The sequence below is a fragment of the Canis lupus genome, chromosome 4 (genome assembly GCF_003254725.2).
Source record: "Canis lupus dingo isolate Sandy chromosome 4, ASM325472v2, whole genome shotgun sequence".
NCBI classification, from domain to species: Eukaryota; Metazoa; Chordata; class Mammalia; order Carnivora; family Canidae; genus Canis; species Canis lupus.
Window position 1 is genome coordinate 76957516 of NC_064246.1, and position 144179 is coordinate 77101694.

At 34.8% G+C, this 144179-nt stretch overlaps 2 long non-coding RNA genes across 3 annotated transcripts; one reads left to right on the top strand and one right to left on the bottom strand.

Annotated features, from left to right (window-relative positions):
• Window positions 1-21431: 21431 nt before the first annotated feature.
• LOC112652739 (uncharacterized) lies at window positions 21432-34003 on the bottom strand. Of its 2 annotated transcripts, XR_004815230.2 has the most exons (4): window positions 33868-34003; window positions 27172-27314; window positions 24378-24580; window positions 21432-21612 (listed from the first exon to the last, which is right to left on the bottom strand). It is a non-coding gene; the product is annotated as an uncharacterized LOC112652739 (long non-coding RNA). The 2 variants fall into 2 exon arrangements; XR_003131659.3 differs by lacking the exon at window positions 21432-21612 and having other exon boundaries at window positions 24041-24580.
• LOC118354536 (uncharacterized) lies at window positions 24342-89954 on the top strand. The gene is made up of 3 exons (XR_007410424.1): window positions 24342-24543; window positions 53494-53641; window positions 89020-89954. It is a non-coding gene; the product is annotated as an uncharacterized LOC118354536 (long non-coding RNA).
• Window positions 89955-144179: the final 54225 nt, after the last annotated feature.

Genomic DNA, 144179 nt, shown 5'->3' on the forward strand with positions numbered 1-144179 from the left:
TTACAAAGAGCACTGATATGACAATGTGTTCCATCAAAACTTGGATTTTTATTTCAGAAAAATATAATAAAAATAATTTTAACTTTAATAATAAAAATAATTTTAACTTTAATGTTTAACTTTTGAGCCAAATTTATAGTAGCATTCATAATAATGTCAAATGTTTTTCTTCAACTGAATGCGATTACAAATCTTTATATTATATAAAAGATATCAAAACACTATAGGAATGAACTTATTTTTTATTTAAAACATCTATGACTTTGATAAAAATCTAGTATTCTTCAACCCTTTGTAGAATTCTAATGCTGATAACCTATTAATAGTTATAGTTTTACTTTTTGTCTATATATGACAATGTCAAACAGAAAAACCAAAAATTAATGTAGAAATTGTTTGATCTAAATGAAAAGTTATGCTTTATAGAGTGATAAGTAAACATACCTTTTGAAACTATGTATGTTAAATTGTTATTTTCCATCCTAGAGTTCTTAAATAAAATAGTTATTACTATCTTTTGAAATAACAGATGGATCATCCTTTAACATATTTGTGCCTTCTGGTTATATCTGGTTATATCCTTATATCACTACAGCTGTAAGAGGAGAGTGTCGGTAAACATCTTGTGCATGTTACATGTTCAAAATGATATTTCATGAGAAATGAAAATTGTTATTTAATTCTTTATTAACGTGTATTTTTGTTTTCTTAGAGTTCATTGCTGCCCAGTGTCATTAGAGTTCATTCAATTTCATTGCAAATGAATTTTTTTTCATTGAAAATGTGGGAATAAAAAAGTAATCGTAGATAGTTTTAGATTTATACTATCTAATAAATGAAAAGTGTAACGGGGGGTTTGAAATATTCTTTATGAACTGTACAACAGTGCAATTTGGTCTGTATTTGCTGCATACATTTCATGCATTATTAATTTACTACCTTTTCTTCTGAACACTGGTAGCTCTAGTAACTTCAAGTGTTATAGATTTCAGGACTCTTCCCACCATCATCAAAGACTGGATGGTGTTAGTGGTCCCTAGCTGCTTAGACCCTAACTTACTTCATTTTATCACCAGCCTATGTTCTATCCTGAAGGGAGGTATTAATAATCTTGTGCTTGGAATGGGTCAGGGAAAAAGAGTTGGTTTATCACTTGTTTCTTTCAGAGATAGCAATACATTATATTTGAGGCAGTTTACCAGAGTAATATGTAATTAAAATTGTGATGGGTTTATAAAAGAAAAGAACAGGGTGTTAGGAGAAAGAGTAGCAGGGGATAATTTAGAATAAAGATCAGAGTGCTGGAGTCAAACATACTTTAAAAAAAAAACATAAAATATTCCCAATTTCAGAGTTGAAATAAAAAAAAATTGAGAATGACAGAGAAGAATTTTTTTATGAAAGATGTTACATTTCACAGTGAAGATCTGCTGTGATTCTCTATACTTAACAGAGCATAATTTCAAAATCATTTTTTAAATTGTAGGAATGATAAAAAATATTGAAAGATTTGAAATATTGAAAGATTTGAAATTATCTCTTAGACCTAAAAAATCAAGTTGACAAAACCTGTAAACATACAATAAGAGGAGAATGTAATGAAGGCTTAAACCAGCATAAGCTATGAACAAGACATTAAATGTTTTAATGCTTTTTAATGATGATTCAGTGTTCATGATATTAAGTGAAAAAAGCAGAATACAGAACTATACATATAGTGTCAACTTAAGTATGCACATATATGTGGATCTATATCAAATGCAAATATTTTAAAGGAAACAGTATCAAATTACTGTGGCATTTTTTTGGTTGGAGTTTGGGTGATTTTGTATTTTCTTTTTTTTTTTTTTGTACTTACTGTGGTATAATAAATGACATTCATGATCAGAGTAAATACTAGGTTATCTTTTTTTAATAGGAAGGATCATAATAGTTAGCTCTTTTAATAAACATAGACATCGGGATAAAGATACCAAAGTTTTGTTTACCTGTACAGTAGATCGATTGTGAAAATGAACCCAATTCTCACACTTCTCTTTATCAGCATGCTTTACAATCTGTGTTTGAGTCTCTTCTCATTAAGAAATGGTATCTCCTCACCTTACATTGAGGCTGTCCTTTGACTAATTTTAACAAGCTGAAGTGGGACTCAAAAAGTCTTGAATGTTTCTGCTCTCTTGTTTTTCTTTTCTTGACTTGGCTTTATCCTGAGAACACACTTGAACTGGCACATTGGTGGGACGTGAGAGGCACATGGAGAAGAGTAGCCAAGAATCAGCCAACTACATAGATTTGAGAGGCCCCAGTCAAGATCAGCAGAACCACCAATCCAACCCATAGCTCAGTGCAGACTTATTAGTCAAGACCAAAAGGACTGCAAAACCTATCCATAGCTTTGTGAGCAATAATAAATTTTAAGACATTGAGTTTGGAGGTAGTTTATTATATAATTTATTGTAGCCACAGATAACTGAGATAGACATTTATACTTGACAGAGGGTGCTATGGTAAGAGAAACTTGAAAGGTGTTAGCGTTCAGACAGGTTGTAGGTGGGGGCAGGAAATGCTAAGCAAATTGTGAACAAGGATGGGGAACATGGTAAGGAATTGTAATTGGAGTCTGAAAAAATGATGATCCATGTAATGTCATCACAAAAGACTTGACAAAACTGTTTCCTGCAGTGACTTGGAAGATGGAAAACGTATCTAATGAACTTTTGGATTTGCCTAAGGAGATCCCCAGGCAGAATGTTGAGAGTGTCAGTTGGGTTTTCTTAATTGTGTATGGTACAGCAAGAAAGTGATGAACTAAGAAAAGCCTGGCCATCTCCAAAGTAGAATTTAGAAGTAATATGAGAGAGAGACTTATGGGTTGCAAAAAGAACAGTTTCTCATCTGTGGTCCCTCCAGTCAGGAAGAGATTATCAAAGTAAAATATAGCCTCCAGGCCTAGATCAAATCATCAATATGGCTTAAGACACTTTGTTAAGACCTCTGAAGGAATTAAGAAAGTGCTTAACTGGTCCCCTCAGGTAGACGAAAGGGCTGGTAGGAACAAAGAGTGTCTCCCACAATTATCTAATATGCCCCCAGTGAGTGTGATTAGAAAGAATTTGTTGAATGGAACAGATGCAAATTACATTATTTGAAAGCCCACAAAAGTGTTTTCAGGAGTTGTACAGGCAATAGTGGCTTCATCATCCTGGCTCCAAGGATACTGAGATTATTCAAGATGTACAAACACTTCAGAGTCCCCATCCTCCTCAGAAGAGAAAGTCCACTAAAAAAGATATTCAGGAGGATATAAGTTCCCCTGATCTATTCAGAATGGGTAAAGTGAGAGATGGAAAAGGAAGGAGGCCTCAGGAACTGGAAAGGATGGACTAGGAACCCTGTATTAGGGGCAGAATGGATGCCAAATCTGGGGACATTCTCTTCTTCCGGTGTTAGAGCACCTTCAACATTTACCCAGTTAGATTTCAGAAGTTTTAAGGTACAGAGAGCTCTGGATGCCTCCTATCCTTGTCTCTTGAATGACAGTGCTGTTTAATGCAGTGTTCCTGTCCTTGTCACTATTGTAATTTTCCTGTTCTCGCCCTTGTATGCTGAATGCAAATGTTTAAGTACAAATAACTTGTGTTTTGGTTTATAAGTCTCTAATTGAAATGTGCCACATCTGAAGAGCCTTATCTAGACTTGATGTAGGTATCTTAAAACCTATGATAACCTATGACAATATGATAATGGGAAGAAACTTTGGGGAGCCTTGGGAGGGAGTGGAGTGAGTGTAATTTTCATTTGAGAAGCATATGAAATTGAGAACAGAGTGGAATAGTTGTAGACTGATAGTAAACATGGCCCCAATTCTTCAACCCTCATTAAAACTGCACCCTTTCAATATGACCTTGAGATCCTCTCATCAAAAGGTGGAGTTGATGTCACAATTGCTTGAATGTTGATAGGCTTTGTAACTTTGTTTTACAAGTCAAATACAGCATAAATAATTATTAGTTCCTAGCCTACCCTTCAAGTGGCCTTATACACTTCTACTTTCTTTTTCTTAGACCTCTGTCTCACCATATGAACATCCTGGGCTGATTTGCTGGAAGGATGTGACAAATACATAAAGAGCTAGACCCACCAATTCCTGGCAGCGACCGAACACTTGATCAGCCAATATTAGAAGAATGACCCTCTCCAACACAGCTAATGGTAGGTCTGTGAGTGAACCTAGCAGAAGTCACAACTGTCCAGCTGATCCACAGATCTGTGAGTAGTAATATACTTACTGTTTTAAGGTTCTGAATTGTAGGGTGGTTTGATACACAACATTAACATAACAATAGATAACTGACACAACCTGCTGTAGTAATTCCCAGTGAATGTCCTTGAATCAAGTATTGCAAATTTCAAGTTCCTGATCATTAATGGAGTGACTGGAAATTAGATGAATTCCTTTTTTAAAAAAAGAAAGAATTGCTCTTCTTAGAAGTAGAAAGACAATTAATGGGATCCCCAATGCTGTTGTGTAGATGCAGGTGACACTGCATTTTCTTTCTATTCTGAATTCTGACAAGTCACTTGGAAGTGAGAAGAACCTAAGAGAGGTAGGTACCTCTGGGGAATTACTTTGGTAGCCAAGCAAGGAAGACACTGAGGTAGAAGACAGCTGCCACTGTGATGGAAGCTATGGGGACTTAACCAGACCCTGAAAATCTGTTTACAAGATCAGGGACTGTTGACAGTTGAGAGAAATGTTTTCATTATTCTTATCATAATAGAAAAACATAGAAGAATCAAAAGTTTTAATATTTAAGGTAACTTTTCCCAAAGAGGAATAATCATAGGTTTTATATGAAAACAGAGCTCTGTGGTCAGGAAACTTTGGAAAACACTGGGTCAAACAAAGTGAAACACATTTTTTTTTTTTTTTTTTTTAACTGCAGGACTTCCCAGACTCTTTACTGTACCATTTGTATTGTGAATCCCCCAAAGGAACATAAAGCATGCAATATTCTCGGAGTTTATTTGACCATAGGACTCCTTTTTTCACAGGGTATTTTGTAGGATTATATTTTCACCAAGTACACTTTGGGGAATGCTGAGTTCATGGTTTGTAGAGTGTGTAATTTTTACTTCCTTTTGTAAAGTTTTAAAATCTTCTCTATGAAGCTAACCTTTTTACCAGTGTTTTAATGTTCATACTTACTTGACTGAAAAAAAAAAAACAACAACAAAGAACTCCAAAAACATAACCTAGTGAAAAATGATGGCATTATATTCATGATCATTATTATTTTTTTGGTTCTAAGTTTCTATAATGTGATGTCTCATGTTTTAACGTTTGTTTTTAATTATTGGTCAAAATAATGATAATAACTTTTATAAACATTCACCTGTCAAAAAACTTACCATATGTCAGGTACTACGTGAATTGCTTTGCATATGTTGTCTATGTTGTCGGAATTACAGTTATACTATGTTTAAAGATGATGAAATTGAAGCTTAGAGAACTATGGCCATGCCACAAATCAACTTCTTTAAAAGAGACAAAACTAAGATTCAAAGAGTTCTACTTTAGGCCAGCATCTGCTCATTTGATGACTGGACACCATTAACCAGCAGGTATGCCTCTGGGTTTTAGAAGAACACAGATCAACTGCACTCTCTACCGAGAGGACTGCACTCACTGTTAGAGAACTAAGAAACACATGCATCCAGAATCAATAAGTGGGTAAGTGGGTTAGTGAAGTGGGTTAGTGAAGCTGATAGAAAGAAAGCATATCTGAAGACCATTTTGAAACTCAGCAGAGTTTTAGTCTTCACTGAACAAAAACATTGAAGTTAAGGAGCTCGTGTTAAATGTTGAAAATATCAAATGCTTTGACTCCCCTGGAATGGGTTGTTTTCCCAAAGTCAAAGTTTAGAATTTCTTTCTTTGTGATTTTTTTTAATTAGAAATTGCGGTTTTGATATGAAGTCTAAACACATACTTAGATTGACTATGTTGTGATGAGTATGATTAGTAAATTATTATTGTGAGTATACTTTGGACACAGAAGTGAACATTTGCAAAGACAGAAAAGAGATATTGTATATACAATATTTTGGCAGATGTGAGCACTAGTTGAAGTGTCCTATAATACATAACCCACGATTTTTTAACAGCTTTGTAAACATAATTGTGACATGCAATAAACCACACATATTTAGTAAACTAAATAAATTTTGGGATGTGCTTATATCCACAAAACTATCATCATAATAAGGATAATGAGTATATATCACCTCAGAAATTCGCTTATGTTCTTTTGCAATTCCTCTCTGCTATCGCTCCCCATTTCCAAAGTACTGGGGCACCCACTGATCAGCTACCACTCTAGGCTAGTTTGCATATTATAGAATCTTAAATAGAATTATACACCATCATTATGTATTTCTTTGTTTATCTTCTTTCATTCGGCATAATTATTTTGAAATTCACTCACACCGTTACATGTATTATAGTCCATTACTTTTTATTGCTGTGTAATATTCCACATAAACTCATCATAGTTTTTTAAGAAACTGTACACTATTTTCAAAATGAGTTTAAACCTTCTAACCCATGAGAGTTCTTCTTACACATCCTTGCCGGTGTTTGGTGTGGTCTAGCTTTTAAATTTTGATAGTCTAGTAAATCTCTACTATAATTTCATTGTGGTTTTAATTTGCATTTTGACTAATGATGTTGGGCATCTTTTCACATGCTTATTTGCCATCCATGTATCTTTCTTGATGAAGTATCCGTTCAAATATCTGTCCATTGTTTTATTGTGTTTTCTTAAGTTTTGAGAGTTCTTTATATATTTAGAATATCTGGTTTACTTGATAATTTTTCTTATAATGAAATGAGGATTTTGTTTAATTTCAAATTTTGAATTTTAAATTTCATATACCTGGTTTTTCTAGCCAGAGACTTAAGGTAGAAACCTGGCTTGCTTCCTTTTTCTTTCTATTTATTCAAGTGTTCCCCAGTTCCTCACCTTCTGGGCATTCAGGCATGTCCACAGTATGGGATGCTGGTACCTCTAATCCTTTAGGGTGTTTTTTTCCTATAGCCTCAGGGAGCTTCCTTACATGACAAACAGTACTCTGCCGAATAATTAAGGGGAATCTTCTACACATCTCTGGCATTCTCTTTGTGCAAGTCCCTTTTCCCTGGCACTCTGTCTGGCAGATTTTAGCTAATGCTATATCCTCAGACTTGCAATTCCTCTCTAACTTGGATAATTTATTGGGCTCCATCCACTTAAGTTCCATTTTCTGAAATGTGGCCTGAAAAGTCGTTCAAGGAAGTAAGTGGGGCAAATGTAGGGTCACATCATTTATGTTCTATTGGTAAGGGATCATTGCCCTTTATTGTGTGATGTCCAATGTCTTGAAAATTGTTTTCAAATATTTTGTAATTTTTGTTTGCGCTAGGTGGGAGGGTAAATCTGGTCCCTATTACTCCATCAGACTTGATGCTAATATCTCATTAACACTTTTGTTTTTATTTATGACAGTGACATTTATTGTATGCCTATTGATTTCTCTATTTTTATGTATTATTTTCCTTTCTTTGGGGTAGACTTTGTGTTTGCCTTTGTTTTATTTTTCCTTAGATTTTTTTTCATTCATCATATAGTCTCAGCTGCTTTTGGATAATATATTTCTACATTTATTCTATAACTGTGCTATGCTAAAAGCTGGAGTTACAGACGTAGTAATGACTTCTCTGCGTCTCCTATGGCTTAGATTAGAAAAAGGCAAAAAAATAAAAATAAAAATCACAAAGTGTTAAGTACTCACTTTGATTCCTTCATGATTCTTATGATTTGTTTTTATTTAATGTATTCGAGGGCAGGGGCTGCCTTATTCAGTGTTAAATTCTAGTACCCAGCGCAGCGTCTGGAACCCATTAGGTACTCAAGACGCATATGTAATTACACACCAAGGGGATAAGTGCTTGTATTAATTTCTTTTTGATTCTTAACAATTGATGTTTATTATGTGTTTGAGTGCAGAAACCTTAATTTAGTGTTGAATCAATGAATGAGATAGATATTCATTGGGTATCTAGTGAAGATAAGGACACCAGTCTGGGAAGTTAGAAAAAACATGGAGGAGAAGTATCTTTTGAAATGAGACCTGAGAGATGAGTAGAACTTCTCCAGAGGGAAAATAGTTGAAAGTGCTTTTTAACAAAACCTTAGAAGATAGAAAAAGAGTGAATCATTGAGAAACACTGAGCACTTCAGAGTGAACAGAGATGCTGTGTATATGTGTGTATGTTAGAGTATGTGTATGTGTGCTGTGTGTGTGTGTGTGTGTGTGTGTGTGTGCATGAATGCACGAAGGGACTCTGCAGCATGGAAGAAGGGGGGAAAGAAGGAGTAGGAAATAAGATTGGAAAGAAAATAGGTGCTGCATTGTTAAGGATCTTGATAGTATGATGTTTGGCCTGTATTGTGGAAGCCAAAGAGAATCAACTTGAATCCTAAATTAGGATGGACTGTTTGTATCTAATAGACAGTAGAATAGTGACTGTGTTGATAAGCAAGAAACAGAGGCAAGAAGACAAAGTCGGAGGCTATTGCATAGAAAAATGCATATATCAATAGAACTTATAACCAAAATCTATCTGGGATAATATATTGAATAGTCCAGATTAGCATTAAGCAGGGAATTAATTATATTGTTGGAGGAAACTTTAATAGGCCATGCAATAGAAACTCATTCAGAAAGGAAAAAGTATGATTTATACAATCTGAGCAGCAGAAGGGCTTGATCTTGTAATTAAGTTTTTCTTTCCATTTAATACCTTTCAAAGTATGTATTTCAAAACTGTGCTATACCTGGCTACTATAAAAAAAATATTAGGGATTATCTGGTAGAACTTTTTCATTTTACCTCTTCCTCACACGGATAAGTGACGAACCTTAGTAGTACCATCTTACCCCCTCAACTTGTTTAAAATAAGATTGAAATATTATGAAAATAATATGAAATGTTAAGAATACATTAATAAATAATATATGAATAATATGAAAATATGAACACGTATTTATATATGTACACATGAATGCGTATGTACACACATATTAAGCTGATATTCTCTGTTCTTTTCATCTCCTGCAATAAAATCTATGAATATCTTATTTATTTTTATGTTATAAATTATCAGAGAAGACCATTTGCTTAAAACCTGTGGAATTATATGGTGGATAATAGCATATTTCTGAAGATAATGTTTGATTCTTTACTTTTTTGATTTTCTAAAGATTCTCATAAATGTTTTCAATTTATGGCTACTTATAATTGCCATATTGAAATACACACATTTTATGTATGTAATACCTATTACTATTCTAACATGTAGTTGGTGATTTGAAATTGTAGTGCATCTCTTTTAGACTATCACTCAAATAATGCAATTTCTAATAATTTGAAAGGTAATAACTCCATACAAAATTATTCCTCTAAACAGCTATGGTAATAATTTTAATTCATGCTGTACTCTAAAATTATAGTTGTTTCCTTAACGTTGGTAAGATTTTCAGTTATTAAAAATCATAACTTTTCGTAAATAGTTATGATGAGTGAAATAATCCCAAGACCCTCCAAACACTGGTGTTATTTATACATTCTCAAACAATTTATTATACAATTTTATTCTTAGGTTTTGAAAACTTTTGAACTTTTGTAGCTGGTTTGCTTGATCAGTTTCTTTATACTGAAATGAGGCTTGTAATTTCTACCCAGAGAGAGAAAGCAAGTCCTAGAGATCTGATTTACATCATTTGTTCTTCCTATTCACCATGTTCCTCAAGTCCTCACTGTCTGGGTTTGGAGCATGTTGATAATCCGCAGGAGTTGCTTCAGAGATTTAAGGTTCCAGTGGAAATGCTTAAGAAGTCCAGAGTCAGACCTGGCTGTTAGCTTTTGTCTTAGAATGGTCAAGCCAAACAAGATTACTGATAATTAAAATTTTGTTCTAAGTGCAAGATGAAAACCTAAAAATAATGCTATTTTGTCCAAGGTAGTCATCTTTAGATATCCTTAAATTTTTTCTTAGACTTGTTTATCAAAATAAAATTGTATTTGTCTTTTGATAGCTGTTCGGAATAAATATAAAAGACAAATTGCTGCTAGGAGTTCAAGATAAAAATATCAGATATTTCACTCCAAAAAAGGAGACATTTTCTTTTAGAATGTTGTAAATATAAGGAATATACATTCCATATATAAATAAAAATGGATAATTCCAAGTTAAAACAAAAATATTAAGAAATGGATCTTTAAACACATAACACAATTAGTTTCCAGTGTTCCTAAGTTCACATAATCTTTTTCTTTGTTCATACATTTCATGTTTTTTCAGCAGAAAACATAGAAGAGCAGCTTATCATGGCCACTTTCCCTGACTTAACTAAGCTACTGCCTCTGTGCTTGCTCTTTTCACCCTAATGTTTCTCTTACTTGTTACACTTGATCTCTTTTTTTCTCCAATTTACTGTGGTCATGATGGTGGTGTATGTGTGTGTGTATGTATATGATTTTGAGGCGGTGATGGGGGTGTTAATAACAATTCTCAGGTTATTTTCACTTCCCGTTCAATCCTCAGTACTGCTTGTTGGTTGGGCTAGAGTTAGTATATAAGCAGCAGTATGCCATAACTTTCTAATAGTTTCTAAGGTTTATGGCATGAGCTTAAATGGTTGTGTGGTTGTTAATGTCGAATTACGTTTTTTTTTTTCCTTTTACTGTTTCTGTTCTTACTTGATAACAATTGAAGAAGGGAAATTATTTGTTTCAGCATTACCTTTCTATCTTTACCTAAAAATCTGGGCTTAAGAAATAGCCATTATGTTTTGAACAATTTAAAGCTTAAGTTGAATGTAATGAAACATGTGTTTTTTTAAAATAGACCTATTCTTTTGATTTCTCTATATAATGAGGCTTCTAAGAAAGCATGTGTTCCAGAGGAGGGCAAAAGAGAAAAAAGCCAAATTTCTTTTGATGTTAAAATACAAACATCACATATTTGATCAATCAATCAAGCAAGCAGAATCAGGCTGCCAACATTGAATTAGATTATATAATAATTTATATATATAACACATGGCATTTTTCAAAATGAATTTTCCTTTTATGTGAATTTTTATACAAACAATGGATCATCCAATTAATTAAAAAGTTGTCAGAGGGAAGAATCTGTACCAAGTCAATGAAATAGATGAGAATGAATTCCAGGGGCTGTTGCTTTGTTTTCTCTCTTCATGGACCTGCATCTTTTGAGGGTTTTCTCTGCTTTTGAAAGCTGATGTACCTTGGCTTAGAATTCCTTGTTGTTGTTTTGGGTGCCAATTCATTCAATGCTGCCATCAAGAATAAAATAACTCAGCCAGAGATCTTCTAAAAAAGAAATGATAATAACAGGGAAGAGAAGAGGAAATAAATATTTGCAGGGTTTATATTTCAAATCCCTGTGAAATACTCATATTTTAAAGTGTTCTTAAAATGCATTTTAGCATAGGTCTGTTCATGAATGAGTTTCTGGTTATGTTTTATATTTAAAATAATTTCTAGCTATTATGTCATTAAAAATAGTTTTTGTGTTTGGAATGAGAGGATATTTCAGTTATGCTTCTTGCTTTTTGTTGTTGTTCTGAATTATTAGAAGTGAATCTCCCAAATTCAATACCTGGAAGAGGAAATAAATTATTTCTTTTCATTGACACTTTTGTAATTAGATATGCACTTACTCCTTTTTTTTTTCTCTAGGAAAAGATTTCACTTTCCTAGGCATTGGATTGGATTTATCCTTTCAATTATATAATTATTGAGCAAATATTAATGAGTATTATTTGCACATATTGTGTGGGGCATTTTAGAGGGAATTTATAATGTAGTTGAGCAAATGATTACATTTATAAAGAGGTGTAGTTACATCGTAAGGTGTAAATTTCAGAAATGGACGCTGTCACTATGGTATGGAACAGTCTAAGGAATGATGTGTATTTAGAATGGTTGAAAGGAAGTGACCATTTTAAGTGAGTAGAAGGGAAAATAATGGGGTGTAATGGGAAAGCTGTAAAAAGAACTGACATAAAAAAAGCCAGTTTGAGGGGCTGGCATGTTGAGGAGCTTGGTGAGATTTGTTTTAACTAAAAAAAGAAAAAAATGAGCCTTTCAAGTGAATGACAAGAAATGCTATTTTATGTGTGGTCGATTATTTTAATTTTAGGCTGCAGAGTTTCAGCTTGAGGCTGAATTAGAGGTAAGAAGAGGTAGATGATAAAGAAGTAGTGAAATAAAATTATGAAAAGCTGGAATACTTTTCAAATGATTTGGATAGAAAATGGAGAATGAATTTAAGAAGGCTAGTTGGGATTATAGTTTAAATATGTCACCCTGGGCGCCTGGGTGGCTCAGTCAGTTAAGCATTTGCTTTTCAGCTCAGGTCATGATCTCTGGGTCCCAGAATCAAGCCCCAACTCAGGCTCCCTGCTTAGTGCGGAGTCTGCGTCTCCTTCTCCCTCTGCCTCTCTCTCTCTCAAATAAATAAATTAAATCTTAAGAAAAAATTAAAAAAAAACACCAAATATGTCATACTCATAGAAGGGCTTTCATTGGGGTGGTGATAGAGATAATTGAAAAGTTCAGAATCTAATGGATCTCAGATGAACCATGGTCTCATTAGGGTAATTCTAAATATGAAGATATAAACAGTGGTGAAAAACAGGAAGGAAGAGTTGACTTTTCCTCAACATTTGAAAAGAAAATATCGTTGATAGCAAAGAGCCTTAGGAGTTATGAGGATTTAGGAATTGCCTAATTACTATTATGGGATATTTGCTATTATTATTATGAGATAGTTACTCTCTTAAATCCTTTATATTCATTATCTAAATTAAAAACAGTGTTTTAATAAATCAAACATCAATATTTTCTCTCAATTTTATTTTATTTTTTTAAAGATTTATTTGTTTGAGAGAGCAAAAGTGAGGGAGAACACGAGTGGGAGGAGGGATGAAGGGAGAGAATCTTAATTAGACTCCCCATTGAGGATGGAGCCCAATGCAGGGCTGGATGAAGAGCTGGACGCCAGACTCAATCTCAGGACCCTGAGATCATGACCTGAGCCAAAACCAAGAATCAGTTGCCTAAGTCACCCAGGCACCCTTTTCTCTCAATTTTAAAAAGATACTACCTACTGTTCATCTTTTGTTAAAGAGGTTAGTAAATTGTCTCAGCAGTACATATTATATAATTCATTCATTATCTTTGATTTAAAATATTGTTTCGAACATATTAATTTATTATTTATTTTTATTTTTATTTTTAAATTTTTTACATATATTTTTTTAATTGGAGTTCAATTTTCCAACATATAGCATAACACCCAATGCTCATCCCATCAAGTGCCCCCCTCAGTGCCCTCACCCAGTCACCCCCACCCCCCGCCCACCTCCCTTTCCACCACCCCTTGTTCGTTTCCCAGAGTTAGGAGTCTCTCATGTTCTGTCTCCCTTTCTGATATTTCCCACTCATTTTTTCTCCTTTCCCCTTTATTCCCTTTCACTATTTTTATATTCTCCAAATGAATGAGACCATATGTTTGTCCTTCTCTGATGACTTACTTCACTCAGCATAATACCCTCCAGTTTCATCCACGTCAAAGCAAATGGTGGATATTTGTCGTTTCTAATGGCTGAGGAATATTCCATTGTATACATAGACCACATCTTTTTCCATTCATCTTTCGATGGACACTTTATTCATTTTTGTCTCAGTAAACTGGCTATAACTTCTAAAGCTGTATCGAACAATAAAAGTATTAGTAGGCATTCTTTTTTAGGTGTATATTTATGTTAAGAGCTGAGCATACTGTTAGTTTTTCATTTAAGATCTGTATAATAAGCAGTCTGTGTACATTTAATAACAAATCCTGAGATGCTGGAATCTTTTTTATTTAAAAAAGATATTTACTTTTACTATAGGACTTTTTGATAATTAACAAGATGATTATGTTTTTTTCTTTCCTTACCTGCTGAGATAGTTAATAATAGTTAGTATATTATGTTTCAGGTTTCAGATAATCTTGAAATAAAGTCAACTTAACCATGGTGTTTATTAATTTAATGTATTAGTTGAGTGGACTGTCTAGAACTGAGATTTCCTGTCATTGAGTTCTCTTGTTGGACGATGTCAGAAGTTACACTAGTGAAGTAAATCTCAAAGCTTACATTCTTAGAAGTTCTGGAACTCTTGGAATACAGTTCTTTGAAGATTTTGAAAGAAGTCATTGATAAAAGTTTTTGTTTGTAGCAATCGTTTTGGAGCAAAATCATTGGTCAAAATGTTCTTAATGTTTTTCAGATTTTTGTCTTCTTATTAAGTTACTGCTAGTTATTTATATTTAAAAAAACATGACTTTTTTTTCAATATATTAGTGTAGTATTCTCTTCTTTCTGTCAGACAGGAAGTTTAGTTTAATTTCTCTGTGTGTTTATATTGCCTTTTTTATTAGATTTTCCAAGGGGAACTCTATTTTTTTGTTCTCTTCTATAATTGTATTTTTAATTGTTTTCTAATTCATTAATTCTACTTTTAATTCATGCTATTCTTGGAATTATTTTGTTCTTATTCTAAGTTCTTGAGTTGAAAGTTTAGTTCAATTATTGATTTCTTTCTAGTCTAATAACCACAATGTTGATAGATATAACTATTAATTTAAGTATGGTTTTGTTCACATTCCATAAATTTGGATATACAGCATAGTTCTTATTAGAGACTACAATTGCAACTTTGTTTTCTTCTTCAAAATTTACATGATACATTTGAATTATCAAGTGATTTGGTTTTTAAGTTGTGTAAAACTTTATTTCATTCAATACTATTAGTTGTAAGCAGAGGATGTAGTTTATGTAATTAGTTCGAAAAAAATCATTCATATGATATTCACTAAGAAACAAATAGATGGGAAAAATAACTAATGGTTCCCAAACTTTATTGAATATCAAAGTTATGGGGGAGCTTATTAAAATCCAATTTACTGGCTCCACTCTTAGGGCACCTTCAAACAGTGGGCCCCTGGGGAAAGCAGGCACACATGGTGGCAGATGAGAGGAAGTTAGCTTCACACCAATCAGGTAGCCTGAGAGATGGCCTCACTGTTGCTGTATCTCAGGCAAAATGTTGGTCCATAGGGTGGGATCTGGCAGAGAGAGAGCCATGCCTGCTGTGGTAGGATGGGTTGAAGACATAGGCCACAGCCTAAATGCCCAAGTGCACCATAAGGTTTGCTTTATGGGAAGACATATTACAGGATCATTTACTTACACGTGTGTGGTGCCTGGAGCACACACTTAACCATTTTCCACTAAAGACCAAAGGGAGGGGCAGTAGCTAAGACTGAAAAGCTGTTTTCTAAATACTGTTTAGTAAATCATTCCTTCCAACATAATAATAACGGAAAGCTATATCAATGAAAGGAAGGTAAATGTTGTTATCAAAGGATGTGCCTGCCATGTGTTTTATGTACGTGCATGAAATTCTCTCCAGCACAGTGCCATTTGAGTTGACATTATCCCTTAGAAATCCTTTACTTCCAAAAAATGTATATCTGGTAAGAAAAACTGAGTCAATGACTTGTGCAGATATAAATCACTTCATTCTTCCTTTCAGAGGCAATTTCGGTCTGAAGACCTCCCTTGGAAAAAATAAATAAAAAGTAAATGAAATTAAAATAAAAAGGGAAAGTAGAAAAGTTAGAAAACATAGCCCAAATGACAGTAAATGTTAATGGTCTGATCACACACGCAAAAATTGTCCTTCAAACTGAAGTGTGTATTAAATAGTAATGGATAGATATACTTCTCTGTGAGATCTGATTTGTCTAGCAAATCCTTACTGACATATACTCTCATTTACTACTATATAGCCTTTTGAAAATGCCATTCCAGCAGAGCATAAAAAAGGTTATTTAGATTAAGTATAGTTACAAGATAAGCAGTATACTGAGTTCATTGGACTTCATGCACACTCATTTAATTTCCACCGGTCCATTACTCTGAATCAAACTGTCCCTGAAAGAACAAGAGGAAGGAAAAGGGCATTAAAAAACACAAATCACAAAGTGGAGAACATTCTTCTTAAAAACGAAATGGTCTCCATGTGTTACCATTTAATACCATGGAAATACTTTCCTGACTTTTATAGCATGCAAAGAAATTGCACCAATCTATTAAAGAATGCAATAAAAAAAGACTTTGAGGTGGGTTAACATTTTCCAGGTCTTTATCATTCTAGATGGGCTTGGAACTTCAAAACACTGTAAAATATTATAAATGGTATCCATTTGCATCTGTGTGCAGCTTATGGCATAATGAATGCATGACCACTTAACCGTTTATTGAATACAGGAAGAAATACGAGAAGACCTTCAGTGATATCTTTTAAAACGAGGCCCAAAGCCAGGCTTTAAAGAAAGACAGAGTGCCAAAACAGTTTAATCTTCTCCTTTTTCCCTTAACTTTAGTGCCATTAAGTGACTTTTTGGACTTCGTTTGAAACTCAAGTAATTAATATAACTGGAGAAAATAATTTTTAGGGGGATAAGGTATTGCGATAAAATATAAACAAGAAAAGCCTAAAGTTTAGAGGACAAAACGACAGGACTAATACCAAAGTTACATGAGGTGATTTAAGTCATTGTTAAGACCTTTCACATGCTCAGTTTGCATTTGACAGTGGCTGAACTTTATTAGCCTTTAATGGCCTTCATTAAATTATATTTGGTATCTGAGAGGCTGTGCACTGAATGGGGATCATGAGGACATTCTCCTTTACTAATATATATTCCTCAACTAAGGAGGTATGACCCTGAGCATCTTGTTTGAGGGAATAGTATCCTATCTTGTTTCAGACTGTGGACAAATGGCAATTTTTCTGATATTCTCTCAGTGGGCTCCTTCCCAGTAACGCTTCAACAGTCTCTCTCTTAAAAAAAAAAAAAAATTCCCCTATGGATGCTTCATCGTCCCACAGTTACTACTCTAGGTGCTCTTGTGCCTTGTCTCATCCTCTTCACAAATAGGGAAAGGTTCTCTGCATCTCTTCACCCGCGACCCTGTCCCCAGCAGACTGTCACATAGCTTCTTCACTGACCTTCTCCTGCTCAGCTCACAGCAAGGTCGCTAGTAACTGACATTTAAATCACATTTGAACTTTCCATCACTGTCTTCCTTTTATTAGTTGCTACTAGAGCACTGTAGTTGGCAAAGAAAAAACAAAAAAAATCCCTTCCTTTTTACATTATTTTTGCACGTTGCTCACATATGTGTAGGCTTGTCTGGGTTCTTCCTGAGTTGGATTCTCTTCTGGACTGGAGACGGATTTCTAGGCGACTCACTCCCTGTCCTGCCTTAGTGACTGACCCCAAAATATGTACCTAGAGCTGGACTGTAAACTCAGGAGAACATGATCCTGGGCTGTGTCCACCAATGCCAAACAGTTCTGGCACACAGTAGGCCGTCAGTAAAGATCCACTTCCTGGCTGGCTGACACATCTTCTTTCTGTTCACTAAGCCCATACAGCAAACTGCCTAGAGAACATTTTTTTTTAAGATTTTAATTTATTTATTTGAGAGAGATTGAGAGAGAGAGAGAGAGAGAGAGCGAGAGAGAGAGAGTGGGAGCTGGCAGAGAGGGACAAGCAGACTCTGGGCTCGATCTCACCATTCCCTGAGATCATCATCTGAGTTGAAACCAGTAGTCGGAGAGATGCTTGACCAACTGAGCCACCCAAGTGCCCCATCTAGAGAACATTTTTAATTGGAGGTATCTTTGTTACCTGGAACTCAGAATTTCCTAAATTAAACATATCATCTCCACAAACTACTCCTACCCCCATCTTTGGTTTTCAGGGGCTGGAAGGCAGACCCTGTGTCTTCAGGGGGCTTCCTAATTTACATCACGGTGGCAGCAGCAACCTTGTAGTCTAAGTGAGTACCCTGGGAGTCCTTCTTAACTCTTTTCTTTCCCTCCTTTACTTGCCACTGAGGCACAATATCCTATCTTTCTAATGCGACCGTATCTCCGTCCTCGCCATTACCATGATGTATCAAGGAACAATTATTATTTTAGATTTAGAGTCCTTCTATAGCCTGTCAACTGCTTTTCCAATCTCCAGTTTTGATCCAAGGTATTTTTTTTCCTCTGGGTAAATTTTTATTTTTCTAAAATCGAGACAAACTCCACTAGTGAAATACTTTTAATTTCTTTTTACTGCTCTTCGAGGGCAAAAAAAAAATGCCTGATTTGTTAGGATGATTTCAAAGGCCTCCACTAACACCTTTCTCACCTTCACTCCTAGTCCCCATTGCAATAATAAACTTCAATCACAGTAAACTTTGTTTACTCCTTCAAATCTCATATCTTTTTGTAGCATACATGTACTATTTCAATCTATTGGATTATTTTTTATTATTGTCATGTTTCAGTCAAATTTCACTTGGACCAGGAAGTCAACCCTGATCAACAGCCCCCACTGCCCACCTCCTCTATGCTGTCTACTCCTGTTATTCAGTTCTATAGAATAATCTGCCTTTCTTTTAAGTCAGTATTGCTATAGGAGCAATATAACAAAAACGGGCATTGCAATTTCTTCTTGATTATCATTCTTATATACAGTAACATCAGTGAGTACAGAAATCATGTGTGTCTTGCTTACTGTACCTGATACAGAAATAATGTATTTCATATACTCAATAAAGATTTTGAGTATTGGAAAATATTGAATGCCTTAACAGTATTGGGAATCCCTGAGGTCATCAGGGTGGACCCTATGGGAAATTTCAGCATGATTTTGTTCCTTTTTATAAAGCTCAGTCTTTAAAAAGAGGAACCTTTTTTTTTTTCATCCTGAAAAGAAGAATCCTCATTCGTCACCTTTTTATAGAGGCACGGGAATTGCTATCTGTGTTAACATTAATCCTCTCCATAGTTTTCTTGTCAAACATGATTTATAAATTACCCCTGGTCCTGCCCTGCCTAGGGGGCCTGGAGTTGTCTCAAGGTTCTGTATATTTACTAGCAATTTATCATTTAAGCATTCATAAATTTGCCCAAATTATTTGGTCTTCATTCATATTTCTGACTATAACACTTCTTTCTTGTGATAATAAATCCTTTTGTTATCTTAATTCTCCTGCATTCTAATTGTAAGAAGCTCTGTCTTCTATTTGTATTTTGGTGTTTGATGAAGGGAAACATAATTCCTTTAAACAGTAATACACAAATGTATACAGCATCTAGCATGGTCCCTCTTCATTTTTCGGAACTGACAAATTCAGTTACTTGTTTTGTCTTCATATCAAAGTTCACAGCCATCCCATCCCACTCTTGCTGTTGTCTAAGTCATCTTAATCTCTGTTTTTGAGTAATTATCAGTTCCATTCAAATTTATTTTTCACACATTATCCATATCTGGATTTTGTCATTATGTTAAATCCTTCATGTGGCCAGCTAGCGTCTGCTCTTTATGGTGTAGGGCAATAACTTGACAGTTTCTCTGTTGTGTCTTTTCTTTTTTCTTAGGGTATTTGAAGTTTAACAGAGATTCCTCACAGAGGACTATGATGAATCCAAATAACGTAACTCTTTATTCTTAAGCACTTTCACATGTAGATGGAGAAAATTGTATTTTCTGAGGGGGATTTTCCTTGGAAGATTCCAATCAACACAACAGGAAATCTCTTCTTGTCTATGTATAAACATGGCTTTCCTCAGAGTTTGTGTTAATAAAAGATGATGTGGGCGCACAGATAGGAAGCATATAAACTTTTAAAACTGGTAATATCCTTCTAAAGAGCTGCTGGTTGGGATCCCTGGGTGGCAGAGCAGTTTGGCGCCTGCCTTTGGCCCAGGGCGCGATCCTGGAGACCCGGGATCGAATCCCACGTCGGGGTCCCGGTGCATGGAGCCTGCTTCTCCCTCTGCCTGTGTCTCTGCCTCTCTCTCTCTCTCTCTGTGACTATCATAAATAAATTAAAAAAAAAAAATAAAGAGCTGCTGGTTCCTTGTAAAATAGTGAGGATTCAGGCAAAATCTCCCATGTATAAAGCATTTAGAAAAGACATAAATAAATAAATAAATAAATAAATAAATAAATAAATAAAAAACATAATTTAAGACCAAGACATATTTAATATAAGAAATACTATACTTGAGAATTGAGGCACCTAGATATCCCCCAAGTCCTTGGCTCACTTGATTAGATAGAACTTAAAAGGTCTGCATCAAATTGCCTTGCATACCCTTTCCTCCAAAGGTGGAACCCAGCTTAGCTTCGAGTATCTCCAGGGATTTTTGGTGGGGGCTTAAATTTCACCTGGACTTCCTTGGTCCCAACAACCTTTTCCTACCAAACTGATCTCCAGAGTGTATGTCACCGATGTATATGCTATTCCATTTCCACAGTAGATCACCCTGCTGGATACTACACAATCACATCTGAGAAGAACTGTCTCTAAGGGCCGCGGTTTTTACTAAACATTTAAAACAATGGAGAAGGGTTATTGTTTAATAAAGAATCCAAAGCATTATTAAGCAAGCTGGGAGTCATTGATTAGGAAGTAATAAATCCGCAATAGAGCTAAGCATGTCTGTTTTTATAACCATGAATATATTAAGTGAGTTTGTAATGTTAAAATCTCCTGCCTTTTTTTCTGCCTCAGATTCCAGTATCTGAAGTTTTCTAGGTCTTAAGATTCAAAATTAAGAATTTTGAATTATACTGGTTGTGGGGTCAACAATAATGTTGTCTAAGCAGCATTTACCACTATGTGAAGTATTTGGGGAGATATTATTAATATGAGGATGATTTTGGAACGCCACTATTGTTAAGGATAGCTACATACACATATGTGGAGCGTGTCTCTGTTTATTCGGTAGTTGATATGGAACATGATGTTCAGGATCACATTTCATGCTTTCTAGGTAGTCTTCAAAGTGACTTCATAGTGACTGAATGTGAAAATTTTCATAATGTAACACATTTAAGAAGGAATTAAAAACTTCTTATAAACCTTAGGTTCTCTTTTGACTATACATGAACAAAATGTAAAAATGATTCTAGGAGCATTTAGGAATCCCAAGCTAATCTGACCTTTGTGTTTGTTTGACTGGCTAGCTATGTAATGCATAGAGCTAGAGAGTCATCAAAGGAATTATATACAGCTGAATGACAAAGAAAAATCTCAATACATACAGAATAGAATGTCTGTATAGCATCTCAACACCAGTCAGTATTATTAAGCAAAATGTTTACAACTCTCTTTATGTTCATTGTTCAGAAAAATAAAAACACATGCAGTGTACTCATTATCATCTAAAAGCATTTTAATTTTTAAAGATTAGTGGTTTTGATAGTCAAAAATTTTAGTCATTCCTTCACTGTTTCTACAGCTTTAGTTTCTATTTTTCCTTAATCACACATACACAGATGTAGTCTCAGTTGCCTCTGAGCCTTATGAGTCATGGGAAGTTTAACTTCATTTTTAAATTAGGATTTTTTTCTTGAACCTGGTGGAAAGAAACAGCAACGTCATTTGTTTATAATTGCTATATATTATTCTTGTTTAATTTGGAGACTCTGAAATTTGTCAATAACGGAAGTATAGATTAGTAGAGAATCTTCAAATAGTTATATTATCTTTTCTAAAATATAAAACTAGAGAGATGAACTTACTCTGAATCAGTCCCTCGGGTTTTACTTGAAGATTTAAAACATATAGAAAATAATAAAGATAATTAGACATATCTGTATACCTGTTTGTATACCTGTTTACCCATCACCTTGCCATTTTTGTTTCAATTTTTTATACAATAATTATTAAAAGTAAAGTTAGATTTTCAATCCTTTCCTAGTCTCTGTCAGCCTCTTTCACTCTCCAGAGGTGACTATATTTTTAATTAATCTGACTACACATACGACTTCATGAACTATATGCATTTCTTGTGTTTCATAAAATATGTGTAAATATCATTATATAATTTAACATTATGCTTAGTTTTCACTCAATATAATATTTCTGAGATTTGCCAATATGTTTTATAGCTGTGAATTAATCCATCATATGGATATGTTTAGATGTTTTGAATTATCCTCGCTTCCCTGTTTCTTTGATTTTCATTTTAGATTTACTCTTACACCACAGAGTTCATACAATTTGTTCTATGATGGAGATAGTTGACTTTGGTGTTAGTTTGGATTAATGTTGATTTCAACATTTAGCCCTTAGATAGTCAACTAAAATATATATGCGGTTTATCTGTTGATACATGTGTGCATTGGCTTAAATTAATATCTTTAAACATAAATATGTATATTGAAATAGATCCTAAAGGGAGCTATCAATCCTATTCTCTGAGAATTAAAAATAGACCATTGTGATGTGTTATTCATCCATTTGTTCATTAATTTTTTCCCTTTGGTTTCTCTTTTGAATTCAATGACATTCATATCCCATTATGATAACCAATAAAATAAAACGTTGCATCAGGAGATACAAATTGCAGAGAGTTCTCCATCCCTCTTTCTGCAATTACCTAAAGATCATTTTGAATGTAGTGTGTTTAATAAGTGCTTATTCAAAAGAAATGTGCTTTTCTTTAATTAAGTATTGAAAATGCTGGTGATAGCCACTCAACATAAAATAGCATTTAACTTCTCATGTCAGTTAAGTGTCATTTTCTGATGAGAATTTTTTTAATGGCATCATTCTATGGAGAAGTGCCTGTAATGACTGTTCCACTTTCTCCATGTCCATATCTATAGGGACAAGGGAACAGAGAGAAGGAAGCAACAACATACATAGTTTCTGTGACCCCAAAATTAGTCTGAATAGAAAAATTGTATTCCAAATACTCTAGATAGAATTGAACCTTGCCTTTTTATAAATTCCAAATGCTGCTGCAGGTTATTTAAAAACACTTCACTTTTGACTCATAACCAACTGAACTCAGAAATTGGTTGAAGGATGACTTTTTATTTTCTATATTCAAACAAAAATGTCAAGTATTTAGACATGTGCCCAATGAGAAATGTGCAAAATATTTTCTGAGGAATATAAAAATAACAAATAATAATGGCAAGAATAAAAAAAAAACTTGACATTTATTAAGTAGTATATCTACGGCAGGCTCTATAGTCATCCCCTGTATTTATTGCAACCACTTTGCTGGGGTAAATATTTCTGTCTGCCCATCACCATTGTACAGAAGAGGAAACTGCTTCTTTGTGCAAGTTTATATAGCTTCTGAATGATAGATCTAAGATATAGATCTATGTGACCCCAAAGCCAATTACCTATCCTACTTTCTTCTGCTGCTTCTCTTTAAATCGATAATATCCAGGAAACATACTTGTTAACTTATTAAAAGCTAAAATGTTTTGAATCTAGTGGGCATCATAAAGATAGATTCAGTCTCCTAGTTTTAGAAATGAGGATACTAAGTTATAAAGAATATCAATGATTTGAACAAAGTCCTAGACTAAGTTAGCAAAGGGCCTAGACTCCAGTGCATAGCATGTCATGCAAAACTATGCTTATTTTCACGTAATATTTTCTGTAATTCCATGTCTTCTTTACAGATCTTCCTTGACTTACAATAGGGATATGTCCCAATAAATCCATGTAAGTTGAAAATGCATTTAATACAACTAATCTTCACTGAACATCATAGTTTAGCCTAGCCTACATAAAACATGCTAAGAACACTCACATTAGCCTACAATTGGGCAAAATAATCCAACCCAAATCCAACCCATTTTATAAATAAGTGTTAAATATCCCATGTAATTTGTTGAATAATATACTGAAAGTGAAAATCAGAAAGCTTGTTTGGGGCCGGAAAGGTTATAAGTGTACCAGTTGTTTACCCTCGTGATCACATGGCAGACTGCCAGCTGCAGCTTGCTGACCAGGCCTCATCTTAAGGGAGAATTGTACCACACATGCTAGGCCAGGGAAAGATCTAAATTCAAAATTAAAAGTACAGTTTCTATTGAATATATGTCACTTTTTTATCATCATGAAGTAAAAGAAAAAAAAATCAGAGGTTGAACCATTGTAAGTTGGGGCCCATCAGTATTTATTGGAATCTCGTCAGAAAGTTGACTTAGCTTCTCTTTTTATCTGCACACTGTTCCTCTTTCCATTCTTCTGGCCACAGTACTCCTTTTGCTTTGAAGCTTGTCTCTTCGCTGTTAATAGGTACTAGTTTATGTGGTTACTCATTAGTTTTCCTGCTCCTGCCCAACATACAGGTAGGCATGTGACACATACCTAGCAAGCAGCCAGACATCCACTATTCTGGTCAGAGTAGTTAACCCAGAAATGGACACAAACCCCAACACAAGTGAATCCCAAGGGTTTCCACAAAGATCCATCCACAAAGGCACTGGGAACTACAGTTTCTTTCTTTATTCAGAAGTTCTCCAGCTGAATTCACGTAACTTTAAAGTTGTTTTCAGCCATTTTCTTCAGTTCTTCAATAAGAAACAATACTATTAATACACAGATAACACATAGATAACAGTGCAGAAAATGAGGAGAAACTAAGCAGATAAAAGAAATACATCTGCACGTGTGGGTAAACACACACGCGCACACACACACATTCAATAATCTCTAAAATAATTCCATCTCCTGGGTTTCCCATTTTTGGGGTTAATGAAATGCATTTTTGTTTAAACTGATTAGAAAACTGACTTATGACTGACATATTTGGATATGGGCTATAAATCGATAAAGACATAGAGTTACACATTTTGTTTATTTCTTAAACACTTTCTATTACTTTTCCTTTAGAGGCACTGTAGAAGGAAAGGGCAATGACAATGTTAAGTGTATTGTGTAGTATTGCTTTCAAACCTCCCTCACCTGTTTCATCCAGGGAGTTTTTCAAAAGTTAGTTTTCTTTAATGTATTTTATTTAATATTAAAGTCAACAGTCATGTGTGATTATTGAATTATTATCATATTGTTACTATAGGAGACAATAGTTAAGTATAACATATACATGAAATTTATTCAAGTAATATGTTATGTATATAAATATGTATATATATAAAATTTAGTTTATTTTTAAGCTACCATATATTTTTAGGAATATGTATTAGCCAAATACAAATCTACTTTACTCAAAAGAGAAGAGACAATTTCTGAAGGGGTATTAAAGATTCACAGAACTTTTATATATGCTTAATGCTTAATACCATCTTAACATTGTTTTTAAGTTTAAACAAACGATAGAATCCCTTTATAAAATGGCTCATTTTACAAATGCAAATAGGTCAAAATTTACATCAAGAAATATACATATGTATCAGAAAAAATTAGCATAATAAATATGTAAGATTCAGACAGTTGTTTCATATTCTGAAATTACTAAAGGATGATGGTATTTTCTGAACAATGCTTTCCATTACTGTTGGTCTATATATCAATAGTTAGGATCAAAGAGCATTAAATTAAAACTGTTAATAGGTAATATAATAATTTATATTTACGGAGAAATAAAAATGTGGTAAGCATTCTACATACTTTATCTTATTTATTATTCAAAATCCCTATAATATGACATAGTTTCTTCCTTGCTTTCCAGTTAAAAAATGACTTTCTAGAGTATACGTAACTTGAGAGTGGTGGAATCTGATTTGCACTGAGGTCTAATGACCATGCCCTTAACTTCTAAACATCATTGTAGCCCAAACATTATTTTTACCTTTAGTTATCATGATAGAACCCATTTTTAATCTCAACTTTTTGTCAAATTTGCAATAGAAAGAAACAGCTGTTTTCCATCTAAGCACTTTACCGAATTGAAACAAATGTATTCTCTAGTATTTGTATAGGTACAACTATATGTGTCTGTGTAATGGTGAGTACATATCCCTAATATACATGCTTAACATTTAAAAATGCATATCAAAGAGTTCATCTCTTGTATAAGAAATAAGAATTGTGACACTGGCCATTATAAGGTATTAAAAAATTCATGGCAACTTTTGAAAAAGGAGGAATGTTATTAACCTTGGTGTCTTGACCAAATTACAATTCGGGTAATTACATTTGTCTTCCCTAATCTCCTTTTCAACTTTCAATTGGGTAGTGTATTCTTAATGGATTTCATTACCAAGCCTCCCTTAGGATTTAAAATAGGACTTATCTTCCAAGACTGGGTTCATTCCAAATTTATGTTCTCTAACTTCAATTGAGCTGTCACTGCAACTCTTCAATTGTGTGTGCATATGTCTTCAATTCATTCCTATTTTGTTTTTGTTTTTTCATTTGGCTCTTCCAATCCATTTCCAGCCTCTTCAAGACCCAAACACACATTTCAGCCCAGCAATTATTTTTGAATGCCAAGTATCCAACTACTTCCCTATGTGCTGAAATACTGAGATCAATTAGGTATTGTTCTACTTTCCATGAGCTTCCACAGAAGGCATCACTCTTTAAACCCTTTTGGAGATGAATTTACAGGCTACTTCACTGAAAAAGATCAGTCACCTGGGGTGTATTTCTATAGCCTGTCTCTTCCTTGTAAAAATATATTCTTGTGACCACATCCTCTACTCTTAGAAACCACCACATCATTCTGCCATCTCCCCCCCACCCCCCATTTCTGGCTGTTTTGAAGAAAGGTATGTGCCATCTTTCCCAAACGGCTGCCTTCACCTATGCTCCTAATCCCTCCTTCTTTATTGTCTTCTCTCAAAATAATCACTTTCACTAATTATATTCCATAAACATGTAAAATATTTTTTTTCTTATTAAGGGAAAAAAGCCCATTTCACATTGATTTCTCCAGCCCTCAGGCAATTACCCACTTTTCCCCCTATTCTTTTATCACTATGTCCTTCCAATTTTTTCATCAATTCCACACAATATGATTTCCTCTCCTGCCATTCTTTTTAAACCATTCTTTGAAGAAACCAACAAATTTCAAATTGCAAAATCAATACCTTTTTCTTAGCACTCAAAATTTGTATTTCTCTGTTGGCTTTAACATTGTTGACTGCCCCTTATTTATAAACTCTATGTACCTTTCACTTCCCATACATTTTTTTCTCACCTGATTTTCTCTTCCTGCCTTTGTGAATTCTTTAACTCTGTTGCTTGTTCTCTTCATTTTTCAAATTTTAGGGTAAGGTTGAACCAATGTTTCGCTGTTGACCTTCTTTTCTTTCTGTAATCTCTTTATTAGTGATTAAGTAACTAGTTCAGTTGAGCAAGAAAGAAAAAAAAAAGGTAACAATATAGCATTTGTGTACTTATTATGTACCAGCCACTAGATTGGAAATGTTACATAAATAATTTAATTTATTCTGTGAAAAAAAAAAAACAGGGATATTGTTTATCAACATTTTACAGGTAAAAAACGAAGGTCGAATATGATGTAAACATATTTTAGAAAGCACTTCTTATATACCTAGCTTTGTATTCTTTTTTACTTAATTGAAATTATTCGGTAATCTCAGACTTAGTAATACGATTTCTAGTAGTTAGTTTGCAGTATTTCAGACAAAAGATGAGGAGTGAGCTATCCACTGTTTCATAGTCAAATTTTATAGTAGGTCCATAATACAAATTCAAGAATACCCAAATCCTAAGTTTATGTTCTGTCCTTTATAACGTTTTGCTTTGAAATGATTACTCTGTCATATACCTCCACTTATGAAATGTCTCTGGAATAGCCATCCTACTTTTCTGGATAAGCATTCATCACATTTACATGGGCATCCTACTATCATTATATATTCCACACATGTAAATAGCTTAATTCTAATCTTTTCTAAAAATATATTTCTCTATCTGCTATCACTGACTTTCTGTTTCTTTCAAGGAGGGCCTGCTTTTTATATCAACATTTATGTTTCCGTTTTCAGTTCTTTCCCTATAACTTCATTTAGGAACTCATGTGACCACATATCACTGACGCACAGGCCTGGAAAAGGAGTTGGTGAAGAGTGAGCTAAGAATTATGGAATATTTAACTTAATGGTTTAAAGATACACATCTGCTTAATATATTGTGTCAAATAGATGGGTGTGTCAAATTGATGTCCAGTGATGCTTACTCATGTCTTACACATTAATAGATTGTGAGGGAATTTATTGCAGTCTGAATGACTTCATACTTTGCACAAAGAAGCAGGGTTTTATGGACTGAATTGTTTTCTCAGAATTCTTATGTTGAAGCCCTAATACCCAATATGTCTATACCTAGATATAGTCTTTAGTAAATAATTATGTCTCGTCCTAATCTGACAAGACCATAGTCTTATAATAACAGGAATATTTCTCTCCCTACCCTCTTTTCCTCTGTCATGTGAGGAAATGGAGAGAAGATGGCCACCTGCAAGTCAGGCAGAGAGCACTCATCAGAAACCGACCAATCGACATATATAGTAGTACAGTACCATAAATATTTTTTATCTTCCTTATGATTTCCTTAATAACATATTCTTTGGTTTACTTTATCATAATAATACAGTATATAATATATATAGCATACAAAAAATGTGTTAATCAGTTGTTTATGTTATTGCAAGACTTCCAGCCAATGGTAGGCTATTTATAGTTATGTTTTGGGGGAGTCAAAAGTTATATGAGATTTTTGACCTTGCAGAAGGTCACTGTCCCTAACTACCTCCCCCAGTATTGTTCAAGGGTCAGCTGTATATCAACGCCTTCTGAATGAGTTTTTAAAAGATACATATATATGGAGATCCTTTTATAGATTGAAATAAGTTTTTTCACTTTATAGTTATTTACAGCTTTTTCTTGAAGTACATTTGAACCCACATCATTTTCTTTCATGCTTATATACAGATTTTCTTCAAGTCCTATTTGTGATTATCTAGACTTGTGGCAATGAGTAAAATAGAGAAGCAGATCTCTGTGAGTGAGAAATTTTCAACAGAAAACTGTTATGCTTATCTCTCCTCAGAAAATAGGAATGAAATCATATTGAAGATATTTGTGTTCGAGTTTGCTACAGTTTAAAAATTTTGGATGAGTCAGAAAGGAATTAATCTTTTGATTTTGAGGTAGTATATACTTTTTTACCACTAATTATTTTCTAAAAATTGGTCTCATAAGTAAAATAAAACATTTCAGTTTTATCCTTGAGGTCTAATCCAACCTCAGCATTCCTGACTTCTTACTGCTTTACTGCCTTCCTTCCTTCCTTCCTTCCTTCCTTCCTTCCTTCCTTCCTTCCTTCCTTCCTTCATCTTGTTTTTTTGTTTGTTTTTGGAAGAGGGTCCATTTATAATCTACTGTTACTCATAGGTTTCTATTAACATTGTGAATCCTTATTTATTTTGTTGATTGTCTGCCAGCCTTGCTCAAATACAAGCTCTAAGAGGCTAGAGATCTTGGTATGTTCTATTCCCACATGGAACAATTCGTGGTCAGTACTCAACGTGTACTGAATAAACAAATGAATGATTATTTCCATTCCCCTTTGGCCAGGTCTAAATGAAATAAGCCCCAACCAATGTACTTGGAAATTTGGGAAAACGAGAACCTCTGGTTCTGAAGCTCAAGAACACGTGAGAGGATGGAGGAGGAAGAAATCAAAACTTGAGGCAACATCACAGTCGGTGATTTCTGCAATTCCCACTTCTAATTCAGTGATTCTGTTATTATAACAGCCCTTAAGAATAAGCAAAACATTAAAATATTAGGGGATGGAGTAAATTATGACCCCAAAAGGGTTAGGAACCTTGAATTCAAAATCATCCACATCCATCCTTAACAAGAATCTTAGAAAAAAAAAAAAAAAAAACAGAAACAGGAAAGGGGAGTGCATAACTTTGTTGCTTTGCCTCTTGTCACTGAGGTCTCAGCAGCACCTTCCCCTGGCCCCCACAGCACTCTCTCCCTTTTTTATAGGGCTCCCTTGAGTTGAGTGGTAAGTAAAATATAAAGATGCAGAAGCTGGTCCTTACTTTCTCATTCTATTCCTAAAGCTTTTCTGCAGTTTGTCCTTGTAAAAGTTTAGCAGAGGGGACACCACATTTTATTCCCCTGGAGCTGAGCTGAGCTATACTAAGGAACTTATACAAGTTTAGATGGCTAGGAGATTCAGTGGTGGGACCACAGATCGTGAATCCTGACTTTTTATCTCTGTCTTCCTGTATTCTTTTTTCAGATCTGTCTCATAACTTATTAATTCATCTTGTATTCTTTTTTTTTCAGAAAAGTAATCAAACAGAGGATTTAATCATAGAGTTTGGGAATCAGTATTCTTGGGTTCAAATTTAGGTCTGCCACTTAATAGTTATATGATATTGAGAAAATTACTCAAGCTCTCTGTCGCTCTCTTTCCACATCTGTAAAATACAAATAATAGACCACCAGACATTGTTTCTGAAGTCAATTGTTGTTTTAAAATCTATTCACGTATTTATCATTTTCTGTGTTCTTTATTATTTCTTGAATATCTAATCTTCTTTCCAAGATCACTTTCCTTCTTTCTGAAGCATATACTTGAAAATTTATTTTGTTATGAATGTGCTAATGACAAACTCTTAGTTTTTATTTGCCTGCTCTTGTTCTTGAAATAAGTTTACACTGCTTACAGTATACTGATTTGAGAGATATTTTCTTTTAGCACATTCAAGATGTGATGCCACCATCTTCTGGTTGTCACTCTCATATAAGCGAAGGCAGCTGTCACTATAATCATTGCACCATTAGTACGAATCTGCTCCTTTGTGCCTGCTCCTACGATCTCTTTTTTGGGTTGTCATATTTAGCTGTGGGTATATGGGGATGGGTATTTTTTGTTTACCTTGCTTGAGCTTTGTTGCACTTCAATGGTTTTCTAATTTTATCAGTTCTGAATTTTTTTTTTACATTATATTTTCTGACATGATCTCTTTCTTCTTCACTTCTGGAACCAAAATTACACGTTTATTTATTTATTTATTTTAAATTACATGCTTATTAAACTTTCTTATTTTATTCTTCATATATCAACATCTTTCTTTTTATCTTTTTTTATATCTTTTTGTTGTACTCTTTCCTAAAAGCGGCAGCCTGATTTAATAATTCCATTCTTAATCTGTGTAAAAAACGTCCACTGGGTTCTTATTCCAATTATTCAGGTTTTAATTTCTAACAGTTCTCTTGAGCTATTTTTCAAATATCTTTGATTATTCTTTATTGTTTCTTGCTTGCTATGTATCTTTCAAGCTTAGGTTTTATGTCCTTAGGCATAATCACTAGTTTTTTAAAATCTCTGTGTGTAATTCAAATATTTAAAATTTTCTAGATAAGTTTCTTTTGTCACTTGCTGGCTTTTGTTCATGGTGCCTTATTTCCTTCTATCCTTAGTTATTTTTGCTACTCCTCTTTCTAAGACACAGAAACAGAGAGAGAGAGAGAGAGAGAGAGAGAGAGAAATGTAGATACAGGGGAAAAGATTGCAATAAAAGGAGAATTTTCCAGAGACAATGTGGTTTATTTTTTAGGACTAGAGTGTGAATTGAAGCAGCAGATCCTCATGGGGCCACATGTGGTTTCAAACCCTTGACAATATTCCTTACTCATGCTCTCCTGCTTTGAGTCAGCCTAGCTATTTTCAGTGAACTCCTCTGCAAGGACAGGATGCAGATTTGATATGAATCCATCCTGAGAGAATGAATCTTAGATTATTGAAAGGATTATTTCCCAATGTATTCTTTGGGCATGAACCAAGGCCATGAAATCCAAAGCTCATATTCATCAAGTGTGGAAATGCCTAAGGACAGAAAAAAGTAACCTTGCCCCATTTACCCCCAAACTTAACCTTTAATAGCCTACTGCTGACCAGAAGCCTTACCAATAACATAAACAGTTGATTAACACATATGTTGTATATGTATTATACACTGTATTCTCATAATACAGTAAGCTAAATAAAAGAATATGTAGTTAAGAAAATCATAAGGCAAATAAAATACATTTACAGTTCTATATTTACCAAAAACAATCCGCATGTAAGTAGACCCACGAAGTTCAAACCCATGCTGTTCAAGGGGCAACTACACATGCATATGCACACACACACACGCACTTTTGGAAGATGTATTATTGTCCTATGATTGCTATCACAAATCACACAAACTAGGTCACATAAAATTATTTTCTCACAATTCTGAATTCTGGGCGCCATATATCCAAAATTAAGGTGTTAGTGGGGTCACACTACCTCTTAAGTTTCTAGGGGATAATCCTTCCTTGTCTCTTCCAGGTTTTCATGGCTGTCAGTATTCCTTGGCTTCCTTGGTTTGTGACTACATCACTCCAACCTCTGCCTCTGTCTTCACATTGCCTTTCTACTTTGTGTGTCTTTCCCTCTTCTGTCTCTGTGTGTTCCTTATAAAAACACTTGTCATTGTATTTAGGGCTTATTACTGATAGGAGGGTCTGCGTTGTGAGAATGGAGGTGCTGGTTCTTGGATTCCCCACAAAAGACCTATGTGAGGATCCATGTTCTAGTAAAGACAACCAGAAAGCAGGTAGCAAGCACAAAGCAGGTTATTAAGACAGTATACTCTCCAGGTGGGAGAGTAGGAAGGCATAGAGATGGTAACTGGCCTGAGGCTACAAAGGTCTTTCCTTTTTATGTAAGTGGGGTCTTAGGTCATGGACATGGAGGGTGTGGTCTCTAATGCAGACTGCTTCCAGTCATTTGGGGAACTCCTCCCACCGGTCAGGAAGGGATGGGGGGAGGTTTTGATCCTACCAGGTTTATACCTGAACTGACTTGGCAGCCTTCCCCCATGGTGGGGTGGCACTGCAACTGCAAAGCAAGTACATCATAATGAACATTAGGGGGTCATCTTGGGGCAGAAGTTGAAGAGAAGAGTACATGTTTCACACCTGTGAATCTTTGTCAGCCAAGAGTGTTGGAAGCCACAAGGCTAGGATGTTGAAAGTCAGGCAGTCAGGATGTTGTACCCTCAGGCTTCTAATGTGTGACTTATTTATCGCTACCCTTGCCTCCAGCTCAGGTCCAACTAACTGCCTACTCTATTAGACCTACAGAGATAATCCACGAAGATCTTTTCATGAAGGTCCTTAATTTTATTACATCTGAGAAGATTCTTTTTCAAAAGTATAGTGCTAACGATAATAAATTCTGTGATTAGCACTTGAACATATATGTCCTTTTGGGGTCTACCATTCAATCCACTACAGGGGCTTTGATTTTTATTTTGGTAATTGTATTTTTATTCCAATGGTTTTATAACTTAAAATCTTTGGCATGGTTCCTAATTATGTCCTATCAATATACGCAATGAAAATATTTTAGAAACTAAAATACAGAATAACAGTGCAATTTTATAAATTGTAACATGTACCATCTGAAAGTATTGACTGAACTTTATATTTTCATGGGGAAATAATTGGTTAACTTTGATGAAAACAGAGACATATCATATAATCGACTTGATTTTCTTCACTCCTGCCACGAATCCCCTTAGTTACTTAGACAACCTTCTGTTTCTGCATAAAATTAAATGTTATATAAAATACCAGTAAGAAGTAAAAGGTCAAAGTGATACCTTTTTTCTTTTTTTGTGACAAAGGACAAAAAAATAATAGAGAAGGTCTGGACACATTGAAGCACTGATATAGGAAAATAGGATTGAAAAAAAAAAGAAAGAATTTTAATAAAATAAAAAGGAAGCATTTATGCAAACCAGCAGAAATAAAACAAAAACATGACTTTCAAAAGGGTTAAGGCACAAGTGAAATAGGTATTTGAAAACCTGATGAATGTATAGGTTGTATTTCAGATTTTCTGGTATTTTCTGCTTCTCCCCTGACATTTGTGTATCCGGCCTCGCTGCCTCAGAGAATGCTGGGTGTTGGAAAACTCTTTTACCACTCTGGACATTTCAGACCTCTTCACATCTCCAGGACAATGATCTATTATGTGCCAATGGCAAGTCACAATGGCCATTAGTAAGAATACAGAAGACCCTCTGACAACATTTACTTATCGGCTGCTACACTGTTCTGAGCTGATCACTTCCTTCACTCTTAAAACTTGCCTTTCAGTGCTGCACTGAGGCCCATTTTCCTCTCTAAGGAAGCTGTAATGCATTTGATTGAGTCTCTCTTTCTCTGAGAGTGACCAGTGTAGATTTATCTGTTTCCTCTCTTCTTTCTCCTGCCTAAGATCACACAACTTTTCTGCTCCAACCGCAAAACTGCACTTGGGTCCTTTGGTTCTTTCTGTTCTTGAACAATAAAGAAATATATTACCTCGGTTCAGCAACAGATTAAAAACAGAAAAGCAAAAGCAAATTTGCTGATTTGAAAGTCATCATTTATCCATGTTTTTTTTTTATGTCTTTCAAAAGAGAAGGAAAGTTCTCTGGCAGAATATAGGTGATCCCAAGGGGATGTTGGGCATGTTTAATAAAACCAGTACTGTTTGATCAATTGGCTTCTGCATAATTGAGAGGAAAAGCTTTGCTGTCAGTTGCATCCAGCTTTTATGATGGCTCAAAAATATCTTCATAAAAATGAACCTTTTAAAATGATAGAGCCAAAGCCATAGCATCCTACTTCATTGTCTGTATTCAATAAAGGTTTAAAAGACAAATGAAAAGATCATTATTCAGTTTTCATTCTCACCTGAAATCATTTGCTAGTGGTAAAACCGGTCAATGTGACAGGGATGAGTTCTAACGGAGACTGCCGTTAACTGTGAGGCCACTAAATCAGAAGGAACCAATCAATTGTGTTCTGCATCTCGAGTCTGATTTTTCCGACTTATATGTTACATCTGATCGTCACTCTTTCCTTTGTCAGTGAGTACTGGGTTGGAATTTAGTAAGATGAGAATATAAAAGATTCAGTAATCTCTCAGTGGCCAGAGAAAGCTGCTATGACTTGATACTTTACTTCTAGGATAAATATGGTGGTTTTTTTTGTTTGTTTTGTTTTTTTTTTTGTTTGTTTGTTTTGTTTTCCTGGGAGTTTGGGACAAAGCATGTAAGATGTTATGACCTTTGGAGGAAAAACCCAATTCAAATTTAAGGGGGTGTTATCTTGGGCTTGAAGCTCTTTGCAAATCTACTTTAAATATTTAGCTATTTTGTTAGGTAATAAGAGTATTACAGTTTTAATCTCTGCTGTGATTTAGAAAGGAATAAAGAAGTAGTGATCTGTTTACAGTACATATTAACTAAATGCATTCATTTGCATAATACCTCTTTAGGGATGGACTACATCATTCAGAGATTTCTATATGTGGAACTACAGGGATATTTTAGGCTTCAGTGACACTGAGGTCTTAACTTAAGTCTATTAGATTAGTCCGACAACATTTCCTGATTAAAAATTCCCATTAGTGGTGAGACAACTTCTGAGAAGCACTTTTCACCTTATGGTGCCAGCAACTGGGGAGAATAAATATTCTTGTTTGAAAGTGAATTCCATATAGAAAGTCATGTGGTTGCTTTTAGAGATATCAAAAGAAATAGTTTTTGATGTGGAGGAATTTAAATGTTCTGGAGAAAAAAAAATCCACCACACAGCTCCATTCTTTTTAAAATATTTAAATTTCAAATTTCTAATTGAATATCTACAGGCAGTGATGTAAAAAAAAAAAAAAAAAAGCTAATTCTGTCTGTGGCAGATTTCAATTTTGACCCTTCATTAAAAAATGAAAAATGCTAAGAGTTGTTCTTGATTGTAAACTGTGGTCTTGCTTTTAATTGTATAGGTGTTTGTCTAGATTAAATTCCAATTTCCAAGTGTTTCCTCGCTTCACTTGTGAAAACACCCTCCCCCTCCATATTCAGGTTTGATCATGTGGTTTTTATTAGTCTTCCTTATGAAAAGATTTCTTCTCCACCCGTTGATAGAAACCTTGTCATGTGACTTGGTTTAAACAATGAGTTGCGAGAAGCAGTGATGCATGTTCCTTACAAGAAAAAAGTTTAAGAATCCCCAGTGACCTTCCATATCTTTTCCTCTGTCATGAAATGGAAGTATCCTAGTCTAGAGTAACTTTCCATCAAAAATTTGGCAGAACAAAACTTCTACTTTACCTCGTAAATAATAGTGTTTCCCATGTGTATTACTTTCGGTGCAACTACTCCATGACTAGTACTAATCTCTCGACCGAGGTCATTATTGTCCATTAGCCGAAGAGCATAGCACTGCCTTAAGGCAGGTGCTAAAATATGGTCAAGGATGGGGACATTTGGATACAGAGCAAGCATTTTGTAGGATGGAGTTACCTCCCATGCCTTCCTGACTGCTTTGAATTTTCAATTATTTCTAATATATGTATATTTATTTGATATATTTGCTTAAAGTTTTGGCTCTTATTTATAGGATATACTATATTAAAGTAAAGACATTCCTAGCATCTAAATTATGTTGCTCCAAAGTGAAATAAAAATGAAGAAAGTCTGCTGTGAGGAAGAATTAGAATCAGTTATGTTAGACAGAATGAGAAACGAGAACTGAAAGAGAATGTAAAACCAAAGAAACAAGAAGGAAAGAAGAAGAACTTTGCAAAAAAGAAAAATGAGATGATTTTATCCATTAGAATTTTCTAGTAGTATGATCTTAAAACAATGGCCAGAAGTTAGACAGATGCATAATTCTGAGGACATAAAGATAAGAAGCTCACGGATATTCAAATTAAACATATCTATATGAATATGGACACAATTAAGAAAAAGAGAAAACCAAGAAATTACACCTCCCTCTCCCCCATTTAGGTCTATCCTTCCAAGTCATGGTCTTTGAAAGAGTTTGAAGGTGATGCAAAATCTTGGAATGAGTCTGTGTTCCCTGAAATCTTCAAATTATGCTTTCCAGTGTTAGGAATTCAAAGTAGGTTCTAGAGAGAAGCTTGTAGTCATCTGTACCGTGGATAAGAAAGACAGAATTTCTGATGACCATGTTCAGAGGTGTCTCTGAATAACTGAAATCAGGCACACTTGTATTGTGCCTTCATATTCCATATTTTGTTTTCCTGCCTAGACACTAAAGTCCATTTGGCCTTATCCATTTTGAGGTAAAATAACATATTGCAATTCTCTCAACCTCTGCTCTGACTGTAATCTGCTGTCCCACCTATAAGTGTTGGGTGTGGAAGGTGAGAAATGAAGGAATAGGTTGAAAAACACTAGCAGTGGTGACAAGGGTGAAAGTTTTAACTGGCATGGAATGAGCAGTGACCGGTCAAAATGGGATGATGCACAAATTAACGCTAAGACCTATATCAGCACTTATCAGTAGAAAATGAGTTCTGAACTTGTCAATAAGACCTCTGAGTTGGAAACTGGCCTACTGAGAAGCTGGGAGAGTTCATCAATATGGCCACAAGTTCTCATATCATTTGGTTTTAATGTTTTCTTCTTACAATTCCAGAGTAAAAATATCCGTGTCCATTCTTATCAGCCCACTTTCCCTGCTGAGTTAAAATAAGAACAAGTAGAGAGTAGTACAAAACGAGTCATTTATATGTTAGTGTAACTCTACACCTGAACTGGGTCTAGTTCATCTAGTGGGCCATCCTGAGGAATCTCAGAGGCCAGAAGAACATCAGTAAGAGGAGGAGTTGGCAACTTCCTGAGTAAGAGACAAAACCTAAGACCTTCCTGTTGAAGTCAAAGTGTTTTCCTTTCCTGGGAAGCAAAACATTGTTGTGGTTAAGACAATGATCTGTGAAAATTAAGATGCCTGGATTGAAATCTGCCAGTCTGTACGACCTTGCCAAGCTACTTACACGTTCTGTACCTCAGTTTCTGTATCTGTAAAATGGAAAATACTTTATTATCTTCTATTTCATAGTGTTTGGGGAAGACCTAACTAACTAAATATGCAAACAACCTAGAAAAGTGCCCAGCACATACCAAGCACTATATACATGTGAGTTACCACTATCTTAATGATATTTTCCTCTAGGTTTTTCCCTGTAGTCTCTCTTGGTTTTGGCTTTAATCTCCATTCTTAGTTGTGATGAAAATATTGTCACCTCAGATTGGCCGTCTTCACTTTCTGTCACCAACTGCTTTTGGACTGAGCTTTTCTAGCAACTAGGTGAAGGCAGAAAGCAAACATGTGTGCTATTTAGCTCCCCTTCAGAAAAGGGAATTAGATAAAGGACTCAGGGAGACATCTCAGGTCTTGGACATCCTGGAGACAAAAATGTAAAAAGTCCAAGTGAAGCTGGATATTATTAGAGAATATATGTATGAGTTGCATCTATTAAAATGAAAATTAAATAGCACATAGAATGAGGAAAATTATCAACGTCAGTGTTTATTTTAACAACTGCAAAACTAAAATAACATGAAAAAGCTGTAGAAACTTAAATAGTATTTAAAGTATTTTTTTGTAAACTTCTTATATCTATTTTGATTATATCATGACTGAAAACATAAATGAAAACATTGTGTCATGCTATAAATTGGTTAATAGACACAGACCTTCATGGATGTTCAATTTCCTATTTATAACACGCTTTTCATTAAATGACACTGTTTACTGTGTTGGTCTTTGTTTTGCCAGGATGTTGCCGATTTCCATCCAAAAGCACATAGCACCCAGAGTGACTTGTCCTGTTACTTCTTTTAGAGACTGGTTTCCCACTTTGGCAGGAAATATAGTCAAATCCATATGACACTAAAATATATTTCAAGAAAGCTATTTTTGAAAAGGGGAGGCATATGACTTAGTAAATTTTTCTTTCTCTCTGAGATGTCACTCCTTGTTCTCCTTACAAGTCTACGTTGCTGGTTATTTTTTATTTCTCTCTTTTGGTTTCTTCTGCTTCCTCTTTTAATATTGATGCTATTTTCAGATGTCCTCATCTTCTCCTATTCTCTTAAATACACTTTTTTCATGCCACCTCATCCAACAGTGCTCCCACTCTTGATTTGTTAATAAAATAGATGTTTTCTGAAGAACCATTCCAAAATATTTGAAATGTACCAAAATGACTTTCAGTCATTTTCTTTGGGCATCAGAAGGTTGAGCTTCATAATCCATAGCCACAGAGACCCAAATATTTGACTAAAATCCTTATTCCAGAAGTAGTATGAGGAAAGTCAGTTAAGTCTAGTTATAGAAAATCTTGGAAATATTTTTTCTATGATTGTTAAAAATAGAGTTTTAAAAAGTTGATTATCAGTCTTTGATGAGTTGTCCAATTGAGTCAGTTTATCTTAAAAACTTTAGTCCTTGATTGATGGTATTTTTAGTATATTTAAATTTCAAGTACTACCTAACCTACATCAGTGGCTAGAGATATTTGAGATAAAAGAGAAAAATGAGAATTTTCTTACAAAGAAGGAGAAAAATGTAAAGGACAAGGAGGAGGGTGGACAAACTTTGTAGAACTGCAAAGGAAAGCCAAAAGTTACTCTCAGAAGCTTCATGTTGCTTAGCAAAGCATTTCTTTGAAGTTGATTTAGCTGTATGGGGGAGTGTGTGAAAAGTAATTTGGAGGGAGAGATGACACATAGCTTATAATTGGACTAAGGTCTATAAGGCATATATGCTGACCTTTAAATTACCTCTCAACCACTAAACAAGTTGAAGAGATAGAAACAGTCATCAGTGATAATGCTACGACGTGAAAGTTCAGAGAATAAACTTTCTCTGGTATCTACTCTGAGGTCCTAGACATGTTAGCAGTCCATGGAAGTACATTCTATGCAGTAGAATCCAATGTGGTATAGAAAGGCTATTATGCCTAAAGTTTGGGGATGTACAAAACTCAACAGCAGTTAAGAATCGTATATACCTAAGCATGTTTCTTATCTATCTTGGTAAAAGCATATAAATGTTTATACCCCCATTTTCCAACCTGAACAGATTGTTTTGTTCTTGTGAAAGCAACCCAAGACCCTAAATAACTTACGTAAACATGACTGACTCCACACAGGCAAACTTACTTACAAAATGGCCTGATTTTACAGGTGTGCTTCAGTAAAGAAACATACGTAATAATGACAGTGGAATAGAATGGGGAGTGGAAATAGTATCCATGAAGATAGATGAAGAAAGAGCAGGGTTTCTCTGTCTTCCTTTAATAATTCTTTTTCCATATATGTCCTAATACTCCATCCCTTTCTAAGTGGCAAAAGGAAAATATGTACAGTCTGAGGCATATAGACAAGAAACTTCCGATGTAAACCAGTTGCAAAATACTTTTGGAGAAGCACTGAGAAGTATCCAACCCCTCATAATTAATCATCTAAACAACTGTACAATAATCATTTTTTTATAAATATGAATCAGGAGAGATGGAATGGGTATTTATATTAGTATATGCAGTCGATGTATTTATTTATATATATATACTTTATATATAGTTTATATATGTATATATGTAAATTCAATAACCTCATATCTACCAGCTTTTTAGGTACAAGTATTATATTCTTAAGAATAACAAAACATGAGAATATAAGTGTAACAAGATCCAACACCTAAAATAGGAGATTTGGCACAAATGCAAATACCTAGGATATAATGTAAAATGTAGATAACATAAGAAACTTTATAATTACTTGAAGGAGGTAGGGTTAGTAAAGGTTTTTGAGTTAAACTTAACAGTGAAGAACATTTTGGGGTGGGTGGGTGGCACAGTTGGTTAAGCATCTGTCTCCTGTTGGTGGCTCAGGTCATCATCTCAGGGTCCTGAGGTCCAGCCCCACATCTGGCTTGTTACTCAGCACAGCAGTCTGGCTGAGACTTTCTCTCCTTCTTCTTCTGCCCCTCTCCTCTGCGTTTTCTCCTTTCACTCTAAAATAAATAAATCAATCTTTAAAAACAACAACAACAACAGTGAAGGACATTTAGCTAAATACCAATACTGGCTAAAGAATTCTAGGCAAAGGAATAGAATAAACAAAGACATAGTAGAAAATGGATGAATGAATGTCTGGGAAATTTCAACTTTATTTATGGAAAGTCAATGTCCCTTGGGTGGTTCAATCAGTTAAGTGTCTGCCTTCAGCTCAGGTCATGATCTCAGAGTCCTGGGATAGAGCCCCATGTTGGGCTCCCTGTTTAGCAGGGAGCCTGCTTCTCCCTCTCCCTCTGCCACTCCTCCTGCTTGTGCTTACTTGCTCTCTCTGTCAAATAAATAAATAACACCTTTTTAAAAAAGAAAGTCAACACCACTGAACATGTTTAAGTAAGGAGAAACTAAGAATGGGTATGGGGTGCTGAGGCAAAGACATGTTCAGAGGTATTCTTCAGAAACGTAAAATATATCCATAGCCTAAAATGAATCAAATGGGAGAGGTGAATGAAATAAGACTCCAAAGTTTTTGACCAGCTTTGTTGTAAAAAAAAAGATCTCTAATAAAAATATTGGGAATTATGAAGGATATTGGATTTGGAAATCATGTACACAGTACCCAGGATCAGAAGCAATGGGAAGTAATCAGATCATCATTTATGATAAAATTAACTGCCATTTATTAAATCTTAATTATGTTCCACTTTGCTTAGTGCTTCACATGTTATTTTATTAATTCTCACAACTCTTGGAAACACGTATTATCATTTGCATCCCTGCCCCATTTATACAGGTGGAAGTGGTGCTCACGAAACATAAATAACTCGTTAAAATTTACTCAGTTAGCAGGTGGCGGACTGGAGATTGAATATATTCAAGCCGGAGACTTGAAATGCTCTTTGCTGCTGCTGTTTGCTTCTCAAAGCAAATCATTTAGCAAGATAAAGGAAAAAGGCAAGAACATGGGGATTCTCATAATCAGATTTGGTTGTAGGGATTCAGATGGGTTAAGGAGGAGGCAATTTAAGGCTAAAGACCTCATTGGAAAAATGAGAAAAGAACATTTTGGTTCATCATTTCATGGAAGGAGCGAGAGAAGCTCCACTCCACTTGATTGAAGTGAATGAATAATCACAGAAAGGTCAAGATATGGGTGAAGTGAGAAGAGTTATATTAAAATGATGACCATGAAAGCAGCCCTTCCCAAAAGGCCTTAAGTGTTTTCATAGGATCATTAGAAACCTGTTGAGGTATTGACACTTCCAAAGGCAGTTCTTGGTAAAAACAGATGCCAATTTTAAATTTTCCTCATAGAACAAACTAGAAAAAAATGCACTACGAAGCAGTATGGGCACTGTCGTATTGAAATCTCAACTATATGACATTTAAGAAGCAGAGAAACAATGATGAGCATTTTTCAACTTGAGTAGGTTGTTTTGTTATTTTTCCAGAAAGAAACTTAAGATTCTAAATAATTTCTCCAAAAATGACTTAGCTTTACCTAGCAAGCTTATTTATAAAATGGTCAGTTCTTGAATGTGTACTCTAGTAAAAAACAAGATAGACACACACACAAGAGTTTTACGACTATGATAAATCTAAAAGTTTCTGATATTCCAAATACTCATGGTATTTTCAAAAGCTGAGCTGTGCTGAAGCTATGGATGATTTGTATTATCAGTTGTAGTTTTGCCTCAGCTTCCAGACTGACAATGGAAAGTTTGAACCCAAATAGGTGGGATTATAACAAGGGTTGCAGCCATGTAGTTTTAGAGAAAGAAAACAGGGGTTGACTCCTCTATTCTTTACTAGCTAGTGACTGTAGGCACCCACTTGAATTCTCCACTGTTCAATTGCTTCGTCCATAAGTTGGGAATAACATTGCCTATATTAGAATGGAGTTGTGTGGTAATATTTGTGAAAATGCTACATAAATTGGGAATTATTTTTAAGATACTTTAAAATATTTTAAAATATATTTTAAGAAGTTTTAAAAATAATATTTAAAAATGTTTTGTTACTGTTTCTGCATACCAGTTTGTTTCTATTTTGTTGTTGTTGTTTACATAATCAAACCAGTGGTCTTAAAGTGAAAATTTGAAACATAATCAAACCGTGGTCTTAAAGTGAAAATTTGAAAAATAAGACCAACTGTAAAAGGTCCTTTTTTCATATTTTAATTTTATTTTTCTTATGTAGTAGTTAAAATCTCCACCAAAGGAAAAGTGGGTCAGTTGGAGAACATAGATTTTTTATTAAAGCAATAATACATTATAGGAAAAAACCTTTAGGGTTATGGGATCATTTTTCATTCTCAATCGAGTTTTAATTTAAGGATTTGTGTGTGTGTGTGTGTTTATTATTTTCTGAATCAGCTACTCAAACAATAAGTCTTACAACTGATATATTACCCGAAGTTATAAATAAGGAGTATAATTTAGTGTGATTTTTCCTCTAAACTATTCACGAATTATATAAAGTTTTTTTTTAATCACTCCAATCAATGTTTCCTTATGTCAGAGAAAGAAAGAAGCCCTTGTAAAGTGCAGCCAGCATTTTACAATTTCCTTCTGCCTCCTGACACTCGTGTGGCTGTTAATGTTGCTATTGAATGCTTCCCCCCTGCGAAATGCAGAATCATGATGGGGAATTTCATTGTTTGACTTTCTATAACACCCTACTGAAGACAGTACACTTAATCATTGTATTTTGCAGATTAGATAAGGCTTCATCCTTGCTTTCCCTTTTCCTCCAGCAATTTAATATTTTATATGCTTGCACTTTTGTAATTAAAAAGTGACTTATGAAAGTGCACTACAAACAAGACACCCACACCCCTTAGCAACCAGTGCTGGTAACTAGTTGTAATAATAATAATACAATGTCAAAATAGTATGATTGTTTCAATGATTACTCATGTTTTTCTTTCAAAAGATGGAAAACATGCCATTATGCTTGATATTCCAAGAAAAGTGGTGCTTGGAGCAGAAGAAGAGGAAAATGATACTAATGTGCTTGCAATTTTTTGATGAAAGGTCAAAAAGTGTGTCTTTCTATACTTAACATTTTCATTTATCTCCTTGTGTATGTTGCCATTTTGTTTACATGGATTTTTAAGGTAAAGCAATTCTCTTAATAACTTTGATTACCTATATGCTATGGAAGCTCACTAAACTCCAAAATAGTCATCCCTTGTAAGTGAGGATCATACCAGCCAATAACAAGGCTGCCCTGCCTCTGTGGTGACTCGATGAAGGTTTTCTTCAGTGTACCCACTATTCCATATGAGATTCCTAGCTTTGTGGACTTCTTCCTCAGGCAGTAAAATTTCTTACAGTTTCTCTTTGTCTCTCTCACTTTCATTTTATGAAATCACATATAAGTAAAATTTATTTCAGCCTGAAAATCATTATTATAAAACTGTCCCTCTGCCAGGCATGGAATTGGAGACTGAGGATAATTGATAACAATAGAGAAACAAACATGTGAACAGCCATGAGACAATCAGAGAAGGGGATGTCCTGATAGTTAAGGAATATATGGTTCTGTTGGGGTCCAGAAAGGACAGGATGAACTCGTCTTCAGACTAAATTCATATGAGTATCTTAACAGGTGTTTTCAAATTAAACTCTAGTATTATAATCAAAGTCCTTGCTAAACAACACCAAAAATTAACAGGTATGTCTAATAAATGTTAGAGGGCATTTAAAAAAAAACTAACTTTCTACTCTGCTGTAAAGTGTAGTGGTCAAGCAGAGCGGATGAAAAGAATCCAAGATGCAAGTGTGAGTCACAAGGACTGAGTCAGGGATCAGGACCAAAGACATGGGTCTTGACCTGCTTTAAGTGTAGAGTTCTGGGGTTTAAACTTGACAGGTAGGTTTGACTAAAGATACAAACAAATTGTAAAATTCTAGGAATGGTCTATAAAAGTGTTTCCAATGTGGCAAAGTTTGGATGATTGTAATATTTAGATACTAAACTGGAAAATACCCTTCCAGAGTAAGAGGGTACACTATTAGCAATTACATGAGATGAGAATAATAAACAGAAAATGACCCTGGGCAAATAGGGACATACGCTCACTCTAAATAACTCCAATTTTAGGACCATGACCAGTGTCAAGGTGTTTGACATAGGTTTTTCTATCTCCTTTTCCTATTCTCCTTTCTGCCTCCCTTCAGTGATGATAGAGGTCATTTCTGCATCAAGCACACCTCTAATCCCCTGTGAAGTTAGAGAACACTGAGCTAGACCTTCAGCAGCTTGCTGGTCTCCTTCACAATTTAGGAGACACTGCCCTCAGCTTTTCTACTCTTTCTTCAACCATGGGATTCTCCAAATTTTCCACAGCGGAGCTAATAATAGCAATGCATGTTTTTATATAAAATTAACTATATCAAGGTTTAATTTACTTACAATTAAATACGGTCATTTTATTTTTTATTTATTTATTTTTTAATACGGTCATTTTAAGTTCAGAGTTCTGTGAGTCTTGATAAACACACCAACGTATATACACGTCACTCTAAAGAAGATGTATAATATTTCCAACACTTCAAAAACTTCACTCATCTTTACCAGCCCTGTCCTGTTTTCTGAAATTATACAGTTGACCCTTAAACAGCATGGGGTTGAACCATGCGGGTCCACTTATCCACAGATTTTTTTCAATAAATATACTACAGTACTATAAATGTATTTTCTCTTTCTTATGATTTCTTAATAACATTTTCTTTTCTCTAGATTATTAGAATATAGTAATTAATACATATAACACACAAAATATTTGTTGTCTGTTTATATTATTGGTAAACAATTGATAAAGTGCAGAGTCAAAAGTTATGGGTGGATTTCAGCTGCATGGGACAGGGGTTGGTGCTGCAAACCCCCACATTTTTCAATAGTCAACACTACATTAGCTGGCTATCCTATACTTTCATATAAATGTATTCTTTTGATTTTGACTTCCGTTGTTCAACAAAATGATTTTGAATTCATCCATGATGTTGATAGTATCAGTAATTCATTCCATATTATTGCTCAGTAATAATATTCAATTATATGAATATATCACAGTATTTATCACAATATTTATCACTGGGTGTTAGGCATTTGATTTGTTTCTAGTTTTTGGATATCATGAATAAAGTCATTATTAAGATTCATGTCCAGGCCTTTATGAGAATATGGTTAAAGACTTTGAAAAGGAGTTTTGGAGTTTTATAGTTTAAGAAACTGCCATATTGTTATCCAAAGTGGTTGACAATTTTATATTTCCACCATTCTAGTATGAAAGTCTCTGTTATTCCAAGACCTCATCAACACTTTCTATCATCAGTCTTTAATTTTAGCCATCCTTGTAGCTGTGTAGTGGTATCTCGCTGTGTTTTTTTTTCACTGTGTTTTAATTAAACTTTTTCTGACAATTAATGATGCTGAACATCTTTACATATGCTTATTTTGTTTATATTCTCTTGCAAAACTATTTGAAATCTTTACTCATTTTTCTAAAATCATTATTATAAAAATTCCAAAAATACAGCAAATTTTAAAGAGCTTTGCAATTAACATGTGTCCATCTGCCAGCCTATACCCAATCATTACATTTCATAGCAAGGTTTAAAAAAATCATATTCATCTATTTATCCTTCTTTCTATCCACAAATTAGTCTTATTTTTTTTTAATTTAGAGTAAATTGCTTTCCCCTCTAATACATGAATATAAAATCCATTAGCTAGATTGTACTATGGTTACAGTTTTGATGTGATTTTTGTAAGAAAAATGCATATACATGTATATTATACCCATACTGATACATAGAATGTTGCCTTCACCCCAGAATATTTCCTCATGCTATTTTCCAGTCAATCCCAACTGAAAGTCACTTTTTTATTTTTATTTTATTTTTATTTTTTTTGCCATTGGTTAGTTTTTTCTGTTCTGGAATATGATTTATAAATTATAGAAAATTTACAATTTTACATATTTTTTGGTTCAGCATAATTTTTTGAGATTTATTCATGTTGTTATTTTAGTTCCTTTTCTATTACTGAGTAACATTCCATTGAATATTTATCTATCCATTCTCCTATTGATGGATTTCTTTTCCCTGTTTGAGTCTTTTAGGAGTAAAAGTATATAAACATACTTGTACAATGCTTTTTGTGAGCATATGTCGGCATTTTTCTAGAGTAAATTTCTATGAGTGGGATTGTTGGAATATAGGGTATGTTTATGTTTAGCTTTATAAGAAACTGTCATAAAATTTTCCAGTTGTATTGTACCACTTTCCACTTCCACCAACAACGTATAAGAGCTCCAGTTGCTCCACATCCTTGCTAACATTTGATGTTGTCAGTCTTTTTATTTGTAGCTATTCTGAGGCATGTGGAATGGTATCTCTTTGTCATTTTATTTTGCTTTTCCCTGATGACAGTGACACTGGACACTTTTTCATGTGATTATTGGACAACTGCACATCATATTCTTTTAAATGTCAGTTCAAAGTGTTTTTCCCCATTTGAAAAAAAATTGGTTGTGTGTCTTTATTATTGATTTATACCCTTTGCTTCTCTTAGCAGCCCTTGTCAGATGTTTTCTTTCTGTTTGTGATTTGTCTGTCTTTTCCTCTTTCCTCTAGATTTTACTTTAGATGGAGTTCAATATATGATTTTTTTCTTTTGTGATCTATGCTGTTTGTATTTAATCTAAATTTTTTTGACTATTTTAAAGTAAAGATTTTTTTTTCCAATATTCTGTCCTTAAATTCTTAGCTTTAGTTTCTATAGTTAGGTCTATGATCTATTTCAAGTTAATTTTGTGTATGAGGTAAAAGGGTCAACATTCTTTTTTTTTTTCCTCTCTTCTTTTGGCATACAGTTATCTTGTTTCAGCAAAGAGTTCATGATTAGAACCCTTTAAAAACATGGAGGAATAAATAAAGGAGTTACTCCTACAGAGTAATTTATCTCTCACAAGTAAAGACTAAGTTAACTCATCATTTTAAAGAGAGAGAGAGAGGGAGAGAGAGAGAGAGAGAGAGAGAGAGAGAGAAGAGAGAAGAGACAAAACAACCTATGACCAGACTTGTTAACAGCTGAAGCCATATTGGGTATAGGACTTTTTAAAAGTGCTGATGTCATTGAGCAAGACTGTTGAGCAAGCTTTAAGGTATCTTCTAAATATCTACCCTCCTATTGGCATGGCTGCCATGTACCAGAGTTGAGACTTTCTCTCTAGGTAGGTCTTAACCTTTCTTCCAGTTCCAGAGACTGCTTTCTTTCCACTTGCTGACAGTACTCACTAATAAAAACAAGAATCCTCAGAGTTCTAGTCCAAGATAGCAAAACCCAGAAAGAATAGGGACTTTCTCTCTTTCCCCAGTCTCAGTCAATTCTGCAATGATTCAGATTTTGTGGCCCTTTCCCCCCTTTATCTTATAATTTTTTCCAGATAATTGACAGCAAGACTGTATACTTCCCTTAAAGGATTCTCTACATCTAGCCATAAGGATACTGTCTGCTTGTTAATTCCAATAAAACAATCATTTCAGATTACAGTTGTTTAATTTCTGTACAGGAGATATATATACAGGTAGAAGAGGTAAGGTTATTTTCTTACATTTCTTCCTTATAAATTTTGTAATAAAAGAGCAGCTCCTTCATTGATAAGAATTTACTGGAATCTGATTTATTTATTCATAATTTGTCACATATAACATCAGTGGTGCAGACCAGGTTGTTTCACGCCAAGCCAAGAGAGTTTCTTTTATGACAGTACTGCAATGTGAGGGAAAGACCATTCTTTGTCCATTATTTTGGTAGTCTTCTCTAGCTTAACTCCTTATTTCCTTTGTGCAATAACTTAAATAACTGCACACAGCTTCCAGTAGCATGCAAATACTTTGAACACAAAGAACAATGCAAATTTATATGTGAAAAAATAACTTTTTTTAGTATAGCATGCCAATTCTATCAACAATGTTTTAAAGATCTCTTGGTCACCTTCCTGCTGAAGTTTGAGCTCTCAGACTCTCATTTCTCTATGATGCCCCAAACTCTCTGCATGAAAGACACTTTTACCAATCATGAGACCTGGGGAATGAGAGCTTAGCCCAAAGCTGATACTTGAAAATACTTTCATCTTCTTTCTATGATTTGAGGGATCATTGCCTTTTTCCTCTGCAATGAAAAACCTGAGTTTTCAGCTAAATAATATCTGACCTTTTTTCACTGATAAATCTGGCCATATAAGGTTATTTATATTATCCAATGATGACAGAGAAATTATGCTTAATTTAGTCTTTATTCCTAATCAGTGAGTAATTACTGAAAGGACAATCACTAAGAAATACAAATTTTGATTTATTTTGTCTTTGAATGTTGCATGATTCAGACTGATTCTTTATAGCTTAAGAAATACAATAAAGAATGTTTACTTTTAGTGAGCTTGAGCATCGTGATTCAATGAAATCATATTATGTTTATACCCCATACAAACTCCTGAACAGAGGCATACAGGTCACTTACTCATTGTCTTTAAATAAAAAGAAATAAACATACATGGACTCATGTTTTCCACCCTGTCTCTCATATTATCCATCTGTGAATTGATACCACCTGAATCTCATTTCAGCAGTTAAGTATATATTGCATTTATTATATAGATATGTGGTGTATATAGTGATATTTGGGTTCCTGTCTATTCTATCTATTATCTATCTATCTATCTATCTATCTATCTATCTATCTATCTATCTAATCATCTATCACCTATCTACCATGCTAGCCCCTATTCTATAGCCATATTTGTGCTCCTATGTCAAAAGGATTCTGGTCCTGAAAAACAAAATTCCCATAGAGTTCTTTAGGAAATGTGATAACTTCAAAGTTTCTAGGCCTACATTTTTTTTTTTTAATTATTGTTTGCTTGTTTTTGGAAAAAGAATAGCTCAGTATAACTGTTACACTTGCATTGAATAAGAAGACAACCCAAAATCCAAGCATATCTGGTTATTTATTTTCCTTGGTACAATTTGTCTTAGCATGGCACGTGGAAAATCTCCACCTGAATATTCTTGGGTACTTGCTGAAATGTAAATTCCTTAGCCATATTCAGACCCTCTGAGTCAGAATCTCTGGGTGGATATATTTGTATCTGTGTTTTCTAGCAAGCAATCATGATAATTTTATAGTTTGGTGGCTATAAAAGATTTTGCTAAGCTCTTAACCCTAGGTAAACAGAATCACAAAGGTTAAAGGTTTACTTGGCATAGGGTATTTCAGCTTAGGTTAAGGATTCCCAATTACTGGAAAGGTTTAAGAGTTGGTGGTATGAGGGCAGTTCATCGGCTGATCAATAGGCTTAATCATGTTTGTCTCTGAAATAAGAGAGGGGGCTGTTCACAGCCTTTATCTTCACTAGGATGGAGGTGGCTCACATGCTATTTCAGAAGGAAAAAAATATATATCTGCATAGCAGGCAGGAATAAGAGTGTTATGAGCACATTCGCCTTTTAATTTTGTATCAGTCAGGTCTATTCATAAAATAGAAAATATTCTACATATATAAATCTCGGGTAATTGAAGCAAATGATTTTTTTAAAAACTGAGAAGTGGGACAGGACAATAGGACAACTAAGAGATTCACAGCAATGGAAGGACAGTGCAAATCCTAGACTCTCAGAGAAACAAAGGAGGGAGATGATAGGACCAGAGCCTTAGGGCTTCTTCGTTCATTCAGAAGAAGCAGAAATAGTGGTGAACTTTCTCAGTGGAAGTTGAAGCCACGGAGAAGACACAGACACTGCCAAAGGCACTTGCAGGGACAGAAAAGGGCTACCTTCCAATCCCAGCTATAGTCTCAACTGGCCAAACTGCAACTTAACTGGGTCAGCCCTGTGATGACACAGCACAGAGGAAGGATGAAATGAATAAGAGGATGAACAAGCTAAGGACTGATGCTGTCCGCATTCAACCTGCTCTAGAGAACATGGACTTAGTTATTCAAGACCTGTTTTATTTCTCATCATCATTCTCTTCTTTCAGACTTGCCTTTCCTTTCTATAAATAGAACCATGTGAAATTGCTGCGATTCAACTACTCTTGAATTACAAAACCACTGTGTCATATGTATGGTTCAGCTTGACATTTTCCCCTCATATACATATACTAGTAAGGGTTGGTAAAGTGTAAGATAAGATTGTCCTCACCTATGTACATATATCTCCCTCTGCTAAGCTCTAAGAGCTTTGATGTCTGGAATGTGCCTCACTTAATTTTGTATCACTGGTACCAAACACAGAATCTGGTACAAAATTGGAACTTAATAAATGTTTATTGGATGAATGAAGGGAGGAAAAATAATTTTGCATTACAACTTAAATTATCAAATTAGATAATGTTACATAAGCAAAAAGCATTCAATAAAAACATATTTCAAAATAATATATTTTTCATGTTAGAAGGCTCAAATTCAGAACTATGAATATGCTAATAGTTAAGCAAAAAGGTGGTTTTTAGTCTATAGATTTGTGCTGTGTACTCAAGGAAGTTTTGAAACAGTGTAGGCATTGAGACTGGAATGACTCTAAACTTAGAGTCATACTGCACAATGATTATTACTGAGTACCTTCCAGATTTTTAATTTTAATTTTTGAACTCTTTCACACAATTTTTCATTCTTTATACAAAAAAAGATGAAATAGGCTTCTCTTGGTCATCTAGGAGTTTGAAACTTATTGTCATGTGGGTAAAATTTAAATATCATACTGTAGCTAAAGATGAAAAGAAAATATAAAGCGTTAGTACAAAAGGATTTCTCTTACTTTAATGTAAGACTAAAGAGTTAATAAACAAATCTTTAGGAATGACTGACAATACTATATATTCACCCGTAAAATAATTCACTCAGTGATATTGTAAATAATGTGCCCTTTTCTTTAAAAATATGAAACATGTGATAAAAATAAGTTGGAGGGTTTTTTTTTCCTCCCAAATGTTCATAATTTTTATAGTAAATGAAAAAAGCATGAGGTGGGAGTTTTCTGTGAAAAAGACAAGAGGATTAAAAGGCAAAATAGTAAGTACTTCATCATTTTTTGATTGTTTTTGAGAGTGCATTTTGTAAAATGCCTTTATCACAGTGTAGTTACCATATTAACTGAAGCCATAATCATCTTATTTATATACTATAGAAAGTCACTGAACCCATAAAGATATCATGACTTGTAAGCACAGAACATCCAATCAGAGAAGGAAAATAATGTAGCTAGAACTGTACAGAATAGCACAGGACAAATAAAATAAAAATCTTGATTTATGATTTTTGAAACACAGAAATCCAAGAAAAAAAATGTCATTAATATTTTTTTCCTGAGTCTGGAAAATTTTTGAGCTCATCTCGTATATCCCAAAGGATTCCAAAGGATGATTTGGGGAGTGAATAAAATCTATCTCTTCATTTGATTCACTCACTCATCAAAGATTTATTGAAAACTTATTACATGCAAAGCTCAGTGGGAGATGCCCTATAAAAAGGGGGAAAAAAGTGAGCCTCATACAGATAGTTCAGTTCCTCCATGAGATTGCTAGTCTTGATAGGGAAGAAAGACTAAGACTAATTACCTCTCTGAGTAAATTGTACACAAGATGCTGATCCGCTATGTTTTATGTTCATAGATATACTTAACTCAAAGCCTGAAAATCTTGTTAGCTATAGAAATGAGGTAAGTATAGACTGGTACCTGAGGATAGATAAAAATTAAATCTTAATAGATGAGAGATGGAAAATAATAGTGTATTAGTTCATGTCTAGAAAGGGATGAGATTGGAAGTTTGACATGTAAAAATCATGGTGGGGAATAGAAAGAGATAAAGCTGGAAACATGAATGGACTGCAGATAGTTACAAGTTTCCACCAGTAAGTCACGTTTGAACTTAATTTAAGGAAAGACAGTGAGAATTTTGAACCAGGGATGAAGCCAGACACATTCTGAGCTTGGATTTAGGAAAATGCAGTAAGAACCTTGGATTAAATATCTTAGACCCCTTGAAGCTTTATAATTACATTTTACTATGGTTTGTAAGTACTTTGGCAGAGGGTATAGAAGAGTTAGATTGAAGAAGGTCTAGTTGCTAGAGGTTACCTAGGTGTCTCTCAGTGGGTATAGGAATGCGGGAATGCGGGCAGGACTATGTGTGTGGACGTCTTTCAGGGAGAATGAATAGAAAGAAATTTTGTAGAAAAATTGAGACCTGAGGGCATCTGAGTGGCTCAATTGGTTAAGCTTCTAACTCTTGATTTTGGCTCAGGTCATGATCTCAGGGTCATGAGGTTGAGCCCTGTGTCAAGCTCTGTGCTGGGCGTGGAGCCTACTTAGGATTCTCTCTCTTCCTCTCTCTCTCTCTTAAAAAAAACATAAATAAAACAACAACAACAACAAAAACCTGAGGGGAACTGAAAACTGCTAGCTGGGGAATGTAGGAGAAGTTAGGTTTTGAGTTCTGTTGGCTGGACTGTGTCACTATGGAGAATTGAAGGCTTGAAAGAAATGGAGTGAAGGAAGGCACGTTTTGAAATTTTAAATTTATATATGCTAATTTTTAGGTGTTGACAAGATATGTGCTTCTGAAACCATGTGAAATGCACTTGACTCAGGTTCTTAAATGTACACACAGCCAGCATGAGATCATGGATGGAAGATGAAGAACCCAGAGGGAGGGGTCTCATCTTAGAGGGACAATAAAGTTGAGAGGTAAGCCTGAATGAATCAAGTGCCAAGAAGTGAGTTGTTAACTCTGAGTGTGAATTAGAATCCAAAACTCAATCTGCCTTTGTCACTGACAGAGCATGGTGCAAAAAGCAAAGGAAATGAATTTTAACACATAATTGTGCAAAGAACTTTGAAGGCATTATCCCTATGTGGTCCCTTTGAAACCATATGTCCTATCCCAACATACATCTGCTATTCTTAAAGAATCATTAGCAGAATTCTGGAAACTGGAAGAAAGTCTAAATATTAGAATTATTACAGACAAGTTTTAACTATAAGACCACAACATGGTGTTATGATTATAGAAATTCATAGTAAAGTGAAGAGTCAGATTCAAACTATTCTGATAAAAAAGAAGTGGTCCCTTGGTAGAAAGGAAAATAATTGTCCATTTCAAGCAGCTCCATACATTGGTTATGGATAAGTGCTCGGTTTTAATTTTGTGATGATCAAATGGGAAAATGCATGGGAATACCTTTGTATATTACACAGAAATAGATTTTTTTTTGTGGACGTGAAATTATATATATATATATGTATATATGTATATATGTATATATATATTCTCTATATATACTTTATTCGGTTCAATTATATTTTTCTCTGTTTCAAATTTTTATTTAAAATTCTAGTTAGCTAATATATAGTAATATTGGTTTCAGGAGTAGAATTTAGTGATTCATCATTTACGTATAGGAAATATACAGTTCAAAATTACTAGAAATGAAATGAACTATTGAGATTTCAACAAGATAAAAACCTACACAGCAAAGGAAACATTCAACAAACTAAAAGGCATCCCTTAGGAATGGGAGAAGTTATTTCCAAATGATATAGCCCATAAAGCGTTTGCATCCAAAATCTATAAAGAACTTATCAGGGCAGCCCCAGTGGCTCAGCGGTTTAGCGCCACCTTCAGCCCAGGGTGTGATCCTGGAGACCCAGGATCCAGTCCCACGTCGGGCTCCCTGCATGGAGCCTGCTTCTCCCTCTGCCTGTGTCTCTGCCTCTCTCTCTCTCTCTCTCTGTCTCTCATGAATAAATAAATAAAATCTTTTTTTTTAAAGAACTTACCAAACTCAACACTTAAAGACAAATAAGCCAGTTAAGAAATGGGGAGAAGACATGAATAGATGTTTTTCCAAAGAAGACATCCAGATAGCTAACAGACACATGAAAAGATTCTCCATGTCATTCATCATCAGGGAAATACAAATAAAAAATACAATGATATACCACCTCACACCTGTCAGGATGGCTAAAATGAACAACACAGGAACCAAAGATGTTGGTGAGGATGCAGAGAAAGGGGACCCCTCTTGCACTGTTGAGGGGAATGCAAACTGGTGCAGCCACTCTGGAAAACTGTGAGGTTCCTCAAAAAGTTAAAAATAGAACCACCCTATGATCCAGCAATTGCACTACTAGGTATTTACCCAAAGAGTACAAAATAATGATCTGAAGGGACACATGCACCCTGATGTTTACAGCAGCATTATTAACAATAGGCAAATCATGGAAACAACCCAAATGTCCATGAACTGATGAATGGATAAAGAAGTTGTGAGAGAAATTATGTCTGTGTGTGTGTATATATATACAGCCTGAATGAATCAAGAAGTGAGTTGTTAACTCTGAGAATTAGAATACAAAACTCAATTGCCTATATATATATATATGCCTATATATATATATATAATATGAATATAGAAATACCACGAACATGTAGGATATTCACATATAATATATATTATTATATATATTATAATATATATTCATATATAGAGATATGAATATTACTCATCCGTCAAAAAGAACGAAATCTTTCCATTTGCAAGGACATGGACAGAGCTAAAGTGTATCATACTAAGTGAAGTAAGTCAGAGAAAGATAAATACCCTATGATTTCACTCATATGTGGAATTTAAGAAACAAAACAGATGAACATGGTTGGGGGGGGAGAGTGAGAGGCAATCCATAAAACAGACTCTTAACTATAGAGAAGAAACAGGGTTGCTGAAGGGGGAGGTCTGTGGGAGATGGGCTAGATGGGTGATGGAGTTAAGGAGTGCACTTTTGATGAGCACTGGGTATTATATGTAAGTAATGAATCACTAAACTCTACTTCTGAAACTTACATTATGTGTTAACTAACTGGAATTTAAATAAAAACTTAAAACCTATAGCTTGGAATACTGAAAAAAAAAAACATTGAGTCTGTAGGAAGGATAAATTGTGTGGTAACTTTTTAATTGTTAGCATTTTCTTTTCAGGTTCTATATTTTCTTTTCTTGACACAAAAACATTCCCAGTTTTTTTCTCTTTAGCCCCAATTTTCCTCCTGGACACTGAAGTCATCTGTATTATCCTTATTTGGTTGTAAGAACACTCAAATGTGAAAAGCTCTGAGTAAAATCCTGATCATATTCTCTCTCTGTATCAAGTCCTCATTCAAACTTTCTGGCTTCATGTTACCTCCTTCAGTTAACACAGTATTTACTCACACAGCACAACTGGATAGCTTTAAAAGTCATTCTAAAAATTTTGTTTTCTTACTACACCTCTTCCAGTTGTCATTAATTTCTACCAATAATATATTTTTATATATCTTATGTTTTTGTGATTCTTGCTGGTATACTTTCTTTCATCTAGATCTAGATTGTTTACATCATCTAAAAAGAGGTCAGCTAACTTTTTCTGTAAGGGGCCAATTATTAAATACGGTAGTCTTTGCAGGCCAATGTCTTGTCACAGATGTTCAATTTTGTTTTTAGAACATGAAAACAGACATAAGCAATATGCAAACAAATGGGTTACTGATAAAACCTTATTTATAAAAACAAAAATATTAGAAATGAGTAAGTGCCAGTAAAACCTTATTTATAAAACAAAAAATATTAGAAATGAGCAATTATGATATTATTACAATTTGTATAATCCATGCCTTCTCCAAGGTAAAGATACATATGCCTGGTTATTATTTGGAAGAGATTCCTTTTGTAGAACTAGCAAAATTCATCTTATAAATAACACAGTATTGCTTTTACTCTGACTGTTCATCATTGCTTATAATTATAGCACTATAAAACAGGAAAAGTTATATATATATATATAATTTTGAACTAGGTGAAAGGACAATTTCATGAGTTGTAAATAGCATTCATTCAAATTCTGCTTAACAGTTGCTTCTATTACAATTTGTATGTATTCCAAAGGTGTTCTCAAATAGGTAGGAGAGGCAACTTAAAGCTGATTAATAATGTAATTGCCCACAGTAAACGTGCTATTTACCTATTACAGTCATTATTATCAGTATTATTTTTGTTATTTATATGTTCACACAAATCCAGGAACAAATGATAGGGAAAAGTGGCATTTTTAAATATAAGGAAATAATTGAGAAGAGGTCTTTCTGCCATGGTGGAGAATCTTATGATTTTACTCACTTTTCTTGCTGTGGTCTTGTGATTCCTGTTTATTTAAATGGATATACCTTAAAAGATAGAAGATTTAAACTCAAATTACTTTTCTTAAAGACATCCATGTTACTAATAACTCAATGTGCAGTAATAGAGAAAGAAGAAAGTAGCTTCAGCAAGATGGCAGTGTAGGAAGCTCTAGACTCTTTTTCTTCCCATAAACAGAAAGAGTCAGCAAAAATTCACTGATAAATTCTTTTTGTGAGAAATGAATTGAAAGGCTCCTGCATTCTGGGAGAATGTGAATCCGAACTCACTGAAGCCAGTAGAGGATTCAGGACATTCTGATGAACCTCTATGCTTGATATTGAATCATACAATCAAAGAGACCCACTAGCTCCTAGCTTCTTCCTGGGATGGGAAAGGGTTGCTTTATGCATCCAGCACCCCAACTTTTCTGAGGAGGCTTCTCAGAAGACTGACACATTACAGCTTCCTGGAGGAAAAAGGGGAGGGCACCTTGGGCTGGTAAATGCCATAGGTCCTTCCCCCTACTCTGAAGAAGAAAATAATTGATCCATGTGTCCTACATCCTGACTTCCCTGGGGCTGCCCAAATAATTAGTATTTATCTTCTCAGTCTTGGAGCTTCAAAGGGTCTGGTGAATAGCCAGCCATCTCAATCAAGAGTTCAAAGTTGTCATCTCTGGGTATTGTGATGATGAGTGATTTTATGTTATTTTAAAAAATTTTTATGTTTTCCAAATACACTATATTAGAGAATAGATTATAACTAAAAATAGCACTATAAATTTTATTAGAAAGAATGCAATATATCCATGTTCAGGTGAAAGGGAGAATTTTTATTTTGTACTTATATATGGTTATTATTTCAGTTTTCTAATTCTGTGGGTATATGTGCACATCAAAATAATGTGAACACAATATTTTGTTCTCCCGGTAGTTTCTTATTTTACTATGGATATCATTTGCTCAAGAGATATTGTAAAGATTAGGATCTAGCTAACTACTTAAATGTGTGATATAGTTCAAATCCATTTATTTGTTTAATTTTTTTTAAAAGGATTTTATTTATTTATTCATAAGAGACACAGAGAGAGAGAGGCAGAGACACAGACAGAGGGAGAAGCGGGCTCCTTATAGGGAGCCCGCTGCGGGACTCTATCCCGGGACCTGGGATATCGCCCTGAGCTCAACTGCTGAGTCACCCAGGCATCCCTTGTTGAAATGCATTTAAATGATTTCTGGTATAATGTGATCATTGGATTAAGTATTAAAAGTGCGATGATTTTGAGTTCTGGTCTTGCTACATAGAGGATGTTCCTCTATCCCAAACAAACTGATCCATGAAAAAGCCCATTTGATGTGAATCTAATTAAGAGCATCCAAATTTTTATGAAAATAATCATCAGAATCCACCTCAAAAAATAGAACTAAAGATCTGAAAATAATGTCATTTTTAATAGAATTTATATTATAATAGCAACTATAGGTACAATGAATAAATGATAAATCTTATGTATAATAAGATTTTCCCAGTTTTTAAGCCCCCAAGTTTTTTATTTTAGTGGTAAAGACTATCCTTAACTTTACTTTTGACTTTTGCAGAGTATGTTACCATGCTGATAGAACTTTGCCACCAAAATAACATTTGGTGTAGGGAAACCTACACTGCACCAATGAGATTTCTTATAATTTGATTAGGCGACATTGGAGACTTGGCATTCATTGGCCTACTGAGAACTCTGTTTTTCTTTGCATCTGCATGCCCAGGTTTGTTTCCAACATTGATGGAGTTTAAGGTACTCGTTTGCATTCTGAGAGCTCTTATGGTATGAAAATTATATTCTACATTACTTCTGAGTTACTTTGCTTGATCTCACTGCAGAGATGGACAGCTGCCCAAAGAAGATTTTTGCACGATTATTCAAATTGTTATTGATCTTGTCATTTTAGAATAATAGAGTTTGTGTTTGTTTCTCTTTTCCTAGGCTATTTTGAAAATTATCCAGTGGGTTATACTGGTGGTAAACCAAATACTACCCAAGATCATTGTTCAAAAAAACCCCTCTGTTATTATAGAGTTGAAGTTCATCAAACACAGACATACCTCAATTTTTGGTCCCTCCAACAGACTTCAGCACATGGTTGACAGAGACTTCAATGATAAAGCAAAACTTGAGATGAATATATAATTGAATGATCGACACTTTAGGGGGACCTTGAATGCAACAGGTTACAGCAGTTTTATATTAATAGAGTCATAAAATTTCTTTGGAAGACAGGCATTTATTATAAATGGATTAATTTGAGGCACATAATTAAGTTCCTTACCAAATGGCAAATAGCCAATGAGAGGTAGAGAATGATTTCTGACCTTTTCTACTTAGTCACCAATGAGAATGACTTCCCAGCTGATTGTGAGTCTCACAATTTTACCCATTTTATTAGCATTATATTTGGGAACAACTAAATCACAAAGATACAGATTCCAGTTTTCCTGAATTTGAAACCAGTTTATTTAATTAAAAAAATGATGTTTGTATGTTGAAATCCTATCTTTAAAAACATATTGTTCAAGAAAGCCACATATTGTTTAATAGCAAGAATCAAAAGATTTCAGATACATCAATTGTGTAAAAGTGAAGTTTGAAGTTTCCATAATTTTCATGACATGAAAAAATACTCATTCTTCTATATCATGCGATGATTTGTCTAGATCTGCATAATCCCAGTATTTGTTTCTCATATTATTTGTACTAGTCTTTATTTTTTCTGTTGCAGAGATTCTTAGTCCTAAAGAATCAAATTTTAACATAGTCAAAGGTTGACTGTCAGAAGACAAATAAGGCATCCTCACTCCCTCATTCATGACATACCTTTACCATATTTATAATATAGACCTTTTCTAAAAGGCTTTTAGTAAATCAGGAAAATTTCAAGTTGATAGATGAAACTGAAATTTTAATATACATAACTTATTTTGCTCATAAATGCAGAGCAAAATTCATAAGGTAATTATGATTTCATCAATCATAAGTTTATATTCTATTTCCCAAAGAACATTCATTACAACATAAAATTAAACAAGATGCTGATTTCATAACATGTAGGAATGCTTTTTAATGATAAGCATATACTTGTCTATTTTTAAATTTTTGTTAGAAAATTTATAAATGCATTAGTAATAGCTCAAAATTGTACGTTAAAGTAGTTGTCTAACTGTGGATTAGCCCTGAAAAGGAGAAATCTTGAAAAGGTCTTAGGCTTTGGAGATCTACCTAGTGAGGCATTATATAAGCCTAATGAAACTCCTAAACATGACATTACATGGCAGGCAGACTGCTCTTTCTCTAGGGAATGTTACAAAGGACATTCATTATCTATTAATGGTGTCAGATTCATGGTGAAGACTGTAGATATTTCCCTGAAACAAGGAAACTATTTCAAAATTACATAATTTAGATTTAGAATAAAATGTCCTATGCTGTTCACTGAGTACCTATTTTAAATATTTCTTTCAAAAACAAAACATTTATAAAATAACTGAACAGAATTTTAAAATAGATATGATTGCATGTCAAAACAATTTGGTAACTTTGTTTAAACCAAAATAAGTTTTCTTCATTATTTCCAAACAATGACAAAAAGTCTTAATAGCATTTTTACTGCTACCAGTTTATTTCAAGGATGAATGCAGGTGTTTCTCAAGCTATGTTCCAGGGAACATTGGCTCAGGTAAATGTTAATTGTTTGTTTGTTTTAAAGCACCCTGTAATAAGTTTGAAGAATGCCAAATTGAAAAGGGCTTGGATTCATAATGTTTAGATTACTATTGTGATTATATATCCTCTTCAGAAACTCATTAGAGTTTATTTTTTTGAACTAGATAGAGAGGAGAGAGTGCTGTAGGGGAAACAGAGCTAAGAAGTAAAAGCAAAGTGAATCTGTGTCCTAGCTCCTTGAAAGTTCAGCAGAACACTGTTTCTTACATGACTATGTACCAGCATGGACCCAGTACTGAGATCCCTGAACAGGACATAATGAGGCAGTGTGGAGGTGGTCTGCATGGCCTAATCATTGAACATTAGAAACAGAAAGGAACACCTCAGAAGAAGATGCCACCTAGGGTAGGCAATGACAACCTAGACAAAATTTCTCCTGTCCCCCCAAGGGCCTTGAGCGATTGAAATTGTATTTCTACAACCAGCTGGAATGGAGACTCAAGTTAGAAATTATGCTTAGTAGAAGAAAAGTATAGAAAATTGCATTCTTTGCATATCTAAGTCTGTGGCTTGAAATTTATTTTGACTGTAGGAACATTTTTTTGGACTAAGATTCCTAGGAATATACTTTAGAAAACAGTAATCAAGCTAATTAATTCCTGGCAGTACATATATTTCATACTTACTGAGTTGAGCAAATTTATCTTCAAAACACAAATTATTTAATAGGTCTGATCTACTTAAGCATCATACTAGACGTATGAGGTATGGAATATTGATAATTAACTTAATCAATGAAGTAAAAGAAACAAGCTGTATCTAAATGATCTGTGACATTTTCAGTCTTGACCTTGGCTTATTTTAGACCTTGGTTCATACTGTTTTCAGCCTGTGGATCTTTGCTGTGGCTATGATTTGTAAAGAAAAAAAATTTTTTTTTCATCCAGGAATGTGTTTTTCAATATAAATTATCCTTTTCTTCCAAAAACTACTGCAACCAAGCAAGATAATGTAGCACTTTAAAAAAATTTTCTTTGGAGTTATTTTACAAGCTATAATCAAAACTCTATTTTATCACTTTAAATTCACATATACTGTTAGATCAAGCATAGTATTACCTAAACTCATCACTATGTAGAATTTAGTGATTTTGCAAAGTTTAATGAACCATAGCTAGTCTTCAAAGTTGAAGATTTGTTACTATTAAAAACACCTCTGGTCCATAGTAGGCATCTGTTAGGTATTTGTTGAATAAATGTATCCTGAAGAATATACTCCAGATTCTTTATGCCTCTTCAAAGCCTAGTGTATCCAGTTTAATTGTTATCTCTTTACAGGGCATTACCCATCATCTTTCTCATTGGTTTTCTTCTATTATTTTTATGTTAAAAATAGTGATAAATTAAAATTAATATAGTACATTTATTTATACTCTTTATTTATTTTACTCTATTTTTGAGGGTAGATTAGATAGGTAAGGTTATTAAATTTTAATCCTACACAATGTATAGTTAGGTATGTTATAGGATAGTTGTTTATATATCTGGCAAACCTTGTATCATTGTCATTGTATTTGAATTGTCTTTATTAATTTTTTCCCTTAATCTAGAGAGATATTTTCAGCTACACAAAGAAGTGTGGATACATATAATTACATTGAACATACTATAAAGAATTATGTCAATTATATATGTCAAATGGCTGAAAATATCGATTCATAGTTGTATGAATATTTGACAATTAAGTAATGAAAGCAAATTCCCAAAGCATGAAAAGTATTCTACTCATAGCAGTGTTATATTTCTGTTTATATTGTTTCATTGGGTAGTTACTGGCTTTATCTGATCTTGAAAAATTGTTGAGAACTTATATTCTTATTGTTTTTATTCATTTGTGTAGCCATGGATCTTAAAGTGGGGATTGCAAGGTTATGTTTCAAGGTTCTGTGAATACTGCCAAAGTATATGCTCAGTTAGGGAGTAAATGTTTCAGTACAGTTAGTTGGGTAGAAAGCTGGGCTTTTATTATATGTTCATTGAATTATTAGCAAAGACAGTTCAAGGTTATTGATCAATTTCTGTATTCTCTAAAAGTTCCATTGTAACAATTCAGGTTTTTATTTCCTATGATTAATATTTTGGCTTACAAACAACTCTTGATTCTCACTTTTACGTTCATATCAACCAACAAACATCTTGGGTGATTTTAATGGGTTGTTCACTATGTAGGTGCCATGCTTTTAAGAAATCACACTTTAAATAGGAAGGATAAGAATATAAACATCAAATCAATAAATAATAAAGCACAAAAATCACCAAAATCAAGTGCTAAATTGCGTGGCAAAAGTTACAGATACTTCAAGAGTTTAGAGAAGTGATTTCTCTGTCAATGTGCACAAGTTGAGAAGGGTTTCAGAGAATAGGGGAGGTGAAGTGACATCAAGCGCAAGTCTACACAGGAAACTGAAATAAGGGGACATGCCTAGAATTAACTCTATGTCTCCCAGACTTAGAAAGCTATCTTTTATTCAAGATTTTCATTTCAGGTTTTAAAGCCCAACATTGAATTTCATAGTTGAATATACAATATTTTAGGAGTCAGAGTCATACGGCAAGTTGAAAATGCCAAGAAAATCGGTATTCTGTTATTATTTAAACTTTTCATACAGTGTTTTTTGGAGAGTTTTGATTGCCTTACTTTCCTTTAAGCATCAGAACAATTAGGTCATCTTATTAAAGTCTTATAAAGTACAGATTTGCACAATGGCTGAGAATGTTTACCAGGGCCTAAACTTTTGACTTTATTTGTAAGAAGAAGGCTTGTTGTTTTACAAATGTCAACAGAGAATTGACTCCATCATGATGTCTTTCCTTTTTTTAGTACTTCTGTCAATCGATTCTTTTTTGCAGGTTGTTTTACAGGAATTTCTAAACAATTGATCAAATATGCTGTGAAGATTTTCCACTTTTCCTTCTGAGATTCTTGTCACATATATGTTTCCTAAAATTTCATAGAATCATTATATATGAAATTAGTAAAGACCACTAATTCTCAGAGATACTATAGGTTTTCCATTAATTATAGATTTCCATGGTAAATGATGCTGGGTTACTAAATGTTAAATAGGTTCCTTTGCTGGATTTCCCCAGATTTTATTATACTAAAGTGTATGTGAATTGCTAGTGATAGATATATTATGCTGCATCTATTATTTAATCATAAAATATCTATTAATACTTAATGGAACAAATATTCTGTGGAACATAGTGAGGAGAATGCTAATTTAAGCCAAATGCCTGAATCCCCTTCCATTTTATAGATGGAAAATTAGAAACCCAAGTGAGTTATATGCCTTGTTTTAGATCACCCATGTGGTCACTGGCAACAGGAAACATTTATAGTGTCTCCTATGTGAAACTACATTATGATGAAAATAAAGGAGGTTTTAAAGTGTAGCAGTAGAACAACAGAAAGCATATGGAAGAGGAGTGATTCAGGAAATGGAAGAGAGGAATTGCCGTCAGAATATGCAATCTGTTAGCAAAATCAACATGGGCTCCTGATTCAGATGGATAACGAAAGGCAGCAGTAAGAAGTTAGGCAAGAAACAGAAGACTCACTCAGGATACCAGCACATAATAACTGACTCTCCAAACACTGCATATGAAAAGAATTTACAGGCAAATAATTAATAATAATTCAAATATACACATATTTGAAAAATAACATTTCTGACAAAAATATAAGCACTCAACTGAAACTAATCTTACACTGTGTGTTAACTAACTGGAATTTAAATTAAAAAAAGGGCAGCCCAGGTGGCTCAGCAGTTTAGACCACCTTCAGCCCAGGGTCTGATCCTGGAGATCGGGGATCGAGTCTCACGTCAGGCTTCTTGCATGGAGCCTGCTTCTCCCTCTGCCTGTGTCTCTGCCTCTCTCTCTCTCTCTCTCTCTCTGTCTCTCATTAACAAATAAATAAAATTGTAAAAAAAAATAGTTTAAAAATAAATTAAAAAAAATAGTAATCATGACATGACAGTTCAGCCAGTGTGGGTATTTGTGCTATAAATTAGAGCCTCTGTATTCTATTTGGGATCATCTGCCCAACACCTGTTCCTAAAACTTTTCTGCCAGTCAGTAACACCCACTGAGATACTGAGAGATCCCAGCAACCTTTCTATTGCCTCATTCTTAAATATGGATGAATTTAAAAAATCTATGAAATATTTGAAGAAAAAAATAAAAGAGAAACTAATCTGAAATCAGCCCTAGTGCAGACAGAGATAATTAAAGCAGAAATAAACTTTAAGGAAAAAAAATCTCATGATCAGCAAAATTTTAGATGCTATTTTTTGGAAAAAAAAAACAAATATTAAAAGTAATCCAGATAAAATATAGTAGAGCTAAGTTATTTAAGTTGTTATATATAAGACCAGAAATACAAACTACTATAAGAGTTGTTCAAGAAAGGAAATGCAATCATATAGCACATGGCTTGACAGTATATTAAACAATAATTGTAAAGTCACAGGAATACATAATCTGGTTTACTGCATTTTCAGTATTTAAAACTCACTAAAGAACAAAGAGAAGTTCTAATTATGATTAGGCAGCAGAGAATAAGTTCTGTCCCTGATGTAAAATGATGACAGAAAAGATCTATAACCTAGCAGCTTGATTTTATCAAGAATCTGTAGCAATGGAACGTCCAGACAGAGGTATGTCAGCATATTATTTCGATTTGAAAATAGCCATCAGAAAAATGAGAACACGTGAACAGTTAACAGTAGTTCTTCAAATGAGAGTAGCAGAGGGTTGAGCAGTGGGGAAGGAAAACACTGGCTTTTGAGCCCATGGGATTTTAAATTAGGAGGATGTATTGCTTTAATAAGAATAGTATTTCAAACTTAAAATAACATTGAGCAAATAGATTAAAATATGGATTATCTCTCAAAAGACTGGAAAGATAAATAAGAAGTCTTAATATATTTTCCTTTTAGAGATTGAAATTTTTGCTTCATTTTTTTAATATTTCAAATTTAGTAAGGTTCATTATACTATGGATTTTGAGTGCAGACATATTCCCTATCTTTGTATCCTCAGCTTCTAATAAGTACTTTCTGTAGAACAGGTACTCAAATGTTGGTACTTTCCATAGAAACAAGAACTCAGATGTTGGTAATGCATTAAGAAGATTAATTGAGATCATATTAATATTCATTAAAAATCTATTTACTGAATTGATAATAAAATAACTGGAGAACAGATGACAAAAGGATGTACTTCAGTCTTCTCTGTGAAGTTCTTTTCTTGCAAACAGGCATATACACAATAGACACATATATTCACAAATATGTATTATGGATATAGATTCAAGTCTTATATATTTTCTTTATGTATTAAAGTCAGTCATTGATAATTTTTTTAAAGTTCAAAAGAAGATAATTGAGCTTTCTTAGAAAATATGTGGGATTGTATGAGCTCTCATTCATGCAAGGTAAAAATATTATCTGAAGCGTACCTAAATCAATTATGAGCATTCATCTCTTATGTAAGGTAGAGACAGATGAGTGTATCAATAATGATTCCAAATAAGAATTCTTAAATAGAACCTGGATCCTCTCAGAAAATGTAGTTATTTTTATTTTTTGCATGCTTAATAATGCATGCCAATCAGATTATTTATTTTTTTTGCAAGTTTAAGTAAGTGTGAACATATGCTTATTTCTTTTATTTTGTCCTATCTTTTTTGGAAATACTTATATTACTCGCAATTAATGCTGATCACTTATTTTCTTACTTGTGAATCCTGAAGAGGAATCATCATAGTGTTCCTGGACTATTGTCTTTATATTAGCTGCTGTTAGAGGTCAGGGTTTACCAAATTTTAGGATATCCTTTATTATGATGTTAAGTAGATTTGCATATGTGAAATGCATCATAGATACTTCTGTCTTTTAATGTAATTACTGTATTTGCTCAGAATCCCATCAATAGAAGGTGTTTTAACATGTGAGATTAGGAAAGCAGCAGGAACATACTGTCAAGATTTAAGGGAAAAAAATCATTTTCTCACTAAGCCATGAAATCCAGGAGACTATTGTTTGATAGGATGAGCATGCAAATAAGGTCACTTGCTATTAAGTTTTATTTTTCCTGAGGCCTGCTTACTTGACTTATAATTCTGTATCCCTGCAAGACTATGACTTTCTGAAGGGAATTTCTGTCTCTTGTTTCATGGAAAGATTGAGGTAGCAAAATAGTTTGTAATAAGAAAGAAGTCAACCTTTGCCCTGAACACAAAATAAACCTCCAGCATACTTTCCAAAGCTCAGCAAAACTTGGATACATTGTTTAAAAGTGTGTGTATAGGTGAAACTCCATAACTTTTAATTCTGTCGGGGTCTGGAGACAATCAATGTGAAAAATGAGTAGAAAACCTATTCTAGGAGAAGTTTTTAGCCTCTCTAGGTGTAAGAATGAATACATGAACAGTGGCTGAACTCTTCTTTAGATTAGATAAGATTCTTCCAATCTCTTCCGTATTTAATAAGAGACCTAAATAACTGAGAACATAATGCCAACTTTTCCTTTCAATCCCAAAATCTATTGAAGAGATATTACACTCTTAAATTTGTTTACTAAGCAAACTTAAATTGAGTTGAAATATTCACATCTATTCTTACTTTGCTACTATTAGAAAAATATGTCCAAAGGTTAAAAAAAAGGTTATTTTATTATGATATAGAATTCATATGTCATTTCTTAAATGTAGATTTCATGTCAGCAAATATGACATCTGAGAATAATAGTAAATGGGCAGAAAAATAATATCAATGGAAAAAGCTTCACTTAAATCTTTAAAGTAATTATATCCTTATCACACACATAGAGATATATATACAATATAAAGACATATGGGATTAAAATCTAAATTAATGCTTAATTAAAGCTGAGTAATCTAGTTATTTCTTAAAATACAAAATTTCTCATTTGATATATTTTTTCCATTCATGTGACAATGAATTAACTTATTAAAAATAGATCAGTTTCTGTAGTTAGAACTTTATATAGAAAGAGAAAAAAAAAAGACAATCACTAATGGGGAGTGGAATGTCATAAGAATAGTAGGGATATTTCAATGTAAAGAAATAGATCTTAGCCAGAAATAAGAGATGGAAAATTAATATGTTTTCTATCTGTTCACAGACTTTTTAAAATTTTAAGTGAATTGCTAATTTTTAAGTTCTGTTTTCTGTCTCATTTCTAAAGTTTCATATGTAAAATCTTAGTATATTCTCCTTTGGATCTGACTTCTTTCACTCAGTATAATACTTGTAGATGCAACCATCTTTTTGCATGATTAGTAGTTTGCTCATTTTTATTGTTGAGTAGTTTTCTATATTATGATTGAGGCATACTATGTCCATTACATGTTGATACTTAGAAGAGGTTGTGTGGGATTTATGTTATTTATTCCTAATAATGTTTTACAGAACTCATAAAGGTGTGGGGTTTTTGTTTTCTTTGCATGCAGTGTTTCATTACAAAATCAATTTTGGTGATAAATTATACAGCCATTTAGATTTTTTATTTTATTTCTGAGTCAGTTTTGGTAATTTCTGTCTTGCAAGTAGTTTGTCAGTTTCCTGTAGATAGCTGAATTTATTGACATTAATTTTTTTTTATATTCTTTCATTATCCTGGCAATGTCTATTGGATCTGTGAATCTCTCCTTCTATTTTTGATATTAGTAAGTTGTGTCTTTTAGTTTTTTTCCTTGATGATTCTAACTCCAGATGTATAAATGTTTTTAATCTTTTTAGAGAACTACATTTTTATTTTATTAATTTTTCCCCTATTTTTTCTTTGTGTTTTCTGTTTTCTCTTTCATTAGCTTCTCTTACTTTTTTTTGTTTCTACTTATTTGGATTTAATTTGCTCATAGTCATCTAGCAAAAAGCTAGATTTTTAAATTATTGATTTTAAATCTTTCTTATTTTTGATAGGAGTATTTAAAACAAAACATATAACTCTGATCATAGTTGTAACTGCTTCCCACAGACTCTGATATGTTGTGTTTTTACTTCTACTCAGTTTAAGATATTTTCTAGTTAACCATATGATTTCCTCCTTGATCTATGATTTAGTTTTCTGTTTAATTTTTTAAAATATTTGTAATTTTCAAAATATATTTCTGTAACTAATTTCTGATTTAATCTTGTAGTCTGAGCAGATTCTCTATGCAAGTGATTTTTTTTTTTTTTTTGGAATTATCAAGTGTTTTCAATTTTGTTAAAAGGTCCACGTGCACTTGGAAAGAATATGTATTACATTGTCATTGATGGGTATATTAGTTTCTTAGGGCAGTTGTAATAAATTACCACAAACTGGGTTCCTTAAAGCAACAGAAATTTATTTTCTCACCATTCAGGAGATCAGAAGTCTAAAATCAAGTGTTCACAGGATTTGTTCCTTTTGGAGGCTCTGTGGGGGAATCCATTCCACGCCTCTCTTCTAGTTTTTGGTGGTTGCCAACAATCTTTGGTATTCTTTGGTTTATAGAAGCATCTTTCCACCTTATGCCTCTATCTTTACATCATCTTATTCTGTGTCTTCTCCTTAGTGTCTTTATAAGGATGGTGTCATTGGATTTAGGCCTTCTCCTGATCCAGGATGATCTCTCCTCAAGATCCCTATCTTAATTACATCTGCAGGAGCTCTCATTCCAAATAGTTTTACATTGTGAGGTTCTAAGTGGACATAAAGTTTTAGAGGGACACTATACCACCCACTGTAGTGGGCAGTATTTCATGAAGGCAAGTTAGGTTCAGTTGGTGAATAGTATACTTCATATTTTCTCTCCCTTTACTTATTTTTATCTTCTTAATTTTATCAGTATTAGCTATTGAAAGGACTGTTAATATCTCCAACCACAATTGTAGATTTATTTCTTCTGTCAATTCTTTCAGTGTTTGCTTCGTGTATTTTGAACATTTAGGATTATAATATCTTCTGCATGAATTGATCCTATTTTCCTTATGGAATACCCCCCTCTCTTCCTGGTATTATTCTTTGTCCTAACGTCTACTTTCTGATATTTATCCCATCACTCATATTTTTTTTGATAAGTATGTGCGTGAGATCTCTTTTTCTATTATTTTACTTTTAATTTCTGTTTGTCTCATTTAAGATGTATCTCTTTTTAAATGGCAAAGGGTTGTGTTTTATCTCTATCCAATCTTACAAGATCTGCTTTCTAATGATGTATTTAGATTATTTGCTTAAAATGTAATTATTGATATTTTGATATGTTTTCTATCTACCATCTTAGTCTTTGTTTTCTATTTGTCTCATTTGTTATTTAGTTCTTGTTTCTCTTTGCCTTCATTCATTATTTCTGTCATTTCTGGATCCCATCACCCCACCCTGATGGTTATGGGTAATATTTGTTTATTTGTTTGTTTTTTCACATCTGGTATTTTTTACTGGTGTATTGCCATCGTGTACTTTATATTGTTGAGTGTGCAGTTTGTTGTTTTCCTTTAAAGAGTCTTAGATTTTATTTTTGCATTTGGTTAGGTTATTTGTGGGTAGTTTGATCTTCTTAACATTTTTTAAGCTATTAAAAATGATTTGTTATAACTTTTCCACTGAGTTAATTTAGCCCCACGACTAAGGCATGGCCTTTCTGCAGATTCAGCTGCAGCCATCTAGTATTCAACAAAGTTGCTCCATGCTGGCTAGTGAGAATTTGAAGACTCATTGGCTATTAATGTGTTCTGCTAATTATTCAACTTATAGATCTCCTACAATTATTCTTTCCTTGAAAGTTGTTCTTCATTCAGCATAATGGAATTTTATGTTATAGAGGTCTTTCCTTGAAAGCTCCTCCTTTGCAGCATGCAGCCCTATAAATTCTACACTTTGAGTATTATGGTCTTAGGTGACCATAAATATTTTCCTTTTTCCTCATACCTTCTGCCAATTATCTTCTCTTCATTACCAGCTGATGGCTTTGTTTTCTAGATTTAGAGAAAAGTTGAACAATAAGAAGATAACTTTGGTAAGCTAATATCAACACAATCGTCTGTTCTGAGGCATCTGAACAGTCAGATGGCATCATATACACTGTCTTCCCTATTATTACCTTGAACAAATGGTTGATGCTATTCACCATGACTTATGCCTGCACATGTATAGTAGGAGTCATCTACTCTCACCAACTCAAGGACATCACTTCAATAATTCTTCCATCTTGCTCTTGATTCAACAGTACCTTTTCCTATATAGCATACAAATAATCTGTACTTTAAAAAAAAGCAACTCATGCCCCTCTCATTAGCTCAAAATGATCTCCATCAATTGCTCTCATTTCTCTGCTTCTCTGTGGAGGTAGATTCCTCAAAAGTTAATCTGTACTCTCCTCTACTACTTCCTCTCTCATTTTCCTTTGAATTTAGTCCAAACTTTTGTCTTTATCATTCTGTAGAAAGATTTTTTCCAAGTCACCAGTAATCTCAAAATTGCCACAACAAATCTAATCCAGGCTAGTGTAGCCTAATCCCTGACCCCATGGTACTCATCAATCATCAGAACTTGCAGTAATTGATCAGCCTCTTTTTCTTGATATACTTTATTTACTTGGCCCACAAGGCATTATTCTATAGGCTTTCACCCCCACCTTACTATCTATTCCTACTGGGTCCACTTTACTGATCTCTCCTCTTCAAACTTTCACTCTTAGAATACTCCATGACTTATTTCTTGAACTTCTTCTCTATATTTACTCTTTAAGTTGTATTATCCTATTTCAAGGCTATAGATTCTATTTACAAGCTGGTGGCTCTCAAATTTATATCTCAAAGCCAGACAACTGTCTTAAATTCCAGGCTTATCAAAGGTGACTATCAGAAAGATTCATAATGTATATTGATGTATAATGAACACCTCATAATTAATATTTTTAAAATCAAAGTCTTGATGTTGCTCCCAGACCACCTCCTCTCATCTTATCATCTCAAAAATGGTAGCTCAATACTCCCAGCTCTCGAGACTGGAAGCCTAAGGAAGCAGTCTTGGCTTTCCTCTTCCTCACTACCTAAGCAATCCATGTACAAATACTGATGGTTCTGCCTTCAGTTTCTTTTGCTTGTGCTACTACTACTCTGGACCAATAGTATTGGTAGCACAATAGTATTCTTCTATTCCATTAAAATAGAGGCTAACTTATTTCCATGCCCCTTTGTCGTATTCCTTTTTTCTCCTATTTTCCACGTTGCAACCAGAGATGCACCTTATACATGAAGTCATCTTTCTGCTGTGCCAGTCCAATATCTTTCCTTCTTATTCAGAGTAAAAGCCTAATTTGGTATACTTCTTACCTCTTGTTCTTTTCTCTTGTCACTGCTCTTTGATTGCTCCGCTCTATCCACAAGCTCACCTCCTTTGTGTTTATCAAATACACACTACCTTCAATTCACCTGATTTTCTCTCTGCTGGCCTTAGGCACAAAGTAAATATTCACTAATTGAAGGAAGAAACTGAGGTAGATGGATTATGTGACTTGGTTACTAAAATACCCCCAATTTAAGGCAGAATAGGACAGAAACCTAATCTCTGTCTATAGTTTTTTTCTCTAGATATCTAAAATTTAAAATTCTAACAATGAATGTATTTTCAAGTATAAACGTTACATATTGAGGCAAACATGGGGTTTATTTTTTGACTTTTTGATTAATCCTACCTTGCAATCTATTTATTTTCAAATACTATCTATAGAATTTTAGTATTTTCAAAAAAGTTTCTTATGTAATCATGGATGCTATTGGAGATCTTTCAATAGATTTCTCTTGATTGTAGGGAGAAATTTTAATTGTGCTAGTGTCTTATTAAAATAATCAGCAGCAATAAAACAATCTGGCTGTCTAAAGTCTTACCTAGAAAACTACTCAAAAAGAAAATATGTGTAGATGATTTACCACATGAAATTGAATTATAAAGAAATTCAACATGACTAGTATAATTTTGGCACAAAAGCTATGAGTTGTTTTATTCCTTAACTTCTATACAGAGCTGGTAGTGAAGTTCTGTCCATTTGGATGGTACCACAATTGTTTCATTGGGCAATTCTTCCTAATTCTGTATCACCAGCTGAAAAGAACAAATTGCATTTCAGTAAGAAGGAAATAGCTACACTCTTCCTCAATTCTGTCATAATGCAATTTCCTCTGCTGGCTGCTCCAGTCCACTCCTGGCTGGTGGTAGGCAGCAGCATATGGCAACATTGAGAGAATTTATAAAATAACTCTGCTAATGGTAATAAACAAATAAACAATCAGGAAGACCCAACAGTCAGGGAAAATTAATAAAGCTGGCAAATGCTTGGTTAGTAGAGCTTCTCACAGTGAACAAAGCCAAGTGTCTGCACACATCTTGGTTGAGCTTTCTCTCGTCAGGCAGAGCATATTAATTTCCAGGGCTGCACTGACTTTAATATAGTTGGAAATATAAGTATTTATTACTGAGTCCTCCATATTTCTTGTGCCATCAGTGACTTCCCAAAACTGAACTTTCAAAAATCAAACAGGTAAACTGTGATAATCTTTGCAGAATGCAAAATCTAATTATTTATTATTGCAATGCAACAAACAACAACAAAAGCCATATAAACCTTGCTGAAACATGTAGTGGTTGAATGTCCAGAATGTGCCTTATATGTCTTATTTAACAGTACAATCTTAGACTTTTAATGATTCGACGTACAATAAAAATAAGTTTATGTTTTGAAAATTAATTTGCTTCTATCAAACTAGTTGCTAAGTCTCTCTGTCTTTTTAGTGACAAGTACTCATTTAACAGGTTTTTTTCAATTTCTGTTATCATAATACTTAAGAAATAGTTTAAATTTTTCCTAATCCAAAAATACAAAAAAAAAAAAAACCCATTATTTTAGAAGAATAGATTTTCTTCCTTTGCTTGTGTGCCTTCACTTTTAACTTTAACTAATTCTTCTAGACTTTACAGGTTAAGGAAACTGCTTATCTTTTGTTCCGAATTAGAATTCTCAGCTTAAATACACCATATAGATCTATTTCCTTTTCTAGATTGTGATGCTTATTTTCATGTGGGTCTTTGCAATATGGAATTGTTTCTTCTGGCTTTTTAGTTTTTCATGTGCTTTGAGTCTATTTAAAATGATCAAAGTTTCAGATTTTATACTTTAATGACGATCTTCATGCTCTTTTTTTGTTTTGTTTTTGCTTATGAGATATGAATTTCCCTCCTTTCATGATGAGGAGAAGGATTATCAGTTGATTTCAGACTTAGATTCTGATGTTAATCACCAAGGGGAATTTAAAACAACAACAATAACAACAACAAACTATCTAAAATTGAACTCTAGATAAATAGTAGTAGACTTTGGACAGTGAAATTTGGAATCTTATAGACTGAAGAAGCCCAGATAACGACATTTATTTTGAAGCCTGTAGGTGACTCAAGTTTTAAGCACAGACAGGGTTAAAACCATTGACTGGAAGGTTATAGCCAGAGATTAACATCCGTTTCCCTGTCACCAATGAGGAATCTTCAGAGTTTTGGTCTTTTCAAGCTTCTCACAATACAAGACACAAAACCCAAAGCTTGGACTTCAAGTTAGTTTTTCCCCATCCCCTTCCAGCTGGGAAAGGGTGTGTTAAGGAAAACCAGAGAAATTCACCAATATTCAAAGGAATCCCTGGACAAATGTTCCAGAGTTTCAGTCTTAGCACATCTGAAGCTTTGAGCTGGGCCATTTGAAGCTTGAAATGTATTTAATCCTGGGTGGCATTCCATCTCAGTTATCTCCCTTATAAATTATATGTCAGGGTCCTCCATTCAACAATGTTCTCTTACACTCTTATCTTCACATTGACTTGCATTTCATTATCACCAGAATAAACTGTAAAGCCAAGTGCTTTCAGGTAAGAAAGACCTGTTTGTAATTTTTTTTTTTTTTCTGAAATGTGCTTTCTAGCTTTGTAGAATAGAAAGCAGTACCTATGTCCTGGGATTACTTCGAGGATGACACAAAGTAATATATGTGGATGCTTAGTTTAAGCTTTGATACCCAAAAGCTATGTCCTTTCTAATCTGCTGCACACTCATGCATCCCAAGAATGCATCCCCAAGAAGGTCCTTGTAAACTAACTTCTCTATCCTTTTTTCCACCATCGGCTCTTCATAGTCCCAGTGGCCACTAAATCATATTCTTCTCTGAAATTGCAGTATCCCTGTGGCCTTCCCCAGGAAAACCGCTGGGATACTGCAGTTTCCACATCTCTATTATTTTTATGTTACATCTCCTTGAATTAACATATAAGCATATTAGAAAGTTTATATATTATATAACAGTGAAACCGAATCCACTAAACATTTATTAACTGCTTACTCTTTTTCTAGGCACAGTTCTAGGTAAAGAGACGTTTAGAAATTGGTCCAGGGGCCAAAGTGCAGTAAACAGTCAGTGCTCTGATGCAGCTGGTGGTTGTAGCGTTACTGATTACATTCTGCCTAAAACCTAAATATGCTTTTGTTCAGTGTCTAGATTTAAGTGGATTTCCTAACCAGCCAGAAAAACCCTTACTAATGCTGTGGATTTATGTACTAATAGGATTTACCACTTACCCCAAATTTAAAAACAAAACAAAACAAAACAAACAAACAAACAAACAAAAAACAACCCACAACTGATTCATTCTCAGATCAATAAAGCTGTTATGAGTTGAAATGGCATGTTTTACTTCATAATGTATACTCTGCAGAAAAGTGTGCCAAAGGACAGCTGAGGATGCTAAGGGCAAATTTTCTATCTAGGGAGTAATTCTGCAATGAAGGGAAAAGCTGACTATACACTGAGTCAGAAACCTTACAATTAGATTTGGTATGTACATTACCTGGCTGTGATGACTTGAATCAGTTAACTCCCAAGGCCAGACAGTTCTCATCTGTAAGCATTCATGTAATGCACGCCTTGTGCCCTGAATACCGTTAAACACCAGAAAGTGTAGGTACAAGCTTAAGGACTTCATGATTTAACTGGAAGGAGAACGTCAGACATGACAAAGGACAAACTAAAATGGTATATTTTCATTCTACTTAGTTGGTTACAGGCTAAGTATTATTGAAAATTTGCAAAGAGAGCAAAATCATGACTGGCAGCCGTAGTCAGTGACGACCCACATATCACTACAAAAGGTTGTTGGCAGAATTAAGTTGAACAAAGGGGTTCCTATGGATTCTAAAGTGAAGATGTTCAAAATGAAGCATAAGATACCTTTATAAAAGTAGTTACATGATTAAATGCTGTAATTCTATGAACCCAGAAATCTAATGCTGAGATTTTTATGTCAGATCCACAGTTATTTCCTTTGAATTGAAACCATATAAGAGTAAATTCACCAAAGTGTTAGTCTGACTTTTGTTATCTGATATAATCGCCTAGAAAGCAGGTGGCCTTTATGGAGCTTTATGGTTTCTTCCAGTGTTATGTGATGTGCTTTCATCATTCACCGCCTGTTGCCACCAATCCATTCAGATTCTGTTTCTTTGGTATAAAAATTTTTATCTTTTCCATTAAACAGCAAAGGTCACCTGACAACAAATTTTTGGACAATGCCCAAATACAATTCTGGGCAAATTACCAACATTATGGGTGAGGTACTGGGGCTCTGTAGATCCTTCATAAATGGCCAAAGTCAGATGTGTGATGGAATTGATTATAGTTTGCATTTACATAGGATCTTCAAGGCTATAAATTCACAGACTTTGCAAACTTTGCCTGTCATGAAGGTGAAGAACAAACCTGAGACATAGCAACTGTATGCTGGCACACAGGGATTTGATAGACTGAAGTGTTACATTTAATTGAAAATATAAGAGAATGTTAAGTAAGAAGAGTGCAATTATGTGAACTGGAATAGTGCCAGGCCTCTGTCTCTGTCCTGGGGGCATTCTGGACTCCCAAGAAGTGACCAGATTGTCAGTGCTAAGGCTTACGTGTGAAGGACACCACAGGGGCAACTGGTCGCTGGGGAAAGCTATAAAGTGGGAGTGGGGATTTTATTTCTTGCAGTGAAATGGCCCTCATCTAGATGACAATACAATCATAGGGTGGAGTGACCTAGAGAAAAGATCTTTGCATAAGCACTTTTTCTATTTTATTCTTTTGTTAGAAAGCTCAGAACAGAATATGAACTTTGGCTTAAATTTTACAAAGTGAAGTATTACCCATATAAAAATAATATAATGTAGGATGACGGATAGAATTCTGGAGTACTAACCACTTCAAATGAACCACACATATTTCCAACTAACTGCATATATTTTAAAGGCTAATTACTCAGGAGACAGGATAGATAAGTTCACTTTATATTTTGGAGCTGAAGAAAATACATATGAAAGAGTCAAGGAAAAGGGTAAGGCTACAAAGAAATACTTTCATGTAGACCATAATCCCAAAGGCAGTTTTATTGTTAATATTTATTGTTAATATTTTCATAGCATTTTTCTATTTTAACATTTATTTTTACATATTAATGTCTCCTTTCTCAGCTCTTTGATATGGCAGCTTAGCATGAGTTCACAGGTACTGAGTGAAAAATGATGGCACTGATACAGTCTTATGCTTTATTTCCATTTCATTCATAAAGAAGCAATGGAAGCAAGAAAGGAATTGATTGGCAAGTGGCAGTGGTACATCAAGAACCCTAGGATAGGCCTAGGTACCTTTCTACTCTGCATTGAGAGTCATTTTCTACTACAAAATTCTTTACTTTCTCAGGTGTACCTTCAAGACACAGTCTCATCTCTCAGCTTCTTGTCTTTGTACTACAGCACTGATCTGAGTCCTTAATAAATAGTCTTCTTACTTCTTACTTACCTCGTTGCTGTTGCAGCCCTAAGCCCCATATTGACTCTATTTGGATCTAAGGATCCCACCCTTATGACTTGGGGCCATGAGGGTGGGGTCCTAATTCAATAGGACAGGTGCATCCTCAGAAGAAAAGCCATGTGGGGATAGAAGGGTCATCTACAAGCCAGGAAAAGAGTTCTTACCAGGAGCTGATCCCTGCCAGAATCTTGATCTTACACTTTCCAGCCTCCAGAATTATCAGACAATAAATGTCTATTGTTTAAGCCACTGTCTGTGATACCTTTATGGCAGTTGGAGCAGATGAGGACACTATGTCAGTCACACCTATTCCTTCCCCACCATATCCTCAACCCCAGCTATGGCCATTTTTAAAATCAGAGATTGCGTTATTCTGGAAAATTGCTAATTAAAAGCAAAAATCTCAATCACGATGTGAACTCTTAGAATTTTCACCGCAGTGTTTACTTCTTGGCCGAACTTACCTGACTCCATAAAACTTCTCAGTATTTATCTGTGTATTGGGTCATAGGATTTCAGTGCTGGGAAAGAAATAGAGTGTGGGTGGGTTCTAGAAACTGAAAGAAATCTAAGATGGGCACAGCCCATATTGTGACAGGAATCGTGTGTGGTACATTGCATTATACATTCCCACTTACTGCTGGAACTTGCTATGAGAAGCATATCCCACCTCCCTGTCCCCTCTTATTGTCAACCTCTGTCATTCACGTGATCGGTAAAACATGAGCAGAAGTACCAGCGTGCAGTTTTTAGCAGAAATTTCAATAGCGACTATTGGCTTTGCCAATTTTCTCATTTTTTCTCTATGGCAAGAGGATGGCATGTCCTGGGTAAGACTGTTTTTCAGCCTGGATCCTGAAGCAAGAAGCTATATATAAGAGCCACAACTAACTCATCGTTGCTGAGCTGTGCTGGAAGACACTGAGACTTAGGACTTGGTTACCACAGCCTGACTTACCAAAAGATAACTGATACTGTGTTTTATGAAGGGTCTGGAAAGCTAGATCAGATCATGGAGGGTTTTACAAACTAAATAGTTAAATTTGACTTTACTGGCAAGCAGGAAAGCACAGAAAGGTTTTAAGGTGGGAAGGGTAAGCTTCACTTTACTTTTCTTTAGTTTACTTGCTCGATCTTGTTGAATTATATTGAAATATAAAAGGCAAATAATTTAAAAAATTAAATGGTCCTAAAAATCTTGTAATGAAAAAGAATGGTACCCTACTATACCCTTTCCCAAACATAGGTCCTGTTTCCCAGTGACAAAGAAGTTTAATGATTTATTTTACATATTCCATGATATATCTTCCATATTTCTTAAATGTTTGTTCAAAGTGCTTTTTATTTATACATTTCAAATTATTATTATTATTACTTTTATGTAGCTAGATATAGCAATTATTCTTAAAAATGGCTGGAAAATCTTTGACATTCTTCCCTTTGGAAGATGGAGTCTACATTCCCCCATTAAATCTGGGCAAACTTTTAGCTTGCTTGTAATCAATCAATAAAGCAGAATGTGCATGGATTAAGAGGCTACGTGTGGCCACTTGAAAATGTGTGTCTCCGACCTCTTGCTATGGGGAGCAAAGTCACGGAAAGACAGACTCAGCCTGTGCTGGTCCACCTCAGTGTTCTCACAGAGACGGTGCTTCCCATACACTGCTCTCGGCCAGTGATTGAATGCAGTAGAGATAATAAGGCTAGTTGCCTCTTATCAGATGTGGGGCTCCTTTGATGGTAATTTTGGCTAAAAGACTTCTCGTCAGCTTGCCTGAAACCTTCTTAAAAAGGTCCTGCCATCAGAGGGTCAGCCTATCCAAGCTTCCTTTCTTCTCTTCTTCTCTAGATGTACATTGCCATCTGAAACTCACTGTCTCCTCTGGCTTCCTCCGATCCCCCCTGCCCCCAGCAGGGGTATCACCCAATAAGTCTCTTGCACATCGGATCCCCATCATGATGTCTGCTCCTTAAAATATGCAAACTAACACTGGGTCAGGAAATGCAGTGTAGTTCTCTCCTTGTGAACAGGGGCCCTCTTTTGGAGCTCTGATCTACCACGTGAGAGGTGCTACTATCCTCACACTGGTCTGGTGGGTAACAGAAAACAAAACAAAACAAAACATGGAGAGGCAACTCGAAGGTTATTTGTTGGCTGCCCAGGAGAAGTCTTAGCTGACATCTAGGATCAGTCACTAGACATGTGTGAGAAGATGGAGCTACATGATTCCAACTCCCAGCCATCTCAGTCTCCTGAGATGTCTCCAAGCCAACTCCTTGCCCCCCGCTGCTCAGTCTCTCTGAGACTCTGATCATTGTATTTAAAGAGGAGCCATTTCTACTACTCATGCTGAATTTTTTTTTTCATGCTGAAATTCTTAACACAGAGGATCATAATCATAATAAAATTATTTTTTTAAGCCACTAAGTTGTGATTGGTATTTGTGCATTGCAAATTTAGCCAAGCTTGCCTGTCAAAGAGTCTTTGTAAAAACCCTTTATACCTAAAGTAAAGATATGTCCTTCTTGGGGAATTTTACAACCGTGTCTTTGAGGTACTCCGGGGTAATATATATGGTGCTATTTCTTTCTTTTTTTTTTCTTTAATTGATTTTATTTTTTTACATAAAAAGTTCAGTAAAAAATGGATAATGTAAAGTGATTTTAAGCAGTAAATCGATCTTACCAAGATAGCACCAGGCTGACCGAAACCACAAGGCAGAGTGCTTTGGAATATTTATATGCTAGTAAATTAAACCTTGTAGGAGAACTTAAACCATCATTATAAAGTCTTCCTGTGATCTAGCACTTAGAGGCTAAAAGCAAAACCAGAAAACAAACAAAACTAGGAAGAAAACAAACCAATTATTTTCAATATATTCACATGTACATTCAAATACAATCTAGATTGTCAGGGTGAGGGGTCATGGCTGGGGATGTACATGGTTGTGAGCTGACATGTCTCCGAGGAGGAGACCCAGGTTTGGGAGTGGGGCTAGGGATCTCAGCAAGGCTCCCAAGCCCTTCCCTCTGATGGCCTCCAGCCTCACCTCAACAGCTCATGACGAGGGATCACTCGTTGTACGTGGAGCTCATTTTCATGGCTTTCGATTGAAATCTGCAGGTCTCAATTCCCCAGGGTGATGTGTCACTGGTAGCACAGCCCTGATGGAGGGGTGGGACAATGGGCCCACGGGGTTTCTTCTCCTGAGTCTATCCCACCTGCTCACCTGTCCTCTCACCCTGGCCCCCACAAATCACTCTAATTCAGCGTCTACTTTGGGTTTGTAAACAGCTCAGTCTTACATGTGTTCTTCTTAACGTACTCTGTGATCTTGTGTTTCTCATTCTCATTGCACTTCAGGTCCTCAGGGTTCTTACAGTACCTCAGCCCCTTAGTCATGATGCCGTGAGTCAGCTCGTGAGCCAGGTGTTTGAAGACCTGTTGAAATTCTTTCCACTCCACAGTCAGGTTTCTGGTAAGGTTCAAGCCCCGGACAATGAACTAGGGCATCTCTGAATACTTCTTTGTTTTTCTTAGCCAACTCACTGCTCTGGTTCTGGTGCCTTAGGCTCTTTTGAGGTCTTCATGGGGTTTTCATCATATTTTGGGGCTCCTAAGTCCATCTCAGATTCATGCTCAAGGCTGGCATCATCTCCTGGGCCTTCTCAGACTCCACTGAGTCTGCTTTGTGATGTCAGGGTAGTAATAAATCTTCCCTCTCTAACCTGGGCTGTCTTAAAATTGGGAGGTAAGACAGCAGTTTTGGTTTGGGAGGTGAGGTGGGGTAGCAGATCCAGAAGATAACTTTTATTACTATTTCAAGGTGGCTGTTCGGTCTGAGGCTACCCTGTCGCAACTATTGTAGTCATGGCTGCAGTTGGCTGTACCATCCCTCCTTGGGTGTGAGCTGTGAAAATCTGTTGTCTCTGGATGTACTGAAGACTTGACTGGGCGTAACTGTACAATTGGTGGAGTTGACTCTAGGGAATAGGGTGATGTCCCACCATAGATGGTTGGACAGCTCTGTCCTTGATAATATGCGGTTGTTTGAGACTGCAGGAGAGCTCTGCTACTGAACACTGACGGACTATTGGTTTGAATTCCAGTATAATTCTGTCCCTGAACTGGGCCTGGGACTGGTACTGGCAAGATGGTGACACTGCAGTCTTGGTAAACCGCACAATCCCTTTGGGTCACATACTATGAACTGAAAACTTCCCAAGGGCTGCCACATGTGGTACCACTGGCACATGTGGAGGGGCAATGAGGGGTTCTGTACAATGTTCCATCAAGGGCTGAGAATGATCGTGAAGAGCAGGAGCACACACAGGGTCCGTCTGTGTGTGGGGAGGAGCGCCTTTCCAGCATTAGGGTTCCTGGGATCCATGCAGGCCTGCATGGGGTAACCTGGGGAGTAGCCAGCAGAGGGATGATAGGGGCATTGTAGGCAAGAGAGTCAGAGGGTTGTGGAGACATCATTCCCAGGGGCTGCTGTGTTTCTGAGCCTCCTGTCGAGCCAACTCTTGCTCAACCAACTCCAGTGTTCCTCTCTAGAAAGTTTATTGTGGTCTTTAATTCATACTTTGTTTTTAGAAGTTAGCTGTATCATCTCTGCCATCTGGGTTTGTTCCCACCTGTGGGCAGAAGAAGGTGGTTAGAGGGAGCCCCTTTGTCTCCTTTCCTCTTTTTAGAGTTTGCTTATCTGGGTCCATTTCTCTTGACCTGTTAGGAGTCTTTGCGGTGGCCGTTCGATCTCTGAAGCCAACAGCATCCCCTCCTTTTCCATTTATTCTGTTCTCCTTCTCAGTTTGCCTTTTCTTTGGAATTGAGTATACCTCCTGTAGGTCTTTCCAACTGTCCAGATGCTCAGTGGCCAAATCATTTCTATCACTTCTGGTTCTTCTTGGCTACCCTCACTCCACATCAGATACACCTTCCTCTTTGTCTTGAGTTAGTGTTTCCTCAGCAATATTTTCTTCCAGTTTCATGACATTGCCCTCTTAGGCTGCATTTCAGCATCAGCCTCTGGTTCAAATGTGGAAAGCTTACTGGCTTCCATGGCGACTTCACTGTCAACTTCAGATTCAGGCAGCTGTTGTGTAACTGTTGTGACTGTACCTCTTCCGCGTCATCTATGGAGATGTTTTCTAACTAGATATGGGGCCATTTCTTTTTTTTTAAAGATTTTATTTATTTATTCATGAGAGACACCGAGAGAGAAAGAGACAGAGACATAGACAGAGGGAGAAACAGGCTCCCTGTGGGGATTCTGATGTGAGACTCGATCCCAGGACCCTGGGATTATGATCTGAGCCAAAGGCAGACGCTCAACCACTGGGCCACCCAGGTGCTCCTATTCTGTTGTCTTAGCACTAAGTATTGCTGTTGAGAAATCTGGTTATGCTATGTTGAATGTTTTTCTAAAATTGTGCCCTAGGTTGGCTTCTTCCCATTTGCTGTTCTACTTCCACTTTATTCTTTTCAGTTTTTCCTGGGAGCCCACCCTTAATAAATCACTAACACACACCTCCAGTTCTCAGGGTTTGCTGCCTGAAATCACAGGTAAGACAGGTGGGAGAATCAAATGCTTTATCCTCCAAGAAATAAGCATTTCAAAGAAGTATAAAAAGCCATTGAAGTGCAGAGAGGTCACTACGTAGACCCTTGATTCTTGAAATAATTCGTAGACCCTTGATTCTTGAAGTAATTCGAGTAGGGAAGAATAAGAAAGCATAAGAAGTTTAATTTGAGAAGCCCAAAGGAAGTGTGTTTTAAATCGAAAGTTTAAAACTCTATACTGTTCTTCCAGACATCTGCTTTTGTGGTGAAATTTTAGCTTCTACCCTCCCATAAGCACCAGCTGGACACCTTTTGTTCCTGTCTAGGTAGCCTTTGAATTCCGATAGGTTATTGTTAATAAGGTAAATATATTGCAAAGTCTAATCAAATTATTCAGTGTCTTGCTTTTTACTTATCAAATAAAAGATCACAGGCTTCAGATACAAAAAAAATTTATTGAAAAGCTTTCATGTGCATCTAAACACCTACTACTTCATTTTCCTCAGGACATTAATCTTTCTATTTATCATCTTTGCTTTTTCATATGTTCGGACCCTGGCACCTTATCACAAATTCATAAGAACACAATAAAAACAATACTTACTTGTGCCCATGCTGTGACAAATTGTCACCACCTCTCCAAAGAGGAAAACATTCAAAGGTTCCACCTTAAACCGTGTTTTCAATAATATTCTTCATTTGCTATTATCATTCTTTTATTGTCAGTCTTCATAGTTGCGTACGAAGATATTATTCCCACTGTTCATTAAAGTTCCTGCTGTGCTGGAAAGCTAGTTCCTGACAGTTCACTAGTCACCTCAGTGAGAAGAAACGAGGACTCCCAAACTAAAATGCTTGCTCAAGAAGAAAAATGCTTATATATTTTCTTTCTACCATCTTCCGACATTCCCACCGCTGACAAAATATAGAAAGAGGGCAAACGAAGGATGAGTTTCATGATCACATTCTGGTACCAGTGTGGACCTCCCACTGGGATGTATTTCCCACCTGACAGGTAGTTTATTCTGCTCAAATTCTACTGAGCTGGTGAACTTAAAGCAAGAACATATGACCCACCCCTCAGACCTCAGAGCAGCAGGGTTCATATAACCATCTGAAAATTTCATGTTGAAAATCTTTTCTGTAACATCTTTATTAACTGGTGCATCTGATCTGCCCACTTAGAAATTTCTGTGGGTGATGGAGGGTGAGATAACGGAATGAGTGCCTTGTTCCTCTTGTGTTCTAGGGAAATCACTCACCAGTGTCTGAATGACTTCTAATGGGCTTTGATAACAAACTTAAGAAAACCATACTTATATCACAAAACAGAGTGTGTAATCTTTCTTTTAGATTAGAACCATTTTTAGTTTTGGTTTCCTTTGAGATTTGATAATAAATACATGCTAAGGCTTCTCATTATAGGAGAAACAGAGTTATTGGCAAATTTCCAAAGTATTAGGAAAAGTGAGAATCTCTTCTTTGTAATAATTACATATAACAGTAATTAATGGTCTGGGACTTATGTGATTAAATAGATCTCATACCTAGATTTTTCTGTAAGTCAATACACCTGAGTATTTTCAGTTTCTAAACATACCTACTTTCTTAATTCATATCGACCCCATTTCTTTTAAATTGTACCTCCAAGTATTTGAAGTTCTCCAAAGTGTATCTATTTTATCCTCTTTCAAACTCACAACAGAAGCCATTTCAAGGTAATTAACTTTGATAACCTATTTAGCATAAAGTTATTATAAGTGAACAAAGAGTACAAAAACTTTCCAGAAAATCCACGAAATTCTTAAGATTTTTATTTGGAGCACATGTTGCCATCTTCAAACCTTGAAAACTATCTATTGTGACAAAACCAATCAAGTTGTAGGTAAGTTCTTGAAAAAGTTCCTTTTTAAAAATTTTCAGGTGACGACATACTTTGAATAAATTATAACGAAAAAAATTTCTAGAGATGGGCTTAATCATCAGGTTTCAATTGTGTAGATTTATAGGTAAATATTTTTCAGCCAAAGATCATCTCTGATCTCAACTGTGCTAATACTTTTTGAAGTTGTACTGGATTTTATGATCCTGGGTCTAACAGAAGAAATCTACTCATTTTGTAGCTTTTGCTTACATGACAGCTTTTTATTTATGTATTTATCCATCTATTTAACTATTTTTAAATTTTAATTCCAGTAGAGTTTACATATAGTGTTATAAGTTTCTTCTGTACAATATAGCGATTCAACAATTCTGTACATTACCCAGTGCTCATCATGATAAATGTACTCTTCTTTAAAGTTTTTATTTAAATTCTAGTTAATTAACATACAGTTTAATATTAGTTTCAGGTATACGATACAGAGATGCAACTCTTCCATACAACACTCAGTGCTTATCATAAGTGCCTTCCTTTATCCCTAATACCTATTTAACCCATCTCCCACCCACCTTCATTCTGGTAACCATCAGTTAGTTCTCTATAGTTAAGAGAATATTTATTGGTTTGCCCCTCTCTCTCTTTTTATTCCCTTTTGCTTCTTTGTTTTGTTTCTTAAATTCCATATAAGTGAAATTATATGGTATTTGTCTTTTTCTGACTGACTTCACTTAGTGTCACACTCTCTACATCCATCCATGTTGTTTCATATATATGTGTGTGTGTGTGTGTGTATACATATGTATATATATGTGTGTGTATATATACACACCACTTCTTTATCCATTCATCTATTGATGGACCTGTAGGTGGTTTCCATGATTTGGTTATTGTAAATAATGCTGCAGTATATATAGGGGTGCATATATCTTTTCAAATGAGTGTTTTCATATGCTTTGGGTAAGTACCCAGTAGTGGAATTACTGGATCCTATGGTTCTTCCATTTTTAACTTTTTGAGGAACCTCTATACCATTTTCCACAGTGGCTGTACTAGTTTTCATTCTCACCTGCAGTATATGGAGGGTTCCTTTTTCACCACAGCCTCACCAACACTTATTGTTTCTTGCATTTTTGATGTTAGCTGCTCTGACAGGTGTGAGGTGATATCTCATTGTGGTTTTGATTTGCATTTCCCTGATAATGAGTGATGTTGAGCATCTTTTCATGTGTCTATTGTACACCTGCATGTCTTCCTTAGAAAAATTCCTGCTCATGTCTTCTGCCTATTTTTTAATTGGATTATGTGGGGGGCAGGGTTGGTGTTGAATTGTTTAAGTTCATTATATATTTTAGATACTAATCCTTTATTGGATATATCATTTGTAAATATCTTCTCCCATTCAGTAGGTGACCTTTTATTTTTGTTGATTGTTCCCTTTGCTGGGAAGGTTTCCTCTTTATCGATTTTGTATCCTATGGTCTTACTGGATTCATTCATCAGTTCTGATAGTTTTTTGAAGGAGTCTTTTGGATTTTCTATATGTAATATCATGTAATCTGTGAATAGTGAAAGTTTCACTTGTTCCTTACCAATTTGGATGCCTTTTATTTCTTTTTCTTATCTGATTGCTGTGGCCAGGACTTCCAGTACCATGTTGAATAAAAGTGGTAAGAACAGACACCCTTCTCTTGTTCCTGACCTTAGAAGGAGAGTTCTCAGACTTTCCCCATTGAGTATGACGTTAGTGTGTGTTTTTATATACGGTCTTTATTATGTTGCAGTATGTTCCTTGTAAACCTAATTTGTTGAGGGTTTTATGAATAGATATCAAATACTTTTTCTACATCTATTGAAATGATCATATGGTTTTTATCCTTTCTCTTTTTAATGTGATGTATGATGTTGATTGATTTGCAAATGTTGAATCACTCTTGGATCCCAGGAATAATATAACTTGATTGTGGTGAATGATTTTTTTAATATGTTGTTGAATTCAGTTCGCTGATGTTTTGTAGAGGATTTTTTTCATCTATATTCATCAGAGATATTGTCCTGTAGTTTTCTTTCTTTGTGATGTCTTTATCAGGTTTTGGTATCAGGATAATGTTTGATACATAGAATGAGTTTGAAAGTTTTCTTTCCTCCTCTATCTTTGGAATAGCTTGAGAATAGGTATTAGCTTTTCTTTAAATGTTTGACAGAATTCACTGTGAAGCCATCTACTCCTGGACTTTTGTTCATTGGGAGTGTTTTGATTACTGAATCAATTTCATTGCTGGTAATTGGTATATTCAAATTTTCTATTTCTTCCTTATTCAGTTTTGGGAGTTTATGTTTCTAGGAATTTACCTATTTCTTCTAGCTTGTCCAGTGTGCTAGTATATAATTTTAAAAATATTCTTTTATCATCCTTTGTATTTCTGTGGTGCCACGTTACTTCTCTCTCATATCTACTTTGAGTCCATTTAGCTCCAACTGTGTTTCTGTCCTTCCTACCCTCTTTGATGTGGCTCTGTCTATACATTCAGCTGTGAGAGTCCATTTTGTGGGTCTTCACGTCATTTTCTGGGTTATTTGCCTGATGTGGGTGTTACCCAGCTGTATCCGTGGGATGAGGTGACCTTAGGGTTCTCCTACTCTGCTGTCTTCCATGGGAGTACTTCTATATGACAGTGTGCTTTAGGTTTCTGTTTCATAGATTTGCTTCTTTATATATTGATTTGGTATTGGTTTGGCCCTCTAGTAATATATTAATTTGCTTTGGAAATCCTAGTTGACTGACCTCCAGATATTAGAAGGGAAAAAAAAGGCTTACTCTTTAAGCACATTTTAAACATAGGTCAGTATATAGAAATTCTCACAAAAGTACCGTAAGGAAGCTAACTGAGAGGACTGTCAGATAATAACTAGCCATATGTGTTTATACTGTGATTTATGTCATCTGTACAGGATAACTTCAAATATCAGCACATTCTCCTTGAATTGGGAAAACGAAGTAGAAAACTAACCAACTCTCTATGGTATCATAAGCCAAATAAAAATAAAACTTTTTCTTTGCTTGTTTTATTTTTGTCTTGTTTTTGTTTTCCTGTGTTTAAATCATTGCTAAAGGTTTTAGGTAAGATAGGAAAGTTTCCAAGTGGGAACAGAGAGATTGATTAGAAAATTTAGTCCGAATTTTCTTATCTCAGAGCTTAAAAGAGGCAAGGGGAATTGATATTTTATATGAAACCTTTGAGGGTTCCTTCCATCCTGTCTCAGATACTAGGCCTATTTTCTAGAGACGAAAAGAAATCTCTGATGATACCTTTATAAATTTACCCAAACTAAAATATGTACAACTTTTGAAATTTTGGATGAATATTGTTGTTGGCTATTTTTTAGGTCTATTATCTGTACCTTCAATGTTCTAAAACTTAATGTGATCATAGAAAATTTCCTTCTAAAAAAAGTTTCAATTAAAAAAAAAACCTTATAAACATAATCCAAATATGAGGTAGTTGATTTATTCAGACCACATTAAAATGATAATTAAAATAATTAAAATGGTCAAATGTTGGCTTTAAAATCTAAGGATGCATATTTACATGTGTGCAGCTAATTTTACCAATTTGAATGTATTTGAAGTTATAGAAAGCCAATTGTTTGAGATACAGTGTTTGAAGATCTAACTTTGAATGGGAAATTTGATGTTTTTGTGTTAGCATAAAATGCTGCCATTCAACAGAGGAAAGAAGGAAATATACGGAATTTGTTGCTAGCATTTACCAAAATTGAGACCTAATTTCCTTGCATTTTTGTTTAATGCTGTTCCAGTTGGAGGCATGAAATGAGCTGGATGCATCATCTGAGGATGGCAGCTCCACAGGAATCCACCAACCTGCTAAAAGGCTTTGCATGTGTTTGTTTATTTTGGGGATTGTTTTTCTCAGTTTAAGGATGCTTATCCAGAACCAGCTTTCTACACTGGCAAGCAAAAATGAATGTACTTCAAATGTGTGTGTGTTCTACTCATATTGACATACTTCATTGGGAAACGAAAAACTATTTGTTGATGAAAGTGGGGTGGGACTATCTGGGGATTTTAAAAGAAGAAAGATTAGTCAGATAAGCTTACATTAAATCTGGCTACTGTCTAATAGGTAACTGAAATAACTTGAGTGATGGAGACATATAATACATAAGCAATTTGTTATGGGAAAAATAACGTTCACATGTTAGAAATGTCAATATGCAAATGAAAGTGAACATGGTTTTTCTCTCCTGATCTCTGGCAGGCATGCACAGCATAGTGAATTTTCTCCCTTGATTTCTTTTGGTTCATTTATGTTATTGTATGGAGATGGTCATAAATAATACTAAGCAACTATAATACATAGATAGACATACGTCAACAGTAAATCTGTATATAGAGAAGTTAGGAGACTTGTCTGGAGATTTCCATAGTTGGAAATGCACTTCAGAAACCACGGGGCAAACTGGATGGACCATCCTAAAGGCAGAAACATCTTGATAAAAACTTTGGTAGTACTTTATTTTATAGGAATAGACTCATAGGTCTCATTTTGCTCAATGGTGATTTTTGTTATATATGTCTTTTGTCCTGAAATTTGCTAGGCACTTATTTTAAACTTTTCACACTCTGGTCTCAAAATTTCCTCCCAACTTTGTCCAACATCTTATCTGACATCCCCTTCTCCTTAAAAATGAGAAAATGAGTCCAATTCTTAGTCTCTTGAATCACATCTAACTTAGGCCGTTTTTCTCACCCATAAAATGTCCTTGCCTCTCTACCCCTCTACACTTTTTAAAACTGTACATGGCCACTACCCTAACTCCTTCAAGGGATATATATATATATATATATTTTTTTTTTTTTTGAGAACTCTGGGTAGAATTGATTTATTCGTTCTCTGAATTCTCTCCCCCCACCTTTATGTTGTTGTACTACGTGTGTGTATAGTGTGTTGATGGCATGTTTTGTTATATTAGTTATCTATTGCTGTCATATCCATGTAACATGGATTTATCAGCTTAAAACAGCACTAATTTATCATTGTTTAATTCAGTAGTCAGAATTTAATATACTGTATTTAATATACAGAATTTAATATAACCATCAGTGGTGATGGTTGGGTGCATACTTTTCCCCAAATCACCGAATCATATGCATTTAATATGTACAGCTTCCTACATATCAGTTAGGCCTCAATAAAGTGTTTTGTTGTTGTTGTTTTTTGTCTTTTAAAAAGTTTAGGCACAGAATGACTTAGCTGGTTCTCTACTTCAAGTCTTCCAAGGCTAATATCAACGTGTCAGCAGGGTTGCATTCCTTTCTGGGAAGCTCTGAGAATGATATTTCCAAGTTTATAAAAGTTGTTCATGTAATTCAGGTACATGAGATTGTCATAGGACCAAGGTCTTTATTTCCTTGCTGGTTGATGGCCTGAGGTCCTTTCTCAGCTTCTAGGGGGGGCCCCTGCATTCCCTGGTGGGTTGCTTCATTCCTCCATCTTAAAACCACACCAGCAGGTTGAATCCTTATGTTTTGAATCTTTTTTTTTTTTTTTTTTAACCTCCCCTTCCCCTTTTGCAGAATCTCTTCTCCCTTTAGCCAGAGAATTTTCTCTGCCTTTTAGGGTTTATATGATTATATTGTGTTCACCTGAATAACTCAGGATAATATATTTTAAGGACCATAATCTTGTTTCCATATCTTGGCTATTGTGAATAATGCTGTAATAAATGCGAGAAGTGCCTATATATCTTTGAAATCTTGTTTTCATTTTTTTGAGGGGTGGGTATATATCCAGAAGTGGAATTGCTAGATCATATGGTAGATCTATTTTTAATTTTTTAAGAACCTCCATATTATTTTTTATAGTGGTTGGATCCATATCAGTGCATGAGTAGATAAAGAAAATGTGGTATATGTCTATATCTCTACATATAGATCGACACACACATTACATACATACACATAATGGAATTTATTCAGTCATAAGAAAGGAGGATATCCTTTCATTTGTGACTACATGAATAGACCTTGAGCACATTATGTTAAGTGAGATAAGTCAGACAGAGAAAGATAAATACTATATGCTATCACTTATAGGTAGAATCTAAAACAGCTGAAGTCATAAAAACAGAGTGTAAAACAGTGGTTACTAGGAGGGAGTGGAGGGATAGAACAGATGTTGTTCAAGGTAAAAGCTTGCACTGAGTAGTAACTAAGCCCTGGAGATCTAATGTACGGCATAATGAATATAGACAAAAATATTTTACTATAATCATCAAACTTGTGAAGAAACTAGAACTTAATTATTCCAACCACTGGAAAGAAAGGATAATTATGTAACATGATAGAGGTGCTAATTATCACTATAAGAGCAATCATATTACAATATATAAATGCACCAGATTAACATGTTGTATACCTTAAATTTACATAGAGTTACTTGTCCAATATATTCAATAAATAATCTTTTAAAGATCATAATCTTAATTACATCTGCCAAATTCCATTTCAGCAAGTAGTACCTAATGGAAAGACTCAGGAATAGGCACATTGGGGAGCATCTTTAGAATCCTGCCTACCACAGACATTATCACATGGTTGGCCTCTCTCCTTTATTACCTTACTTCGGCCATGGTAGTATCTTTTTGAGTTGGCTCTCCATGCTCCTTTGAAATTAGTATTCTTGGTGTGATTAAATTGTGCTAAAGAAATCTTTCATGCCGATTTGAAAAGTACAAGTTAGAAAAAGGCCACCCTCCCATAGCCCCTTGCACATCATCTAGGGAGGTAGTCATTTACCTGAAGCAGTTTCTAGTATTCATTTTTGGCTTCCTGGGTATCAAGAAATAGCAGGGATTGCATTGGCTTCTTGATTTGACTCTCTATTCCCCGAGTTTTGGTTTCAGTTGACCGGTCTTGAGCTCATCTTGTCCAGGATGCCATGGCAATGGGGGACCCAGTGGTCGTCCCAGGGCTGGTCTCAAAGAAAGTAGCTACCCTGCTGAGCTGTTTCTTTGTTCATGGAGTCTTTCCAATAGGCTCAGGCTAGAGTATATATATATATGTGTATGTGTATATATATATACACCTAATATATATATATATATATTTCATTGGCTTTTGTAAGAGCCTTTCTCTTGTATTGTTTGTGCTTAAATGCATAGCAACAGTTTATGGTTCTTCTACTGAACCCTGCCTGACACAGTATTTGATTCTGGGAATAAGTGCATCATAAGAAATCCTTAAAATATGTGGCTTTGGATTAATGGTCAGGTAACAGGTATAGAGAATCTGATGCTACGGGTTAGGACCTTGTGAGTCTATGGCCAGACATTTGTTAAAATTGTCATAAATAGTAACCTGGGAGGAAAATGTTCTATAGTGCCTATGGCTTTGAGGGAAATAGTTCTATAGAAAAATAACATTGGTAGATCATATCTGCTCCTGACTGTTTTTAACAAAGTATTATATAGAACAGATGTTCTGTCATGGGCAAGAATTTTCAGGTGGGTGGGCAGAGATAGAAGGATATGAAAAGATCTAGAAATTTGGGGCTTCATAAGACTAAAAAAAATCTATGACTACCTCTTTGTCCCCAAAACTAGATTTTTAAAAAGAGTTTATTTATTTATTCATGAGAGACAGAGAGAGGGAAGCAGAGACACAGGCAGAGGGAGAAGCAGGCTCCATGCAGGGAACCTAATGTGGGACTCGATCCCGAACTCCGGGATCACGCCCTGAGCCAAAGGCAGACGCTTAACTGCTGAGCCACCCAGGCGTCCCCCAAGAAGCAGATATTAAGGCCAAGAAAGGAAGCCAGTAAATAAGATAGAGTTAATATAATCACCACACTCAGAAAAGAAGTTTGGATGTGATTATTGGCATATGGAATCAGCTGTAAGCAAATATACCAAATGCCTAATATATTCTGAGGTAATTATGTTACTGAAGAAATCACAATTCTGGGCTGAAAAAACTGGTTTTTTTTTTTTTTTTTTTTTTTCAGTCTCGAAAGTAACCCTCAAATTTCCATTCATGAACAAGCAGAAAACGTACAGGCCATGAAATGAGCAGCCTCTAAGGGGAGTCAACTCTCTAACGTCCGTTTCATTTTTGGCCACTAGAGATAATGGAGAAGAAATGACCTCTAAGAGAGCAAAACCCTAAAAGAGCAATAGAAGATACTGGAAATGGGACACTCCCAGAATACTGAGGCAGAGTGAGGGCACTCCCAGAATACTGAAGTGAAGAGCCCACTTCAATTCCAGGAAAGGAGTTTGGCCATTTTAGTCCACCAGAATTTTTCTTCACCAGTGATCAGTTGTCACTGAGGGCCTTTAATGCATCTCTTTTTTTGAATAGTAACTTTAAGTATGTTTACCTTGTTCTTACCATTCAGGTATCTCTCAGTTAAAGAACTTATTCTGAAATCACATAGGTAAAATGAACTATTATAAATCTGTCTTCGTGTAGGCATATTTTTTAATGCATAGGGAACAATGAGAGTGATCAGTTTTATGTCTCAGTTATGTTTCTCCTTTAGAAACATTGCAATTTTATACTCAACTGCATAATTTATACAAGAGTTAAATTATCCATTTCCTAATGTAACCAACTTAGTGTTATGAATAAATTTTAATAAATGCCTTGAATTATTCTATGATTTTCATATTCTGCCAAATTTCTGTAGTTTGTATAAATCATGACAAATGTTTCCTCCTTATTTCCTAAATAATTGAGAAATAGTGATAAAGAGATCTAACCTTTAGGTGAATCCAAACACCATTAAAATAAAACAGAATTTTTAGCTATTTGCACATTAAATAAAACTATCTTGATTAGTCGGTGGCTTCCACAGTTAATTTTTGTTACAAACTGTGGGAATCTGGATGCAACCTTTGATATGGTAGTGGTAAATTAATATGAGTTTTTATACTATGATACCCATTACTTTTGGGAACTTGTGAAAAAAATTTATTATGAAGATGTCTCATTCATATCTTCTTTAAAAATCCTTCAAATTATTATTGAAGTTATTAATGCAAATAATATAAATCAGATATTTCTCAACTATAAAGTTCTAGGCATACTTGTTATTTTTGTTAGGCATACTTGTTATTTATAATCTACTAGTACTTTGATATTATTTCAAATTACACAACTTAGTAATTTTTAGAGGTACAATATGAATCTTTAAAATAAAACAAACCTAAAGAATGACAGAAAATAGGAATACAAAATCATTAGGAAAGATAAAAAAGACATTTACCTATAGTGCGAATACACTCTGAGTTTGTTTTCTTGTAAGACTACCCCATGCACAGAACATAATACAATAGACACCCCATGAGTCAGTAAAAATCATAATATTTTGTCAACAGTGATTTATTTGTCTCCTCTAGCTTTCCCTATACCATTCATTTTTTAAAAAATATTTTATTCATATATTTGAGAGAAGAAAGTGAGAGAGAGCACAAGTGTGTGTGACGAGGGACAGTGGGAGAGGGAGAAGCAGACTCTGCTGAGCTGGAGCTCGACTTGGAGCTTGATCCTAGGACACCAAGATCATGACCTGAACCAAAAGCAGATGCTTAATGAACTGAGCCACCCAGGCATCTCACCCTATACACCCCTTTAATTGAGAAAGAAATCTAGGTGTCTTGATAACATCACTAAGCCAAATGTGATATTTTGTAGAAGGATTTATTTACCTATGTTTTTATATACACATCTTGCAAATATTTTGAAAAGACATTTTCAAAATTTATATGCCCTTGAAATTTATTCTTTACTTCTTGCCTAGTAATTTTACAGTTAATTATACTCGATATCTTTCTTTCTCATTTATATTTGAATATTTATTTCTCATTGCTGTGGGATGCGTCATTTTAGCAAGGAAGAGAAGTCTCATTCCCTCTCCAATCTCAAGCCTCTAGAATTCCAGGAAGAGGAAAAGTTCACTTAACTTAAAGGCATCCTACTTACTTCCTAGGAATCGGTGAAGTCATCTCACTTGGGTGGGATCAAGAGGTTGAAGTGAAAGGACTGATCATAAACCAAATACATGTATTTATTTTCCAATTTGTATTCTAGTAATTATGGCATAAAAGAAATATGTTACTTCAACTTGCAAAGTACATGGTTAGTAAATATCAGTGATTCATTCATTTATTCCAAAAATGTTTATCAGACCCTGTTATGCTTCATGTATTATAAAATATAACAGATATATAATCTTGGGATGCCTGAGTAGCTCAGTGGTTGAGCATCTGCCTTCGGCCCAGGTGTGATCCAGGGTCAGAGGACTGAGTCTCACATCTGGCTTCCAACAGCGAGCCTGCTCCTCCCTCTGCCTGAGTCTCTGCCTCTCACTCTGTGTCTCTCAGGAAATAAATAAAATCTTAAAAAAAAATGGCTATAATCTTAAAGGGCATATTTACTCATTGTTTCCCTTGGCAAACAGTAGGACACAGGATTGAAGAAGGCTCTGATAGAACAATGGAATCAAGAATAACAGAACCAGGTAGGTGCTGTATTAAAGAGAGGGGCACACTTCTATGGGACCACAAAAAAGGCTAAGAGAACCATTAATTTTAAAATGGAGAGGGAGTGATTTTAGTCATTTTTTAAATAAAGATTTTATTTATTTATTCATGAGAGACACAGAGAGAGAGAGGCAGACACATAGGCAGAGGGAGAAGCAGGCTCCTCAAGGGGAACCTGATGTAGGACTCCATCCCGGGACCCTGGATCACAACCTGAGCCAAAGGCAGACGCTCATCCACTGAGACACTGAGGTGTCCCATTTTAGCCATTCTGACAGTTGTGAGGTGGTGTCTCATTGTAGTTTTGATTTACATTTCCCTGATGTGCATGATGTTGAGCGTCTTTTCATGTGTCTCATGGCCATCTTTGTGTCTTCTTTGGAAACATGTCTGTTCAGAACTTCTATCCATTTTTTTTTAAAAAGATTTACTTATTTATTTCAAAGAGAGAGAGAGAAAGAGAGAGAGAGAATGCAAGTGGGAGAGGGAAAGAAGCAGACTCCCTGCTGAGAGCAGTCTGAGGTAGGGCTTGACAGGAGGCTTGACGCAGGGCTGGATTTCAAGACCCTGAGACTGGAGCTGAAACCAAGAGTCCTAGGCTTAACCAACTGAGCCACCCAGGCTCCCCTCCTCTTCCATTTTTTAATCTGATTTTTATGGTTGCTGTTGTAATTGAGTTCCATGAGTTCTTTTCATATTTTGGATATTAACCTCCTATCATATATATATGATTTGCATATATCTTCTCCCATTCAGTAGTTTGCCTTTTTATTTTGTTGATGGTTTCCTTCACTGTGCAAAAGCTTTATAGTTGATATATTTATTTTTGCTTTTTTGCCATTGCCTTAGAGTTGATTCAAAACAAACAAACAAACAAACAAACAAAAAACATTGTGAAAACTGATGTCAAGGAGCTTATCACCTATGTTTTCTTCTAGGAGTTCTTTGTTTCTGGCCTTACATTCAAGTCTTTAATCTATGTTACATTATTTTTGTGTGTGTGTGTGTGTGTATAGTATAAGATTGTCGTCAAGTTTAATTCTTTTGCAGTAGCTGTTCACTTTCTCAACTCCATTTATTAAAGGACTAGTCTTCCCCCCATTGTATACACTTGCCCCCTTTGTTGTAAATTAATAACAAGTGTTGGTGAGGATGGAGAGAAAAGTGGATCCTTGTGCACTTTTGGTGGGAATGTAAACTGGTGCAGCCATTGTGGAAAACAGTATGGAGCTTCCTCAAAAAATTAAAAGTTGAACTGCCATGTGACTCAGCATTCCAGTACTAGGTATTTACCAGAGAAAGTGCAAACGCTAATTTGAAAAGATATATGCACCCCAACGTTCATTGTAGCATTATTTACAGTAGCCAAGACATGGAAACAACCCAAGTGTCCACTGCTGGAAGAATGGATAAAGAAAATGTGCCATATATATGTGTGTGTGTGTGTATAAATAAATAATATATATATATATATATATATATATGAATTATCTTGAGATTTGAGATATCATGGATAGACCTTGAAGGTAGTATGATGAAATAAGTCAGAGAGAGAATGACAGGTGCTGTTTGGTTTGTCTTACATGTGAATCTGAAATCTGAAACAAATGAACAAAGCTCATAGATACAGAGAATAGAATGGGGGTTACCAGAAAGGAGGGCAGTTGGGGAGTAGGAAAAATTGGTGGAAGGGATCAAGAAGTACAAACTTCCGGTTATAAAATAAATAAGTCATGGGGATGTAATGTATAGCATGGTGATTATAGTGAATAACATTGCATTGCGAATTTTAAAGATGCAAGAAAGTAAATCCTAAAAGTTCCCATCACAAGAAAAATATATTTTTTGTAACTTTGTAGGGTGACAGATGGTAACTAGACTTATTGTGGCGATGACTTCACAATGTATACAAATGTGGAATCATTATGTTATATATCTGAGTCTAATATAATATTGTATGTCACTTATACTTCAATAAGAAATAAATGGAGAGGGAGTGGAGGAGGTGGTGATGTGCAGTTTTAAAGAGGAAATAAAAAGTGATCTATGTGATTTGAGAAGCAGAGGATAGTGTGGGAGAAGAACATTCGATTCAGAGAAACTAGAAAAAAAAAAAAAAACCTGTTAGTATGATGAAAATATTTCGGGTCGTAAAGGACCTGGAATTACATGCTGAGGAAGCTGGATTTCAATGTATAGAAACGTATTTTAAGAAAATGAATTACATGATCAAATGTAGTTAAATGAACCATAGTTCTTATGCCACATAGTGCCAGATATCTACACTGTAAGATGTGTATCATTTGGTGAGCCTGATGACTAAATTAAGCACAGGGTGAAAACTACATATATTCCACTATAATTTAGCTTGATTTTCCCATGCTTTTGCTGTTGAAGCCTATGACCAGAGCTAAAATCCTGACAGAGTAGGGACATTTTTCCTCTTTCCCTCCTCAAGACTCTGCTCAATTCAGGTTTATTCTTTAGTGGAGGAAAGAATTGCTGATCAGCATCCTGCAGCCTTGGGCACAGCTGGCATCTGCAATACTTTGGTGCGTGTCCAAAAAGCCGTGCAGAGAAGCGACATACTAGGGGGAGGGGGAGCTTAGAAGTCATTTCTCCACTCCCTGGAGAAGTCTCTACTCAACACTGTGGCAGAGGGGTTCAAAAGAGAGCTAAGGAAAGTCATTTCTGCACAGACACATAAACCTGCACCAAGGTTTCATCCCAAGATTAAAGTTAGTCTGGTGTCTGATTTCTTGGGTCAAAGTATCAAGTCGATTTTTTCCTATAATTACTATTGTGACCATAGCATTTGCTGCAAGGCTTGCATTTACATCACTCCCCTTAGGCAAGTCTATGGATTTGTTTATTGATGATTATTTACAGAGGAAAAAAAATCCCTATGCATTCAGGATTGTGGCTTGTAAATGCTGTACCAGTGTAACTCATTGTTCTGGAGTTTCCCTGGTGAGGAAGAAATTTCATTTGGGTGTAATTTTGTCAGAGCTCTGGGAAGTGCTTACCACTTTTGACATGTGAGACATCACAGCTCTGGGAAAGAGCTTATTACCAAGTCATATTTGTTATGGCTTTCCAGGTGGCTGGGTGTTTCTAAAGCATCTTGCCTCTCATACAGCTGTACTCACACTGTTTCTTTAGAACACTGAGTCTACACTACACAGCAGCATGAGAAACAGTGCTGCCAGTCATGCAGATGATTTATGCTTCGTAATTAGGAGAATCAGAAAGGCAGTAGAGTGCAGTGGTTCCACACAGTGGTTATAGCGGATTATCCTTGGGCCAGTCATTATTCAGCACTATTATTGTGGGCAATTCACTAAGCATTTAAAATCTAATTTCCATAATCTGTAAAATGGGGTTAGCAAGAGCTCCCTCATGGGCATTCCTTTATGTTGTTTAAAAAGTTTTTTCAGTGGCTGTAAACATCTCAGGTAATTTGCCTCTCAATAATTAATAGCTCTTATTGATGTGTTACAAAAGTGTGAATAAGTTTCACATAGCATAAAACCTGGTTATGCGTGCTCAAAATAAGAAATTTATAAGATATCGGAACACCTATTCCCTTCCTTTGTAAAACCAGCTTCCATTCGTTTGCATTCTTCATTTTTCAGAAAAGAGACGTATCCTATCTGTAGTCTATATGGAGAATCAATCAACAGATTCCTTTCATTGGTCTTTTCTTTTTTTTTTTTTTTTAATTTATTTATGATAGTCACAGAGAGAGAGAGAGGGGCAGAGACACAGGCAGAGGGAGAAGCAGGCTCCATGCACTGGGAGCCTGATGTGGGATTCGATCCCGGGTCTCCAGGATCGCGCCCTGGGCCAAAGGCAGGCGCCAAACCGCTGCGCCACCCAGGGATCCCTCATTGGTCTTTTCAAAAAAAAAAAAAAAAACTTTCAGACAAATGGACAATTTTTGTTTACTTCTTTTGCTCATAATGCAGTCCACAATTAGTTTTAAATTACTTATTTTTCTAAATGGAAGAGAAGATTGCTAAAATTTTAGCAAAGGAATGCACCAATTCTAATCCATTAAAAGTAGTTGGAGCTTTATTGAAATAATTCTTTAAAGACCACAGCAGAACATTTGTTAAATTGCTCTCATTACTATTAATTTTGATATCATTTTGACATATAGCATAGGGTGTCTGGAACTTGACTTTATTGATGGGGTTAGTGGTAATTTACTTTCTTCAGTGCCTTCCTTGATCAATGAATTTAGAACTAGAGAGCTTACATTTAATTCTGTAAGCCTGTAAATCTGTGTGAGTGTTTAAGCGTTGAGCATTTAAATACAATTAACTGGTTGGCAAGAATTTGGCAGGCTTTGATTTCAACAACCATTTATTTGTTTGTGTGTTTCCAGCTGGAATTGTACTGTATCATATTGAATGGTATCGATCAAGTCAGTTGGGTGACTGGTATGAACCGTCTGAAAATAACTCATCTCACACCCAGCACTGCTTGGCGCCAGATCATTCATCACTGTGCACAGAACATGAATGTCTGGGATTATATTGCTTCCTTTTTTGAGTGGTAGTACTCTACTTAAATAAATAGAATGGTGAGAGGAAATTACCAGAATTTCCTCTATCAAAGTCTAGGTAGTCCTTACCAAAATTATTGATCAGTCCTGAATGAGGAGTAAGTAAGTCTTATGGAAATCATGAGTAAGATGCTGTTTCAGATTTGAAACCTGATGTAAATAGAATATCAAAGGGCAAGAGGAATGATCAAAATTATACAATGAACTAGCCAAATAGAGATAGCCATAGACTATCTCTAAATAACTATTTTATTAGTATCTATTACTTAAATATCTAAATATTGTAGTCCACCAAGCTGCTATGTAGCCTGTGGCTATTTGGGGGAAATTTAGAGAGCATAATCATTAGTCTTCCTTTTTTGTAAAAGAAAATATACTTGAGCTTAAGCTCTCATCTTCAACATAGATATCATAATACCTACTTCATAGAGCTATTGAGTATTAAATGAGAAAACATGTTGCTGGTTCCTGGGAGACAAGCACAGGGAACCTTACTCCAACTTTGCTATTATACTCTATCCTTGAAATACTGGGGTTCATATCTTTTTTAATATTGACCTCATCACTCAACATGCACACTATGGCAAGAAACAAAAACAAAAAAGGAACAAAACTGACAAGGTGGGTGATTAAAGCCTATGGAGGTGCTTGTTGCCAATAGGCAGGCAGAGGAATGCAAAGGAGATATAACTGGACTTTGTCCTGCTCGAAACACTTCCATTAATGTACTTACATTTTACATGAAAACAAGTAGGGAAAGGGAAAGTTAAATTCAAGGTAAGACATTGCTAGAAGAAGCATCAATCAGACTGAACCTGAGTGATGTCAATGCTAGAATGTATCTTCACTCCAAAGGAGTTCTCAGATTTTAAGAATCTCCTTTCCAGGGCCCCTGAGTGGCTCAGCCAGGTTAGCGTGGAACTCGATTTGGACTCAGGTCATGATCTCAGGGTCGTGAGATGGAGCCTACTTAAGATTCTTTCTCCTTCTTCCTTTCCCCCACTCCCCCAATTATATATTTATACATCTCTCTCTCTCTCTCTCAATCTAAGGGGGAAAAATGTCTCCTCTCCCCTCAACTAGTTATTATTTGGTATTAGGAGTTAATGAAATTTTAAGGCAGCCCCATTAGTTTTTCACCAGAGGAAGATTGAGTAAGGAATGGACTAAGAATCATTTTAAAGGCTGGAGGAAATCAATGATGATTTATTCTAGTAATTAAATTATTGTCATACTTTTTTTTTAAGTAAACATCATAGAGCTTACAGTCCATAGATTATGAGAGTCTAGGAAAAAAGTCTGGGCAACCCAGGACCATTAAGATGTTCAAGATAGATGAGAACAAAACTGGGTTTGGAATATAGGAAATTCCAGGCAGTAAGTGAAGGTAGGGCTGGCAGACAGAACAAAGTCAGATAAACTTAAAAAGCTGACTCAGGTCATTTTTATTATTAGTTTATTTCACTTAGGGACTTCTTAGAACTTTAAAATGCAGATAGGTACTGGGAATTTCTAGAAAGAGAATCTAGGATGCTATACTCGGTGTTTGACCACAAAATGATTTTGTTTTCTGAATTGCTATTGATGTCTTATAGAATTATTCTTCTATGGGACATAATTGATAAAATATGTATATATAAAGCCCCTTTGGGTAAATCCTTTCTATATCTCCTCGGCTTCTTTATACTCCTAGCACTGGAGGGGATTTTGCACCTACTTGGAGATCCTGTTGAGTCATGAGCCATATTTGAATGAAGATAGATATCAATTTGTTAATAAAATATCTAACACGAATATCAGAGTAGTTTTACATTTATCTTTCCCCATTCCTATGAACAAATTCAAGTGGAATTACATTACAAGTCAATCAAATCAGTTTTACAAAGTTGACTAAGTACTCAAAATAGATTTGTCTGTTGGTTGAATTATGTTCTAATGAAAATGAGAGCTAATTTGAACCATGCCAATTACATCTTTTTAAAGTTATATATTTTCCATGAATATATAAATAAAAGTAAGGGCAACAAAAATGTTTTGAAATAAGTACATATTTCCTCTAAGAAAATCATGTATCTATGCATATCTTAATCTATAGCTGTCATTCTAACTATAACATTTTCGGGAGAAATTAAGAACATGACAAGTTTTATTAAAGGACATTTAAAAGATGTTGAGCTCTTTCAAAGATTAAAATTTAGGAAAAATGATTCAGAATATTCACTTCAAAATGTGGGCAATTGTTTTCATTGTAAAAGGATGCTCTGGAAGGCTGAGTGTCCCTGCCAGAACCAAGTACATTTGAGAAATCTCAAGGGAAGACTCATCCTCCAGAGATTTTCCGTTTGCTTTTCACTTCAAAGCAGTCAGGCTCAGCATCTTGATAATAAGCCAATGTGAACATCCAAACATCTGTAGTTTCTTCCTTCACACACTTGGTCCTTTTGTGATTGTGTCAGAATATGGCGATGTAAATCATAAAGAAAACATTGCCCTGTTACTTGGGTTTTAACTTTAACATCTCTCACTGAGTCAAATAATCGTATTTGTGTTTCTTATTCATGGAGTTAGAAAAGTAACTATTTGAAGCTGGGCAGGGTCAGAGATTCTGATTCTGCTGGTTTGTGGAGAATAAATGGTAGCTCAGAAGTGAGCTTAGTGGCACACGCTGGAGAAGCCAACCAGCTCTGGTGGTCTTCCACGAATCCTTCGGTTCCTTGAACTCTTCCCCACATGCAGTTCCAGAGCTGCTTTTTGCCACCTGCCCTCACAGCAGCATTGTGCGGGTCCAGTAGGGATGCTAAACCTGAGGATACTGTGACTCTGTTTGGCACTAGAGTAGCTAATGGTATCGTTTTTGTATTTTTTTTTTTGTTTTTTTTTTTTTGTTTTTTGTTTTGTTTTGTTTTGTTTTGTTTAACCAAAAGTTGAGAGACATGGTAAGATAATTTATTTCTAATGAGTATAATTCAAAGAGCTTTAGATGTATGCTTGCTTATACAAGAATACAAAGAACATAGAATTAAAATAATTTTGTGAGTATATGATGTCTAACAAGCAAAGTGACTTCAGGGTGATTTCGTAAATTTGTTTTTTTTCATTGAGGCATAATTTACACACAATAAAATGTTCGATCAGATGGGTTGATACCTATATTTATAACTAGATCTATATCTACTCTAGACTTATACATGAACATACGTCTATATCTTTATCTGTGCCTACCCATTATCATTAGTGTCTCAACCATTTGAAAACAAGCTACACACATAATACATCTTTACTCTAAATACTCATGTGAATTTTCCCTACACTAAAGATATTTTTTCACTATTTCTCTGTAACCCTCTGAATATGATAGCCAACTTTTTAGAAGGTCAACTGAAGACACAGACATACAACACTAATATTATACTTATGTACATGTATATATATAATAATCTATAATATACATATATGTATTATTTTAACATAAATATGTGGAAATAAGTGGATTTTTGGGGGGCAGCCACATTTTATTTTTTATGTAATAAATTTATTTTTTTATTGGTGTTCAGTTTGCTAACATACAGAATAACACCCAGTGCTCATCCTGTCAAGTGCCCCCCTCGGTGCCCGCCACCCAGTCACCCCCACCCCCCACCCTCCTACCCTTCCACCACCCCTAGTTCGTTTCCCAGAGTTAGGAGTCTTCCATGTTCTGTCTCCCTTTCTGATATGTCCTACCCATTTCTTCTCCCTTCCCCTCTATTCCCTTTCACTATTATTTATATTCCCCAAATGAATGAGACCATATAATGTCCACAATAGCCAAGCTGTGGAAGGAGCCTCGGTGTCCATCAAAAGATGAGTGGATAGAGAAGATGTGGTCTATGTATACAATGGAATATTCCTCAGCCATAAGAAATGACAAATACCCACCATTTGCTTCAACGTGGATGGAACTGGAGGGTATTATACTGAGTGAAATAAGTCAATCGGAGAAGGAAATAAGTGTTTTTTCGAAAAAGCATATTCTGTCTTTATTTTTCTCTTAAATCAATGCTCTTGTTTACGACTAATAGCATCAACTAGTACTAATTAATATTACTAGTTAAAATAATATATGTAAGAATATATGTTATAATGTTTCTGTCTTATGAAGTGGAAATTTATGTAAATTACTTTAAAAAATTATTTGTTTGATAATTTTATTTTATAGACTATGTTATTGCATATCCTTAAATGAATTTAAGTATTTTTAAAAGGAGAATGTTAAAACAATAAATCTAATTAAGTAGGTATTATCTATTCTAAACCGTAACAATGATATATTTCCCTGCATGATACAGTAGGATATTTTGACTCTCTTTTTTAAATATTAAACTTCTGAACTGCCTATAACCTTCACAGCCTTTAAGACATAGATTATCCTTTTTTTTTTTTATGTAGTGGTAAAACAATACCATCAAACATAACATTCACTTTGACTTGCAGGTCTGCTTTTGTCAAGTGTGTATTACATGCATTCCTGATGCCAATTGAATGTGATGACATCAGGCTAAATATACTCTCAACAAAAGCTTTTTAGGATGAAATACTAAGATTTTTTGTAAGACGTTATTTTTTTAAATAAAATAATTTTAATTGGTGTTCAATTTACCAACATACAGAATAACACCCAGTGCTCATCCCGTCAAATGTCCCCCTCAGTGCCCGTCACCCACTCACCCCCACCCCCCACCCTACTCCCCTTCCACCACCCCTAGTTCGTTTCCCAGAGTTAGGAGTCTTTATGTTCTGTCTCCCTTTCTGATGTTTCCCACTATTTCTTCTCCCTTCCCTTCTATTCCCTTTCACTATTATTTATATTCCCCGAATGAATGAGAACATACACTGTTTGTCCTTCTCCGACTGACTTACTTCACTCAGCATAATCCCCTCCAGTTCCATCCACGTTGAAGCAAATGGTAGGTATTTGTCGTTTCTAACGGCCGAGTAACATTCCATTGTATACATAAACCACATCTTCTTTATCTATTCATCTTTCGATGGACACCGAGGCTCCTTCCACAGTTTGGCTATCGTGGACATTGCTGCTAGAAACATCGGGATGCAGGTGTCCCGGCGTTTCATTGCATCTGTATCTTTGGGGTAAATCCCCAACAGTGCAATTGCTGGGTCGTAGGGCAGGTCTATGTTTAACTCTTTGAGGAACCTCCACACAGTTTTCCAGAGTGGCTGCGCCAGTTCACATTCCCACCAACAGTGTAAGAGGGTTCCCCTTTCTCTGCATCCTCTCCAACATTTGTGGTTTCCTGCCTTGTTAATTTGCCCCATTCTCACTGGTGTGAGGTGGTATCTCATTGTGGTTTTGATTTGTATTTCCCTGATGGCAAGTGATGCAGAGCAGTTTCTCATGTGCGTGTTGGCCATGTCTACATCTTCCTCTGTGAGATTTCTGTTCATGTCTTTTGCCCATTTCATGATTGGATTGTCTGTTTCTTTGCTGCTGAGTTTAATAAGTTCTTTATAGATCTTGGATACTAGCCCTTTATCTGATATGTCATTTGCAAATATCTTCTCCCATTCTGTAGGTTGTCTTTTAGTTTTGTTGACTGTATCCTTTGCTGTGCAAAAGCTTCTTTAAGGACAACTTTAATTGAGATAAATTTCCCATAACATAAAAGGGCAACATTTGTTAACCATTTTAAAGAATATATTCATCATGCTGTATAACGATCATCTCCATCTGGTTTCAAAAGATTTTCAACACCTCTAAAGGAAAGCCTGCCCCATGAAGTAGTCCTTCACTATTTCTTCTTCTCACAGACCCTCACAATCCCTAATCTGCTTTTTTGTCCCTATGGATTTACATATGCAGGGTTATATTATATAAATAAAGTTATATAATATGTGACATTCCTGCCTAATTTCTTTTACTTAACAAAATGTTTCAGGGCTTACCTATATTGTAGTAGGTATCTGTACTTCATTCATTTTTTAATGATTTAATAACATTCCATTGTAAATATGCATCAAATTTTATTCATTCACATGTTAATGTATATGTATAATTTCCACTTTTGGTCTGTTGTGAATATTACTGCTATATATATTTATGTATATCTTTTTGTTTGAATACCTATTTATATTTTTTCCATGTGTATCTAGAAGTATAATTGTTAGATCATAGGGTAATCCATGTTTAAGTTTTGAGGAGCCACTAAACTGTTTTTCACAATTGCTGAAACATTTTACATTTCTATCAGAATATACAATATCCACATTTTTGCCACCACTTGTTATTTTCAGTATTATTATTATTATTAATATTACTACTACTACTACAAATACTACAGCTATAGTGGGTGTGAAGTTGGTATCTCATTGTGGTTTTGATTTACACCTTCCTAATGACTATGGTAGTACATCTTTTCATGTACTATTGGGACATTTTTGTAATCTTCTTTGCAAAAATGCCTATTTAAATCCTTTACACATTTATAAATCAGATCATTTGTCTTTTTGTCGTTCAGTTATAGACTTATTTATATGGCTATTATTGAGAAGATAAGAGACGACAGTTATTGGAAGGGATGCGGTGAAATAGAAACTAACATTGTTGGTGGGAATGTAAATTGGTCCAACTTTATGGGAAACAATGTGGTGGTTCCTCAAAAACGTAAAAAGAGATTTACCATATGATCCAGCAATTCCACTTCTGGGTATATATCCAAAGGAAATGAAAACAGATTTTTGAGGAGATATCTGTACTCCCATGTTTATCACAGCATTATTTCACAACAGTCAAAATATGAAAATAACTCAGACGCCCATCAATGGATGAATGGATTAAAAAAGGATGTAGTACATATATGCAAAGGGATATTATTCAGCTACAAGAAGGGAGGATATCTTCCCATTTACAACAACATGGATGGACCTTAACTCATTATGCTAAGCAAAGTAAGTCGGACAGAGAAAGCTAAAATCTGTATGATAATCATTTATGTGTGCAACCTAAAAACATTGAACCTTTAAAAATGGTAAAGTGGTGGTTACCAGGGGATATAAAAGTTATGGTGTTTAAAAGCACAAACTTGTAACAAGTAGTAAATAAACCATAGAGATATAATGCACTATAAAACAAACACAGACAATATTTTTGTACTACAGTTGTACAATGTGATACATATTGCTACATTAGCAATCATATGACAATATATAAATATATCAAAGCAACACCCTATACACCTTAAACTTACACAATGTTACATGTCAAATTTGTTGAACAAAAGACATATATTCTGGATACTAGATTTTATCATAGGTATATAATTTGCAAATATTCCACTCTGTAAGGTTTTATTTTCTTGATAATATCTTTTGATGCACAGGATTTTAGATGCTATGAAGTCAAATTTATCTGTTTTTCATTTGTTTATTGTGCTTTTGGTGTCTTATCTGGGTCCACTGCCAAATTCAAGATCATGAATATACGCTATTATGTTTTCTCTCAGTTTTATATTTAGGTCTTTGAAAGATCTTGTGATAATTGTTTTTGTATATGACCTGAGGTAGGAGTAATACTTAAAATTTCACTATTAATGACAGCCTATTTTTAGACTTGTAGGAATTAGCTCTCCAAAAAATGTCCAATCTACACATCTCAAGCTTGTTCTGGTAGACCAGCTGTTTTTCTCTCACATCTTTCGCATCCGTAAATCCATCATATATAGACTATCCATTTCTACAGTCTGAAGCACATAAGGTAAACCTTTCTTTCTCAGGAAAAAAATTGTTTTAAAGCACAGTAGTAATTTGCACTTGTGAAATTGAAGCTGGATTTCAAATGTTATATTTTTAGTAAAGAAATTGAGAAATTCTTTAAGTTGGCTGCACTGTTTTGACTTTGTCCTGAAGCAATCTTATTTCCAGAAATTGAATCTTTTTCGCTATATAGTTTTGTCATAACCTACACATAAGATTGAACAACTAATATAATTCTCATCCACAATATATTTCCAAATTAAGTGAGGGCAGTTGTTATTTGAATGTTGCCAAGAGAGTAAATTTTAAAAATTCTCATCATGAGAAAAAATTGTAACTATGTATGGTGATAGATAGTAATGATACTCCCTGTGGTGATCATTTTGCAGGGTACACAAATATTGCATCATGATGTTCACGTAAAATTAACGTAATGTTATATATCACTTACACTTCAATGAAAAAATTGAATTAGAGAAAGACATTCTTACTGTTCAACATTTTGAAACTATCATGGCTCATCAGGTCAACTTTTTAACGTCAAAAAATATTTCTGGCAATAGTGATGACCATCTTATAGGGATATGTTTGAGGAAACTATCTCCTTCAGTTTCTGTAAGGTCAAAATTCTCATTAAATGATTTCACATGTTTTGAGGAAACTGAAAATCACCCCCTAAATTGTAAAATCTTCAGCAACACAGGCAGGAAAATCACATATGTCTTAGTCGCATTATGTCCAGGGTATGCAAAACATTTAGTCGGCAATACCATTTTCTTTGTTAAGAGGGTTATAGGCTGAATAGAATTTGCCAAAATTTACATTTGCACTGTCTCCTGAATACACAAGTACATGAACAAAACCTAATTTTTATTTGGGTTTGATACTAACAATTATTTGGTTTATGTTTTCTGATGTTTTCTTAAAATCCTTGCAGAATCCAAGGCTATTAGTTGAAACTCCACATTTAAAAATCAAAATATTTAAGAGCTCAGGAGCTTTGTGTTGTTTGCGATTGCTATGATTTGATGCATCACTTGATAGAAAGTCTGATCTTGTCATGATCTTACAGAATCAGCTCTTCACTGTAAGTGGCTAATGCATCTGTCATCAAAATCTCTCCTTTTGTTCACCCTCAGGTCAGTTTAGTTGCAGCTTCTGGTACAGGAGATGTAAATTTACTGAGTTCCACGGATCAATTAAAGAAACAATACAATAATGTGTTCCTGTGGTATGCCCAAATTAATTCAGTACTACTTTTTCCAGTTAAGCAATCATGTTCTTTTGGGAGATGAAAACTTTAGATTGATTTAGAAAAACAGACATGCCTCATTCCATACTCATTAGATTCACTCTTCATATTTGCTTTCACAGTTCTTTCTCTACTACATCTAGTCCCAAATTATTTTCTACATATTGTAGAGTGGTCTCTCCTTTTCTCATTCACCTCCCTACTCCATTTGCATGTGTCCATCTTAACATAACACAGTAGGTGAGTCTTCTTTCTCAGTGTTATTTTTGTCATGCTGGCACAAATTCTGTGATCGTTCTCATTTTCCTTATTTCCAATAAGGAAATAGAAAACCCTTAGGAAACTCTTAGAAAACCCTTAGAAAAATAACCCTAATGCAATCTTAAAAACTAAACTAAAGCCCTCTGGATACAAAGCATAACAGTTATTCCACAGGGAACGTTAATGATGAACTGTTGACATCATGATTACAACTCACATACATTGCACACTTGTCACATCATTCAGAGTGAAACAGCAATGGGTACTCCAGACTCAAGACTCACAAATCCTTCTCATTATTAGTGGCAAAGTATAAAAACAGCACCAGCATTATGGGAGAGGGATACTCTATGTTGTACCTGGGACACAGAAAGAGTGTTTCTTCCTCCATATTTTGGCCTGTAGCATGGGTTTCGTAATTCTCGCCCCCGTCCCCGACCTCCTACACTTGTCCTCAAAAACAAGTAGACTTCAGATCTTTTGTGTCTGGGGAGAAGTTTCCCATAATATTACACTTTCTATGGTAAAATCTGTATAGTCTTGGACATATTAGGACAGGTAGTCACACTATCTTTAAATCAGATGATCAGGGTTGATACAACACTACCATTCAATTCACATACCTCATCCACTTTTCTGTTTCTTTTTTAAGATTTTATTGATGAGAGACCCAGAGAGAGGCAGAGACACAGGCAGAAAGAGAAACAGCCTCCCTGTAGGGAGCCTGATGTGGGACTCGATCCCAGGACCCCAGGATCACGACCTGAGCCAAAGACAGACGCTCAACCTCTAAGCCACCCAGGAGTCCTTATCTATCTGTTCCTATTTACATCCATGTGGACAATGTTTCTTTTTCCTTTCTGGTCCTGGGTTCAATCCAGGGTCGTGTGTAGCATTTGTCATGCCATTCCACTGTTCTTCATATGGAACAGTTTCCGTGCCCTCTTCTTTGAGGAACTTGACAGTTTCTTTTCTAGTATAAAGGGGATTTATTTGATGATTTATTCGATGTTTTCCTCATGATCAAATTTAAGCCATGTATTGTTTACGGGAACCCACAGAACTGATGCTTTGTTTGACACCAGTGCATCACACCAGGAGGTACACACTGTGGACTTCTCCTGCAAATGGTGGTGGTGGCGGCTTCCTCATATGGTCATTTTCGTGTGTGAAAAAAATTCCACTGTAAAGACATTTTCCAATCGGTAACTACTAACGATTTTATTCGAAGAGCCAATAAATATTCTGCTCGTCATAAAGTTCAGCTACCAGCCTAAACATCCATTGATGATTCCTGTGTCAATCAACCAGCACTATGCTCCTTGTCTAATTGTAAATTTGTATCTCCATTATTTCCTTTGTAGCTATCAGTTGTCTTTCTTCTATAAGGAGATACTTCCCTTCCCTTGAAACTTCTTTAAAGACTTTGTATCAGTATGGACTCATGGATTCTTGTTTTAACCAATGAATTGCATTTTTGTTCCTATCATTATTAATTTTGATGCTGAAATTATTTTTAACACATGAGCTCTCTCTGCATCCTTTTGATATACTGCCATCATTTTTTGGGCACTTACTTTGTTTGCACAAATTGTGCAGGCTCATCTTGTATTTTTCCTAACTCAGCCATGAAATCAGCCATTTTTCTCATAAGCAGTAGATTATTTCAATAAAAAAAGGCATTTAGAAACATTTGTGCTTATCTCAGCAAGGAGAGTTTTAGGAAATAAATGTATACAGATATACGTATCTATATTTCCCTATCTATGTTTATTTATGAATTAATAACCTTAACTGAAGTTCATACTGAAGCTTTAAATTCAGTATCTCTGGATTTTTTCCGGTATGTGAACATGCCATATTTGTAAATCCTTCTCTGGCATGGAAGAACCTGGTTTCCATTACCCTCGATTTACTTACTTATTTGCTCAATTTCTCCCCACAGCTTTGGTTATTGGACACCCTATCACTTCTGCTCACTTGTCCCACACTCCCACTGTTACTTTCTTAGATGTTAGGTCTACCTCACCTCTGCATGTCACCCCCATCATCACCCTTCCTCAGCTGCCAAGAAGATGACTGCCTCCACATGGCACAATAAACTCTTTGCTACGTGCTCATGCTCATCCCTCAGCTTTCTGCTCTCCTGTCTCCACTTTGTTAGACTTCAGTAGGATAGCACCTCTGCAAAATTTCTCTGCTATCCCAAGGAGATATTTTTTTAAATTGCACACATATCTTGCATATCATCACTTATTCGGTATATCTATACTGTTCCTTTGGGGAATAGGATATGCCCTGCAAGTAGTCAGGAAACATTTATTCAGAATTACTCAAATTGTATCTGAGATTCAAAAATAGTCATTGTAAGGGTTTGATTATTATACATTTTTATTACCTACGATTTATTTATTTATTCATTCATTCCATCCATTTAATATCACTTAAGAGTTGTTTCCTTTCAAATTGGGAGGTGATAGAAAAGTTATGGTACCGACCTTTTAAAGTCTTATTTTCCACCTCCTCCTGAGCCTTTTATAACAGGAAAAATAGTTTTTTCTGTTAGACAGGGGCAATGTAGAATCAAAACTAATAAAACTATTTTGTGAAAGTATCTTCTAGCCTTCTCAACACTTGGCTCACTCATAAACAACATGAGAAAATCAGACTTGTAAAGAATGCTCATGCTGGAACATTGAATTCAGAGAATAAAGAAGTTTATTTTATATTTTGAAAGATACATGTTAAAATTTTGACAGTTTCAATTCTTCTTAAAGTTGTGGCTAAGTTATTTTTGACAGGGTCTTTTCCACAATTATTGGCTTAAAACCATTCACGTTACTCATTTTATTTTTAATTTGTGAAAAATATTTTTTTCTTGATCAGGCTTGTAAAGTGTCTATTATTTTTTATTTTTTATTAAATTCAGTTTATTAACATATACTGTATTATTAGCTTCAGGGGGTAGAGTTTAGTGATTCATAAGTTGCATATAATGCCCAATGCTCATTACATCAAGTGCTCTCCTTAAGGGCATCCCCCACCCACCTCCCCACTAGCAACTCTTAGTTTGTTTTCTGTAAATGAGAATCTCTAATGGTTTTCCTCCTGTTTTATCTTGTATTTTCCTTCCCTTCCCCCGTGTTCATCTGTTTTGTTTTTAAATTCCATATATCATTGAAATCATATGGTATTTCTCTTTCTCTGACTGACTTATTTCGCTTAGCATAAACTCTTTAGTTCCATCCACATCATTTCAAATGGCAAGATTTCATTATTTTTGATGGCTCAGTGTGTGTGTCGTGTGTGTGTGTGTGTGTGTGTGTGTGTGTACACGTGCATCTTCTTTATCCATTCATCTGTCGATGGACATCTGGGCTCTTTCCATAGTTTGGCTATTATGAACATTGCTTCTATAAACATTGGGGTGCAGGTGTCCCTTTGAAGCACTATTTTTATATCCTTTGGATAAATACCTCGTAGTGCAATTGCTGCTTCATAGAGTGGTTCTATTTTTACTTTTTTGAGGAACTTCCATACTGTTTCCCATAATGGCTGCATGAGTTTGTATCCCTACCAACAGTGCCAGAGGATTCTCCTTTCTCCACATCCTTGCCAACATCTATTGTTTCCTGAGTTGTTAATTTTAGCCATTCTGACGAGTATGAGGTGGTATCTCGTTGTAGTTTTCATTTGCATTTCCCTGATGCCCAGTGGTGTTGAGCATTTTTTCATGTGTCTGCTAACCATTTGTATGTCTTATTTGGAGAAATGTCTGTTCATGTCTTCTGCCCATTTCTTGATTGGATTTGTTTTTGAATATTGAGTTTGATAAGATTTTTATAGATTTTGGACATTTGCCCTTTATCTGATATATCATTTGTGAATATCTTCTCCCATTCTGTAGGTTGTCGTTTGGTTTTGTTGACTGTTTTCTTTGCTGTTCAAAAGCTTTTTATCCTGATGAAGTCCCAATAGTCCATTTTTGCTTTTGTTTCCTTTGCCTCTGGAGATGTGTCGAGTAAGAAGTTGCTGTGGCCGAAGTCAACAACTCAAGTCAACTTCTGCATCTATTGAGAAGATTATATGGCTCTTATCCCTTCTTTTATTAACGTGGTGTATCACGTTGATTGATTTGCAGATGTTGAACTACCCTTGCAGCCCAGGAATAAATCCCACTTCATCATGGTGAATAATCCTTGTACTGTTGTATCCTATTAGCTAGTATCTTGGTGAAAATTTTGCATCCATGTTCATCAGGGATATTGCTCTGGAAATCTCCTTTTTAGTGAGGTCTTTTGTTTTGGGACCAAGATAATGCTGGTGTCATAGGATGAGTTTGGAAGTTGTCCTTCCATTTCTATTTTTTTGGAACGGTTTAGTTAATAGGTATTCTTCTTTTAATGCTTGGTAGAATTCCCCTGAGAAGTCAACTGGCCCTGGGCTCTTTTTCATTGGGAGATTTTTGATTACTGATTCAATTTTTTTGCTGGTTATGGATATGTTCAGATTTTTATTTCTTCTTGTTTCAGTTTTGCTAGTTTACATGTTTTTAGGATTTATCCATTTCTTCCAGATTTTCTAATTTGTTGGCATATAATATTCTATTATAATTGTTTATATCTCTGCAATGTTGGTTGTGAACTCTCCTCTTTCATTCATTCATGGTTTTATTTATTTGGGTCCCTTTTCTTTTCATTTTGATGTCTGTCTAGGGGTTTAGCAATCTTGTCAATTCTTTCAAAGAATCAGCTCCCAGTTTCATTGATCTGTCCTGCTTTAAAAAAAATTTCTATATCATTGAACTCTGCTCTGATCTTTACTTTCCCCTTCATCTGCTGAATTTAGGCTTCATCTGCTCTTCTTTATCTAGCTCTGTTAGGTGTAAAGTTAATTTGTGTGTTTGAAACTTTTCTTGCTTCTTTTTTTTTTTTTTTTTTTTTTTTTTCTTTTCTTGCTTCTTGAGGAAGGCCTATCTTGTGATATACTTCCCTCTTAGGTCTGCTTTTGCCACATTCCAAAGGTTTTGAAATATTGTGTTTTCATTTTCATTTGCTTCCATGTATTTTTTTTAATTCTTCTTTAATTTCCTGGTTAACTCATTCATTCTTTTGTAGAATGTTCTTTAACTTCCATATATTTGTGGTCCTTCCAATGTTTTTTTCTTGTGGTTGACTTCAAGTTTCATAGTATTGTGGTTTGAAAGTATGCATGGTATGATTTTAGTCTGTACCGGTTGAGTCCTGTTTTGTGACCCAGTATGTGATCTCTTCTGGAGAATGTTCTATGTGCACTCAAAAAAAAAAAAAAATGTGTATTGTGCTGAGCTAGGTTAAAATGCTCTGAATATATCTGTTAAGTTCATCTAGTCCAGTGTGTCATTCAAAACCCTTGTTTCCTTTTGATCTTCTGCTTAGATTATCTGTCTGTTTCTTGGAGTGGGGAGTTAAAGTCCCCTACTCTTATTATATTATTATCAATGAATTTTTAAAAATTGTTATTAATTGATTTATATATTTGGCTGCTCCCAAGTTAGAGGCATAAATATTTACAATTGTTAGATCTTCTTGTTGGATAGACCCCCTTTTTATGATTTAGTGTCTTTCTTCATTTCTTATTAGAGTCTTTGGTTTAAAATCTAGTGTGTCTTATATAAAAATGGCTACTCCAGCTTTCTTTTGATGTCCATAAACATGATACATTTTCTCCACCCCTTCACTTTCAATCTGGAGGTGACTATGGATCTAAAGTGAGTCTCTTGTAAGTAGCATATTCATGGGTCTTGTTTTTTTTAATTTTTAATTTTTTTTTATCCATTATGATGCTCTGTGTCTTTTGATTGAAACACTGATTCCATTTACAGAGTGATTATTGAAAGATATGAATTTAGTGTCATTGTATTACTTGTAAAGTCACTGTTCTGTAGATTGACTCTATTCCTTTCTGGTCTTTTTTACTTTTGGTCTCTATACTCAAAGGGTCCCGTTTAATATTTCTTGCAGGGCTACTTTAGTGTTCACAACTTCCTTTAGTTTTTGTTTGTCTTGGAAACTCTTCATTTCTTCTTCTATTCTAAATAACAGCTTTTCTCAATAAAGTTCTCTTGCAGCATATTTTTTTTTTCCCAATTACCATGCTGAATATATTATGCCAATCCTTTCTAGCCTGCCAGGTCTCTGTGGACTGGTCTGCTGACAGCTTTATGTGTCTACCCTTGTAGGTTAAGGACCTCTTGTCCTGAGTTGCTTTCAGGATTTTCTTTTTATCTTTGTAATTTGCAAGTTTCACCATAATATGTCATGATGTTGACCTATTTTTGTTGATTTTGAAGGGAGTTCTCTGTGCCTCTTGGACTTGAATATCTGTTTCCTTCCCCAGATTAGGGAAGTTCTCAGCTATAATTTGTTCAAATAAACCTTCTGTCATTTGCTCCTGCACTTCTTCTAGGGTTCCTATAATAAGGATATTGTTTTGCTTTATGGAATCTCTGAGTTTCAAAAGTCTATTTTCATTTCTTTTCCTTTTCTTTTCAGCTTCATTAGTTTCCATAATTTTATCTTCTATATTACTAATTCGCTTTTCTGCTTCATTCATCCTTGTTTTGTGGCCTCCACTTGGGACTGCATTTCAGTTATAGCATTTTTAATTTCGGCCTGACTAGATTTTAGTTCTTTTACCTCTACATAATGGATACTGTAGAGTGTCTTCTATGAAGCCCAACTAGTATAATTGTTTTAAGTCCATAATCATTTATAATCGTTATATATAATGATTTTTTAAGCCCAACTAGTATAATTGTTTTAAATTTATAATCACTTATAATCGTTATATATAATCGTTTATAATCATTTTAAATTCTGTTTTAGACAGCTTACTTATATCTGTATTGGCTAAATCACTGTCTTTGAGTATTGCCTCTTATTCTTTCTTTGGGGTGAATTTTTCCTTCTCGTCATTTTGTCTGGAAAAGAAAAGAAGATTGAAAAAAACAAAACAAAACAAAACAAAAAAATCAATAACAACAATAACAGCAATAATAAAAACTTCAGGAAGTATTTCTGGAATATGCTGTGTACACTCTGTTATCTCATTTTGGCTGCTCTTTTCCACTGCTTCGTCCTCTATGGAGTACCTCTTTGCTTGTAGTGGGGAGAGTTTGGAACTTTAACGAGGCATATTTTGATTTGTTTGTTAAGATAAGCCTGGAAGAGAGAGAGAGAGAGAGAGAGAGAGAGAGAGAAAAGAAAGCTTCATCCAAGACAAGAGAAAAGGAACAAAAATTCAAACAGAAAACCAAAAAACTGGGAACCCTGGGTGGCGCAGCGGTTTAGCGCCTGCCCTTGGCCCAGGGCGCGATCCTGGAGACCCGGATCGAATCCCACGTCGGGCTCCCGGTGCATGGAGCCTGCTTCTCCCTCTGCCTATGTCTCTGCCTCTCTCTCTCTCTCTGACTATCATAAATAAATAAAAATTAAAAAAAAAGAAAACCAAAAAACTATAAGCCCAATTAGAAAGAATAAGGAAAATAGAAGGAAAGATAGTAAGCAAAGAAGAAAAGAAAAAAGAAGCCTGATCCAAAAAATAAGAGAAGGAAACAGACAAACCAATAAATGAACAAAAAATTATAAGCCTGATACCAAAAAAACATAAAAAGATAAAGAAAAAAGGAATATATATATATAATAAAAAATAAATAAATAATAAGAAATAAAATAAATAAATAATTAGGAAATGTTAAAATTCAGGAAAAAAAAAAAAAAAAGAAAAGAAAAGAAAAGAAAAAGCCAGCCTGGTCCTATTTCCACTAGAAGCTGACGTTGTGGAACACTCTTTAATCAGTAGACTTGGTACATGCAGGAGGCCTGTATTGGTCTTCTGAGGGAGACTTCAGCTAGACTAGCTGACACCCAATCTTATCCTTATAAAGAAGCCCTTGCCAGGTACAGAGTTAGGGGGTTGGTTAGCGTAAGGGACTCCAGCCTCCACTGGAGGTGCTGTGTTTTTCTCCGAAGTCCTACTGCGTTGATGGCAGGGGTAGGGGGAGGGTGGTGGTGGAGGAAGATGACTTTAGGCTGCCCTCCTGTCTCTGAGGAGGGGACCTCCTGGCCACCACTGTTCAGGAGGCCCTGACTGAAAAGTGAACAATCCCCAGGCTTTCATCAGATCCCTGCCCTTAACTTATCTGTTCCCAGGCTGTAGGCACCACAGATCTGTATTTTCCATCTGGCTGGTGGCTGGGATTCAAAACTTTAAGTTTTTTAAAGGGCTTCCAAGGTGTGGACCCACTCCCCTGCCCTGGGAAAGAATCTTACATCATGCCCAACACTATCCTGTCTCAGAAAAGCAGTTGCACAGAGCCTTGAATCTACTGTGGCTGACAGAGAAAAGCAGCAACCAGGTTACCTGCATTCTGCTGTCTGCGCTCTGCTCAGCTGTGTCCCAGAAAAGCAGCCGCTCAGTGTGCACAGGGTGGTTTAAGCCTATTGTGGCTCACAGTGAAAGCTGGTACAAGGTTATCTGCCCTTTGTGCACACCTCTGTCCCTGCTGCTGAGTGCTGCTCAATGGCTCCTAGCTGGTCTCTTGTCCTTGAAGAGGCAAAATAGGCTCTTCCAAATGTACTCCAGGAAGGGGAGCCAACTCTTCCACTGCGACCCAGGGGCTCTCCTGACTGCAGCAGGTTAATCCTCATCTATTGCATTCTCTTCTGCTCTCTCCCTCTCCCTGACCTTGCTTCACAAAAAAGGTTCCTTCCCCATGTGGTTCCTCGGCTCTCCTCTCCAATTCACAGCTCTGAGCCTCCAATCTGCTGCCTTCTCTCCCTCCAACTGTGCAGATTGTTTTAGTAATCCTCAGATCATATTCCTAGTTGTTCAAAATAGTTGGATGTTGATCTAGCTGTAATCCAGGGAGGAGACAAGCTTAGGGTCCCCCTACTGCTCTGTCATTGTAACTCCTCCTCTGTTAATTTTATTAGTTTATTTAATAAAAAATGCTTTTTGTTTACTGATATTTCTGAGTCACTGTAACACGAACTATCTATTATGAGCTACTGTTTAGAAAGATTAATTTTTCTTCTACATTATCTGTAATATGCTTATCAGCTGAAATTAAGTTTTATGCCAGGCATTCTAAAAATGTATATAATTTATAATATGAATTCTTGCATATAAAAATATTATGATGCTCATAAAAATGAGAATAAATTTGCTAAACAAAAAAGAGAAAGGATGTGCAGCTTCCTGAAAATTATGATCATTAAAATATTAGTGACCCCAAAGCAAATCTTGTTATATAAGCAGCAAAGAACATGAATTAATGTATGTAACTTAGTATTTATATGGAAATAGGTGCATGTGAACATATAGTTTATAAATTCTATTTATTAGTGTGTTTGTAATAGATTTGTAAATTTCTCATTAATTGTAAATATAATGTCTAAATTATGGAATATTTTATTTTATTTTATTTTTTTTAATTATGGAATATTTTAAAAGAAATCCAGATTAATACAATTAGATACAATGACAAAAGAAAAACTGCCATCTTGGATTATTTTTTCTATAAAAAGCCATAAGAGTAGGTTGTTATACTGTATGTTGAAAAGAAAATGTAGGCAGTTTTCATTTGAATAAACTAAATATGAAAAGGGCTACCTTGTAGGTTTTCTTTTTTTTTTTTTAAGATTTATTTATTTATTCATGGGAGACACAGAGAAAGAGAGAGAGGCAGAGACACAGGCAGAGAGAGAGAAGCAGGCTTCATGCAGGGAGCCTGATGCGGGACTTGATGCCGGATCTCAGGATCACGCCCTGGGTGGAAGGCAGGCGCTCAACCGCTGAGCCACACAGGCGTCCCCCTTGTAGGTTTTCTAATTAGTTTTTTTTAAATGCATAAAAATTATTTATTTCCCAAATTTAGTAAATATATTGCTACTAATCACTATTGATTTAAAATCAACATATCTTTAAATTTGGTTAAATGTTAACATCATCAAATGGCTTAGCCAAATTATGATGTATTAGAAATTTAAGAAAATTTAAACATTATGAAATTTATTGTGTTGAATCTAATCATTGATTCTGCCTCAATCCAAAGCAAATGTTAATTAAATCATGTTGCATATCGCTGTGTGTTCAATCACATCGGGGAGCTTAGAGGCCCTTTCTCTTGTCTTTATCAGAGCAATTACCTGTTTTGCTTCATTAAATTCTTCTTGTACTTTCCATGGAAATTTTCTTCTTGGCCTGGAGCTTTTGAATCAGTTTACAAAATGAGAATTCATTAAATCATGTGACCTAACCTTTACCAATATTGAGAACATTTGCATAATCTAAATGTCTTCAGCATCTTCAGGATCGGATTGGTATACATTCTAATCACCTTAAAACATCTACTTTTGTACTATAAAAACCAAGTATGAAAGGGGGCAAAGTTGAACATAAAGAAAACATTTGTTAAAATAGTTTAACTGAAATTCTGAATTCCTCGGTACCGTATTTTTTATATATGGAGTAATTTTGCCTCATTTGCTATGTAAAGAAATGGAAGGTTCTAGCATATACCCTATATTATGTATACACGTGTGTGTGAGGGAATGTGTGTGTGTGTGTGTGTGTGTGTGTTTGCATGCATTTGTAATATATCATGAAACTTTTTTCTAATTCTGTAGTAGATACTGTTGGTACCTGGCCCAAATCCTTTGACCTTTTACACTTTCACTTAATTTCCAATTGCCAGCGTCCAGTTTTCTTTGCCTGAGGATTTTTCTGTGGTAGTCAAACCTCTTTTGTTTCCATGTGGCAGGCTGGGAATATAGGAGAAATAACGGTCCTTAGGTAGCATAACTGTGAAACGTATGTCTATATTCCCCCAAAGCTGAACTATTTTTACCTTGTGGAATGCCAGTTGAGGGGGCAGAGAAGAGAGGTAAAGCAACCTCAGGAGTTTAGACACCTAGTCACGGTGAAAGTGATGAAGATCCGAAAACAGATTTAGAGGGAAATGTATGAGAAACCAGCAGGATTACCTGAGTGACAATGCAGAGGTGTAGATGGTGTTCCTGGTTGGATGGGGACATATATCTCAAAATGGGATATGATATCAGAAAAACTTTTCATTGCTTCACAGTGTGGGTACAATTTGCCTCTAAGTATCTATCATGTCACTATAGTATTTTATTCCTGGATTGATGGAAATGAAAAGATTGAAGTAAGTTGGATTATAACATACTAGTTGGTACCTTTTAGTTTTCAAAATGACATGTTCCCATCTTCTTACATTTTATTCCATAAATGACAAGACATTTGGCTAGCCAACTGCTAATGATGCTACAAATAAAATTTCCATCTATAAGAGAAACAAAATTAATTTTGATTGTGTAATAAATGCACTTTGCTAATCTTTCCTTCCTCATGAGAACTCTTTATACTCAAAGATGACTATTTTAACTTTTTTTATTTATGATAGTCACACAGAGAGAGAGAGAGAGAGGCAGAGACACTAGGCAGAGGGAGAAGCAGGCTCCATGCACCAGGAGCCCGATGTGGGATTCGATCCCGGGTCTCCAGGATCACGCCCTGGGCCAAAGGCAGGCGCTAAACCGCTGCACCACCCACGGATCCCAAAGATGACTATTTTAAAGGTGAGAAACTGCCCATTCTGTGATTCATAAGTGGTAAGACTGGGGGATTTACTCTCTCCTGTCCTTGATGCCAAAAACCTAGATCTCTTCCCAACAGCAAGATAAAAATTCAAAAGTAAATGAGTGGTCTGCCATTTACCTATATGACTCTAATTAGTGAAAGCATCTGCATTTTTGGTGAGATAGTAGATTATAAAGCTCTGTTTAAACATTTCATTTTAGGGGAATTATGATTATTCTAAACAGGAATAGTTGTGATTGACACTAAGCCCAGGAATCCTGATGCTGCCATTGTGCAAAGATGAATTATGATTTAAAGATGAATGTGATTTAAAGTTGAGTGAACTTTACTAGAGAGGTTTGTGGCGGTATTCATTTGGTTTTATATTCTGAATCAAAAAAAGTGGGAAATTTTTGCTCAACTAGAACACAGAAAATTATATATAAATCATGTGTGAAAATTTGTTATTTAATTAATTCATAGTAGCAAGGAGAAATGGAAGGAGATTTACACATATTGCTGAATGTTTACTTATTTGCTCTCAAATTTGTATTGACAAAAGCATAATCAGGCACAATTATACATGGATAAAATTCTGTGGACTTAAAACCAAAGTCCCTTTTGATTTTAATGTGTGCATAAGAATAACTTAAGCAAAGAAAGGTATTTTTAAGCAATGATGTCAGATATTCTTTTAGAATAGAATGACCAATTTCAACACCATTACAATAGATCAGTATTGGCTTTACAACCTCTTACAAGGTTAATGATCATAAAGAAAAAAAAAAACAACCCCAGAACATTCAAAAGTCAGAACAAACATTTTTGTTGAGGACACAAAGGCTTCTTAAAACATTGACCATTTTCAAAACCACTGACATCATCAATAAGTGCTGCATATAGGAATTTTGGCCTGGGTATACTGATCACTCTAGCAAGTACAGGGTGACAACAACTTCATATTTAGGAGAGCTGGAAACTGGTTCTTTTTCCACCCATGGTTCTTAGTTACCTTCCAGGGCTTCACAAAACACAGCGGCCTGGGTCTTTGTTTGAAGAAGTAAATACGATCATGCCTCTTCTCTCCTTACAACCCTTTAATGGTTTTTAATTGTTTTATACTCTGAAATATCAACATGCCCTCAAAACATCCAGTGTGATCTGCAGTCCCCTTGCCCTACTCTTTGCCTCTCTCACTGTATTTGAGCCACTTGGGTTTTTCTGAGGTCCATCTTGGATTGTCACATGTGGGGTTTTCTCTGCTTGGAATGGTCCTGTCCCTAATTCCATGACTTCAAACTTAACTATTCTTTCGAGTCTCAAATTGAACATTATTTTCGCTCTAGAAATCCTCCCCCAAATCCACAGTTTAGGCTAAAGCATTTTATTATATCTTCTCATAGTACAGGATGCTTCCCATCAAGAGCTCTATGCACAATTGAAGTTGATTAGATATGTATTTACAAGTAATTGTTAGAATCTAATGCCCTTGAGGCACAGAAGCTCCTGTGTGCAGCCCCATATGCCCTGTGCCTGGCACTAGTAGGAACACAGACGGTGAATGTGGATGAACTACCTGGTGATAGTAGTTTCATACAAGAAGTGGTAAAAAATTGTAAGCAATGTGGGAAGCTTTTGCTTTCTGGACAAACCCATTAAGAGAGCAACAATGAAAAGACATTCCTGTTTTGACATGTGTATGAGGTCCTCTGCCATTTTGATTCTTACCTAATCTGTTAATGTCTGTTTTTAAGACAGGTATCAAAGTGGGCGGATGAATTTATATGCCAGTGGTTCTCAGAGTCATTTAACTCTTCAGGGGACATCTGGCAATGTGTGAAGAGATTTTAGGTTCACACACTGAGGGATGATACTTGTTTCTAGAAGACAGAGATGCAGCTAAAATCTTATACTGTACAGTGAAGGCACTCAAAGAATTATTCACTCCAAGTTGTCAGTAGTTTCAAGGTTGAGAAACCCTGAGGTAGAGAATGGGACTCTGGATTATTCTGTTCCAGGTAAATATAGTTTGTTTAATACAGCCTGAAAGAATGTTACTTTAAGGTAATTAATTTATGTTTGGTACTCATATAAATATGAATAGTATTCTTGCTTCACAACGTGTAACTGACTTATTTAGAATTCAGTATAAATAGGGATCCCTGGGTGGCGCAGTGGTTTAGCGCCTGCCTTTGGCCCAGGGCGCGATCCTGGAGACCCGGGATCGAATCCCACGTCAGGCTCCCGGTGTATGGAGCCTGCTTCTCCCTCTGCCTATGTCTCTGCCTCTCTCGCTCTCTCTGTGTGACTATCATAAATAAATAAAAATTTTTAAAAAAATTCAGTATAAATAGCTTTCTATAGTAAACACAATATCTTGCACATTCCTGACATTCAATAAGTCTTTGTTGAGTTGAATTTTATTTGGCGTATCATTTCAGCTTGTCAAGATCATTTTGTATCCAAAACCTAATGTCTAAATTAGATCTACTTCTTAGTTTCATGTCAAGCACAAAGTTAATCAATATGGTATCTATGCCATTGATAGAAGTAGTAAGTAAGACAAGACCATATATTAAGATGAAATTCTGGAGATTCCGTTATGGAACATAAGCATTATTTATTTATTTATTTATTTATTTATTTATAAGATTTTATTTATTTATTCATGAGACAGAGAGAGAGAGAGAGAGAGAGAAAGGGAGGCAGAGACACAGGCAGAGAGAAAGAGAGAAACAGGCTCCATGCAGGGAGCCCAATGTGGGATTCGATCCCCAGGACTCCAGGATCACGCCCTGGGCCAAAGGCAGGCGCTAAACTGCTGAGCCACCCAGGCGTCCCATGAACATAAGCATTTTTAAAATTACCATTTCATTATAGTGGTGTGTACTTTACCCTGTGACACCTGCTTTGTAGAACATTGATGGAAATAATGTGATTATACTTTCCAGAAGACTTCATGTACAGAAAGAAATGTGAGAAAATAGTATTTTAGAGTAATTATGAAAAATGAATTAATATCTTAAATTTATTGACATATACAGATTGATGAAAGAATATTATGCCCTCTATAGACAAATGGATAAAGACCAAGGAAAAAATATACAAGAGAGAATTATTTTAAAATATTATTAACTTAAACACTGAAAGTCAACATTTATTGAACACTATTTTTCAGGCACTGAACTAAGTGCTCTACATACACTTTCTGGTATACTCTGAAGTATGTATTCCTTTTATCTATATTTGATGGGCTCATCAAGGTTAAGTAATTTGCCAAAGTCTCTTAGCTATAAAGAGATATAAGAAAATATATTCAAATTTACTAAAGGTTAGAGAGTTGCAAATTAAGCAACCACATGATAGATTTTTGCATTGCAGGTTAGGGAAAATTAAAATTATATTAATAATTGATGCTATAAATCTTGGAATAAAATATATATACAGGGGGATCCCTGGGTGGCTCAGTGGTTTAGCGCCTGCCTTTGGCCCAAGGCGTGATCCTGGAGTCCCGGGATCGAGTCCCACGTCGGGCTCCCTGCATGGAGCCTGTTTCTCCCTCTGCCTGTGTCTCTGCCTCTCTGTGTCTCATGAATAAATACATAAAATATTAAAAAAATAATAAAATATATGTACATGTTGATGGAGGTGAGGTCTTTAATTCAATAGAAATCAAGTTGACAATGTCGCTCAAGCATCAGAAAGCTCTTTATGCTTTAACTTACAATCCACATATAATTTACTAAGCAAAAAAAAAAAATTAACATAACTATATATGTATATTTGCTTGTGTATAAACTTATTATTTGAACAATCAAGTTAACTAAGTATCTAGAATCATTGGAATAAATTGGAAAGATTATGAATATTATTAAGGCCTATTTTAATTTTGAAGATTATATAGCAACCTGGAAACCTTTTATTATTATCATTTTGGGAAAAGAACAACAAATGCAGAATTAATTTATTGTCAATCAATCAAAATATGCCTACCTATAAGAAAATCTGGAAAGGAATTGTAAGAAATGAAAATAGGTTTATAATGTAGTACCAGAACAATTAAATCAATGAAAACAGAGTAATGCAGTGCATACATGCTATTCAAGTCTATGAGTACCCAAAATAAATTACCTAAAGTAATGCATTCTTACATTTTATTATAGAATCTATTATGTATCCAGAACAGAATAATTTGGAGTTATGCTCCCTCTGTCAGTGTTTCTCAACCTCTAACTATTGATATTTTGGGTTGGATAATTATTTTGTTGTGAGGGACTGTCCTTTGTATTGAAAGGTGCTTAGAAGCATGTCTGGCCTCTATCTACCATCTCATCATCCTCTCAGAAAATGTGAACTATTGTTTTGTAGAGGGTTGTTTGCAAAACTGGCCACAAACCTTCCTCTATTTGTATCTGCATTTTGTAATGTGCTTACAACTCTTCTCAAGTGGACTGTATTTTTCTGCCCCTTTCACCTGGCTTTGTGACTTTGGCCAATCCATTGAGTTAGTAATTATGAGTCTTGATTCCAAGCACAGACCTTACAAGACCACATGGATTTATACTTGGGTTTTTTTGCACGCCTGCCTTTCATCTGAATAAGCCCAAACTAGAGAATTGGAGGAAGAAAGATAACAAACCAGAGTTGTTACCCAGAAGCTCCAGCTGAGGTTCCATATACATGTGAGAGAGCCCAGCCAAGATAGCAAAAGACAACTCACAGGCAACCCTTAGCTAACTGCAAATTGTAAGGGATCCCACTCTCAGCAGGAGAATATCCCTCCTGAGTTTAGGCTAAATTCCTAAACCACGGAATTGCAGGCCAAATAGATAGCTATTTTAAGTGAATAAACATATGAGTGCTTTGTAACACAGTAGTAGGTAACCAACATATTGTGTCACTTAACTTTACAGCTTCTGGAATGCGTGTGTTAATGCCAAACCTCTGCAAAATAACATTCTATATCCTAGTTTACCTTCCTTCCTAGGAGAGGCGAGGACTGCTTCTCCCAAACCAGGTACAGCCAAGAAGAAGACTCCCGAGAAAGGCAGCCAGACCAAAAACCAAGAGGCAAGAGTGAGTGAGGCCAGGAATGTCTCCCAACAGCCAGACAAGGCCACGCAGGCCCTTCCCAGGGCCACGGGGCCCAGTGGGAAGTCAAAGGTCAAAGGCAGGAGGAATAGCCAAGGTGGTGAGACCCCCAGGAAAACAAAAGTTGGGAGTCGGAATTCAAAATCCACCATCCCCAAGGGCAAGAATGGTGCTGCTTCTCCAGCCAAGAAGGAAAACCATGTCCCTAAAGAAGTTGTTGCCCATGCGGCCAAGGAGGGACCTAAAGCCAAAGCTGCTGCTCCTCCGAATGGTGGCAGGTCTAAGACGCTGCCTGAACACCTGGCCAGGAAGACAGAGGCCCCCAGGGGCCCAAGGAGGGCTGGCATGCCCACCAAGGCCTCCTCATCCAAACTGGCCAGCAGAGACTGAGAGCTAGAGCTGGGGTGGAGACACTGAGGTCCTGCCTGAGTTTTATTCCCCAACAAACTGTCACTCTATTTATTTCATTGTAAACTATTTATTAATAAAGGCTTTTTTTTCCCTTCAAAAAAAGAAAAAACTCATGACTCACTACTACTTCTAGTTGAAATATGCCTGGGTTTTCTGCAGGATGTGTGACATCCAGTCAAGTAGTAGAGACCATCCCATCTTGTGGATTTTGACTATATAAGTAGCTAGATTTACTCTGAGATATAATTTGTTTTCACTTGATAGACCCAATTAGATTTTATTCAATTTATTTTACACTTTTTTTCCCACTTAATGTATGCTTTATGGGAGTAATGAAGTTGCAAGGAAAAACAAACTATTACTTTAAGATATAAATATTTACAAGAAGTAGTTTGAAACTGCTGGGATATTTTGTGAAAATAATTAGGTTTGCAGATTAATGAAGTAAAAATTATTATAATTGTATTCTAGCAGTAGGACACTGCTGATACTGAGATTGTTTGTACCAGAGTCCTTTTGTTGGGTACACTTCCCACTCTTCTAGCAACCCATATGGTAAATATTCTGATGTAGTTGCTTGTTTGTTTCTTTTTAAAAATCTTATCTCACACTGTGGTGCTAACAATAATTTAATATAGGATCTAATTTTTTTCCTGTTTTGACAATTGATATTAGATTTTGTTTAAAGTATTTTTGAGGACATATTGAACAATCTTACCAGATATGTAATATTTTTAGACTTAAAACCAGAACACTTAGATTGTAGTTGAAAAATTGTACTATTGACAATTTTCAAATTTCTGTATTTCTTGCAGTTCCCTTATTTGAAATTTAGACATTGTGATCAAATGATTATCAAAATGGCCTCAATTCCTTCCCTTATCCTATATATGTGATTCTTGCCATGTGACTTTATAGGTTTTTCCATCAAGAAGTGGAGTTTCTTCTCCCACTCCAAATTGAACTGACTTGTAACTTACTTTGACCACTAGAACATGACAGAGGAGATGGTGCACCAGGTCTGGGACTAGGTCTTGAAATATTGTGCTTTGGTTCACTATCTCAGACTCATTCCTTTACATGAAAACTAGTCTGGCCGAGCGCCCCCTGGAATAAGGAAAATCACATGAAATGGAGCCATTCAATTATCCACATGAGGCCACGCTAGACCAGTCAACCCCATCTGACCCACTGGCTGTTTGCAGATAGATGTTTGAGCAAAACCAACTGAGATCAGCCATACCTGGAGCAGATAAACAGAACCACGAAGCTGACCTCTTTTCTCTTTCTTTTCTGTTTTTTTTTTTAAGATTTTATTTATTTATTCATGAGAGACACAGAGAGAGAGACAGAGGCACAGGCAGAAGAAGAGGCAGGCTCCTCAAGGGGAGTTTGATGTAGGACCCGATCCCGGAACCCCGAGCCGAAGGCAGATGCTCAACTGCTGAGCCACCCAGGTGTCCCCTGACCTCTAGTCTCATGGGCAATAATGAATCTTCTGGATTTAACCTATTATGATTTGCAGTGGTTTGCTAGGCGGTGTTGACAAACTATATTATATAAAATAATTACCACAATTTGTATACCTCTAGTGTAATTATTTGTATGAAAAGACAAGCACATATGTTTGGCCAATATTATTTTATATACTGATGCCACAAATCATTTTATAACTTGAATTGTATTGCATTTTCTAAATAAACTGTATAAACTATTTTATACAGGTAATACATTTTTGGTTTATCTAAATCTTAATTTTACTGATTTTTATTTGAAATTAACCATGCCAAATGGGAACACATTAAAATTTATTTTACATATGCCCAAAAGCATTATTTCCCAAATTGTGTTTTTAACTTGAGAAAACATTTATGCTACAGAATTATTTTAAAATAGAAAAATTCATTGAAATGTGCTTTTTAGAACCTTTTAAAAATCGAATTTGATGTGTCTTAAGTATATAGACATTTCTTATTTACATATGAAGCAAAGACAAGTTAAAGAAGACAAATCATTTGTCTGGATCACAGAGTGTTTCAAGATTTTTTAAATTAGAGATATAAATATTCAGTTATTTAAAACATTTAATTAAAATTAAAATAGGAAAAATCATAGACTCTCAACAATGAATTAGAAAATTATGCTTGTTACTTGAATGAACAGTTTAAGCCATTGTTAAGTGATAGCATTTTCTCTGATAGGACATGTTTGCACTGCTCTGATAAAGATAACTATTACTGTAATTTTCTTCCCTGAAAGGGCACATATGGGAAAATAACATTTTCTGTGAGTTTATTGACTTGGCTCAGGAATTGTCTTATTAATACTGACTGCTGCTAGAAAGAAACAGCCAGTAATTGTTTCAAAATTCTATTGGAATTTTGTGCTGGACTGGTGTTTATGTTAACTTTTGCAGGTGCTGTGCTGTTCAGGGGCTTCTATGAACTGCTGGTTTTCAGTCATTTGTCCTTGTTTCAGCTGACAGTGTCATTCATGACTGCACAGATCTATACATGATGGTCTAATATCACTTATCTAATTACTTGGCATTCTGTACTAAAGTTTAAGCATCCTGTGTCAATAACAGCTCTCAGCTTGGCATTCGACAAACAAGCACAGATATGTGTATGGATATATCTATGGGGGAGGGGGAATGTGTAGCTTGTGTCCTTTTGTGTATTATCAAGCCATGACTGACATACAGAAAGTTATCCATGTTTAATGTACACTTACTGAAGATAAGTATATACCAGTGAAACAATTACCATAAGCAATGCTATAAACTTAGCCATTCCAGCTAAAAGTTTCTCCTCCAGGAGTACCTGGGTGACTGAGTTGGTTAAGCACCTGACTTTTAATTTTGGCTCAGGTCATAATCTCAGGGTCCTGGGATCGAGACCCAAGTCAGGCTCTATGCTTAGTGAGAGTCTGCTTGAGAATTTCTCTCCCTCTGCCTTTCCCCACCCACTGCTCATACTCTCTCTCTCAAATAAAAGAAAAAAAGAAAATCTTAAAAAAAAGACAAAAAACAAAAGTTTCCTCTCCTTTTGTGTGTGTGTGATCTTTAGCAAAAGATCTACTCTCTTAACAAAGACTGCAGTATACAGTATTGTTATCTATATGCACGATGCTGTACAGCAGAGTTCTGGGATTTATTTATCTTGTATAACTAAAACTATATACCTTTTAACCACTATCTCCCCAATTCTTCCTCCTCTGAGTCCTGGTAACCACCACTGGATTCTGTTTCTATGAGCTTTACTATTAGATTCCTGACATAAGAGGGATCATGCAGTATTTGTTCTTTTATGTCTGTCTCACTTCACTTAGCATAATGTCCTCTAGGTTCATCCACATGATAGCAAATGGCAAAATTTCCTTCTTTTAAAAGCTGAATAATATCCTGTGGTATGTGTATACTACATTTTCTTTGTACATTCATCTGTTGATGGGTATTTGAGGTTTTTTCCCCCAAAATGTTGGCTGTTGTGGATAAGGCGGCAATGAACATGCAAATGTTAGTATCACTCTGAGATCCTGATGTCAATTCTGAGATCCTGATATCAGTTCTTTTGGATAAATATGCAGAAGTGGGGTTGTTGCATTATATGATAGCTCTATTTTTAATATATTGAGGAACCTCAAACTTTGACTCTGTTAGTTTTCCATAGTTGCTGTATCAATTTATATTCCCATCAAAAATTCCTTTTTCTGTATATCCTTGATAGCATTTGTTATCTCTTGTGTTTTTGATAATAGTCATCCTAATGACTATTAGGTGAACTATATCTCACCATGGTTTTGTTGTGTATTTTCCTAATGCCTAGTGAAATTGAACATCTTACTTGTTGCCCATTTGTATGTCTTCTTTGGAGAAATATGTATTTAGATACTTTGTCCATTCTTTAAGTTTTTATGTTTTTGCTATTGAGTTCTAGGATTACCTTATATATTTTGAATATTAAGCCTTTTTAAGATAATTTTTATTTAGCACTTAAAACACAAGATTTAAATGGCTGTAGTGTTTGGGAATCAGCTAAGATTTTTGAAATCCCTATAACTGAAATTTAATAAATTACAGTGGTTATGCTTAGAACTAGTCCATATTTCTCCATCTCCTGAATTTATTTCTTCCTACATTTTCCCTCTTTACATCCTCTATCTCTGGTCCTGTTTATATATTTAAAAATTCTTTTGGACGCTAGTTTTATCAGATGTACAGCATAGTGATTTAACTTCTCTATACTATGCTCAACACAAGTGTAGCTACCATCTGTCATTATACAACGCTATTACAGTGTCATTTACTATATTCCCTATGCTGTAACTTGTATTCCTATTATTTTCTCATTCCATAACTGGAAGCCTATATCTCCCACTTCCCTTCACCCATTTTGCTGAATCCTTCCAGCCACCCGCCTCTGTTAACTACCAGTTTGTTCTCTGTATTCATAGGTCTGATTCTGCTTTTTATTTCTTTCTTTATTCATTTGTTTTGGTTTTTAGATTTCATGTATATGAAATCATATGTTATTTGTCTTTTTAAGTCTGACTTATTTCACTCAGCATAGTATCTTCTAGGTCCATCCATATTATCACAAATGATAAGATCTTGTTCTTTTTATGGCTGCGTAATATTCCATAGGGTATAGATATGCCCCTTCTTTATCCATTCATCTCATCAATGGACACTTAGGTTGCTTCACATCTTGGCTATTGTTAATAATGCTGTAATAAATACAGACGTGCATATATATTTTCAAGTTAGTGTTTTCATTTTCTTTGGGTAAATACGTATTAGAATTATTATATTATTATATTATATAATATATTATATATAATATATTAATTATATTATTATATTATTATATTATTATATTATTATATAATATAAGTTATATTATATAATATATATAAATATTACTATATTTCTGTTTTTTAATTTTTGGAGAAACCTCCATACTGTTTTCCACGATAGCTCTTCAAGTTTATATTGTCACCAACAATACATAAGGAAGGGCTCCTTTTTTGCCACATCCTCACTATATTTCCTGTCTTTTTTATGTTAGTCTTTCTGGTAGGTACAAGAAGATATCTCATTGTGGTTTTGATTTGTAAATCCCTGATGATTAATGATGTTGAACATTTTTTCGTGTGGTTATTAAACCCTTTTTAGATATATCATTTTCAAGTGTTTTCTCTTATTCCAAATGTTAGCTTTACACTCTATTGACAGTTTGCTTTGCTGTATAGAAGCACTTTAGTTTGGTATAGTCCCATTTGTATATTTTTGCTTTGATATACAAGAAATCATTGTCATGACCAAGAAGGTTTTTACCTATGTTTTCTTCTAGGAGCTTTACAGCTGCAGGTCATATATTTAAGTTGTTGAATCCTCTTTGAGTTGATTTTTGTGTATGGCATAAATCAAGGGCCAGTTTCATTCTTTCGCATATAAGTATCCAATATTCCTAATACCATTTATTGAAGGGACTCTCCTTTTTTTTGTGTGTATTCTTGCTCCCTGCAGCTTGTGAAAGATCAGTTCACCATAATTGTGTGGGTTTAGCAGCTTGTGTTTTAAGACCTTACTAAGTGTACATTTTTTATGAATCCTAAATGAACAAAATGTTGATTTTTTAAGGGCAAGCTTTAAAAAAACTCACTTGCATTCTTTTAAATATGAACCAGAACCATAGCTTTCTTTCATGAACATGATTTATGAAAATGTATTTACCTAATACTTTAACATATTTGATTAGTTGAACCACACCCAATTCTTTCAGGAGAAGTGCTTTATTGTCTCCTTTTAGTAGATGAGAAAACTGAGATGTGAGGCAGTTTGCCCAGTTTCACACCATAAATCACCAGCAAGGCTGGGATTAGTATTCAGTGAACATCCACATCCCTAAATCCATAGATCTGACGAAAGGTTTTAGAAGGTGAATTATCATTCATTTGCAAAGATCGCATATCCTTAAAATTACTTGGTAAATTTAAGTAGTCACACAAAATAAAAATTATTAAAAAACAAATGGCTTCAACTCTATTTCTTGTGTTAGGAGAACATTATTAATATCTCTTCATTTAGTCCACTAGTGAAGTATGTGCAGGAGAGAGAAAGACAGAGAGGAAGAGGGACAGAGACTTAGGTCACCAGAATTCATATTATAATGTCTTTGCTTTGAATGTCAACTTAGTTCTAGCTTTATTTTAACTAATTTTCAAAATGTGTTTTATGTTCCAGGAAAAGGACATCATCTGTGATTTTTTTTAAGTTGAAGCAATTTATAGGAACTAATACATCCTTTTGTGCCTCTATAATTTATTTCTGAATATGATCAGGTTGATAATATTAGTATTGAGATAAAAGACAGTTTACCACATAGGATATATTGGAGGATATAGAAGTCTCCATACTAAATTTATTTTAAGGATAGGTTTTATGTAATAATACTCCTTTTCTGCATAAAAGTCCTCTCTTGGTCATTAACAACATATATACTAGAGATTTTTACTACGTTTTTTCATAAAGAAGAAATCTCCTGAATTCTGCCCCTAAATAAATTCCCTTATTTTTTATTTTTTTAATGAATTTAACATTCGTTTGGAAATATATCCTTGGTAAGCATGTCTGTCCTTTATTATACCAGAATCAAAAGGAAACCAGGCTGTTTTAAGGTTCTACATCCTTGTCCATCTCAGATTGCCTGCTCGTTTCCCTTTGGAGTCATGTTTCCCTTCAAAACTAAAGACAACTGAGAGTCAGTTCAAGGTTTGTTTGTTTGTTTGTTTGTTTGTTTCATTGTTAGTACTTTATTCTTCACTTTGTGCTGGACAGTGAAGCCATGGCTTTTGAGAGTAAGTAGGACCTGGTAAAAGGATTTCCCTTGTAAATTCAGAAACAATTCATTTTTCCCACACTGAGGTAGTGGTGATGACTTTGAAGTCGTGTAGCTCAATATTTTCAAATCCTTTCTGTGGAATTCATATGCCTCAGAATTTGAATCTATGTTAGTGTTTTTACCTTATGCCAAACATCCCTTTAGAGATTATTGCTTCCATCAGAATTCTATTAGCTTTATTAGCAACATAGACAAAGCCTGGCACATGCAGTATAAAAAACTAGAGATGCCTCTACTTTTCGTTCTCCATAAACACTACAATATAAGAAATTCAGTGTACTGAAATGTAAAGCAGTCATTGTTGCCCTTAGGACCATAGAGTTGTCAAATATGGCATAGAGACTAAAGAATCAATTTATAAAAAATACAGTTAAAATATATTAGTGCACATTGGGTGTTTTGTTCCCAGTAGTAGAACTTTAGTAAAGTCAGGGGCACCTGGGTGACTCAGTGGTTGAGCATCTGCCTTTGGCTCAGGTCATGATCCTGGGGTCCTGGGATAGAGTCCCGCATTAGGCTCCCCAGAGGGAGTCTGTATTTTCCTCTATTTCTCTCATAAATAAATAAATACATATCTTTTAAAAAATCATTAAAAAAAGAACTTTAATAAAGTCATAAAAGAATCCACAAATATTTCTTACCAAGTTGCTGAATTGCCCTAATTTCCTCATGTTCTCATGTACAAAAAGGTGCTAAGTTTCTAAAGGGGGAAAATAATGTATTAAAGTTTCATCTCTATTATTTAAAATAATAAATACTGTGTCTCAGTATTTCTGCATAACTGTTTTTTCCCCAGTTTAGCTACATTTAGTGTTTGCAAATCAGTATAGCAAAGATAGTAAGTAGAAAATATATCCAAATTATCTACTTCTCTGAGAAGAATGATAATAAAATTAAGATAGCTCACTTGGGAGTTCTCTGCTTACAGATTGTTTGAATTAGGGTAGGATGTATAGATTGGAGAGAGTTTTACTCTATAACTTAAATATGACTTAGGACATAACAGCATATGAGATCTGAAAAAGTTAATATAGATCATTAACATCTTGTGTGTGTACCTTTGTGTATGTGTGTGTACGAGACATATGTTAAATATTATTGAGTACCTACCATATAGCAGGTGGTAGCACTAAACACTGGAAATATAACTGCAGGGTGATTGTATTTTCTGAATTGTTGAAGAATAAAATTGAGCTCAGGGTGAGAATAGCAGCCATTTTTAGACTTCAAGTGTCAATCAAAAATAACTATCTGTTTCATTAGAGACAGAAGTTTGAATTAATTTTGAAAGTTTCCTTTGTTTTAGGAAAAAATACTTTAATAGTGATATGGTGGTGAGGCAATGGTATTGTTCTTAAAGAGGGAAGGGCTAGGCAATGGGGAGATAAAATGAACTTCATAATAATTTATAAAGATTTCTTTACTGTGATAAAAGAAGTTGTATCCTGAAGATTTTAGTAATACTGCTCGCTAGTGGAACTGGTTTATGGAGCAAGCTGGAGTCTGGAGTGAGCAGAAAGCAACTTTGTTTATGTGTTTTTATTTACACTTCCTTCAAATTTGCTTCCTTGGATCACTCTTTCCTACCTCCAGATTAGATAAAATTACGCGCAGATGCCATAGTTTATGTTTGGATCTTCTCAAGTATTAGCAAATAGCCATAATTTAGAGATATTCAAAAGTCTAGCCTCACCAAATTAAAGCTTTTCTCCCTTATATCTCTCCTTACACCCAATTTTGGTTGGATTCAAGTTTGAAAATCCACACAATGGGGTTAATAAAAAGTCTCAAATTAGAAAAAAAAGCAAAACAAGCTATTACTGTTCCAATCTTGACTCTAATATATTCTTATTTTAGAAATAATGGAAAATATTCTTTGTTTATAGAAATTCTAAACATTTGCCCCTCAAAATTGAAGAAGTCATAACAATATGGAAGTCACAGGTTTATACTTACATTAAACACCAGTCCCAAATGGTTTGAAAAGAGCTTAGTGTCTAAATATTGTGAACAGATAAATTCCAAATTGAATAAAGTATTCTAGATCACAAAATAGTTTGAAAGCTATTCAGTGTACTTAATAAAACTAATACCCACACTATTAAAACATAAAGGGCAGCATAAAATACAAAAATAAAACACGTTGGTTAACTTTAAATCAAGCAAGCAAACAAACAACAAAATAAATCCAGCACCAAAGTCAATCTCATATATCCATGTGGAAGTGTACATCTTAAATAAAACATTATTGAACTAAATATATTGATGTACCAACACAATAATGTATTAGAGCCAAGTGAGTTTCCCACTCATGCCTTGTAATAGCAAAAAGATTCAACATTAAAAATAATATTGAAGATTATTTAAATATAAATATCATAAATATATTAAAGAGAATATGTATTAATCTCAAATGAAAATCCAAATATATTTGTCAAAATTCCACATCCATCTGATATGTGTTTGTATTTACTTGAGAAAGAGAAGAGAGATTTTTAGCAAAACTCATACTCAGTAGAAAATACATATATAATATGTACATATGTTAGAGGCAATCTAAATTAACATAGCAGGATGACTGCCCTCATTAGCACTGTTCAATAATAAAAAGCCACTAGATTTCCTGTAAAAAAATAGTTCAGAAGAGAAATAAAGTATAAACACTAGATTGTATGTAAACATAGTCTTTTATTATATGCAGAAAATACAATAATCGATCTAGAAAATACATTAAAATCAATTGCGAAACATTAAAATACAAGAATTTAACAATATGAGCAGATACAATATTAACATAAAAATTAATAGGTTTATTATGCATCAGCAAAAACCAATTTAAAATAAAAGAGAAAGTTGTCATCCATAATAGTAGCAAAATTATAAAATAAATTGGAATAGAACTAATCAGAATGTATAATACCCGTATAAAGGGAAATATAAAACTTTCCTAATGAGTAGAAACCCCGACTGAATAGAGAAACATACCATGTTTCTACTGAAGTCTTCAGTATTGTAATGTGTCATTTCTACCTTAATTATACATAAATTTGGTGCAATGCTATTAAGAAATTTGTACAGTGTTTTCATGTAACCTTACGAACTGTCTGTAAAACGCAATGAAAACAAAATATAGGAGATTGCCAAGATAATTTTGTAAAACTTGTAAAACAAAGTAGTTTGCCCAGAAAAAAATCAGTGTGGGAATTAACTATAATAGCGGCATTTTGAGCCATTAGAGAAAGAATGAACAGGTCAATAAATTGTTTTGAGATCATTGGCTACTTGAAAAATAACAGAAATCTTTAAAAAACTATTTACCAAAATAAATTAAATTCCTAATAAATTTAAGATAAAATAAATAAAAATATTTTATTAGAAGAAAATAGAGGAAAATAAATTTATGACATTTAATTAGCAAATATCTTAGACACAATAAGAGATGCAAAGCAAAAGATACATTACATTAATGGATTGTTAACTTCTGATCCAGGAAGATATATCATTTAAAAAGTTGAAAAACCACAAGTAACAACAAAAAAAAGTTGAAAAACCAAGAGATTGATAGGGAATATTTCAAATATTTATAACAACTGAAAAAGAAAAAGGCAAATATCTGGTAGGAAGTGAAGTAAAGAATAAGAACTGACAATTTACTGAATAGGACATTCTAAATGTTAGTAATAGATAAAAATGTGTAGTTTTGATGGAAATCAAGGAAATCACAACTAAAATAAAAAACGCCCTACTTACCAATCAACACGTCAAAAAATATATCCAATATGTGTTAGAAGGCTATATAACAATACCTATCAAAATTCCACATACTTGTATCTCTACTTCAACATCTATGTTCAAAGCAACTTTCACAAGAATGATGCCAGATTTTAAAGAGATAGATAGATGATAGATAGATGATAGATAGATAGATAGATAGATAGATAGATAGATAGATAGATGATAGATAAAAAAATAAAACAAATGCAAAAACCCATCCATAAGGATTATTTGAATAAACCACATAGACACACATTTTATGGAATCCAACACAGTGGTAAGAAATATTAAATTCTATGAATATTTATTAAGATATTTTTAGTGTATTTAAAAAATTTCTTTATGCCTGGTGTCTGAGTGGCTCAGTTGGTTAAGCCTCTGCCTTCAGCTCAGGTCATAACCTCAGGGTCCTGGGATCCAGCCCTGCACCAAGTGTTCCTGGAGCTCCCTGTTCCACGGGGAGCCTGCTTCTTCCTCTCCCTCTGTTCCTCCCCCCACTTCATGAGCTTGATTTCTCTCTCTCTCTCTCTGTCTCTCTCTCTCTCTCATGCTCTATCTCTCAAGCAAATAAATAGAATCTTAAAAAAAAATTCTGTATGCTTCTATATGCCAGACACTGACCTAATAAATTATATTAACAGCAGTAATCTTCCCCAAAATTTATGAGGCAGAAATGTTGTTCTACCCATTTTACAAATTGGAACAGGAAGTCACAGAGAACGAATATAAAATAAAAAAAGAAGCAATATTGTTTTTTTCCCTTAATTCTTATATGTGATTATATTGAACAATTTAGATATAAAACAGTAAACTGGTAATGGTGATAATATTTATAGAGTGAGGCTGGATTTGGTTATCATATTCATGGAAAATAAGCTTCACCTTTATTGAAAATAAAATAAATTTTGTTAATTTGTTCATTTTAATAATTTTAATAATTTGTTAATTTTAATAATTATTTTGTCAAAATAATTTTGATAAAAATTATTAAAATGAACAAATTAACAAAATTTATTATTTTTTAAATGTATTTAATATAAAGAATGTGGGTCCATGAAGTGTAGTTTACTAAATTGTATGTTGGAAACAAAAATCTTTTATCTGAAAAGTAACTCTTAATATCTCAGAATCTTATTACAATATCTGAGATAAAATAATATATATTATTTCCATGGTTAATAAGCATTGAAAATAGTAAATATCATAAATGTGCATAATTTTTTCAAAAATTGATAAAGTTCATGCTCTGTAAATAAAATTATTTCTGAAATAAAGTAATGTCAAAAAGCATAGTAAAATATATCTCAGTACAGGTGTCAGTACTTTCAGATATCAAGATGTGCATGCAATATATACCAACAAATAAAATATAAATTTAAGTTAATCATAATGTTTAGGGAATAGAAGTTTCTGCTTAATTAAATCTTTCTGGAGTCCAGAGCTGTTTTGGTTAGTCCATTTTCATCCTACTTGCTGAGCATAATTGGGTATTTAAGAAATGATTGGGGAATGCTTAAAAAAGCCAGAATGATGAAGTTATGTCAAAGGGACCAACCTGAAAAATTTCCTAAGAGCCAAAACAGCAACAATATACACAATACAGGATTGGATTATAATCTAAGGTATAATATAAAATATATGTGTGAGTTTCTATTGATATGAATAAATGATTGGATCATTCAAAAATTGAAAAAAATTAAAAATCTCAAGTACAGGAGAATTCCAAATTCAGTGTATATTATATTACCCATCCCTCAAGAAGGTAGAATTTATTCTCCATACCTTAAGTATGGAGTGAGCTTAGAGATTTGCTTCCAAAGATCAGAATTGGAAAGGAGAAAACAAATAAAAACTTCAGAGTGGGGCCATGTTGGCCAACACAATCTCAGCCAGGTAGTCATGTTAACATCATCCGTGTTAAATCATGTTGAAGTATGAACACTTGATCTGATAGAGAGATAGCTACTTCAACTCTTATTCTCCATAAGCCATAAATTATTATTTTTTCTAATGACTAGACATGTATCAGACAAACCCAAATTAAGGAACATTCTATAAAATATTTATGCAGTACTCATCAAAACTCTTAGTCATGGAAAGCAAGGAAAGTCTGAGAAACTCTCCTGGTCTAAAAGAGGCTAAGGACATATGATGACTGAATGTTATATGGTAACCTGTATTGGATGCTGAAACAGAGAAAGGACATTAGGAGAAAAATTATAGAATCCAAATAAAGTATGGCATTTAGTTAAGAATGTAGCAATGTTGGTTCAGGTACTTATAATACATGTACCGTAATAATGTAATACGTTGATCACAGGGCAAGCTGGTTATGGAGTAAATTCTCCAGTATGTCTTTACAATTTTTTTTCTAAATCCGAAACTATTCTAAAATATAAAGTTTATAAAATGATTGAAAAGAGATTCATACTTGGGGGTCAGTCACCATCTGAACTTGAGTGAAGAGGCAGTCCACTTCATGGTAGATACAGGTGTATGGATATAAATAACTAGAAATGGAAATACTTACAAATAACAGAAAATAATGTGGTCGCTTATTGTTAAAATCTATCATTCAGGTTTGTTTTGAGACTTGCTTATATATTAATGATAAAATATAAGTAAAGTGCAAGTTGTTTAATTGAGGGTTTGATCATCAGAGATCTTTTTTTAATTAATATCATGACACATTTTGGAGTCTACAAGCACTTCCTCCTACTTTAGCCATAGTTTAATCTCCCACTAAAATTTGATGAGTCTAGGAATTAAATTGATGGGTGTCAAATGCTTCACATCAGACTTTCATGAACTTGGATACCTCATTAACCTACATAATTGTTCTGGCTGCTGAGATTATTGGAGTCTTTAGACATATTTGTCCATGTATTTACTCTCCACGTCTGTGGGTCATAACACAGATCTACTTACTCTTATCAAAAATTCTAAGAAGACAAAGAAAAGTCAGATAAAAAAATTATTGTTGGGAAATAATTTCCTATAAATTCTGATTTTATAATGTATTATGAATTATAATGTATTCTGAATGTATAAGCAGAAAACACAAAATCTTCCATTGGAATGTAAAATGGATGTTTTCACAGAGAGGAAATGTCAGTCTTTCTTCCATAACTATGGGGTTTGCCCTGTACAAATTGCTTGTGTATGGAAAAATTTTCACTTATCTACAACTAAAAAAAGTGAAAATGAAAAAAAAAAGTGAAAATGAAACTGAGTTGAAATAATATTGAAATTAATAAGAATCCTACTTTTTTGTTTTCTAAACCAAGCTCCTCCTTTTTTGACAATTTCATTGAACTCTGCAATATTTAACTGGGTACCTATTTGTAGATAGAACAAATATGGGGATATGAAAAGATAATGATTTTTTAAAATTTTGTTTGCATCGTCTTTATAAAATGGGATATGATATTGACCTTAGGAGGAAATAAAAGGTCATTTGAATTCTCTCTTCTCTTTCCTCTTTTTCCCTGTCTTCCTTCCTTCTCCCTTCTCTCTCTCTCTCTCCACCCCCAGCTATTTTTGTGACAGTTGCAGAGTTAATGTGTCTATTTCACCTGTTATGAAGCTGGTATACAGATGCTATACCCAAAATATCTGTACCCTATCATGACAGCCTACTTCAGTGGACTTCCACTTGCCAGGATGTACATCTTGGAGGTTTATTTGAAATGCTTTCTGCCTACAGGATCATATTGACCAGCCAGAGAATGACACTCCCAGGGCATAGCATCAATCCCACAAGGAATAAGAGTTGGTATACATATGCTATATTATTTATCATAATTTCTCCATGTGGTTAAATTTTAGATGATCACTGTGGTTGCTGGCTTCCTGCCTTTTCCTGCCTCACTTCTCCACTACTCTGAGATTGCTTTCTGCACCTTTCAAAAAAAACCCTTGCACTTGAATTCTTCCTCGCACAAGATAACTTGGAATCTACTTTCAAGACAGCAAAAAGATGATCTGGGTAATTACGGAAAAGAGAATAGAAGAATATGAGAGAATAATTTGCTTCTAAATACATGAAATTTTAAGATTCAGGCAATTACTTATTTGCTACCAATGGGAAAAGTAAAACATTCATGCAACATTCACTTTATTTTGATACATCACTTGCTATATCTCTATATCTAATTTCCTTAAAGTCTTCAAATACCTGAATATTTTATTATTTACCACTAGTGACATCTTGTCATACATTTCAATTTGTTTATTTATTTATTTTTAAAGCTTTTGTTTATTTATTAGAGCGTGAGCAGGGGGATGGGGGCAGAGGGAGAGGAGGAAAGAGAATCTAAAGTAGACTCTGGCCTGATCATGGAGCCCCACTTGGGGCTTGATCATGACCCTGAGAGCATGACCAGAGCTGAAATCAAGGGATGGCCACTTAATCAACTGAGCCACCCAGGTGCCCCATACATTTTGATTTAAACATAAGAAAATCACTATATTACAGGAGAATTAAGTGATTTATATGATGGGACCGCTAATTGAGCAAATCTACATGTGTCTTAATTTAGTGTTTTTCATACTTTTTTGACAGTGAACACCTTTGTTTTTATGAAAAAATAAAAAAGCAACCCATGCGCTGATGAATAAACAATAGACTATAACAATCTCACTAGCTGTTTGTGTCACCAAAGGTGCAGACATTTTTAAGGAGAAAAGACAGAAAATACCAAATAGGCATGAAGTGGACCCTATCTCTGAGAACTGGCAAGGGAAGGACTCTCTAAAAGGAACTAGTATGTTAATTATATTAGTCCCAAACTTACCCCTAGACTGAGGAAGACTTTATGATCGAATGGAGCACAGAGGAAGAAATTTTGCAGGAATATATCTCAGGTCACTCATGCATTTATTCATTCATTTCTCACATATTTGTTAAATCTATCTTTTGTACTTTGCCATTTTACATCATTGCACATTATACATCTTCAGATGTTTTAACAGAGGGTTTATTTCCTTCTACTAAGTGAACTTTGAGAGTACTACTAATTTCAGGAAATTAAAAAAAACTACTTCTTTTATCATTACAAAGAAGAGAGCAGGTTTATTCTTTATGCATTGAGTGGAGACTATCTCTGCCCTAGATTATTGCAGGTTATAATTTCAATACGCTGGGGTTCATAGACGTTGAGAAAAGAACCATAGGATATCATGAAAGGCAATTTCAAAAAAGTCTAATGGGGATATTGTGACAGGTGCAATATTTTATAATGATGTTAGTGTTGATGGTATTATTATGCTACCAACACTTTCTGTTTAGTGTGCATTATGCTAGACATTCTGCAAGGCCCCTTATATTTATTGTCTTATTTTATTCTCAGACTAACAATACAAGATAGTTGTTTTTTTCACTATTTTATATATTAAAACTGAAACTCAAAGCCATAAACCTAAATTTTCCAAGACAACACAGCAGGCTGGTGGAGTGATTCAAACACAGGTGCACCTAACCCTAAAGTCCATGCTCCTTAGAATAAGTGATGCCTAAATAATCATTTTGAGGTTAAAAAAGATTTATTAAGTGGGTAAGCAGCATATTAGCATATTTCTGCATACATGACTTAAAAACTAATAGCTGGCACTTGAAAAACTCGGGACTTTATGAAGGAGACAATTTTTATACATATTGGTAATAGAAAAGACAAAAGAGTCTATAAAATTATTTCTCCAACTTAATGACCTTAAGATCTTTATTTTTCTTTTAGTGACACTTTTCTTACCTGAAAATGTACTATTTTATTTTATTTTTTGCCTCTAGTTTATATTTGCAGTGAGAAACAAAAAGGGGATGCCTGAATTTTTAAGGAAGAAAGCAAATTAATGTAATTTTTTCTCTTGGCTGTGGGAAACTATCAAAACTAGTATCTCAATATAACTTTGTTCCTTATAAATATCTAACTTATGAATCATGTGACTAATTTGTGTTCAGTAAGAAAATCAGCTCCCTACTTTGTAAGAATGACTCTTTATATTTGACAACATGAAATTACCTTTTTTTTTTCTGCCTTCCTCCTCAAGTTGCAGGCTACACCAGATATTTAAAATGTACCTTTGCCAAGACCATATTTATATATAACTAATACATCTTTAGAATTCTTGTGTCACAAGGAAGTATTTATTCATCTTATTGTTCTGTGTTCTTCAGCTATCTAAAGTTATTTTACATAATAAGTGAGTTTGTAAAAGTCTTTGGGATTGTATCATTTAATAGAAATTTTGCTATGTTCATTTATATTATTTTATCTTGGCTGATTCAATAATTCATTAGGGAAAAACTGTTTTTGGACTTGCTAGCACCAAGAGAGGAAATGAGAAAGAAGAATCACCCCTGAGTAAAAACCTTATTAACAACTATTCAATGAATTTAATCCTTTCTGGAATGCTGCCACCATTTATTTTTTTGGCATGCTGGTATATTAGATTTTATACCAGTAGTTCTTGTGTATACACCAGAAACATTCTTCTGATTATCAAAGCACCAGGGAAAATTCAACCTGACCTGACCTCTGCTTATACTATGAAAAGGGAAGGGATATAGCATTAAAAGTTATCAGTCTATTATTAAGAGATAAAAGAAGCAAGAGGGAAACTCATAAGTGAACTAAAATATGCTCATCAAAGATTAGGCAGTCTTAATTGCTACCGATGATTATTGTTCATATAGAGACACTGGGAAAAAGATATGTCCCATCCAAAATATGAAGCTTTTTCAAAATGACTAATTAAG